The sequence below is a fragment of the Lithobates pipiens genome, unplaced genomic scaffold (genome assembly GCF_037356315.1).
Source record: "Lithobates pipiens isolate NorthernLeopardFrog02 unplaced genomic scaffold, aLitPip1_a1.2 Scaffold_30, whole genome shotgun sequence".
Taxonomy (NCBI): domain Eukaryota; kingdom Metazoa; phylum Chordata; class Amphibia; order Anura; family Ranidae; genus Lithobates; species Lithobates pipiens.
In genome coordinates, this window is record NW_027507791.1 from 39956463 (window position 1) to 40095439 (window position 138977).

The following is a 138977-nucleotide window of genomic DNA, read 5'->3' on the forward strand; positions in this document are numbered from 1 at the left end:
GTCAGTCTTCCTCACCATTGTGTTCTTGTGTAAGTAAAATGGTTTTTATTATTATTTTTTATTCTTAGTATACTATTATTTTATTCTGGGTATCAGTCTTTCCTTTGAGATCTGAAACACAAAACAACTCATTACTATACCTGTTGGAGGCTCTACATAAAACACATTATATTTTCATCCGTTGTGGACATCTTCTCCTTTTCCATTTCCTTTTCCTTTTCCTTTTTCCTTCTTCCATCTTATGGGCACTGTGCAAGCTATCTTTTATTTCTTGAATTTGGAATTGGAGACCCCTGCAGACCACCAGTAATGTGGTGCAAAGTGCAACAACACAGGGCATCAGATATCATCTCTTAACTGACCCAAGTGAAGCAATGTCTAATCTGGTTAAGTGTCACAGAAAACACGTTTAGAACTCTGGCTCCTAAAGGGAAGATTATGGATGATATATCCATGAGATTGCTAATCACTTCAAAAAAAAGATTGATGCAATAGGTAAAGACACCTCCACTATACAGATATCTTCCCCACTTAAAGCGGAGGTCCACCCTAAAGTGGACCTTCCGCTCATCGGAACCCTCCCCCCCTCCGGTGCCACAATCGGCACCTTTCAGGGGGGAGGGGGGTGCAGTTACCTGGATAATCCAGGTAACTGCACCCACTTCCAGGATAGCTCTCTGCGGAAAGGGGGCGTAACTTACGCCCCTTTCCGCAAGTGCCCGCCCCTTCCCGCAAGTGCCCCGCTGCCTGCTGGGAAACACACAGCTCCCAGAGGCAGCAGGGAGCGTCCTTATTGCGCAGCGCGATTCGCGCATGCGCAGTAGGGAACCGGGAAATGAAACCGAAAGGCTCCATTTCCTGATTCCCATACCCAAGATGGCGGCGGCAGGACCCGACAGACGACCTAGCGATCGGCTTCGGGTGCCGACATCGCGGGCGCGCTGGACAGGTAAGTGTCACTATTTTAAAAGTCAGCAGCTGCAGTATTTGTAGCTGCTGGCTTTTAAAAAAAAAAAAAATGCGGAGTCCCGGTGGACTCCCGCTTTAACATACCTTGTCAACAGCAGTCAACACTTTCCTCTTTTGAACCGACTACTAATTTTGAACCAGCTACTACTGAAGAGGTTACCAAAATAGAAGCCCACCTAACCAATTGTCCCCTGGATCCTGTTCCCTCGCAACTACTAAGGTCACACCCTTTTTGTATACTATGCTCTCACACTCACATCTTCAATCTCTCCCTATCTACTGGCACCTTCCCCTGCTCTCTAAAGTTTGCACAGATCACCCCATACTTAAAAAGCCTTCATTGGAACCCACCAACTTTAGCAACTTAAGACTTATCTCATTGTTCCCATTCACCACCAAGCTAATCATTCACTCCCCTGTTATCTCTTGCCTTGACTATTGCAACTCCCTTCTCATAGGCCTACCTCTTTGCAGGCTATCCCCGTTTCAGTCCATCATGAATGCTGCTGCCAGACTCATCCACCTTACCAACCGCACAGTGTCAGCCACACCTCTCTGCCAATACCTCCACTGGCTTTCGATTGCCCAGCAAAATAAATTCAAAATACTAACAACAACTTACAAAGCCATCCACAGCTCCGCCCTGAGCTCTATCACCAGTCTTGTCTCCAAATATAACCAAAACCGTCCTTCTTCACTCCTCTCAAGACCTCCTGCTCTCAAGCTTCATTATTTTATCTTCTCATGCTCATCTCCAGGACTGCTCCAGAGCTTCTCCCATCCTCTGGAACTCTCTACCTCAGTCTGACCAGCTTTCTCCTACTCTGGCTGCCTTTAGGCGATCCCTGAAAACTCATCTCTTCAGGGAAGCCTATCACAACTCCAACTAATCTTTTATCACTTCCATCAGCTCATCTCCCACAGCTATAACCTTTTGTACCACTTGCCTCACCCTATTAGATTGTAAGCTCTTCTGAGCAGGGTCCTCTTAACCCACTTGTATTTTATTGTATTGTTTCTGTATTGTCTCCCTTTGTAAAGCGCTGCACAGACTGATGCTGCTATATAGATCCTGTATAATTATAGTAATAATGATATTCAGGTAGTGAAAGGTGGCTCTCTACTCTCTATTGCACGGGGTATCCTTGAAGGTCCCTGGAGTAATCCCTTACTAGGAGCCATAATTGGTCATGGCTTACCACAGCCTTCGAGAACAGATGGAGCACTCACCCATCAACTCAAGGCCTAGTATCCCTGTTATATTACTCTTAGCCCTTGTACACACGGTCGGACATTCCGACAACAAAATCCGTCGGATTTTGTCCGACGGAATTTGACCGAAACTTGTATTGCATACACACTGTAACATGATGACGTTATTTCGCTAGGACGAGACTACGTTCAGGCTAGTAGACAATAGCTTTGGTCTAGGAATTTGATCTGAGCATGCGTGGCACTTTGTCCGATCGGAATTCTCTACACACAATCGGACAAAGTCCGATCGGATCATGTTGTCGGAAAGTTTTATAGCCCAGCTCTAAAACTTGTCCGCCGGATATTCCGATGGAAACAGTCCGATGGAGCCCACACACAGTCGGATTATCCGACAACGCGGTCCGATCGGACATTTTCCATCGGAATGTCCGACCGTGTGTACAAGGGCTTACTCTATATTACTTAAGTGTATTACTCTATATTACTACACTTTTGTGTTCTTCACATACCCAGGCCCCCTCCTATTGTGAGCGCTGGTAATCAGACTTTGGCGTGGTGTAATCCCCTGAAAACTGGAACAAAATGTGGGAGTCTCTATTTCATTTTTCCTGTAATGTGGTGGCTTTGGAGAACGCCTTTAAAATTATGTCAAGATGGTACTATACCCCAGCAAGAATCTCAAAGTCTCCTACTTATCCTCCTTCTTGTTTTCAGGGCTGTTCAGTCCAGGACGATATGAAGCCTATATGGTGGACATGTCCCAAAGTTAAACGCCTATGGATATGAGTTTATAACATGGGCAAAACACTCTTAGCCCTTGTACACACGGTCGGACATTCCGACAACCAAATCCATCGGATTTTTCAGACGGATTTTGTCCGAAACTGTTGCATACACACGGTCGGACAAAGTTGTCGGAAAATCTGATCGTTCAGAACGTGATGACGCTTTGGTGTAGGAATTTGATCTGAGCATGCGTGGCACTTTGTCCGATCGGAATTCTCTACACATGATCGGAAAATTTTACAGACAAGTTGGAAAACTTGGTCCGTCGGAGTATCCAGTCCAATGGAGACCACACACAGTCGGATAGACTTGTGCACAATGGAAAATTTTGTTTAATTTCGGCTCGTTGTCATTCATAAAATACATCATTTCGTTCTGTTATATTCGTTATGTTACTTTAATAAGTTTTCGGATAATTCGTTATTATTCGTAGAGTGTCGAATTCATTCGTTCGTATTTGTTGAAATTCGCTATTTATGTATGTATGTATAGACATTCGTGATAATGATTTGTAGTTTGGAAAGTCGTTTGTTTATTGAATCTTTTAACACACAAAATGACAACGTCTCTTCTCCTCGGCTCCAATACAATACAACACCCTTCTAACTCAGTTCTCAGGAATGCACTTTGCCAGTAATCCAACCTCCGGCACAAAATTTATTATCTGATTGGACTATAAGATTTACTTTGAGCTGACCTTTTGTTTCATTAGATCTTTAAAGAATTAACGAAATCATGTCGAATTCATTCGAATTCATTAGTTATATTTCTTTCGTATTCGTTGTAATTCGATATTTTTTTATTCGGATGCATCCGAATGTCCGAAAGATGCAAAATTCGGCCGAATTTCGATTAGTTACAAAACAAATTGCACAAGCCTACAGTCAGATTATCCGACAAAACAGTCCAATCGGACACATTCTGTCGGAATCTCCGACCGTGTGTACAAGGGCTTAGATTCAGATTCTGTTATATAAACCAATGGAGGGCTTAACAAAGAAAGTACAAATCTTAGCGACCCATATATATATACATGGCTACAAAACAGACCATTGCAAAAGATTGGAAGATGCCAGTGCTCTTGTACGGTATCAAAAGGGCAGGAAGTGGGGGAAAACCTACCCAATGGAGTCACAGACAGAAACAAAACAGGGAATACATTTTAACTCTTCTCTACTTAATCTAAAACTAAAACACACATTTTGGATAGAGTTGAAGTGAATCAGTTTCCTATCTTGCTAAATATTCCAGCCCGTGTTCTTACCTGTCTAACCTGTTGTGAAATATTCTATAGAAATGGCTCAGGAAGTGCAATACCTGTCATAAGTTCTGTTGTATCCCAAATATACCTGTCACTAACAGTACTGGATGGGACCAGCATGTCGGTCTTCATTTTTTATAATTTCGCTGTGTAAGCACAAATATCTTATTTTATATATGGTATGTGACTTTTGGCCAAGAGACGTCTTGTGAGTTTGTTATACAAATATAGCCACGCATTAAAAATAAACTATAACCAGATGCTAACAGATGGTCTTGTGTGATGATTAGAGGAAGTTGGAGTTCTCTTTTGTACTTAAAATATCCACTGATGTAATTGTCTGTCTGAGACTTTTTACATTGGAACTTGTAAAATGTAATAAATACTGTGACTATAGGGTCATGTAATTCTCAATCGTGCAGTATGATGAGCTGGGGGCATTTTAAACTCAGAAGGCAGCTCAGCATTATAGATAGAAAACGTGTCCATTCATTACATGAGGCAGGGCTGCAGAGCTTTCACTCATCAAATAGAGTCATTACTATTACCATAACTGCTTATGGTCTTTGGTGGACCTCAACTTGGAACCTTGCCTCAACCATCCATTTTCATTAAGTATGGTTCCGTGTTTGAAAAAAGTCTGAATTAGCCACTTGAGGCAGTGCACAGCTTACACTCAACACATAGGGTCATTACCATTACCATGACCACTTATGGTCTTTGGTGAACTTCAGTCTGGAACCTGGAATCTTGCTTCTACTGTCCCTTTCACTTATGTATATATACATGGTGATCATATACTCCCTTATGTATTTATACATGGTGATCATATACTCCCTTATGTATTTATACATGGTGATCATATACTCCCTTATGTATTTATGCATGGTGATCATATACTCCCTTATGTATTTATACATGGTGATCATATCCTCCACCTATGTATTTATACATGGTGATCATACCCCCCTTATATATTCATACATGGTGATCATATCTCCTTTTTATATTGATACATGTTGATCATTGACCCTTCCCCCCTAATGTATTTATATACGGAGATAGGGATGAGCTTCAAGTTCGAGTCGAACTCATGTTCTACTCGAACATTGCCTGTTCAGCGAACAGTGAACAATTTGGGCTGTTCGCAGCAAATTCGAAAAGCCGGAACATCCTATACAAGTCTATGGGAGAAATCTAAAGTGCTAATTTTAAAGGGTAATATGCAGATTACTGTCCTAAAAAGTGTTTGGGGACCTGGGTCCTGCCCCAGGGGACATGGATCAATGCAAAAAAAAGTTTTAAAAACGGCCGTTTTTTCAGGAGCAGTGATTTTAATAATTATTAAAGTGAAACAATAAAAGTGTAATATTCCTTAAATTTCGTAGCTGTAGTATGCCTGTGAAGGGGCGCATGTTTTTGCTGCTTAGAACTGTCCCTGCACAAAGTGTCATTTGTGCAGGAAAAAAAGTCTTTTAAAATCACTTGCGGCTATTGTCGGGTCCCGTAATACAGAGAACACTCAATGAGTGTTCTCTGCATTAGCCGACAATTCATTCATTCATTGATAAAAAAAAAAAAAGCGTGGGAGTTCCCCTAAATGCAATTACCAGGCCCTTCAGGTCTGACATGGATATTAAGGGGAACCCCGTGTCAAATTAAAAAAAAAAATTGACGTGGGGGTCCCCCCAAATATCCATACCAGACCCTTCAGGTCTGATATGGATATTAAGGGGAACCCCGCATCAAATTAAAAAAAAATTGACGTGGGGTCCCCCTAAAAATCCATATCAGACCCTTTATCCGAGCACACAACATGGCAGGCCGCAGGAAAAGAGGGGGGGACGAGAGAGCGGCCCCCCCTCCCTCCTGAACCGTACCAGGCCACATACCCTCAACATTGGGAGGATGCTTTGGGGGTCTGTGACCCCTCAAAGCACCTTGTCCCCATGTTGATGAAGACAAGGGCCTCATCCTCACAACCCTGGCCGTTGGTTGTGAGGGTCTGCGGGCGGGGGGGCTTATCAGAATCTGGAAGCCCCCTTTAACAAGGGGACCCCCAGATCCCGCCCCCCCCCCTGTTTGAAATGGTAAGGGGGTACAAAAGTACCCCTACCATTTCACAAAGAAAGTGTCAAAATGGTTAAATAAGACAAACACACTTTTGAAAAATTCCTTTATTAAAAAAAAAAAAAGATTCCAGCGGTGCTAATCCACTCTTGCTATCCAGCGACGGGTCTCCGGGGTCCAGCGATGGATGATCATATCCAGCGACGGGGGATCTCTCAGTCCAGCGCTGTCCATACATCCTTCTTCTGTCTCCACTGCGGAGACACTGCAGAAAGCCCAGCGCTGACGTTTCTTATATTAGGAGGGCGGGGCCACCCGTCACCTGACCCCGCCCCCTCTGACGCTGGTGAAGGGAGCCAGGGGTTCCCCAGTGACGTGTGGGTGACCCCGCCCCCTCTGATGTAACGGAAACCTGCGTTTGGATGTATGGACAGCGCTGGACTGAGAGATCCCCCGTCGCTGGATATGATCATCCATCGCTGGACCCCGGAGACCCGTCGCTGGATAGCAAGAGTGGATTAGCACCGCTGGAATCTTTTTTTTATTTTTTTTATTTTTAATAAAGGAATTTTTCAAAAGTGTGTTTGTCTTATTTAACCATTTTGACACTTTCTTTGTGAAATGGTAGGGGTACTTTTGTACCCCCTTACCATTTCAAACAGGGGGGGCGGGATCTGGGGGTCCCCTTGTTAAAGGGGGCTTCCAGATTCTGATAAGCCCCCCGCCCGCAGACCCTCACAACCAACGGCCAGGGTTGTGAGGATGAGGCCCTTGTCTTCATCAACATGGGGACAAGGTGCTTTGAGGGGTCACAGACCCCCAAAGCATCCTCCCAATGTTGAGGGTATGTGGCCTGGTATGGTTCAGGAGGGAGGGGGGCCGCTCTCTCGTCCCCCCTCTTTTCCTGCGGCCTGCCAGGTTGCGTGCTCGGATAAAGGGTCTGATATGGATTTTTAGGGGGACCCCCACGTCAATTTTTTTTTAATTTGATGCGGGGTTCCCCTTAATATCCATATCAGACCTGAAGGGTCTGGTTATGGATATTTAGGGGGACCCCCACGTCAATTTTTTTTTTAAATTTGACACGGGGTTCCCCTTAATATCCATGTCAGACCTGAAGGGCCTGGTAATTGAATTTAGGGGAACCCCCACACTTTTTTTATCAATGAATGAATGGTCGGCTAATGCAGAGAACACTCATTGAGTGTTCTCTGTATTACGGGACCCGACAATAGCCGCAAGTGATTTTAAAAGACTTTTTTTCCTGCACAAATGACACTTTGTGCAGGGACAGTTCTAAGCAGCAGAAACATGCGCCCCTTCACAGGCATACTATAGATACCCCCCAGCTACGAAATTTAAAGGAATATTACACTTTTATTGTTTCACTTTAATCATTATTAAAATCACTGCTCCTGAAAAAACTGCAGTTTTTAAAACTTTTTTTTGCATTGATTCATGTCCCCTGGGGCAGGACCTGGGTCCCCAAACACTTTTTAGGACAGTAACCTGCATATTACCTTTTAAAATTAACACTTTAGATTGTGAACGTTCGAGTCCCATAGACTTTAATAGGGTTCTAAAGTTCACACGAAGTTTAGGTCTGTTCGCAGGTTCTGGTGCGAACCGAACAGGGGGGTGTTCGGCTCATCCCTATACGGAGATCATATCTTCCTTAATCTCCTCTTCTAAAGGTGAGGTGGCGCCCATGCATCCCTAATGGGCGAACCACTGCTGATCTAAAGGAAATTGAACAAAACATTTGTATAATGTGTAGCCAGATTTACTAATGATTTGTACAGGGGTAAAATTATATCTCTCTCTCTGGAGTCCATACCTCTCTTAATACAAGAAAGGACTTTGCTCCCTTTGGAAACTGCAGCTTGGCATTGCATGCTATTATTGAGCTTATGCCTACCAAGACCCCCAGATTCTTCTCTATCATTGATTCCCCCAGTTGTACTCCCCCTAGTATGTATGATGCCTATTCTTAGCCTCCAAGTGCAGAACTTTACATTTATCAACATTAAACTTATTTGCCACATAGTTGCCCAATTAAACAGTGCATTCAGGTTGGGTTGTGAGTTGTTATTCCACTGCATAGCTTGGTGTCATCTGCAAATACTGAAATAGTACATTTAATTCCAGTCCCTATATCATTTATAAAGATATTAAAAAGTAAGGGTCCCAACAATGAACCTTGCTGTACACCACTAATAACAATGAACCTTGGGGTACACCACTGATAACCTTAGACTATTCAGAGTAAGAATCATTAAAGTGGTTGTAAACCCTTACAAACCACTTTGACCTACACTTTGACCTACAGGTAAGTCTAGATTAAGGCTTACCTGTAGGTCGAAGAAATATCTCCCAAACCTATACGGTTTAGGAGATATTTGCCCGAAGACGGGCACCGCTGTCTACGGCACATGCACCGTAGACAGCGTTGCGCAGGCGCACTGAGCGTGGCATTCTCGATAACGAAGATGCCGCGCGTCTCGGCTCCCGTGCGCATGCGCGGGAGTGACGTAATCGCGGCTTCGCCGAATGACAGCGGCGGAGCTGCGAGACCCCACCGAAAAGATGGATGCGCCGGACTACAGGGGACAGCGGTGACTTCGCTGGCTCCTGTGTCAGGTAAGTGACACATAATGGGCTACTATGTGATGCATAGTAGTCCATTATGCTTTGCCTTTGCAGGGAATGAAAGAGGAAGTAAACTCATCAGAGTTTACTTCCTCTTTAACAACTACTCTCTGAATTATTTTAGCCAGTTTTCTATCCATTTACAATCTGATTTTTCAAAGCCTGTAGACTTTAATTTACAAGTTACAGTAATAGTATTCCTTGATGACAACATTCCTTCCTAATCTAAGTCTTGGAGAGCAGCCCTCAGCCTTGGAAAATTTGCTCTCTTAACCACTAGAGAGCCGCGCTATAGCCAAATGATGGCTACAGCGCGGACCTCCTTTGCCGGGACGTCTATTGACGTCGTCCCGTGCACGAGAGGCCTGCGCGCCCTCTGAGGGGAGCGCGCGACGCGCTCTGTGACGCCTGATCACGGATCCGAGCAAGGGGTCGATCCTGACCCCTTACCATGTGATCAGCTGTCAGCCAATGACAGCTGATCATATGATACAACGGAGCCGGTAATCGGCTATTATTCCTCCTCGCGCTGACTGCGCGAGGAGAAAAAAAATGAGCCGATCACCGGCGGCCGTGATCGGGATATCAGTCCCGATCACGGCCAGCTTACCAGTGCCCACCTGCCCCCCTCAGGAATAAATAAGTGCCCCCCCGTAAGTGCCACCCAGCAGTGCCCACAGTGCCACCCAGCAGTGCCCACAGTGCCACCCAGCAGTGCCCACAGTGCCACCCATCAGTGCCCACAGTGCCACCCACAATCTGCCTCAACAACGGTGCTGCACCCCAGTGTCACATATCCGTGCCCATCAGTGTCATTTACCAGTGCCCATCAGTGCCCATCAGTGCCGCCCATCAGTGCCCAGCAGTGCTACCTATCAGAGCCACCTATCAGTGCCACCTATCAGTGCCCATCAGTCCCATCTATCAGTGGTACCTATCAGTGCCCCTTAGTGCCACCCATCCGTGCCATCTTATCTGTGCCCATCTTTGCCCATCAGTGCCGCCTTATCTGTGCCCATCAGTACTGCCTTATCTGTGCCTATTAGTGCCGCCTTAACTATGCCTATCAGTGCCTACCAGTGCAACCTATCAGTGCCCACCAGTGCAGCCTATCAGTGCCCACCATTGCAACCTATCAGTGCCCACCAGTGCAGCCTATCAGTGCCCACCAATGCAGCCTATCAGTGCGCCTCATCAGCACACTTCAATGAAGGAGAAAAATGACCTGTTTGCAGAATTTTATAACAAACTATTAAACATGATTTTTTATTTATTTATTTTTTTTGCATCTTTTTTTGTTTGTTTAGCAAAAAATAAAACTCCCAACTGTTTTTTTTTTTACTTTAATCTTTATTAAATTTTCAGACTATACAAAACACCTTTTTCAAATAAAATTGCCAACAGTTCATTACATATTCCTTCCAACCAGGAGTCTGGGTTTTAAAGTGCCAGGAAGAAGGGGGCAATAAGTATACATCCATACAACGAGTATAATTTAATAAGAAGAACGGAAAAAAAGGAAAATGAAAACATTATCTAGAGAGTACTATAACCCCCTTTACCCCTCCTTGACTCTTTTTACTCTTCCAACATTTTTCCTATTAATATACCCCCCTCCCTCCTTCCCTCCCTTTATATCTTTACAACCCCCCCTCCCCCTCTCAAGTGTATATATTTGTGCTTTTAACCTTCAATGTAACATACTTGTGTTGTAATGTGTTGTAGTAATTCTAATACCTTTATTACCCTCTACCCTACCCGCACCCAGTTCCCATCCCCCCCCCCCCCTTCTCTACTCCCTTTTCCTAATGTGTTTTAGACTGGGGTATGCATCTCTACTAACCAATCTCGCCAGTTTCTGTTAAACTCTTTTAGGTTATTTCGTTTTGCATATACCGCTCTCTCCTTACATAGATATTCGTTTACAGCGCTCACCCAATCCTCTATTGTAGGAGCTAGATTTGATTGCCATCTTCTAGCAATCATTCTTCTAGCTTGAAATAGGCATCTTAGAATTACGATAGTTACTCCCTTTCTCTCTGCTTTCTCGTCTCTATATCCCAGGATACACACTATGGGGTTTGATTCTATTACCGTCCTAAAGACTCTGCTTAGTGTTTCTACCACTCCTTCCCAATATCTAAATAATTTAGGACATTTCCAGAGCATATGTATTAAATTTCCTGTCCCCCCACACCTAGGACAGCAATCGTCTGCTCTCTTACCAAATCGAAATAATCTCTGGGGGGTATAATAAGCTCTATTAATTACCATCAAGTGAGATATCTTATGGGGGGGAGAGACTGAGACTTTTGGACATGCCTCTAGGATATTTTTCCACTGCGCTCGTGTTATATTACCTATGTCTTGCTCCCATTTCCCTTTCTCAACCCTCCCTTTCTTCTCACAATTAATCTGTGCACCCAACTGGGCATAAAATTTAGATATTAATCCTTTAGTGGGTCCAACTTGTGCTACTAGATGTAACAGGGACAGTTCTTCCCATGTTGATACTACGTTTCCAAGCTGGGTCTTTAAAGCGTGCCTTACTTGTATATAAGCATAAAACGACTTTTGTGGTAACTTAAATTCTTTTTGTAATTGCTCAAAAGATTTAAAACCCCTACCTCCATATAGCTGACTCAACCTTACAATACCACATTTTTCCCATTCTACAATTTTTCCAACCTGCCATATTTCTTGTAGCTTCTTATTATTCCAAAGGGGTGTAAACTTTGTTATTTTACTGTATCCCATATTTTTTTTAACTATATCCCATAGTTTTATCATCATTTTTACTGTGGGGCATCTATACTGGAATGAATCCGCTTCCAGGGTCTCAATCAACGTTCTATGCGGGGAGCCTATTAATACTAATATCCCGTTTGGGGTTCCACCATTCACCTCTTCTATTCCCCCTAACTGTTGTAATTGGGATGACCAAAAATAGCACTCCGGGTGGGGGACTGCGAAACCACCTTCCTCTCCCGGTAGCTGGAGCATCCGCAACCTCAATCTAGCCTGTCCTCCCTTCCATATTAATTCCCTAAACAACATCTCGATCTTATTAAACCAACATCTATTAATCCATATAGGGGAATTATGCAATATGTATAAAAGTTGGGGCATCCATATCATTTTTATCAGGTTGCATCTACCGGCCACCGAGAGAGGCATTCGCTTCCATATAGCAATTTTGTGTTTAAACTTAACCACTAATGGGACTAGATTATAATTTATATACTGGTTAGGATCCCTTGTCAGGGTTACTCCCAGATATTTCAGCTTATCTACTGTTGCCATTTGGGGGATTCCCAGGGCTGTTTGTTGACCAGTTGGGTCTAACGGAAGACATTCCGACTTTTCCCAATTAATCTCCAGTCCTGTGAAGCCTCCAAACCCTTGCACCAATCCTATTGCCTTTGGCAGTGAGTGCCTCATATCCCCCAGAAATAACAGGATATCATCTGCATAGAGAGAGATTTTTTCCTCCCCCGTTTTTCTCAAAAATCCAACTATTTCCCGGTTTGCTCTGATTGCACATGCCAAAGGCTCTATAGCCAACGCAAAGAGCAGGGGCGACAATGGGCACCCCTGCCTCGTCCCTCTCCCCAGCTCTATTTTATCAGAGAACTCGTTATTAATTTTTAATCTAGCGCTAGGTTTATCGTATAGCATCCTAATCCATCCTATAAAAAAAGGACCCAGGCCAAATTTCTCCAAGACTTTCCATATATATCCCCATTCTACACTATCGAATGCTTTCATTACGTCCAATGCCACAACTGCCCCCGGGGTATCATTATCCGTTGGGATCTGAAGATTCAAGAACGCTCTTCTAATATTTATACTAGTTGAACTATTGGCAATGAACCCTGTTTGGTCCGTATGGACTAATCTTGCTATAACTCGATTAAGCCTAATCGCTAGAACCTTGGCCAGTATCTTTGTATCAGTGCACAAGAGAGAGATTGGTCTATATGCTGCTACATCTAGTGAGTCCTTTCCTTCTTTGTACAGCAAGATTATAACTGCCTCCATCATTGATGGTGGCAGTTTACCCTCCCCATATGCTCCTCTTAACATCTCCAGAAGCTCAGGAAGCAGTATCTCGCCATAGTTTTTATAAACTTCAATCGGTAGCCCATCTGGCCCAGGCGATTTCTGATTTGGCATACTCGCAACTGCTTCCTGAAGTTCCTTCAGAGTTATAGGGGCTTCCAGTTCTTCTCTTTCTTCTTGTGTCAGACATGGTACCTCTAGGTGGCCTAAAAATGTTTCCATCTGCTCATCCATCCCCACTTTTTGTGCAGTATAAAGTTTTTTATAATATCCTCCAAATACTTGACATATATTCCCAGTTTCCGTTATAACTTCTCCCTCAGTTGTGCTAATCGCCGGGATTGAAGAGGGGCCCATGTTGTTCTTCACCAGTTGTGCTAACATTTTTCCCATACTTTCCCCTTCAGCAAAGGAGACTTGCCGATGTAACTGATGTTGTATCTCCACTTTCTTCAGGGTTATTAACCTAAATTCTTCTTGTTTGTCTAACCAGATTTTTTTCTTACCCTGGATGGGGTCACTAATAAAATCTCTTTCAGCCTCCAGCACTTCTCTACCTATTCTTACCTCCTGCTCCTTGGATTTTCTATTTATTTTTGCTATTGATTGGATCAGCAGACCCCTCAGGTAAGCTTTCAGAGTATCCCATAGGATCCCTGACCTTACTGTACCCCGATTATTTTTTAGAAATTCTTTTAGCTCCCACTGGATTCTCTCAGGGCGTTCTTCCGTCTCTTTTTTTATTAGTTCCAACCAAAGCGGGTTCAATTTCCACGCCCTCTGTACCCTTCGTTCTCTCATTTTCAATGCTACTATCACTGGAGAATGATCTGAAATCCCCCTGGGCTGGTATTCAATCTTTTCCACCATTTGTAGGGCAAGGTCATTCCCCAGTATCATATCAATCCTGGATAGTGTAGAATGCGCTACCGAGTGACAACTATACTGCCGGACTCCTGGATTCCCGGTTCTCCATAAGTCCAGCAGTCCTACCTCTTCCAGGTACTGACCCATTCTCCCCTGCCCAACCGATTCCACCAGTTTTTTTTCTGGGAATCTATCAACTTTAATATCTAAAACCGTATTGAAATCCCCTACTATTATTATAGGAACACCATCTATCCCAACTAGGAAGTCCTGTAATTTAAAAAGCACTTCCATTTTGAATGGTGGGGGAATATAAATATTTGCCAGCATGCATTCTTTATTTTCAATTAAACAGTGTAAGAAAATGTATCTACCCTTTTCATCCAGGCTAACCCGCTTACATACAAAATTCACCCCTGTTCTTACCAGGACACTCACCCCTCTACTATATGTCGAGTAAACAGAATGGTATTGAGATTGGTATTTTCTACTCTGCAACCGGTATATTGTATCTCTATTTAAATGAGTCTCCTGCAGACATAACAACCCTGCTCCATATCCCTCCAACCTTGAAAGCACCGCTTTTTGTTTCACCTGCGTCCCCAGGCCCCTCACATTCCAGGAGCCTACCTTAATTTTTCCATCCTGCATTAACACCAATAGATGAAAAAGGGAAGTGAAACAGGATGGAGAGAGGATACGATGAACAGTCTTATGAAAACACTGCTAGGATCCACTCCCACCCTTTTAATTAAATTATACCAACCTCCCCTATTATTAAACCACAGTATAACAATAAATTTCCCAAACATCATCATTATTTCATATATTATGTGTCTCTTAACGTGAATTATACTATATAATTGTTTGTTACCATTTTTCCCCGTGAAACCAACAGATTTTCCTTGTTTTTTACCACCCCATATTTTACCACCCCTAACTTTGTATCCTTTCTTTATTTGGATTATCTCCTGAACTTCTTCTAGTGCAAACATATATTTTTTTCCCACCCTCAACCTCCCCCCTTTTCTTCCCTCCCCTCCCATTCTACCCCCTCCCCCACCTTCCCAGGTGTTACCCAAGGGGCTATTAGTGACCATATACCACTCTCTTCACAACCTATTCACCACCCACACCTGTTACCCTCGCTGTGTGTTGCCTCCCTCCCACCCCCCCCCCCCTTTCACACAAAAAAAAAAAAAAAAAAAAAAGAACCATGCATACTATACCCCCCCAACTCTTCCTATCTTCCCAGCACCCTCCTAGCCACGGTCCCCAGGGGCTAAAATTTTTCTTTATTTTCCTCTATCCATTTTTCCACTTCCATTGGGGAGCAGAAAACCTGAGTATGTCCTAGAGCATTAATCCGTAACTTTGCCGGATAAAGAAGAGCATATGACACACTAAGCTTCTGTAGCTTGCGTTTCACCTGAAAGAACTCTGCCCTTTTTCTCTGGAGTTCTGGGGAAAAATCAGAGTATAATGAAATTCTAACACCCCTATACAATACATTCCCCATTTCCCTTGCTTTCCGTAATAACACCACTTTATCTTTATAATTGAGTAATTTCATCAGTAATGGCCTAGGGCGCCCCCCCTCAAGTGGGGCTCTAAAGGGTACCCTATGTGCCCTCTCTATAGAAAATGTTGTCGAAAAAGCCTCCCTTCCGAACAGATCAACCAAAAGATGCTCCATAAATTCAGCAGGGTTTACACCCTCGCTTTTTTCAGGAAGTCCCACTATTCGCACATTGTCCCTCCGGAGCCTGTTTTCCATTTCATCCATTCTTGTACTATAACTACTAAACTGCTCCTTCAAGCCTTCTACTTCTTTAATTAAGAAGGTTGTATCATCTTCTAGTCTACTAGTCCTCGTCTCGAGTTCTGTCGTTCTTTCCACCACTTTCTGTAGGTCTTGCCTTACCACTAGTAGATCCTCCTTCACTCCCTTCATTTGTTTACAAAGTTCTTTCAGAGAGATGTTACATGCATTTACGGCCAATAGCACGTCCTTTATAGTTGGCTCTTTTTCTATCAAGGGGGAGTCGCCTGTTATAGTTTCTGTATGCTGTTCCCCTGCATCCGCATTTTTATTTACTGAGGATTTTGCCCCTGCTCCAGCCTGCGTATTAATATTAATGTTTGACTGTCCCATACTTTTCCTTTCGGTCATTACACCTTGCTGCACCTTTGACTGTCCTTTTTTTGCAGGAGTCTGAGAAGACTGTGCAGGGTTATGAGCATATTGTTCTAATTTGGCTGCTGTGGCGGACTGTTGCAAACTTTTTTCCCCCCTTTCTTTTGCTGAGCGCAGGTGCTGCATATTACTTTCCCTTTCTCGCCGCTTCCTTCAGAACAATCCTGGGTATAGCACAGTTTAAAAGGATTTTAACCCTGCCGCCCACCAAACAATAAACTTTAAATGCGGTGAAAGCCGTATCCCAGTGTACATTTCAGGTATCACAGACTCTTCCTGTTTTCTTGATTTTTCTAGGCTTCAAAACACCACACACATTTATTTTGCTCACATCAGCTCGTGTACCGTTCAGCCCGTTAATACCCAGACACCGTCCTTCAATTAATACATATAGTTCAGTTGTTACATTAGCGCAGTACTGAGCTGGACTCACAGTCAGTCCACAGAACACAGGTTCCCAAAGTTTGATTTTCCTGAACACTGCATACAAAATGTTCGGGGGTTTGTTTCCCCTTTTTTTTTTTTCTCCTATAACAGCCTCACACACAGGGCGGTAGAGTCCGGGCATCCAAACATCCAGAGGGAGAGGAGGAAAAAAAAAAGAAAACTAACAGGGGGATACAGGACTTTCTTACCCCCTTCGGTGCCTATTTAACTGTTACCGGCCCACGGGCTTCACTGTATCCCTACTTGCTCCACCAAGCCTCTGCTTGCAATGCCCCTCAGTCAGCCGGTTTCTTCCTCCCCCACAATCCCGCCGCTTACCTCCTTCCTCCTGTCGCGGCTTACCGGGGAGCGGGGGAGCGTTCGGAACTACTCGATACTGTGAGCGGCGTCTCTCGGTCCGAGGGGTTCGGCGTTGGTCGGGAGTATTCGTGGGCTCGTCCTTCTCTGCGGCCGTCAGGATACGGAACCCGGAAATCAGCGGAATTCAGCGGGGGTCAGCGAGCATCTCCGAGATCTCCACACACCAAGGTGATGCAAAGCCGTCGCTCCTCCTCCCGTCCAGCGTCCTGCTATGCTGCCAAGCTGCTCAGCTCCGACCCTTCTCTTGCTGTACCCGGCCGTAATTTTTAAGCACACCGCGCTTTCGCCATGGGGGCCAGGGAGGGAGACACACACAGCGTCTTCACGCACTCACTCACTCCACTCTGCACATCCTGTCACGCCCCTCCCTAAAAGCTAAAAAAAAAAAACTCCCAACTGTAATTAAATACCACCAAAAGAAAGCTCTATTTGTGGGAAAAAAATGATAAAAAGTTAATTTGGGTACAGTGTTGTATGACCGCGCAATTGTCATTCAAAGTGCATCAGCGCTGAAAGCTGAAAATTGGTCTGGGCAGGAGGGGGGTTTAAGTGCCCAGTAAGCAAGTGGTTAAAGTTAAGTGTTTTTATCTTTCCAATATGTGTTTGTTGTTTTTCAGCTAACATTAAATAGAATCATGTTGTTTATTTATGCTTTCTGAACTATAATGTTTTTTTTTTTCTTACATCATTACATATTAGCCCTGATGAAGGGAGATACACCTCCCATAACGTGCCGGCTAACCCAACTTCTTTTTTGTTGCAGTAAATTTGTATTTGGACCTCACGTCAGCACACAATGGGTTAGCATCTTCTCTGGAGCCCACAAGACCACCTCTTCCTAGCTAAATAAAAGCCCCCAACTGAAGTGTTTCATAACTTAGCCTGTGACAGGCCACTAGGGTGGGAGTCCTGTGCTGACGTGAGGATGGGCCAGGAAAGGAAAATTACGGTAAGTATCTGATAACAATTTTCAATTTTCCTGGCCCACCTCACGTCAGAACACAGCGGGATATACCATAGCTGAATAAATGGGTGTAAGAGAACAAATGAAAAAAGACACTGATAATCAAAGAAAAGCTGCTTAAGCAAAATATAATCGATCTCTCCTGTCCCAAACTTGCTGACCGCACATTTAGTTTGTAAGGTTGAATGAAGGCCACACAAGAACTTCAAGCTAGCCATCTTAGATATATCTTACAAGCAGTGGTGACGGCTGGTGTTCTTTTTTTTGGGGGGAGGGTGGCAAGCAACCACCCACCCCCCAGAGCAGCACCCACCCCCCCACTGTTTGCCAGTCGATCTGACACTTACCCCATCGGAGGAGGCGGGTGGCAGGCAGCATAGTGCAGCAGTCCAGTGTCTTCTCCTCCATGGCAGCTTCCAGCTCCTCCCCTCATCCTCCTAGGCACCCAATAGGATTGCCTGTCCTTCCAGCCAATCGGGTGACCAGTGTAAAAACTGGCTTCCTGATTAGCTCATCTACTGTTGTAACACACCTGGGTGGGATTCAGAGTGCACTCTCTGCGACCCAAGCCCACCATATATTGAAGCACCGATTAGAGCCTCAGGCTCTAATCGGTGCTTCAAAACCCCCCCCCCCCATTGGAATCCATGCGTCGGTGTCTTGAAAGAGGCCGGACGCATGGATGGGGGGGTCGGCGCCCATGCACCCTTAATGGATGAGCCGCCCCTAGGTACAACTGTCCAAGTGATGTTTACTACAGCTTCAAAGAGCATCAAGAAGAAAACCCCCTAGGAGTGGATTTTACTGACACATACAAACTAACAATCAATTCACTTTATTAAATATAAAAATAGTATACAAACATATATAAAACAAATGGATACAAATCTTGAAGAAATTTCCTTATAACAATAAAGAAGGCACAAGGCTATACATAGTCAGTGTAGATGCAATCACCCTACGCATTTCGGAGCTGTAGAAAGTCTCCTTCTTCAGGGATGTAAGCATAGCATATATACAATGAATAGAGATTTCACATGCAGGACGCCAGTCTGACGATCTGCCATTTATGTACCAGCAGCTGATGCCATAGGGGCAGTGGCGGCCCGTCCATAGGGGGCGCCCGGGCGCCGCCCCCCCTCCAGGCAGTCACAAAAAAAAAAAAAAATTGAAAAAAAAAATATTTTTTTTTTTTAAATGGCCCTTTAAAAAAAAAAAAATGAAAAAAAGTCCTTAAGTGCACTGTGTACGAGCGCCGGACACAGTGCAGCGCTGGATACAGTGCACTATGCGAAGCGCCACGTCAACGCAATCACAAGATTGCGGACGCGGCGCTTCATTTGCGGGGTTTTAACCCGCCTTGCGGCGCAACTAAAAATGCCGATCTGCATCCGCCCGGCGCCTGCTATGGGCTTGAGTGACAGACTAGTCAGTCACTTCCGGTCTTCGTCAGATCAGTGCGCCGAGCGGAGGAGCAGAGGAGAGAACTGCAGTGCCAGTGCACTATGAAACAAGGTAGACCGTAGCGTAGATGCATTGCTGGAAATCCACAGGAGGGGGGCAGAGCTACAGGATGGATGGAGGGGAAGGCTTCACACGGGCTGTGTGTTTTGTCAAGTGCTGATCGTCAGTGCTTCTGTTTATCTCCACTGGTGTTGCTGTGTCTCGGTTTGGCAGTGTCAGTGGAGGCTCTTGTGAAACACACAGCCCATATGAAGCCTCCCCCCACCCACCCACCCCTCTGTCCCTGATTCATCCCAACCACCATCTCTCTGTCCCTGATCCCTGATTCATCCCAACCACCATCTCTCTGTCCCTGATCCCTGATCCATCCCACCCACCAGCTCTCTGTCCCTGATCCCTGATCAACCCCACCCACCCACCATCCTTCTGTCCCTGATCCATCCCACCTACCATCTCTCTGTCCCTGGTCCATCCCACCCACCATCTCTCTGTCCCTGATCCATCCCACCAACCATATCTCTGTCCCTGATCCCTCCCACCCACAATCTCTCTGTCCCTGATCCATCCCACCGTCCTTCTCTCCCTGATCCATCCCACCCACCATCTCTCTGTCCCTGATCCATCCCACCGTCCTTCTCTCCCTGATCCATCCCACCCACCATCTCTCTGTCCCTGATCCATCCCACCGTCCTTCTGTCCCTGATCCATCCCACCTATCATCTCTCTGTCCCTGGTCCATCCCACCCACCATCTCTCTGTCCCTGATCCATCCCACCATCCTTCTGTCCCTGATCCATCCCACCTATCATCTCTCTGTCCCTGGTCCATCCCACCCACCATCTCTCTGTCCCTGATCCATACCACCGTCCTTCTGTCGCTGATCCATCCCACCTACCATCTTTCTGTCCCTGGTCCATCCCACCCACCATCTCTCTGTCCCTGATCCATCCCACCGTCCTTCTGTCCCTGATCCATCCCACCTACCATCTCTCTGTCCCTGGTCCATCCCACCCACCATCTCTCTGTCCCTGATCCATCCCACCGTCCTTCTGTCACTGATCCATCCCACCTATCATCTCTCTGTCCCTGGTCCATCCCACCCACCATCTCTCTGTCCCTGATCCATCCCACCGTCCTTCTGTCCCTGGTCCATCCCACCCACCATCTCTCTGTCCCTGGTCCATCCCACCCACCATCTCTCTGTCCCTGATCCATCCCACTGTCCTTCTGTCCCTGATCCATCCCACCTACCATCTCTCTGTCCCTGGTCCATCTCACCAACCATATCTCTGTCCCTGATCTATCCCACCCACCATCTCTCTGTCCCTGATCCATCCCTCTGTCCCTGATCCCATCCCACCCACCACTGATCCAACTCCCCACCCCACCTCCATCCTTCTGTCTCTGATCATCACCATCCCTCTGATCCCACCACCAAAGGCAAACATGTAAGATATTGCATTATTGCAGTCACTAAATGTGATGACTGTATTTGTTTTATTTTATTAGGCTTTCTTGTACTTCATTGTCTGCGGTGACCTCTGCCTATTGCTATTTCCCGAGCACCTTTTTTGTGTTTCCTGTTTTTTTTTCTCTGGTGAACGAGGAGTGTGGCTGGGCTGTCAGACATATTGATGTGTCATTAGAACCTGGTGTATAATGTAGAGCCTGGTATATGATGTACAGAGCCCTGTGTATAATGTAGAGCCTGGTATATGATGTACAGAGCCCTGTGTATAATGTAGAGCCTGGTATATGATGTACAGAGCCCTGTCTATAATGTAGAGCCTGGTATATGAAGTATAGAGCCCTGTGTATAATGTAGAGCCTGGTATATGATGTACAGAGCCCTGTGTATAATGTAGAGCCTGGTATATGATGTACAGAGCCCTGTCTATAATGTAGAGCCTGGTATATGAAGTATAGAGCCCTGTGTATAATGTAGAGCCTTGTATATGATGTACTACAGGGGACGGAGTTGGTGGATTCTATAATGGGTGGGGCTTATGAGAAGTGGGATGGGTCAAAAGGGTGGGCGTGGTCTAGCGCCCCCCCATCTTAAAACTTCACCAGCCGCCACTGCATAGGGGTCTTCTAGGGAAGTGTGTCTGGGATCCCTTTGTTTAAACAACCATAGAAGATTAATGATACACCTTTGCTTCACTACGTTCCCTACTCTTCTTATCCCCTTGAGAAGCCCTGAACACTGGCAAAATCAGCTATTTATTTGAGATCACTTATTGCCCTTGTTTTTAAAGAAAGAACCATGGGATACATCTAATTGCTGTCACAAGCTCTATTCCTTGTATATATGCTATACTTACACCCCAGAAGAAGGAGACTTTCTATAGCTCCGAAGCAGACTGGGCTTCTCAGGTCACCCTGTGCCCCTAATAGACACAGGGTGACTTACACATAAGAGGCGCCTGGGGAGCTGAACCAGGAGTTACCTGACCCCTCTAAGGTAAGCTGGGTTCCATGCCCCCCCCCCCTGCCCAAAGTGACTCCCATCATAAAAAGCATGACCATTCTGCTCATGGAGTGCTACTTTGAGGCTACTTGAGTTCCAGAGATTGCAAAGTGGCATCAAAGTTGCATCAAGGTCACACTACATGAACAGAACTTCTATCCTATTAGCAAAAAATAAATAAAAAACATAATGCATAAAAAAAGCATATTCAAAATGCATTACAAAACCCCCCCGGAAAAACACATCAACCCCAACTTGAATAGATGTGAACCTAGCAAATACAAGACAGCATTTTAGTGTGCAGTCAAAGTTGCAATGCATATGGATTTATTTTTAAATGTGATTAAAGGGGAGCCTTTTTGTTTCCATAATGCCGGCATCCCTCTATGTGTTGAACGGATGTCACAGGGACAGGAAGTGAGGGAAAAGCTCCACCAATGGGGTTACAGACAGAAAAATTTATTACATAAATTTTAAACTCTTTTCTACTTAATCCCAACTTAAAACACACCCGTTTAGATGGAGTTTGGCTTTAACTGATCTGACTACTTTAAAGTGAAATCTGTTTGCTGTCTTACTAAATATACCAGCCCGTGTTCTCACTGGTTTCAACTGTTATGAAATATTCTACAGAAATGGCTCAGGAAGTGCAATACCCGTCATAAGTTCTGCTGTAAAGAAAATACCCATCACTCGTTCACGGTACAGGATGGGACCAACATGCCTGTCTTCATTTTTACCATATTACTGTGTAAGTACAAATATCTTTTTATTTATATTATATACAGTATGTGATTTTTAGCTGAGAGATGTCATGTGATTTTGTATTATGCAGACAAAGCCAGACATAAACCATAACCACACGCTATAGATTTCATTTTGACATAGATAATCTTTATTACATGTGATGATTAGAGGAAATTGGGCTCCTCTTTTGTACTTCTAATACTTGCTAATGTTAGTGTCTGTTGGGAACCCTTCATGTTGGTTCATGTAAAACTGAACACATGCTGTGACTATTGGGTGGTGTAATTCACCATCCTGCAGTCTGGTGAGCTGGTGGCATTTTAAACTCAGAAGGTAGCCCAGTGACGAAGATTAGAAAAAGCGTCCATTCATCTACAATGAGGTGGGGCTGCAGAGCTTACATCCATCACATATAGTCATTACCATTACCTTGACCGCTTACAGTTTTTGGTAAACTTTAACTTAGAACCTTGCTTCCACCATCCCTTTCCATTTGGAATTTTGTGGCTCCATGTTTGAAATGAGTCTGAATTAGTCACGGGAAGGAGTGCAGAGATTATAATCAATAAATAGGGTCATTACCATGACGACTTACGGTCTTTGGTGAATTTTAGCATTGGACCTTGCTTCTACCATCCCTTTCCATTTGGAATTTTGTGGCTGCTGTCTGAATTAGCCACTTAAAAGAGTGCAAAGGACATATGTCATTACCATTACCATGACCAGTCTTTGGTGAAATTTAGCTTAGAACCTTGCTTCTACCATCACTTTCCATTTGAACTTTTGTGGCTCAATGTTTGAAAAGAGTCTGAACTAGCTACTTAAAGGAGTGCATAGCTTACACTCAACACATAGAGTGGTTGCCATTACTTTGACCACTTATGGTTTTTGGTGAACTTGAACTTTGAACCTCGCTTCCTCCATGCCTTACCATTTGAAATGTTGTGGTTCCATATTTGAAATGAGTCTGAATAAGCCACTGGAAGGAGTGTAGAGCTTAAACTCAACAAATAGGGTCATTACCATGACCACTTACGGTCTTTGGTGAACTTTAGCTTTGAACTTTGCTTCTACCATCCCTTTCCATTTGGAATTTTGTGGATCCATGTTTGAAATGAGTATGAACTAGCTACTCAAAGAAGTGCAGAGCTTAACTCAACACACAGGGGGAGAATTACTGTAGCCACTCGAAGGAGTGCAAGACTTACACACTTCAAATAGGGTTATTACCCTTACCATGACCACTTATGGTTTTTGGTGACCTTTAGCTTAGAACCTTGCTTCTACCATCCCTTTCCATTTGGAATTTTGTGGCTCCATGTTTGAAATGAGTCTGAATTAGTCACTGGAAGGAGTGCAGAGCTTATACTCAACAAATAGGGTCATTACCATTACCATGACCACTTACATTCTTTGGTGAACTTTAGCTTTGAACCTTGCTTCTACCATCCCTTTGCATTTGGAATTTTGTGGCTGCTGTCTGAATTAGCCACTTAAAAGAGTGCAGAGCTTATCTCAAAACACAGGGTCTACCATCCCTTTCCATTTGGAATTTTGTGGCTCCATTTTTTAAATTAGTCTGAATTAGCTGCTTAAAAGAGTGCAAATCTTATCTCAACACACAGGGTCATTGCCATAACCTTGACCGTTTACAGTCTTTGGTGAACTTTAACTTGGAACCTTACTTACACCATTTTCCATTTGAAATGTTGTGGTTCCATATTTGAAATAAGTCTGAATTAGCCACTCGAGGGAGTGCAAAGCTTACAAACAACAAATAGGGTTATTGCCCTTACCATGACCACTTATGGTTTTTGGTGACTTTTAGCTAAGAACCTTGCTTCTACCATCCCTTTCCATTTGGAATTTTGTGGCTCCATGTTTGAAATGAGTCTGAATTAGTCACAGGAAGGAGTGCAGAGATTATAATCAACAAATAGGGTCATTACCATGACCATGACCACTTACGGTCTTTGGTGAACTTTAGCATTGAACCTTGCTTCTACCATCCCTTTCCATTTGGAATTTTGTGACTGCTGTCTGAATTAGCCACTTAAAAGAGTGCAGAGCTTATCTCAACACACAGGGAAATTGCTATTACCTTGACCGCTTACGGTCTTTGGTGAACTGCAACTTTGAACCTTACTTGTGGTTCCATATTTGAAATGAGTCTGAATTAGCCACGTGAAGGAGTGCAAAGCTTACAACAAATAGGGTTATTACCATTACCATGACCACTTCTGGTTTTTGGTGAACTTTAGCTTAGAACTTTGGTTCTACCATCCCTTTCCATTTGTATTTTTTTTGTCTCCATGCTTGAAATTAGTCTGAATTAGCCACTTGAAAAAGTGTAGAGCCATGGTCAGTACCATCACCGTGACCACTTACGGTCTTTGGTGAATGTTAGCTTTGAACCCTACTTCTGTCATCGCTTTTCATTTGGAATTTTGTGGCTCCATGTTTGAAATGAGTCTGAACTAGCGACTCAAAGGAGTGCAGAGCTTAACGTAACACATAGGGTCATTGCTATTACTTTGACCGCTTAAGACCTTTGGTGAATTTCAACTTTGAACCTTGCTTCCACCAGACCTTTCCATTTGAAATTTTGTGGTTCCATATTTGAAATGAGTCTGAATTAGCCACTCAAAGGAGTGTGAAGCTTACACAACAAATAGGGTTATTACCATGACCACTTATAGTTTTTGGTGAACTTTAGCTTAGAACCTTGCTTCTACTATCCCTTTCCTTTTGGAATTTTGTGGCTCCATGTTTGAAATGAGTCTGAACTAGCCACTCAAAGGAGTGCAGAGCTTAACTCAACACGCAGGGGGAGATTTACCGTAACTGGTGCACACAGTTGTGCTTATTAACCAGGTTTTTTTTTTTGTCAAAGCCTAAAGAGGAGTTCCACCTGGGGAAAAATAAATGAAAAGTCAGCAGGTTCAAATACTGTAGCTGCTGAGTTTTTTTATATAGACACTATCTAGGGAGCCCGCGATGTCGGCACCCCAGCCGATTTTCGGATCCGCTGTCGGTGGCTTATAATTTTTTGTTCGCTGACATGTTTCTGACATTGCCCAAAGAGAGAAAGATCATTATTGGTTATTAAAAGATACAACAAGGTAGAGTTATGCCTTTATGCCCTCAACCCCAATCACACTTCTCAAATGCATACTCACCTCCATCCTCTACTGCCCATTTTATGTCTACCCACCACAAGTATACTTACCCTAAAAAAAAATGGTAGAGATTTTTTTTTTTATTTTAAATTATATAAATATTTATATCTTTAATTCCGAAAAAAAATCTCTTATTTTTTTTTTTTTTTTCAGGGACAAACATGGGAAAATCAGGTGAGTACACGAGGCATAGCAAGGTGCTATAAATCACAAATATTGCACAACTATAAAAATCTACCACCTAAAATACAAAAAAGGACATGTGTGTCAGCTATTGAGTGTGTGTCAGAGCAGAGACTCCTCCCTCTCCCTTTATCCCCTTCCCTACAGCCTTATTTGAGCTTTCAGAGACAGTGGGGGGTTATTTACTAAAATTGGGGATTGCAAAATCGGGTGCAGCTCTGCACAGAAACCAATCGGCATCCAGGATTTTTTGTCAAAGCTTAAAGTGGAGGTCCTGCCAAATTATAATTTTTTTAAATATGGACACTTACCTGTTCTCGGCACCCGCGATGTCGGCGCTCAAAGCCAATCAGTCCCTCGGCTCTCGGGTGGAGGTGCCGCCATCTTTGGTAAGGGAATCAGGAAGTGAAGCCTTGCTGCTTCACAGCCTGGTTCCCTACTGCACATGCACAAATTGTGCTGGACGATCTCATAGGTCCCTGCTGTCTTCTGGGACCTGTGTGTCTCCCAGAAGACAGCAGGCGGAGATGGAGGAGCCGGATATAGCATATCCGCGGGTACTGTGGCTATCTATGCCCAAAAGTGGGAGCAAATACCTGGATTATACAGGTATCTGCTCTCCCCTCCCCCTGAAAGGTGCCAAACGTGACCCCAGAGAGGTGGGAGATTGCGAAAAGCGGAAGTTCCATTGTTGGGTGGAACTCCATTTTAATTGAACAAGCTTAGTTTAAAAGCTGATTGGCTACCATGCACAGCTGCACCAGACTTTGCTCTTTCCAGTTTTAGTAAATCAACCCCACAGAGTGTCTGAAACAGACATATACGTCTATTCTCTCTCTGACAACTGAAATGTGTTGGCCTCATGTATGGTGCAGCTTGGAAGGTTTTAGTGTAGGAATCCAGGGAATCTGTACTTTCTCCACAAGTATATGTGCCCTATAAACATGTAAATTTGGATATGGGTATGGACTCCTATCCTATACTACATTCTTGTATTATCTGATTCTTATCTGCAGTGCTCTTGTAGAACCTTCAGTAAATACGTGCTGCTTGCCCTGTGCCGAATGTACTTTTTTTATACCAAATTCTAGGCAATCCCAAACATTCTCCGCAGGACAGGAGGTAGAGAGAAATCTCTCCAAAAGATAGCAATGAAAACCTAGCATGGGATCTAACCCCTACCAACTCCATTTAAAACTAAGAAAACAGTTAGTTGAACATACACTAATGTTGTACTGTGCAAGCTCCTTTTTTTGTCTTCTGTCTTCTGCAGGAGGTGCCACCAGACCGGTGGGGACCCTCACATCCAGCTGGGGGAATATACTGGCAGGTGACCCTATGCTTCTAAAATGTAATGTGTCATCTACTACACCAGGGACCCACTGGACTTATAGCTGGTACAAAGACAAGACACTTATGGAAGGAGGTCAGCAGACCCTTCAAATAACATCTTCATCAGTGAAGGACAGTGGAGATTACCAGTGCCAGATCATTTCCAGTGATATCATCGATCCCATCACTATATATGTTTTAGAAGGTGAGCTAGTAATCATATTTCTAGTATAATGAGTTCCTGTTTGTAAAGATAATAACAAATGTATATTTGTTCATGTTATTTTTTGATTTTAGGCTTTGAAATTCTGCAGACACCTCCCTCCATTTTTGAAGGAGACCTCCTGACTCTCAGATGTCACCATTCTTCCGAGTTTATTCTGCTCAACACAACATTTTATAAGGATGACACAGAGATACCGTCAGTCTTCTCTGACCCCAACACTGAGAAAACTGAGTACTCTGAGCTCCATATTCCTGAAGTAGATATAAAATCAGTAGGGGGTTACAACTGTAACGAAGTGCTAATGCATGGGAAAGACCATTACACGTTTAATTTACCAGATGCATTAAAAGTCATTGTGAAAGGTACGTAAGCTGCTTAAAGTCTATGCATATCCATTTTTATTTTTATAGAGTAGAGAGGACAAATCCCACTGTCCCATTGGAAAGATCTCACTTCGCTTTCAATCCTGAAGAAGAGAAGAGGAAATCTCCACAAAGTCCCCTTTACTTCACCTGTTGTTCTGATGACAACTCAGCATTTTGGAATTTCTTACTTTGAGTTGAGTTGAGAGGAATGTTAATACAGCACGGTCTTACCCCGAAAACGTCTTACTTGGTGAGAATGGACTCTGGAACCAATAGGTTGGGTCTACCCAACTTCTTCATAGACGGCAAAAAACAACCTAACAGGGGTTCCAAATCTCCATCCAAAACTGAAAACGTTTTCTTATATTTCATAGTACGAAGGCCTTGGGTTTAGTTCTACTTGGGCAATGAGCTGTATGCCATTTGTATGTTCCTTTTTGGTTTGGTTTGGAGTTACTTCCAGGTGTCACAATTCAATAACATTAGGATATGTTAAGTGACTTCATAGGTGGAGGATGTGTCCATCCATATGTTGGACCATAAAGGTTCTAGTGGGGCACAGAGTGATGTGGTCCTATGTACGGTGTAAGGTGCTTTGTAATGTTTTGGTCTACAAACATGAAAAATTGAACAAAAAAAGAAGAACTTCAACTAGCATGCAGCTGCCTATATCCAATAATTCATCAGGGTCTTTGTTCTTACCCCCTGCAGAGCTCTTCTCTCCTCCAGAAATAAAAGCCTCATACTGGGTAATAGAAGGAGGTGAGATGACGGTGAGATGTGACACCAAACTGGATCCGCTCAGAGGCGGCACAGAGCTGCACTTTGCCTTCTACAGAGATGAACGGACTGTGCAGGATTTTAGTGCATCTGATACATACAGAGTACGGTCATCTCAGCTGGAGGATTCTGGGAATTATACCTGTGAAGTGAGGACGGCATCTGACACTGTGAGGAAGAGGAGCGATGGGTTCCATATCCAGATAGTTAAAGGTAAGCACCTAAAATTGATCTTACCCTTCTGTTTTTTTAAACCTTATCAAAAATGTAGTAGTGTAATATTTAGTCAATGTTTGTAAATGCTTAAATTAATATATTTATTTTTACACACTGTAATGAAAAGTGACAGTTGCAGCCATTGAAAAAGAGAGAGGAGAAGGCATAGTGACAGCTGCAGCCACTGATGAAACAAGGGAGAGGCATAGTGACAGCTGCAGCCACTGATGAAACAAGAGAGAGGCATAGTGACAGCTGCTGTCACTGGGAAAGCGAGAGAGAGGCATAGTGACAGCTGCTGTCACTGGTAAAGCGAGAGAGAGGCATAGTTACAGCTGCTGTCACTGGGAAAGCGAGAGAGAGGCATAGTGACAGCTGCTGTCACTGGGAAAGGGAGAGGGAGGCATAGTGACAGCTGATGTCACTGGGAAAGGGAGAGAGAGACATAGTGACAGCTGCTATCACTGGGAAAGCAAGAGAGAGGCATAGTGACAGCTACTGTCACTGGGAAAGCGAGAGAGAGGCATAGTGACAGTTGCTGTCACTGGGGAAGTGAGAAAGAGGCATAGTGACAGCTGCATCCACTTAGAAAACAAGAGAGAGAGGCACTGTGAAAGCTGCAGCCACTAAGAAAGAGAAAGGGGCACAGTGACAGCTGCAGCCACTGAGAAAGTGTGAGATAGAGAGTGGCACAATGGTAGCTGCAGCCACTGGGACAGCAAGATTGAGAGGGACACAGTGGCAGCTGCAGGTACCCAGAAATAGAGATTGAGAGAGGCACAGTGGCAGCTACAGCCAATGAGAAAGAGAGAGAAATGGAGAGAGGTATAGTGACAGCTGCAGTCACTGAGAAAATGAGAGAGAGAAGGGGGCACAGTGACAGCTTCAGCCATTGCAGCAGCTATATGGAAAGAGGCACAGTGACAGCTGCGACCATACAGAAAGAGGCACAGTGACAGCTGGAACCATATGGAAAGAGACCCAGTGACAGCTGTAACCATACGGAAAGAGGCATGGTGACAGCTGTAACCATACGGAAAGAGGCACGGTGACCGCTGTAACCATGCAGAAAGAGCCACCGTGACCGCTGCGACCATACAGAAAGAGGCACACTGACAACTGCAACCATATTGAAAGAGCCACGGTGACTGCTGTAACCATGCGGAAAGAGCCACCGTGATTGCTGCGACTATACAGAAAGAGGCACACTGACAGCTGCAGCAACAGAAAGTGAGAGATGGGCACAGTGGCAGTTGTAGCCATTGAGAAAGAGAAATAGAGAAGGGGGCACAAGTTGCAGCTGTCAGGTTTTCTTGTAAACAGACCTCTATGATCATCATAACTGGTTATCACGGTGATCACGATTTAGAACCATGCTGATTGGTTCTTGATTGCTAGCCCTACGCTGTCAGTGACAATGGACCCTCAGGGATTTCAAGCAAGTGGCAGTTTCAGCAGCACTTGTATAAGTACGCTCCAACCTCTCCCCCTTTATTTGTCCATTGTAACTAATGGAAGTATGGACTGTTCCATGGAGACATTCGTCCATCATCAGATGAACTACATATAGTACTCTAGATATGAACAGCTGAATGGAATCCCCAACAGTCATTCTCAGCTCCACAGAAGCTAAGATTTTTGAAAACTAGGATATGTGAGTCTGTGTGTCTGTACATGAGCGGGGAGAGGTCCAATCAAAAGTCCAAAGATGAGAGGATCCATACTCATCACCATCAAAGGTCCATTTTATTGATGCCATAAAATTGTCCTAAAATGTGCAGAGTAGACAAATAATTTTTATCTACTCCTTATGTTTATATTATGTTTTTTTTTTTTTTTTTTAAGTTTCAAAAAAGATTTTATTGAGACATAAGTAAAAGAGTAACATCAAATCTCCCATGCAGGGGAGTAACATACATAATGTAACAAGACACCAAGCTAGCGGTTCAGACATAAGGGTTTCCGTACATCAATCTGGTCTTGAAGGATGGATCTAAACCAGCGATGGCGAACCTTGGCACCCCAGATGTTTTGGAACTACATTTCCCATGATGCTCAACTACACTGCAGAGTGCATGAGCATCCTAGGAAATGTAGTTCCAAAACATCTGGGGTGCCAAGGTTCGCCATCACTGATCTAAACATATTGCAGACCCCAGACCATCTCCAAAAGCCTATGGAGGCAAAAGAGCCATGTCCACGGGCTCCCGAGACCCCAACACCCCAGCTGGGTTCAGACTGTGTTGGGGAGACGGAGCCGACCCATGTGAGAGGGCGGGGAACTTCTAAGGGCACTCACCAAGAGCTAAACAACAACCATCTGTCTTTTAACTGGGGAATAACTTTTTGTGGAATGCCAACCCCATGTGGGGTGAAAGCCCACTAACCTCTCTGGGGACTATCAGAGTGTATCAGCCTCAGGTTGGCAGGAGAGAAAGCATAGAGTGTATTGTTATCAATAGTGGATTCAAGACACCTGCCCCCAGGGTCAGAGAAGGAGAGTAGGGGGCAGACATGGATACAGGTAGCAGAGTAGGGGGGACAAGTGGGGAAAGTTGGGGGGAGAGAAGAGGGGGAGAGAAGATGAGGGGGGGCGACCTCAAGGAGAGCTTGGACAGAACCGGGGGGTACCCCCCGAGAGAGATTAGCCGAGAGGGGGATGACCTGAGATCAAAGAAGAACCCCAATATGTCTGGCCCAAGGTTCCCATATTCATTTAAATCTCTCCAGTTTATCCAGAATAGTACTTGAGGTTTTTTTCCTGAAACATGATCCAGGAAATCTTTTGTTTGGTGGAATGGATGGAAACATTTGGGGACTTCCAGGCCCAGGCTATAGACAATTTAGCTCCTATCAATATGTAATGGGTCAACATCTGAGTGTATTTTGGCATATTGGGTATTTTAAGGTTAAGAAGGGCTATCTTGGGATCCTGGGGGATCGCTTCCCCCGGTGACTTTGCGGGTGAAGGCGAAGATTTTATTCCAATATCCCCTGATTTTGGGGCATTCCCAATTTTGTTTGTTTTTTTATGTATGTTTGGCCTTTCTATTGTATATATTCCTTGAAAATCATGGAGAGCATATGGTACCTAGCATTGATTATATGTCCCCCCCATCCCGGACTCAATGTTGTCAGTCTGCCCAAAACTTGTTGATGCTTGAGAGTCAAACCCTTGATAAACACTTTGGTGATTCAGTTTAAACAAATTGAGGAACTTCCATACCACAAACGACGAGTTACATCAGATCTCCTGGAGCAAGTTCCGGCATATAGTCTAGATATCTCTTTTTTTGTTACTCGCATGCTTTACTTTAGGCTTACAAACTCACGAATGTTTTTCTTGTTTTGCTACAAACAGAATTTCTTCTGAGAATACTTCCTGCGGCCATAATCGGGATTCTGTTGACTTTGATCATCTCCGTTGTCCTCATCTGGAAATACAGAAACAAATGGCGGTCTTGCCCTTGCCGATGTCCAAAGCATAGCCAGTCAATAATTATAAAAGGTAACAATGTTATTACTAGTCCTGCTAGTCATAAAAGGTCCTTGCGGGATTCAGCATATCAAACGTCGCTCTTCCGTGGCCTTTAGCGCATTGCAACGACGCTCAAAATGCTCCACACACTTGTAACGTTCTACAAATGTGAGAATATTTAAAGTGGAAGTAAACCCATCGATTTAAACAGTTAAAAAAAAAGGCATGCCGGGAATGCTAACTGCACATTGGCTGTACTCTCAGCCAAACTAACAAACCATCCAATGGCTGGTGTCATAACGAATCACATGTGCAGCACCATAGCAGTTGAAGATTAAACAGAGGCAAAGATGGCGGCTTCCTTGGCTAAAAACGATAGGGGAGTTTACTTCCACTTTAAGACTTTCCACATTGAGTTGCAAATACGATTACTGTCATTGATAAAACTGGTAGCATATGGGAATAGATATATTTTTATTTCCTTGGTTGTTGATCAATATGTTGTTTAATGCCAAATCAGAAGTGCTGTTTCCAAAGAGTTACTTTAATGCCCTGTACACGCGGTCGGACTTTCCGACGGAAAATGTGCGATCGGATCTTGTTGTCCAAAAATCCGATCGTTTGTGAGCTCCATTGGACTTTTTCCGTCGGAATTTTCGACACACAAAGTTTGAGAGCTGGATCTAAAATTCTACGACAAGAAATTCCGATCGTGTTGAGACAACTCCGACGGACAAAGTGCCCCGCATGCTCAGAATAAATTACGAGACAAAAGCTATTGGCTACTAGCCCTCTTTATAGTCCCGTCGTATGTGTTCCACGTCACCGCGTTCTGAACGATCGGAATTTTCCGACAACTTTGTGCGACCGTGTGTATGCAACACAAGTTTGGGCCGAAATTTGTAAGTTGTAAAAATTCAGACGGATGTCCGACCGTGTGTACAGGGCATAACACATATTTTGAGAAAGGCGGGCTGAGCCCCACTCAAATGTTGGCATTAATGATGTTGGTAATTCCTCATTTGCAAATACCCATGAGTCTACCTGCTGCTTGCTTCGTTGAAAAAAAAAAAAAAAATGATACTGTCCTTATTTCTTCCAGATAAGATGGGTTTTACTCTCCTATTTTCTTTCTGAACCGTTCTTTTCCCTGTTTATATATATACAGACTAAATTTATAAAATATAAAGCCCCATACACACTATCAGTTTTTCTGCTGAGTTTTTCCTTCAGATTTACCAAAACCATGTAGTAGAAGGGCCTGCCTGATTGCATACACATTGAAGCTCCTAAGGTTTTACCTCATATTATATGGTTTTGGTAAATCTGAAGGAAAAAATCAGCAGAAAAACTGATAGTGTGTATGGGGCTTTAGTCCCCATGCACACAGCGCATTAGAAAAAATGAGCTGCAAAGCCACTACCAACACCAGCAAAAAGCGGCTGTAAAAACATGCTTTTAGTAGCTTTTCGCATTGGCGTTAATGCGCGTTTAGCCGCATTAGCTTTTATCCACATTTTCTGCTTCCCCATCAAAGCCATCTTAACTGATCTGACTTTCAGACCATTGATTTGAATAGAAGTCGCATCCAAGTCAGATCATCATGATCCGACTTGTGGTGCAAATTGTGCTCTAAGGATCTTGAAGGGGAACCCCACTCCAAAGGGTAAAAAAAAAAGAAAGCGTGAGGTCCCTTACCAGATTTCATACCAGGCCCTTTGAGTCTGGTATGGATCTTGAAAGGGAACCCCATGCCAAACTTAAAAAAAATATGGCGTGGGCCCCCCCCTAAATCCATACCAGACCCTTATCCGAGCATGCAGCCTAGCCTGTCAGGAAAAGGGGGGATGAGGGAACACCCCCCTCCTGGACCATACCAGGCCACATGCCCTAAACATGGGGGGTGGGTGCTTTGGGGCAGGGGGAGCTTTCCGCCCCCCATCTTAAAGCACCTTGTCCTCATGTTAATGGAGACAAGGGTCTCTTCCCGAAAACCTTGGGGGAGGGGGTTTGTGGAGGCCTTATTGGAATCTGGAAACCCCCTTTAACAAGGGGGCCCCCAGATCCCACCGCCTCCCCGGTGTGAATGAGTATAGTGTACATTGTACCCCTACCCATTCACCCTAAAAAAGACAGCGTAGTGTAAATAAAAACAAGAGACAGTTTTGACAAGTCCTTTATTAAAAATATCCCTGCAGTCTTCTTCCTCCAGTCTTCTTCCTCCGGTCTTCTTCCTCCGGACTTCTTCCTCCAGTCTTCTTGCTCTGGTCTTCTTGCTCTGGTCTTCTTCCTCCAGTCTTCTTCCTCTGGTCTTCCTCCTCTGGTCTTCTTCCTCCAGTCTTATTCCTCCAGTCTTATTCCTCTTGTCTTGTTCTCTGGTCTTCTTCCTCCAGTCTTCTTCCTCTGGTCTTCTTCCTCTGGTCTTCTTCCACTGGTCTTCTTCCTCCAGTCTTCTTCCTCCAGTCTTCTTCATCTGGTCTTCTTCCTCCAGTCTTCTTCCTCCGGTCTTCTTCCTCTGGTCTTCTTCTCTGGTCTTCTTCCTCCAGTCTTCTTCCTCCAGTCTTCTTCCTCTGGTCTTCTTCTCTGGTCTTCTTCCTCCAGTTTTCTTCCTCTGGTCTTCTTTTCTGGCCTTCTTCCTCTAGTCTTCTTCCTCTGGTCTTATTCCTCCTGTCTTCTTCCTCCAGTCTTCTTCCTCTGGTCTTCTCTGCCATTGCTGTCTTCTACGCCTCCGACCCAGTCCTCTTTTCACGCTGTCTCCCGTTGTTGTACCAGCTCGGCTCTCTGCTGGTTCCTATATAGCCATGGGGCGTGGCCCTCCAGTGACATCACCACGAGACCCCCGCCCCCTGGGATGTCACGTGAGGCCACAGAATAACAAGGAGAGGCGTTTTTAAGCTGAAAAAAAAAAATGTCTGATGCTGGTAAAAGCAGCTGTAAAAACGCCCTTTGTGTACGGGGACTAGAAAAAAATGAATCCCTCTATGGTTTTAGGTTGTCCAAGTAGTTAAAGACAATATGGAGGATAACAGCATTTTGTGCACTAATACTTTCATTTATTGAGCCTATTATCTTCCTTAGGTGTAAGCACTTTGATGAAATTACAAGACTTTGATTCTTTTTTTTTTCTCTCTAGTGACTGATACAGATCCAGGGCCACAGGACACCTGTTACACCTACCTGGGTATAAGTCACCTGCCCCAAGGTTAGTTTAGTTTGAATATTCTGTGATGGGAATACACTCACTAGTAAACATCAATGTGTAATAAAAAGATATGTTTTGAAGGTAAAAAGGGCACCCCCTCCCCCCGGCGCATTTGCAGAACAAAATAATGGCACCGCCGCATATGCGCTAAAGGTGTGAACCTAGCCTTATAAACTGATTCAAATATTATTGCAGTATATATACTTTCAGTCAGAGCTATATACTGTATATGCTAATGTGGTCCTGAGGAAGCAGGGGCTCCCACGAAACGTGTTGACCATCTCACTTAGGAACATATACACTAACCTCAATTTCTCTACCAAAATGTATTGTAATGCTCTGCACTGTATGGTATGCATATCTATATCTTTTAATGCCGTTGGGCTTTTTTTTTTATAAATATGTATATTAAAAAAATTTTTTACTATAGCTGTAGATTATAAGGGTCGAAACACGTAGGTGTATCATGTGGAAGACCACGTTGCAGTAAAACGGGTTTCATACAATGTGTAGTTTCATTATGATTGATGGGTATGCTATTTTCATTTAAATGCCAGAGCTAATTTTTTACAGCTTTCATGAAATTGTCAATTGCTTTTTGATAAAATAAAATAATTTTAATCACAAATTTTGAATATTTTTTGGCTGCTAATAAAACCCCATGAAGGAATTCTTCCATTTTGTGAAACTAAACTCTATCTGAACTCCACAAACTGAAAACGCTAGTTTATTCATTTTTAATATTCACAGCAAACTCCCCCTCCATGCTCACTTTGAACCCCCCACTCCACTTTCCCAGGCATTTCTAGCCATGGCCATCTTGAGTAAGGGCAGATGATTCATGTTGCAATTACTTCCTACAATCCATTTGCCCTTACCTCCGAAATGCAGGCAGGAGGGTGTGCTTAGCTAAGAAAACCCCTTCTCCTCTCCTCCAAATAAAGACCCCTGGGATGTATGACATTTTGGCCTAGGCCAGAAACCAGGAAGTAACTGAAGAAATGTTAAAAAAAAAGTTTAAAATCAGTAAATATGATATACCTTCCTGCCTATTTACTAATGTTAGCGGCACAAGGGTTACAAATAGGCAATGCTGATTTAGAGAGTCTAGTTCTGCTTTAACCACTTCCCGCCCAATGATGTCATATGACATTGTGGACTTTGAGTGGAGATATCTCTATGATGCTTGCAGCAGTGTTGGGATGGGGACACCCCCCTCCCTTTGCCCGAGGGGACACACCCCTTCCTCCCTCCCTCTACCCTCCGGTGCGCCAACCGGCTCTCCCGTTGCATTGGCGAGCCAGAGAATGAATCGGCCCATGGCGGCCCTTTACTATACAGCTCATGAGGACCAGATGGTCCCCAGTCATCTCTATGACCTTCAGAGGCCGGGCACGACATTATGACATCACATCCGATCTCAGCAGTTGTAAACACTGCCGTTGCCTCAGCTGCAAAGCAAGATCTTTTTTTTATTTTAGGCTTTCCAGCCTAGAGGAGAGTTGTGGGTTCTGTAAAGAGGACCTGTCATGCCCTATTCCTATTACAAGGGATGTTTTACATTCCTTGCAATAGGAATAAAAGGAATTGGAATAAAAGTGATAAAAAAATGTAAAGGGAAATGTAAATGTAATTTTTTTTATATGTACGTCGCACCCGCATACAGGCATACCCCACTTTTAAGTACACAATGGGGTTTATTTACTAAAGCTGGAAAATGCAAAATCAGGCTGACTACTGCATAGAAACCAATGAGCTTTCAGGTTTTATTACTAAAGCTTAATTGAACAAGCTGAAGTTAGAAGCTGATTGGTTTCTATGCAGAAGTGAGATTGATTTTGCACTTTACAGCTTTAGTAAATAAACCTCATTGTGTACTTAAAAGTGGGGTATGCCTGTATGTAACCGGCATTCAAACCACACATGTGAAGTAGCGCCATGAAGGTTAGAGCAAGAGCAATACTTCTAGCCCCAGTTAAAAAGTGGAAAATACTGCACTAAATACCATACAGAGACAACGTCAGATTGTGACGAAACGCACGTAGAGAGGTTTGACGTGCTGATGTCATCGCACTGTAACTCAGTGGATGGGTGTTCGCAAGCCAGCTGGCTGTTTTCTTGATCGTTTTTAATCATCATTTCTGTAAGTTCCATTTTTAAACTTAATAAACCCTTTTGGTACGTTTTACACCATGGAGAGTCTCTTTACATTTCTGGGTAACGCCTGACCTATTCCCCTGGTGGTTTAATGTTCGAGCCTCCCTGGCCGTTCGGTGCTTAGTCCAAGTTCCTTCTCATTTAATATCTGTGGATATTCAACACCCCTTCGGACAGAGGCCCTGGCTGGGTATTTAGCCGTGGGGCTTCTAAGAGCTTGCCTTCTGGTAAGCACGCATTTTATGAGGTGGAGGTGCACTGTCTTCAAGAGGTGTTTTATCATAAGAATCTACACTGATGTGCAATTTATGGACTGTTTATTTATTGGTATCACTTGTGCTGTTGTGTGTTGTACTTCACACACATTCACTGTTTTGGACTATTCAATTTTCCTTTTTATTTATTATTTTTTATAGCGCTGCTACATTGAATTATACTCCTAGCCCAAGACCTGCTCTGTAACTTTAAACATGTAACCTGTAAAAAAATTTAAAGTGTCCCCTATGGAGATTTTTTAAGTACCATCGTTTGGCGCCATTCCACGAGTGTGCGTAATTTTAAAGCGTGACATATTAGGTACCGTATTTATCTGCGTATAACGCACACTTTTTCCCCCTAAAATCAGGGGGAAATCGGGGGTGCGTGTTATACGCCGATCCCCCGCTGTTTCTAAACCCTTATGCCGCTCTCTGCGGCTTCTGGGTATTTTCGGCTATCTTCGGCCGTTCTCGGCTATTTTCGGCCATTTTCAGCCAAGTGTGGCCAAAAATAGCCGAGAACGGCCGAAAATGGGCAAGACCGGCCGAAAATAGCCGAGAACGGGCGATTGCGGCCGAAAATACCCGAAGGCCGCCAAGATCGGCCGAGAACTACCGAGCGCTGCCGAGATACACAGGACATCCGCTCTGTATCTCAACGGCGCCATTTTTAAAGGGCAAACACACTGACAAGGCTGTAAATGACTGGCAAGGCTGCAATAGAAGGCTGCAAATGACTGACAAGGCTGCAAATGACTGGCAAGGCTGCTATAGAAGGCTGCAAATGATTGACAAGGCTGCAATGGAAGGCTGCAATGGAAGGCTGCAAATGACTGACAAGGCTGCAATGGAAGGCTGCAAATGACTGACAAGGCTGCAAATGACTGGCAAGCAGGGCTGGATTGGGACAGAAATTTGGCCCTGGACTTCATCCAGATAGGCCCACTTACATTTTGAGTGTCCCATCAGCACCCCCTTACATCAGAGTGTCCCATCAGCAGCCCCCTTACATCAGAGTGGCCCACTGAGCCATTGGCTCACCAGGAAACTCCCAGCAGTCCCAATGGCCAGTACATGCCTGCTGGCAAGGCTGCAATAGAAGGCTGCAAATGACTGACAAGGCTGCAAATGACTGACAAGGCTGCAATGCAAGGCTGCAATTGACACTGACAAGGCTGCATTGATGGGCATTTAAATGTAAGTTTTTTTCCTTAAGCTTCCCTCCAAAAAGTTTTTTTCTTTTAAAATCCCTCCTAAACTTGGGGTGCGTGTTATACGCCGGTGCGTGTTATACACCAATAAATACGGTATCTATTTACTCGGCGTGAAACCATCTTTCACATTATACAACAAAATCGGGCTAACTTTAGTGTTGTTTTTTTTTAACCACTTCAATACCGGGCACTTAAACACCTTCCTGCCCAGACCAATTTTAAGCTTTCAGCGCTGTCGCAATTTGAATGACAATTGCGCGGTCATGCTATACTGTACCCAAATGAAATTGTTATCATTTTTTTCCCACAAATAGAGCTTTCTTTTGGTGGTATTTGATCACCTCTGCGGTTTTTATTTTTTGCTAAACAAATAAAAAAATACCGAAAATTTTGAAAAAAAATGTTTTTTTTTGTTTCAGTTTCAAAACTTTGTAAATAAGTAAATTTTCTCCTTCACTGATGGGCACTGATGGGGATACACTGATGGGCAATGATAAGGCGGCACTGATGGGCACCGATGAGGTGGCACCAATGAAGTGGCACTGATGAGGTGGCATTGATGGACACTGATATGTGGCACTGATAGGCGGCACTGATGGGCACTGAATGGTGGCACTGATGGGTGGCACTGATGGGCGACACGGATGGGCACTGATAGGTGGCACAAATTGGCACTGATAGCTGGCATGGATGGGCATGGATGGGTGGCATGGATGGGCATGGATAGGCGGCACAGGTGGGCATGGGTAGTCGGCACAGGTGGGCATGGGTAGGCGGCACAGGTGGGCATGGGTAGGCGGCACAGGTTGGCATGGATGGGCACTGATAGGTGGCATGGATGGGCACTGATAGGCGGCACGGATGGGCACTGATAGGCGGCATTGTATTATAATATACTGTACTAATGGATGCCAATCAGTGCCAAACAATAATGCATGCCAATCAGTGATGCCCATTGTGGGCACTGATTGGCATCCATTATGGACACTGATTGGCATCCATTGTGGCACTGACTGGAATCCCTGGTGGTCTAGGGTGGCATACCTTATCCTGGGCATCCCTGGTGGTCTGGTGGCGTCCCTGGTGGTCCAGTGTGGGCATCCTCGGGGGGGCTGTGCTGATAATCGATCAGCACAGGCCCCCCCTGTCAGAGGAACAGCCGATCGGCTCTCCTCTACTCGCGTCTGACAGACGCGAGGGAGAAAAGACGATCACCGGCTCTTCCTATTTACACTGTGATCAGCCGTGATTGGACACGGCTGATCACGTGGTAAAGAGTCTCCGTCGGAGACTCTTTACCGAGATCGTAGTTGCAGGGTGTCAGACTGACACCCCGCAACAACGATCGCCGCGATGCGCGCCCCCGGGGGCGCGCAGCGGCTCATAATCCTGAGGACGTCATATGACGGCCGATCAGGATTATGAAACCACTTTGCCGCCATCAATTTGTAATAGGGCGGGCGGCAAGTGGTTAATATATTAATGAAACTGTTTTTTTTTTTTTTTCCAAAATTGCTGCGCAAATAACATTCGACATAAAAATTTGCAATGGCCACCATTTTATTCCCTAGGGTCTCTGCTATATATATAATATTTGGGTGTTCTGAGTAGTTTTCTAGCCAAAAAAATTATGATTTTTACATGTAGGAGAGAAGTCTCGGAATTGGCCTGGGAGGAAAGTGGTTGGAAAAAAAAACATGTACACACATATATTGTTCCAGCAGGTATCTTTAGATTGGATGACATGGTAGGTCACTTGTGTTATGGTGGAATCAATCTAATATTTTTTCTTATTTTATCTCCTATAGGTAATAAAGTAAAAAAGGTAAGTGCTATACATTTTGTCATCTTTTTGAAAGCAGTAGAAAAATCCCAAACCAATTTGTACAGCTGCACAGAGGATTTTTGGAAGTGTATTGTGATGATATGAGGAAGATTTTTGGTTCTGCAAAAATGAGAAGGGTCAGCTTTCTAATTTTATACCCTCTAGGCCAGTGGTTCCCAACTTCGGTGCTCAGGTACCCCTAAAGCCGCGTACACACGTAGCGGTATGTCCGACGTACTTAGTCTGGTGGATTTCCGCCAGACTGTCCGTCGGAATTTCCGAACGGGCTACTTGCCCACACACGGCACTTTTTCAGCGGACTAATACGGCGTACTAAGTCCGCCGTACTATCCGCCCTACTTTCGAAATGAACGGACTCGCCCACACACGCGGAGGAAAGTCCGCTCATTTCGAGCGCGTCTCTAGGTAGGCGGGGCCTGCAAAGGAGACGTCGCCGGCCCCGCCGCCTGGTATGGACTTAAAGGGGAACCCCAACGCCGAAAAAAATCGGCGTGGGGGTCCCCCCCAAGTCCACAACAGACCCTTGTCCGAGCACGCTACCCGGCCGGCCAGGAAAGGGGGGCGAGCAAGCGCCCCCCCCCCCTCCTGAGCCCTACCAGGCCACGTGCCCTCAACATGTGGGGTGCCTTGGGGAAGGGGGGGCCGCGCGCCCCCCCCACCCCAAAGCACCTTGTCCCCATGTTGATGAGGACAAGGGCCTCTTCCCGACAACCCTGGCCATTGGTTGTCGGGGTCTGCGGGCGGGGGCTATGTGAATGAGTATGGGGTACAATGTACCCCTACCCATTCACCTGTAATATAAAAGTACAAAAAAAACACAACACACGAGATAAAATACTTTATTGCACAGCTCCGGGGGTCTTCCGTCTCCGGGGGTCTTCTCGCCGGAATCCTCCGCTATCTTCTTGTAGCTCTTTTGCTAGCGGAGGAGCCCGGCATTCTTCCTCGCCGCCGGCCTCTTCTTCCGACTTCGGGGGTCTTGTCCCCCTCTTCGGTTCTTCTGCCGGGCCACCGCGCCTTCTTATAGCTCTTCTACAGGCGGTGGCCCGGTCTTCTGTCACCACCGCCGCCGCCTTCCGTTCTTCTTCTTCTTCTTCTTCTCCAGGAGATGTTGACTCGACGATCTCTCCGGCCGCAATGCCAGGGACGCGCTGCGCGGCCAGTTATATAGGGACAAGGGGCGGTGTCACATGGCTTTATGTCACATGGGTTGGTGTCACATGGTGACCCCGCCCCTTACGATGTCACAGTCCCCATATGACATCAACCCATGTGACCAACCCATGTGACATAAAGCCACGTGACACCGCCCCTTGTCCCTATATAAGTGGCAGCGCAGCGCGTCCCTGGCATTGCGGCCGGAGAGATCGTTGAGTCAACATCTCCTGGAGAAGAAGAAGAACGGAAGGCGGCGGCGGCGGCGGCGGCGACGGCGGCGACAGAAGACCGGGCCACCGCCTGTAAAAGAGCTATAAGAAGGCACGGTGGCCCGGCAGAAGAACCGAAGAGGGGGACAAGACTCCCGAAGTCGGAAGAAGAGGCCGGCGGCGGGGAAGAAAGCCGGACTCCTCCGCTAGCAAAAAAGCTACAAGAAGATAGCGGAGGAGTCCGGCGAGAAGACCCCCGAAGACGGAAGACCTGTGCAATAAAGTATTTTATCTCGTGTGTTGTGTTTTTTTTGTACTTTTATTTTACAGGTGAATGGGTAGGGGTACATTGTACCCCATACTCATTCACATAGGGTGGGGGGCCGGTATTCTGATAAGCCCCCCGCCCGCAGACCCCGACAACCAACAGCCAGGGTTGTCGGGAAGAGGCCCTTGTCCTCATCAACATGGGGACAAGGTGCTTTGGGGTGGGGGGGGGGCCGCGCGACCCCCCCTTCCCCAAGGCACCCCCCATGTTGAGGGCACAAGGCCTGGTACGGCTCAGGAGGGGGGGCGCTCGCTCGCCCCCCTTTCCTGGCCGGCCTGGTAGCGTGCTCGGACAAGGGTCTGTTGTGGACTTGGGGGGGACCCCCACGCCGATTTTTTTCGGCGTTGGGGTTCCCCTTTAAGTCCATACCAGGCGGCGGGGCCGGCGACGTCTCCTTCGCGGGCCCCGCCTACCTGGAGACCCGCTCGAAATGAGCGGACTTTTCTCCGGGTGGGAAAAGTCCGCTCATTTCAAAAGTACGGCGGACTGGGACACACACGGCCGGATTGTTCGCCGAAATGCGAGTCCGACGGAGAGATTGGTGTGCAACACGGCATTCTAAGTCCGCCGTACTTTCGGGTCAAAAAAGTATGCCGGAGGCTACACACGGGGGGATTGTTTGGCGGACTTGAGTTTGCCGGACTGTTCCACCGGATTGTTTGATCGTGTGTACGCGGCATAACAGGTCATGGTTTTAGGATTTCTTTCACCTTTGCAGTGCTTTAAATCCATGTTGATGGCTTGGTATTTATGCCAGCTATTTTATCTAAGGGGAATTCACAAACCATGACCCGTTGAGTGGATCTTCCTGGCGTCCGAGCACCACAAACCAAAAACACTATTTAATTTGTTTTTAATATTCAAAGCAAACTCCACCATACATCCATGTCTCCATGATTTATTTTGTTGAGATATCATTTTGAAAAACCCCCTCTAGTAGACATGTGCACTGCCGAAAAATTTATTTGTATTCGTTTCATTTGTTTATTTGTTTTTCTTTGAGGTTTTTTTTGGGTCATTCGTTACAATCATCATTTGTAAATTGGTAAATTGGTAAATTGGTAAATTGGTAAATTCATAAATTTGTAAATTCGTAAATTCATAAATTCAAAAATTCATAAATTCGTAAATTAGAAAATATAAAAATTCCGAAAATAAGAAAGAAAATCAGAAAATTTGAAAGAATGAAAATCCGAAAAATACTAAATAATAACTAACTAACAATAACTAACTACTAAATATTAAATAAAATAAAAGTATTAAATTATAGGTATTGGATTTTCCTTAAAAATGTGGCTGTTACTGAATGTAACGAATACGAATTTCTCCACAGTTAGGGCCGGTTCACACTGCAGGCGAGGCGAGGCGACTCCGACTTGCCTCGCCGCGACCTGCCGCGACCTCAGCGGCAATTTGCAGATGACTTCTGTATAGAAGTCAATGCAAGTCGCCCCGAGGTCGCCCAAAAGTAGTACAGGAACCTTTTTTCTGAGTCGGAGCGACTCGAGTCGCTCCTCTCAGAACGGTTCCATTGTACAGAACGGGGGCGACTTGCGAGAGCGAGGCGAGGCGAGTCGTGTCGCCTCGCATCGCCCGCTGTGTGAACCGGCTCTTACGTATTATCCGAAATATATCCAGATGTCGCATCTAAACAAATGCAACCAAGCAAATTAATAATAAATAATAATAATAAAAAGTTTTATTATTATTATTGTTATTTACTATTATTATTATTATTATTACTATTAACTTGTTATGTTTCATTCGTTTAGATGCAGCATTCTTTATTTTGGATCATTTGTAACTTTGGATACATTCGTATTCGTTACGTTCACTAACAGCCAAATTTGAAAGAACATTCCAATACCTATAATTTAATAGTTAGTTATTATTTCAGATTTTTCAAATTTTCGGATTTTCAATCTTCGAAATTACTAATTTACTCATTTTCAAATTTACGAATGTTCGACTATTCTAATTTACGGGTTTTCATTCATTCAGATGTTTCCGAATTAACAAATTTGACGAAAGTCGTAAAAAAAATTATTTTGGAACTAAAAGAATTGCACATGTTAATCCCTAGAATTTTTAGCTAGGCCTGCCATGAGTACATACCACTGCCTTTGCAGCCTAAGCCCTTGTACACACGATCGGAGATTCCGACGGAATGTGTCCGATCGGAGCGTTTGGTCGGATATTCCGACTGTGTGTGGTCTGCATCGGATTGTTTCCGTCGGAATATCCGTCGGACCAAATTTTCCAACTTGCCGGAAATATTTTCTGACAAAATGCTCCGATTGGACATACTCCGATCATGTGTAGAGAATTCCGATCGGACAAAGTGCCACACATGCTCAGATCGAATTCCTACATCAAAGCTATTGGCTACTAGCCTGAACGTAGTCCCATCGTAATGAAATTACGTCATCACGTTCTGACAGATCGGATTTTCCGACAACTTTGTCCGACCGTGTGTATACAACAGTTTCGGACAAGATCCGTCGGACAAAATCCGACGAATTTGGTTGTCGGATTTTCCAACCGTGTGTACAAGGGCTAAGAGGGAGTGGTTGGAGGGTGGTAAAAACTGACTTTGGGTCCATCTATGTTTGAGATCTGAATAGAGGAGTATCTACACTCAGGGACACCAACCGTATATAGCCTATTAGTACTGGCCTAGGGGGCATTGCCCCAAGGCCATTTATCCGTTCTCCCCATGCCACAAATTTAAATTGTGTTTCTATTCCATTACAGGACGAGTTGACTGTTACAAATGCTACACTGAAGTATTTAGATATCTATGAACAAAGTTTAAGACCTAGAACAGATGAAGTTGACTCTGGCACTTTCTCTTCATGACATTGGAAGTTCTTTTGAGGTCTTCACTTCTTGAGGAGCAACAAACACCCAATAGATAAGAAGATCTCTGTGAAAGCTTTTCTCGGTCAATGGCTGCCTTGTCCCTTTAAATACATGGCTTTTACTTTTTGTGGGTTATCTTTTTGGAAGTAATAAAAAAAAAATTATGAATTGGAATATAGTGAGAGTAGTCCTCCAAGCAGGAAGGCTAAGAAAATGCTTAAGGATATATGTACGCTCCTACTGTGGACCTCCTTTTCTAAATGCTGCTTGCCTGGCTGCCATACTGATGTTTTGGTTGAAATGCTTGCTGGGACATTTATCTGGAGTATAGAGATAGGAACTCTGACTTTTTTTTGTGACTTTCATTTGTGTTGCATGGTTGACCCCAGTCTCCAGTCCAAAATTACTGAAGCAAGATGCAGCTAAGCTATTACTGAAGAGAAGTGTGGAAGCCGTACCCAAAAAAAAAAACGCTAGTTACCACAGCGCAAGCATTTGAAGCCAACTTTAAAATTTTACTTCTACATAGCAAAGGACCTGTCTTGTGGAAGATAGGCAAATAAGGCAACCGACCTTCCTTGACACATTCCACCACTCCTGGCTTGCTTGCAAGGATACGGAAAGTCCCTTCCTCATTTGTTGGTTCTTGGGTGGAAACATTGCTGTATGCAGTCAACTTGACATGACAATTAAATAATATGGTAAGAGGAGCTAAGTGAAGTGCGGCAGATATTCTTTTACATGATGTCCATCCACTGTACACCATACTCATATACTGTACAAATCGACAAACAAAAGTGCAATGAGTTGATAATCTGTGACAATATTATAAAATAAAGAACATTTTAGAGACCACATTATGAGCAAAAGTGAGTGAATTGTTTTGTTAATTAGGTGCATTCAATAATATATTTTATTTTGGATCATTTTTAATGAACATAAAATTACAACTGGGATAAATTAAGACTGGGGTGACATTAAGTTCTTGTGCGTGTGTGAAGGCAGGCGTACCAATACTTTTGGCAATATAATGTGTATATGAGTCACCGTACGCCTAAGTCCTTGTACACGTTGTCGGATATTCCGATGGACAATGTCCGATAGGACCGTGTTGTCGGATAATCCGACCGTGTGTGGGCTCCATCGGACTGTTTCCGTCGGAGTATCCGACGGACCAAGTTTTCCAGCTGGGCTATAAAATTTTCCGACAACATGATCCAATCGGACTTTGTCCGATTGTGTGTAGGGAATTCCAATCGGACAAAGTGCCACGCATGCTCAGATCAAATTCCTAGACCAAAGCTATTGGCTACTAGCCTGAACGTAGTCCCATCGTAACGAAATTACGTCATCACGTTCTGCACGATCGGATTTTCCGACAACTTTGTCCGACCGTGTATGCAACAGTTTCGGACAAAATCCGTCGGACAAAATCTGTCGGGCAAAATCCAACGGATTTGGTTGTCAGAATGTCCGACCGTGTGTACAAGGGCTAAAAGTTTCTTGCAGACTTTATTGTAGAAAGTCCAATACCCCACCCTAGTAAGGGGGAGCTTGGCTGAGAACCACACATATTATGCCAAGCTCCCCCTTACTAGGGTGGGGTATTGGACTTTCTATAATAAAGTCTACAAATAAAGGCAAGAAACTTTTGGGAGCGCGGTGACTCATATACAAACTATATTGCCAAAAGTATTGGGATGCCTGCCTTTACACGCACCAGAACCTTAATGTCACCCCAGTCTTAGTCCATAGTGTTCAACATTGAGCTGGCCCACCCTTTGCAGCTATAACAGCTTCAACTTTTCTGGGAAGGCCGTCCACAAGGTTTAGGAGTGTGTCTATGGGAATGTTTGACCATTCTGCCAGAAGAGCATTTGTGGGGTCAGGCACTGATGTTGGACGAGAAGTTGAGAACATGAAATTGGCCAAAAAGTCTTTGTATGCTGACACCTTAAGAGTTCCCTTCACTGGAACTAAGGGGCCAAACCCAACCCCTGAAAAACAACCTCACACCATAATAACCCCTCCACCAAATGATATGGACCCGTGTGCAAAGCAAGGTCCATAAAGACACAGGTGAGTGAGTTTGGGGTGGATGAACTTGACTGGCCTGCACAGATTCCTGACCTCAATCTGATAGAAAACCTTTGGTTTGAATTAGAGATGAGACTGCGATCCTGCGCGGCGCATGAGCCTGGTTACAGCACCAATGTTCCATTTAGGGCTATTATCTGGGCAGGGAGGGAAGAGGACATAATTCAGTGTATTAACCACTTGCCAACCGCCTCAAACGAACCTGTTAGTTCGCTTCTCAGAAGAATGGTCAAAGATTCCTATAGACACACCTTGTGGACAGCCTTCCCAGAAGAGGTGAAGCCGTTATAGCGGCAAAGGGTGGACCAACTCAATATTGAACCCTAAGGATTAAGACTGGGTATGTATGTGTGTGTGTGTATATATATATATATATATATATATATATATATATACACTGTATTTTATTACTTCATAGTAATCTAGTACAAATAATAGTGGTATCAATTTTAAGAAAATAATGAAAAATGTAAAAGAGTATATTTATTTTTCCCTTACATTGTTTTTTTTATTTATTACAATAATTGTATCAAACACTTACAGTATTAAACTCAATCATACAGCCATCTACATGCTATATTGGCCTCTACAAGCTAAAACCATTTTTTTTTTTTTGTAAATGAAGTGTTCAGCTTGTGATCACATGATTGGGAATCACTGTGTTTGGGAGGAGGAACAAAGTATCGACTTGTGATTGTTTAAGGTGGCATTGTGCAGGGGTACATTGTTCTACCACCTAGAGACAGGAACGTGGTTCATTTATACATTGGAGGAGAACATTAAATATATATTGTTGGAAAACTGATATAATTTTTTGCCCAATACACTAAAAGCCCATTAGGCGTTCAACTACTGTGGATTGGTAAATGGTCTCTGGGTGTTTTGGGTCTTCTTGAATTTTTTTTTTTTTATGTCAAATATACAGGGATTCTCTAATCATGGATTCATCTTCAACAATGTGGAACTTGGCACACTAGACAACAGACACAATTTCCAAAAGGTCTAACAAAGCAGCAGACTATACATTCTCCGGTTCCGTACAAGCATAAAGGAGATTTAGTGATCCCAACCGGTAAAAAATAGTAAAAAAAAATAGTAAAAAATATCAAAGGTTTCAATTCCAGCTGTAAACTAGTTTTTAATTGGATCCTTTTTTTTTTTTATAGATCCCTGGGTCAGTTTTAATAAAATATTAGACTTCATTAAATTGTTAAATAATAATTTTGAGTTACATTGACCAATGTGCAATCTTGTAGCATTTTCAAGACAAGTAATTTAAGTAACATTCACATCTTTAGAGCTGGCCATGTGTATCTTCAGACTTCACGGAGTGTCCTGTGTTTTGTGACTTATTATATCTTAGTGGGTGGAATTGGAAATTCTGCTAAAGAAAAGATAAGTATTGAGAATTACTTTTTAGGAAATTATCTTTTTGGAATTAAAAAAAACATCAGATTTAGCTGTTTCATTACAAACCAGGAAATAAATTGTGCCTGGGTCAGTGTGATAGTAAAAGCAAGTAAAACTTTATTCAGATACACCTACATAAAAGTATCTTATATAATCTTTAGACATGGGCGCCATCAATAAATTTGTTTCGTTCTGTTCCGTTACGGTTCGTATTAAAATTAATTCGTACTTCGTATTTCGTGTCCGAAATTCAATTTCAATTAGTACAAAATACGAATTGTCATTAGGTTCGTTAACTTGTACGAACGTTCGTTACGATGAATTTAAAGGCAAAAAATATACCTCAATATGACAGTCGATGCCGATGGAAGTTTGGTTTTTATCTGAAATACGAAATTCCGTTGAATAATTTCCTATCCGAAATACAAGTTTTTCGTTAGATGAGGGGCTCCCACCATCCCTGTGCTGTGCTGACTTCCTCCTGGGGATTCGTAAACAATAGTTGGTATTTCGTACAAAATTCGGACGCATGGCAATTCGTATTTTGGATCCTCCCGCACGTACGAATTTAGGGAAATTCGTACAAATTTGAGATTCGTACGAAACGAAATCTTCCCTCAGCATAGTTCCACCTCAGCCTGTAATTAATAACACTATCTTAACCTATGCATTGCAAGCCAACCTGGCTGATCAACCATTGTGTGTTTAGCTTTCATGTGCTTCTTGCTGTGTCTCCTACGTCTGATTCCAGTTACCGATCTTGGCCTGTTCTCGACTATCCCTGTCTGCTTGTGACCCTGACCTTTGGCGTGTTCTATGTTTATTCTTGTCTGCTAGTTGCCCCGACCTTGGCTTAGCCCTTTAGTATCCTTGTTGTTCCAGCCTGCTGCTTCCTTCCTCTTTCTCCTGTAGTCTACCGTGAGTGTGAGCTGTGAGACTCTGGGGGCCATGACCTAGAGACAGACTGCAGCGAAGTCCATCCACACCACTAGAGGCTCTGGTGAACACCTGCTGGCTCTTAGACTCAGCGCCCTGGGGAATCTATGCTCTAGCTCCCAGTGGGTTCTGTGGTGATGCTCCAGTAGACCTGTTTCCTAAACCTACCAGAGTTCAATCCACAGCAGTCAGTCCCAGGGTCCACTACCTTAGCTGTGCACTCCTGACTCCTACAGAGTGCATCTGTCACCTGGACTTAGGTGACCTGACAACCAATTAAGCAGTCAGCTGTCACAAGGGTTTAGAAGACCACTGTGGGGATAAGCCCTAAACCTGCCATATGGAGGTCTATAACCAGCAGCGTCTCCAGCTCTCACACCTGCTCTCACAGAGCTAGCAAGAGAATAAATCAGGCTGGGCCGCAACGCATTTCCGAGGCGCCGCCTCGTTCTTCAAGCAAACCCGCCCCCCTCTAGAGGGGAAAATATATGCTGTCAGGACAGAATTTAGAGAGGGGGCAGGATAGCCTGAAGAAGGAGGAGGCACCTCGGAAACATGTTGAGGCCCGCGCCCCCATTCTGATTTGGTCTCTTGATAGCTCTGTGAGAGCAGGTGTGAGAGCTGGAGACACTGCTGGTTATATACCTCCATATGACAGGTCTGAGCTTATCTCCACAGTGGTCCTCTCATCCCTTGTGATGGCTGACTGCTTGACTGGTGATCCACATCCACCCTGTGTGCAGCTTGCAAGATACTTTTATGCAGGCCTTTTTTTCAGGGGGAACTTGGTGGAACTCAGTTCCACCCACTCTGGCTCAGACCCTTTTGTGCCTTCTATTCACAATCACTTGTAAACACAGAAGTCTGGTTTCTGTGTTTACAAGTGACAGTTCTGCACTCTGTATGTAATGCAATCCTGGTATTTAATGTTACTTTAAGACCCACCTACTGTTTTCGTGAAATTTGACTGAACACACCCACTATTTGATGTGATTTGGAAGGTGTGTGTAGGGGGAGGGGTTTTGTGGGGCCATGGTTAAGTTCCAGCACCTACTGTTTGAGAAAAAAGCCCTGCTTTTATGTAAGTGTATCTGACCCAGGCGCCCTCTATCTGCTGTTTTTGTTTTCTGAGGGCACTACCATTTCGTGCTGAGGAGTGGCAGGTGACTGTGCAATCCCCATCCACCTGTGGATCCATCCGTCCTGTGAACTTCTCCTTGATAACCCTTACTACTATGGACTGTATGGACCAATTTTTATTAATTCATTTTGGGTATATTTGTTGTCCCCCCGTTATTGATCCCTTATAATCCACCTTATAGTAGACATGTGCGATTAGTTTCGTACGAAGCAAAAATTCATTAGAATTTCCGTAAATTCGTACATTTGGAAGGATTCAAAATACAAATTGCTATGCTTCCGAATTCTGTACGAAATTTCGTTTACGAATTTCGGATCCAAATTCTGTTACAACGGAAACGTGACTGGTGTTTTGTTGACTAATCAGAGGCTTCTTCTGCTGCTGGGTGAGGGTTGGGAAAAATGACCTTTTTTAATATGGGAGTGGGAGACTGGTACTTCTAGTTGATGGGAGATTCAGAATCGGACAAAATAACAATTTTCGTTAATTACGATTATTCGTTATGATGAAGTTAAAAACCCAGGAAGTCAGCACAGCACAGGGATGGTGGGAGCCCCTCATAATGAGCACAGCACAGGGATGGTGGGAGCCCCTCATAATGATAAATTCATCATAACAAACGTTCGTAATTGTTACGCAAATTTGCCGAACCTAACGAAAATTCGTATTTCGTACGAATCCAAATTGAATTTCCGACATGAAATACGAATTAACGGCTAATACGAAATGGAACGAAATGAAATTAATTTATTGACTGCGCACATGTCTACCTTATAGTTGCCAGAGAGCACTGACTCACACACTACCTGACAGTTCTGTATGATATTTTGCTAGGAAATAAAGTGTAATCAATTCCAATTCCAACCAACCTTTCAAAGTTGTCAACATTTTCCAAACTCAAAAGAGTATCTTCATCCAGCCTTCCCGATACTGAAAATACACCAGAACAGTTATAGCACACTAAAAATATTGTAGCTGGATATGGGACAGTTGAAAAAATACATTGGGGGGGTATTTATAAAAAAAACATAGCAATGTTCCCATTGAAGTGTAAATAAGGCAACAAAAACTAATGTTATTAGGCTAGTTTCTGTGCTGGTCGAATGTTTTTCATTGACTCAAAACAGAAAATCTTGCATTTGGCCACTAGATGGTGATAAGTATCAAAGGAATTTCCTAAGATACTTATCTCCATCTAGTGGCCAAATTAATTATTCTATATTTTAAATCGATTCATTTTCCAAAATGCAAATGAAAATTTTGAAGTCATTTTAAACAACATTTGCCAAGTCGTCAAAATAGTTAATCAAATACTGAATCCTCAAAACTTCCTGATCCCATTTTCCATTGGTCTCCACAACTTTTGCACTATTGTGTATAAATTTGGGACTTCAAGAAGTGGCCATAGGAGTTGCAATCATCAAACCAAAATTACAAATTATTATTTGCTTACCACTGAGCGGCTCTTGATGATACTTGAACTTTAGTATAGGTAGCCTACGTCGATATCGGTACATTATGGCTAAAGCAAGGATAACTACCAATGCCACCACGATCAGCATTGGAACCAGATATGGATTAGAGGAGCCTAAAAATAAAAAAAGGAATATGTCAGGGTTCATGAGGTCTCAAAAGCATGTTATACAGAAAACTTCCAATTTCTTTTTTTTGTGTAATTTTTTTCCCATCCTCCCAGTTGAATGATGGCACACTACTGGTGATAAAATTAAAAGGATGGCATTCTGGTTTAGAGATTAAAGCCAGCACATTGTTAACACAATATATGGCAATGAGCTCCAGAACATTTGACCTTTCGGTAAAGTCAATGCACCCTGGTCACGCTTATCAGGATAATATGATGTAAGAAAATGCTTTGGGTCCTTTCTGATTTTGAAATTTTCAGACAGCAAGTCTTTAGGGTTGCCCATAATCTGCTTACTTATATTGGGTGAGGACCAGAGCATTTAGAGCTATCCTACACTGATATATGTTAAATACCGTTTTTATGGTATTAATATCAATATTCTGTAAATTATATTGATGAGGAAAGTTCCAGAAAAGTCTGTTCAGTTCTTTTGTAAAAACTCAAAAATGCATTTAATAATAAAATAACAAAATATTACAAGAACAATACGTAATGGTGGTAGTTGCTCAATCTCTATACATTGGCATTCCTGAGGAGTGGGCAAGAACAATGTGTGAAACCATTTAACTTATACAATATAAGTTTCCTTTAACAGCTAAATCAAATATTACATATACTTATCTCTCTCTCTCTCTATCTATATTTTTATCTATATCTATATCTATATTATATTCATTGAAAACCCAATGCTCTTATTCATATCATAATCAAGAAATATTGTAGTATACAAAACTTATAATCTTAACTAAAACATAAACTTTTACATCTGAAGAAATGTGAATCCTTCCTTCTCATGTGATGGGGAAAGTGAGGGAAACGAACTCAAGATCCCTAATTACTAACACATGTTTGGTTTAGACATGAGCACCGTCAAAAAATTTGTTTAGTTTCGTTTCATACGAAAAAAAATTTAATTTTCGTTAGATTTGTAAACTTTTTATTAAAATAACAAAAGTTCGTTATGATGAATTTGTCATTATGAGGGGATCCCACCATCCCTGTGCTGTGCTGACTTCCTGGGTTTTTAACCTTTAGTTTTGTTAACTTTTTGTAACAATTATGAATGTTCGTTATGATGAATTTATCATTATGAGGTGTTCTCATCATCCCTGTGCTGTGCTGACTTCCTCTGATTGATGAACAAAACACCAGTCAAGTTTCTGTTAATTTGGATCCAAAATTCGTTAACGAAATTTCGTATTTTGTATGAAATTCGTAAGCATAGAAATTCCCATAGGGTTCCCACCATCCCTGTGCTGTGTTCCCGGGTCTGTACATCTGCTGTGTGTCCATTATCAGGAGTTCTCACCATTCCTGTGCTGAGTTCCCGGGTATGAGTGTACGCCCACTGTGCCCATTGTGAGGGGTTCCCACCATCCCTGTGCTGAGTTCCCGGGTCTGAGTGTACACCCACTGTGTCCATTATGAGGAGTTCCCACCATCCCTGTGCTGTACTGACTTCCTCTGATTGGTGAACAAAACACCAGTCATGTTTCTGTTAATTTGGATCTGAAATTCCAAAATTGGTTAAGGAAATTTCGTATTTCATATGAAATTCGTAAGTGTAGAAATTCCCATAGGGTTCCCACCATCCCTGTGCTGACTTCCTGGGGTTTTAACTTTTAGTTTCATTAACTTTTCATAACAATTATGAATTTTCGTTATGATGAACTTGTCATTAGGAGGGGTTCCCACCACCCCTGTGCTGTGCTGACTTCTTGGGTTTTTAGGTTAGTTAATTCCGAATTTTCATTATGAATTTGGATCCGAAATTCGTAAATGAAATTTTGTATTTCGTACGGAATTCGTATGCATAAAAATTTGTATTTCGGATTCATACGAATGTACGAATTTCCGGAAATTCGTACAAATTTTCGTTACGTACGAAACTAATCGCACATGTCTAATTTGGTTCTCCATAGAAATGTTTATGAAGCTATTAACAATATGTATAACTTTACAAGTGTAAGAGTCTATATAAGTTCACTTTTTCCATAGCAGCTAAAAGATTTGTTAATTGACGTATATTAGATATTAGATTAAATAAACTTTCTAACAATATAATTAGTACTTATATTGCCTGAAGAGCTTATTATTTGTCCCACATCTGGTTTTTATATCTTCTTACCAATGCTTGTATCACTTCAGGCCGTTGAGCAAGTTTCACCAGAAATAGTAGCATGTTACTTATAGAACATGTACTAATGGCTCCCCATCTTTTGTCCTTGGAGAGATATTCTCTTGCCTATTAGACATGTGCAATTTGTTTTCTTCCCAATAAGTTTAACAAATTTCGACAAATTAGTTCATTTAGAACTATCCGAATTAACAAAAAACCTGTTTAACAAATTTTTCCGAATGCTAGTAAATTAGAATATGTGAAAGTTCGTAAATTCATAAATTAGAATATTCTAAAATTCCTAAAGTCGATAAATTTGGAAATTTGAAAATCCCAAAATTTAGAAAATCCTGAAATTTCCAATTTTGAAAATCCGAAAAAATAAGAACGATAATTCAAAAGAACATAAATCCGAAAATAAGAACGAAAATCTGAAAATTCTAAAACCCCAAAATTCAAAAACCCGAAAATCTGAAATAATAACTTACTAATAATAACTTAACTATTACTAACTATGAAATCATAGGTAATGGAATTTCCTTTGGAATTTGGCTGTTAGTGAACGTAGCAAATGCAAATGTATCCAAAGTTAGAAATTATCCGAAATAACGAATGTCGTATCTAAATGAATGGAACGTAACAAATTTAATAATAATAAATAAAAATAATAATAAAAACGTTTTATTATCTTTATTATTATTATTATTATTATTATTATTATTATTATTATCAACTGTGGGTATAGGATTGGGTATATGGGATTGTATGATATTTATTTTTTATTGCTTATATACCGTATATACTCGAGTATAAGCCGAGATTTTCAGCCTCTTTTTTGAGGCTGAAAGTGCCCCCCTCGGCTTATACTCGAGTCATCGCTGTCTGCCCGCTCGATCAGCGTGTCGAGCAGACAGACAGCGGCCATTCTGATTCAAAAGCCGCGCCTCCGGCTCCCCCTTCGCCTGTGATAGGCGGAACACTGAATTTCCCAGCAGCCTGTGTTCCGCCTATCACGGACTTCGTATCATCCTCGTACTACGGACGAGGATGATACGACGTCTGTGATAGGCGGAACACAGGCTGCTGGGAAATTCAGTGTTCCGCCTATCACAGGCGAAGGCGGCGGCGCAGCTTTTGAATTTGACAATGGCCGCCGAGGCGCCGACGAACGAAGAGGGCACGGGACGGAGGCAAGGCACAGGACGGCACGGCACGGGACGGGACGGGACGGGACCGGAGGCAAGGCATGGCATGGCGGCGAGGCACGGCGGCGAGGCACGGAGGCAAGGAGGCTCGGCACGGGACGGAGGCTCGGGACAAAGGCTCAGGACACAGGTAGGCTGGACACACACACACACACACACACACACACACACACAGATGGATACACACACACACAGGGATGGATGGATGGATGGAGACACACACACACAGGGATGGATGGATGGATGGAGACACACACACACAGGGATGGAGACACACACACACAGGGATGGATGGATGGATGGACACACACACACACACAGGGATGGATGGACGGACACACAGGGATGGACGGACACACAGGGATGGACGGACACACAGGGATGGACGGACACACACACAGGGATGGACAGGCATGTCTTACCCTCGGCTTATACACGAGTCAATAAGTTTGCCAGTTTTTTTGGGGGTAAATTGGGGGCCTCGGCTTATATTCGGGTCGGCCTATACTCGAGTATATACGGTAGTTGAACTAGATAGACTTGTGTCTTTTTTCAACCAGACTAACTATGTAATAATTCCGTTCCATTTGTTTAGTTTGGATAATTCGTAACTTCGGATACATTTGTATTCGTTACGTTGAGTAACTGACAAATTTGAAAGGAAATTCCAATACCTATACTTTAATAGTTAGTTAATCCTAGTTAGTTAGTTATTATTTTGAATTTTTGGACTTTCGAATTTCTGCATTTTCAAATTTCACAATCTTAGAATTTACGGATTTTCAGATTTTCAAATTTTACAAATTTTTTAATTTACTAATTTTTAAGAATTTACGAATTTATGAATTTTCTAATTTGCGAACTTACGAATTTTATGAATTTCGATCATAACGAATGACCTGAAAAGCGAAAAAAAAACGAAAACGAATGAAACTAAAACTAACAAATTTTTCGACAGTGCACATGTCTATTGCCTATAACATAACTGTAAGGAAGGATGGATTCACATCATAGAAAGAAACCAGTGCAAGCATCTGTGAAAAATGAACTTGCACGCTCAGTCCTGGCATTGGTGCCCAGGTACCTATATAAACTGAAGCACTGCAGAAGGAGCTGAGTGGAGATCATCTTGTCCTTGTTTACCTGAAACCTGATCTGTCTTAAAGTGATATTAAAGGCAGATTTAACCCCCTGTCCCCGGCGCTCGTAGCCCTTTAAGAGGTTTAAGATGCCTGGAGGCGAGGCAGAGTTTATGATCATGTGATCACCTTGATTGGCTTTCTATTAGCTGCCGGGAGCGTGTAGGCACTGCACTCTTGGCACAGCTATTTTTTCAATATTGCATGCAAATATGCGCCAGCTCCGCACCAAGTGCCCACCTGCCAAGAGGCCACATGTTTGTGTGCTGTTGGCGCCAACAGGTTAAAAAAATAAAAATAACAAACATGTCATACATACCTGCTCTGTGCAGTTGGCTTTGCACACAGCAGCCCCGATCCTCCTCTTCTCAGATCCCATGTCGGCACTCCTGGCCCCTCCCTCCTGCCGAGTGCCCCCCCTACAGCGAACAGCTTGCTATGGAGGCACCCGGGCAGGCTCGCTCCCAAGCCACTGCTCTGTTTTGTCCATTCACGCACAGGGTCCCTGTCCCCACTCTCTCCTCGTTGGCTCACTGACTGTGCAGGACAAAAGTGGGAATCAATTGCTGCCTCAACCAATGAGGCAGTAGATACTTAGTTCTCCTGCACATTGCTGGATCAAGATGGGGCTCAGGTAAGTATTAGGGGTGGGGCTGGGGGGTCTGCTGCACAGAGAAATGTTGTTACCTTCATGCGTAGAAAGCATGAAGCTAAAAAAAAGCTTGAGTCCTTGCAACCACTTTATACCCAAGCTTGCCTCCCGATCTGCCTTTGGATTTTTGGCTCTTCTTTATGACCTCAGCGTTCTAAAGGTGCATTGTTTTTGGCGGGCCACTTGGAGTCCTTTCATTAAGCATGTCAAAAATTTAAAAAAATGAGTTTGTGGGAAAAAAATAATCCAGAAGAACACAAATATAAGCAACAAGTTTTCAAAGTTCTGTGTTCAGAACTGAATATTACTTGTTACTTAACCCATCCCCACAGCTAGGAGAACTACAAACATTTAACATAGAACTATGGGGAAAAAAGCTTCAGAAGACAGTTATAACCCCGTCATTTTTTATTTTTTTTTGCCATCTGTGTCGCATTGAAGAGGTTTTCCCATCACTTCCTGTCCCAAAGATAAAACAGGAAGTGAGAGGAAATCCCTGCAAATGAAGGGAATTTCTTGGGGCTTCCTAGGTCACCAGAGCTCATGGGATGACACTCATGGGGTGTCCTCATGGGAAGATTTCTCCTCTATTACATTTCTGAGGGACGACCCATAATTTGGGATTTTCTTTTATTTTCACTTTCGATGATAATGGTAAACAGGACAAATAGAGAGGGGGGATCTCCAAACCTAAAAATATGTTCTGACTTTAGTTTAGGTTTTAAATCAGTCAACCTCACCAAATCGGAGACAGCAAAAATGAGTTGTAGTCTGTGTCCAACCGTTACCCGCAACCAAAGAAAAACGAAAACTGCTGCTGAACACCAGATCCTACCTGTTTTGGGGCATTTCACACTCTCAGAGGGGGCTGCAGTGATCACAGGTTCTACAAGAGAAAAGTATTAGACATACATTATTCTATGCCCTATGCATTCAAAAACCCGTGGCACCCAAAACATAATGAAATTAAAACATTATCTACTGCTACTGATGGGGAGTCTTCCCTGCTGGCAGAACCCAGTGGTCACTGCCAGTGGCAATAGACACTGGCAGTGATCTCATGAAAACTAATTTTTATATATATATATATATATATGTATGTATATATATATATATATATATATATATATATATATATATATATATATATATATATATATATATATATATATATATATATATATATATATATATATACACACACTATATTACCAAAAGTATTTGGACGCCTGCCTTTACACGCACATGAACTTTAATGGCATCCCAGTCTTAGTCCGTAGGGTTCAATATAGAGTTGGCCCCACCATTTGCAGCTATAACAGCTTCAACTCTTCTGGGAAGGCTGTCCACAAAGTTTAGGAGATGTGTCTATGGGAATGTTTGACCATTCTTCTAGAAGCTCATTTGTGAGGTCAGGCACTGATGTTGGACGGAAAGGCCTGGCTCGCAGTCTCCGCTCGAATTCATTACAAAGGTGTTCTATCGGGTGCAGGTCAGTCAAGTTCCTCCACCCTGAACTCATTCATCCATGTCTTTATGGACCTTGCTTTGTGTACTGGTCCAAATCATTTGGTGGAGGGGGGGATTATGATGTGGGGGGTTGTTTTTCAGGGGTTGGGCTTGGCCCCTTATTTCCAGTGAAGGGAACTCTTAGGAAATCAGCATACCAAAGCATTTTGGACAATGTCATGCACCCAAAATTTTGGCAACAGTTTGGGGATGGCCCTTTCCTGTTCCAACATGACTGCTCACCAGTGCGCAAAGCAAGGTCCATAAAGACATGGATCAGCAAGTTTGGGGTGGAGGAACTTGACTGGCCTGCACAGAGTCCTGACCTCAACCCGATAGAACACCTTTGGGATGATTAGAGCGGAGACTGAGAGCCAGGCCTTCTTGTCCAATATTAGTGCCTGACCTTACGAATGTGCTTCTGGGAGAATGGTCAAACATTCCCATAGACACACTCCTAAATCTTGTGGACGGCCTTCCCAGAAGAGTTGAAGCTGTTATAGCTGCAAAGGGTGGGCCAACTCAATATTGAACCCTATGGACTAAGACTGGGATGCCTTTAAAGATCATGTGGGTGTAAAGGCAGGCATCCCCATAGATTTGGCAATATAGTGTATATGTACTGTAGGTTAAACATGGAATAAACAATGATGGATGTCAATTTGTTTCCTCTGGGTTCAAACGATTTAAGAGAAAATTGTGGGTTCTACTTATTTCATGAAAGGGTATCAACAGACTTGTCTATATCTTTAGCGCCTCCCTGCCTTTTATAGTGAGAGCAGCCTTTCACACTAGATATATAATCTAGCATGTTCTTTTCACGTTAGTCTGGAGTTCACTGGCCCTTTACTTTGCTGACACTGGCTCACATGTCTATCAACACTGCATATTTACTTGACCATGACAAGGGTAGTAAATGTAATGGAGTCTGGATGCAACCCCTGCATTATTGACCAACATCCAAGAGATAGTGGTGGAGGGGTGCTGGACATGGACTTTCACAAGCTTTCAAAATCATGAAATGAGCCCAATTGGCCTGTAGTCTGCAGCTCACCACAAAGACGGGGATCCCCCAGGAGAGATATTCACCCAAGTTGAGAAATCCAAGTCTAATAGGTCAAAGAGTGCCCAAATGAAAAATCCTATATATATATATTCAATATTCTTTTTTATATACTAATATTATTATTTTTATATGATAATTATTTCCAAACTTATTAATTATTATTTAATTAACAAATTATTATTATTATATTTAATTAAACATGTAAACTGTTATCTAGAAAAACAACCTTTATTTATTTTGTTTTTACATGTTTGTACCTGTATTATTCTTTATTAATAAAACATGAATATCAATTGTGTATTTATAAAAAGAAATTATACCGCAAAAAAATATTTTTGACCTTTTGAATCTCTTGACCCTCCTTTAGATTGTAAGCCTTAATGACCAGGGCCCTCTGATTCCTACGGTATTAAACTGTATTGTAATTGGACTGTCTGACCTCATGTTGTAAAGCGCTGCATAAACTGTTGGCGTCATATACATCCTGTATAATAATAATAATAATAATAATAATAATAATAATATAAAATAATAATAAATAATTTATATGTTAAAAAAATATGTAAAAAGGATTTTGGTGGGAAATTAATTATAGTATCATTAAAGAGAAAGTAAACCCTATATGTTTTTTATATATATATATATATATATATATATATATATATATATATACATATATATATACATATATATATATATATATATGCTTTAAAGTATTGCAAAGCGATACACATCAAATTCGGCAAAAAAACAAGCTTTGAAAATACCTTATTTCTCTTTTATATTATTTCGTGACTTCCGAGTATTGGCCGCGCCATTTTAACACTGAATAGTTTGTGGACGTCATTTCCACCCCTTACTATTTTTCCTTGTCCAAATCTCGTGCATGCGCCATAGCACCGAAAACCGAGCCTTTAGCTCGATTGCTGTTACTACGGCAACAGAGCTAATCCACTGATGCATCGGGAGACTGACCTCTGTGCCGTTCTCAGAGGAAGAACTAATGACACGGCGGGCAGGAGAGAGACATAGTGTGCCGTAAATCAATATACCGAATGCGCAAACGCGGCTGGCGTCACTAAACACTGCAGGGCAAGTTTTATGGCAACTAAAACAGTGAGTGCACTTTCACAGGCAGCGATCAGCTGCCTGTGCTACCTGTATTTTAAAGAGCTTAAGTTTTTATCGGAAGGCTTACAACCACTTTAAGTATATTAGGCTTCGATGACCACTGGCCATGAAAAGCTTAACATTTCCAAGTATTAGATTTAGAAGCAACACACAACGTTTTGTCAAAATAAAAAAAAATAAAAGGCTTTTCCACAAGTTTTCCGACATCTTACCTGTAACATTAATCCTCAGGATATTACTCATGGAGTCGGAGAAGCTGTTTTTGACCTGGCAGTGATAGGTTCCAGAATGGTGGAGATGTGTCGAATTGATGATCAGCACTTTTCCGCCATGAGTTATGTCATATAGACCACAGTCCTGACCCACCTCCTTGCCATTGTGAAGCCACGCGTATGAGGGAGTAGTGCCACTCTGAATGGAACATTTGAAAGTCACTTTAAGCCCGGATGCCACGTCTGGCACTTGGGGGTCCACTGTAATTTTTGCATTAAGTACTGGCACTGTTAGAAAGAAAGGACACCTAATGTCAGAGAACCTCCTATGAATCTTACCAGCCAAGGAAGACTATTGTATGATTAGTAAATGTGTAGGCAGGGATTGTGTTTATTGGTTAGTGGCGGGTTTTTCTTTACAAATGAGGAAATGCCTTTGAGGTCTACGTATATGAGGCCTATATTTTATCTGGGCAACACCATTCCCTTGACCACTCGTTAAACTTTCATTAGGCAACTCATTTTCTTTTTATGATGCTTGGGTATGGCTTTATTGCATAGTTACATTGGGCCAGCTTGGACCAATGTAAGTATGCATGTGCCATACCAGTGGAATCCCCTTGAAGGCTGGGATATCAATGCAGTAGACACCTCTACTACAGAGGTCACCACTGGCTTCTGGGATCCTGTGCCGAGCAGCTGCTCTGCTGTATTATGAACACAAGAGTTTGTTCGCTTGACATAGGTGCCATCTACAGAACGTCTTTTACATTTTCTCAATGAATGAAGGGTGTTCTCTGATTGAATGAGTTGAAGAGGTGGAGAGGGGGACATTACAAGTCCCACCTCATCAAATCAAAGAATGCCTTGCAATTCATTGAGAAAAAAATGGAAGGCATTCTGAGATTTTTTTTCGGATTTCACAGGGATCGGCCAGGTATGGCACATACAGTACATATTTACGTTGGTTCAAGTGACACCAGTGTTACTATGCAGAAAAAAAGCCATATGCAAACTTCAATGTAAGGCCAGCTTATCTTTAAACCTTCCACCCTGACTAAAATAAGCATAGTTAAATTAAATAGAGAAAAAAAAGAACTTTGGGATAAAAAAAATTTTTTTTCTCTATTGAAAAAGCCTATGACGTGCAAAACACACCCAAAAACTTCCACCCGGTACCAAAAAAAGTGCACACACATAAAGAGTGACACACAAAAACGTGCAACGGGTGTCTGTTGTCCTCCACAAGGAAGGACCTTACCCTGATCCCCCGGGGCGTTAGGCTCCAGACGGGGACTGAGGTACCAATACATGGCCCATCCAGCCAAAGCCGGACGACCGCCTTTCTCCGGAAGGTCTGCCGAAACAGACCCACCCAGGTACTAGGGTAGGGGCTCCCCCGAAGGGAGACTCCCCCAAAGAGAGGGCGAACCAAGCCAGAAGGCCTATGTCTACCCTCCCACAAGACGTTCAGGGTTGGCCCGAGGACAAACACAAAACATGACACACAACACAAATAAAATAAATAAATAAAGTGGGGAAGGGATATTGAAAAGGTGGCCATTGTGAATACAATGACCAGACCCTCCGGCCAGGAATCAAAAATTCCTCTGGTCCTAACCAAAAGGCCCGGCCCTAGAGGCAGATGTGAAAAGATGTGTTATAGTGACGTAACCAAGGTGCCTTACATCAAAGTGAATAAATCACAGTGAAAGTAAGGCACCCCCTGAACTGCCACTTCAGGGGCACATCACCATAGGCTTTTCAACAAAACCACCCCCGACCCCCAGCCCAGACCACAGCAGCCCACACCCCAGCCAGAAAGGCATGGAGATCCAGGAGCTTAGTGAGAGCCCTTTGCCATCAGGAAGAAAATCACCTGGCTTTTAGGAAAAAACTCAAGACCTTCCTCTTTTAGCAGATGATCAAAGCTCGCACAGCGCCTAGAGGCGATTCAGTTTGCATTGTGCGCTATATAAGTATTTCATTCATTCATTCATTCATTCAGGCCTCACCCTCGCTCCCATCACTCCTACCTAATTACATTCGGAAAGTACAGGCCTTTCCCCCGGTGGGAGAAAGGGGAACCAACGTTCCCTCCCGAAAAACTGACCGGAGCTAAAGCTGCCCCAATCCAGGCCAGAAGGCCAGGGTCCCCTCCCCTGGCGCCGACCAGTGATTCCCCATCCTCATCAGAAGGCTTCACTTTGGGATAAAATTACTGCACCAAATTCTACCCACTCTGCTGCTAGTGACCTCAACTGGCCTAACCATGGTTCTCCTGAGAAAGCTAAGGACCTTTAATCTTATGGGGACACATATCAACAGCTCCTTACATAGATGTTTTTCTTAAGTAATTTGGAAGTCCCTAGGTGATGGTGGTCGTGGTGGTGGGGTCTTAGTATCTGGAATTTTCAAACAAGGTCTATTTTGGAGTATATCTAAACCTAATACCTAAATTCCCATGTAAGCTTTAAAGTGGTATTAAAGGCTTGTTTTTTTTAAATAATAATAATGTTATACTTACCTGCTCTGTGCAGTGGTTTCTCTGCCCCCCTCCCGTGCTTCTGGCCCCTCCCTCCTTTCAAGTGCCCCCAAAGAAAACAGCTTGCTATGGGGGCACCCCGAGCAGGCTTGCTCCCAAGCCGATGCTCTGAGAGTCCATTCACACAAAGAGCCACAGCTTGGCCACGCCCCCCTCTTCCTCCTCATTGGCTCCCTGGCTGTGATTGACAGCTCCCACTGATGAGGAAGGAGAGTCCCTGGAGAGCTGAGGCTTTCGTGCACATTGCTGGATCGCAATGGGGCTCAGGTAAGTTATGGGGGGGGGGGGCTGCTCCATACAGTTTTTTTTACCTTCATGCATAGGTAGAGTTTAGGTATGAAAATTGTTGCAAAGTTACATTGGTCCAGCTTAGACCAAGGTAAGTATGTATGTGCCTTATCTGTGGGATCCCTGTGGAAGCTGGAAATCACTGTAATGGGCACTGTTACTCCAGTGATTTCCAATAGCTTCTGAGTCCCAAGCCGAGTCGTATAATGAACACATCAGACTGAATACAAAGCATCCACTGATTGGCCATGGTGGAGAGGTGGGGAAGTAATGTCAAGGTTTCCACCTCATCCATTCAGAGAACTTTTTGCATTTATTGAGAAAACGCAAAGTATTCTTTGAATGGCTCCTGTGCCAAGAGCGCAACCCCTTGTGTTTAGTAAGCAGCAAGGCAGCTACTTGGTCCTGGGCCTGGAAGCTTATTGGATTTACACTAGTAGCTGTGCCTATTACAGTGATTTCAGACCCCATGGCGATTGGCAAAGTAGGGCATATACATACTTACATTGCTCCTAGCTGGACCAATGTATCTACGTAAAAATTGCCATAGCTAAACTTCAGCTTTAACATGTTAATATAATTTCAAAAGTTGTTTTAAATCTTTTTAAACCTGGAGCTTCTAAGAGCATATTATGTTGTAACTTACGTGGTCTGTTAAAAACCTCACCCCCCCTCCCCGCTCACCAGTCCTGCCTCCAGCCGCTCCTCCCTGCCCATCCATCCTGCCTCCAGCCTCTCCTCCCCACCCATCGTTCTTGTATAAAACCATTCCTACTTGCCTATCCATCCTGCCTCTAGCCGTTCCTCCCCACCCATCCGTCCCACCTGCAGCCGCTCCTCCCCACCCTTTGCTCCTCCCTCCAGCCACTCCTCCCCGCCCATCCCTCCTGCCACCAGCCACTCCTCCCTACCTATCCGTTTTGCCTTCAGCCTTTCCTCCCCACCTATCCTTCTTGTATCAAACCATTCCTCCCTGCGTATCCATCCTGCCTCCAGCCGTTCTTCCACACCCATCCGTCTAACCTCCAGTGGCTCCTCCACACCCATCACTCCTGACTCCAGCCACTCCTCCCTGCCCATCCTTTCTGCCTCTCCTTCCCATCATTCTTGTATCAAGCCATTCCTCCCTGCCCATCCTTTCTACCTCTCCTTCCCATCCTTCTTGTATCAAGCCATTCCTCCCTGCCTATCCATCCTGCCTCCAGCCATTCCTCTCCGCACATCCGTCCAACCTCCAGCCACTCCTCCCTACCCTTCACTCCAGCCTCCAGCTGCTCCTCCCTGCCCATCACTCCTGCCTCTAGCCTCTCCTCCCCACCCATCCATCTTGTATAAAACCATTCCTACCTGCCTATCCATCTTGCCTCCAGCCATTCCTCCCCACCCATCCGTCCCACCTCCAGCCTCTCCTCCTCTCCCTTCGCTCCTGCCTCCAGCATCTCCTCTCCGCCCATCCCTCCTGCCTCCAGCTGCTCCTCCACACCCATTGCTCCTGCCTCCAGCCACTCCTCTGTGCCTATCCATTTTGCCTCCAGCCTCTCCTCCCCACCCATCCTTCTTGTATCAAGCCATTCCTCCCTGCCAATCCATCCTGCCTCCAGCCGCTCCTCCACACTGATCGCTCCTGCCTCCAGCCTCTACTCCCCACCCACCCCTCCTGCCTCCAGCCTCTCCTTCACACCCATCCTGCTTGTATCAAGCCATTCCTCCCTGCCAATCCATCCTGCCTCCAGCTGTTCCTCCCTGTCCATCCGTCCCACCTCCAGCCACTCCTCCCCACCCTTTGCTCCTGCCTCCAGCCATGCCTCCTTGCCCATCCATCCTGCCGCCAGCTGCTCCTCGACATCCATCGCTCCTGCCTCCAGCCCCTCCTCCCTGCCTATCCATTTTGCCTCCAGTCTCTCCTTCCCACCCATCCTTCTTGTATCAAGCCATTCCTCCCTGCCTATGCATCCGGCCTAAAGCCGTTCCTCCTTGCCCATCCGTCCCACCTCCAGACGCTCCTCCACACCCATCGTTCTTGCCTCCAGTCTTTCCTCCCTGCCTATCCATTCTGCCTCCAGCCTTCCCTATCCACCTATCCCTTTTGTATAAAACCATTCTTCTTGTTTAAAACCATTCTTCCCTGTCTATCCATCCTGCCTCCAGCCGTTCCTCACCGCCCATCTGTTCCTCCTCCAGCCAATCCTCCCCACACATCCCTCCTGCCTCCAGTCTCTCCTTCTCACCCATCCTTCTTTTATCAAGCCATTCCATCTTGCCTATCCATCCTGCCTCCAGTCGTTCCTCCCCATCCATCTGTCCCACCTCCAGCTGCTCCTCCCTGCCCATCCCTCCTGCCACCAGCCTCTCCTCCCCACCCATCCTTCCTTTATCAAGCCATTCCTCCCTGCCTATCCATCCTGCTTCTAGCCATTCCTCCCAGCCCATCCATCCCCCCTCCATCCGCTCCTCCCCGCCCATCGCTCCTGACTCCAGCCGCTCCTCCCCTCCCATTGAAACCTAACAGCGACAACGTCACACCTGCTAACAGGTCAATGAATCGCTTGGAAAGCTGTAGCGAGCACACGACCTGTACTTTAGAAGTGAGCAGTTCAATGAAGGCAGGTTAGAAAGAAAAACAATGGATTTGTGATAGTCCTAAATGCGTATATATGAAAATGTATTTTACATTTGGTAACTTTACAACCACTTTAACCACCATATAGTAATAACTATTATAAGAAAAGGTTATCGTAAGATTTCCCTACACACCTTGAACCACCATATATGCTATATTGCTCCTCTTGACCACTTTGCCGGGGGAAAAGGAAACTTCACAAGAATACTCCCCGGAATTATCTTCGTTGACTTGGTCAGCACGGTATTTAGTGGAGGATCTAACTGCTTGCAATGCTTTTCCATCTTTATAGAATGTATACTCCAAGTTTGAAATTTGCCTGTTCGGGTTTACTGTTGTGTCACATGTTAGGACCAAAGAACTCCCTTTTGTAATAGGGTTTGAATTCACAATAAGGTTTGGAGAAGGAAACAATTCTAGAATACAAAAAAAAAAAGTTCATTATTAAAAAGTTTTACATCACAAATTGCATTTCTGCCTAACCAGGGGCATAAACATAGCTATGGCAGCCCTGTTGCTCAGTAGATGTAATAAATCAAAGAGTGCACCAAATAAGAAATCCTTAAGCCCCGTACACACGAGAGGACTTTTCAACATCCAAAGTCCGACGGACTGAGTCCGTCAGACTATTCGATCGTGTGTGGGCTGCAAAGGACTTTTGATTCACCAAAGTCTGACGGACTTTAGAATATGGAACATGCTTCAAATTTTTCCGACGGAACTCCGCCGGACCCGGTCCCTTCGAAAAATTTGCTCGTGTGTATGCTATTCCGACGGGCTAAAACCGACGCTAGGGCAGCTATTGGCTACTGGCTATGAACTTCCTTATTCGAATCCAGTCGTACGTCATCACGTTCGAATCCGTCGGAGTTTAGTGTGATTGTGTGTGGCCAAGTCCGCTCAGCCGAAAAGTCCGTCAGAACTCTGTTGGAACTCCGGCAGAACTCCTTCGGAAGTCTGTCGGACATAAGTCCTCTCGTGTGTACGGGGCTTTAGAAGTCCAAAGGCTTTATTGTTCAGCTGGTTACAACAAACAGGGCAAAAGACGCCAACCCGTTTTGGAGGCCATGCATTTCATGGCTCGGCTTGTTGTAACTAGTTGAACAATAGAGACTTTGAACTCCTAAGGATTTTTCATTTGGGCACTCTTTGACCTATTAGACTTGGATTTCTCAACTTGGGTGAATATCTCTCCTGGGGGATCCCCGTCTTTGTGGTGAGCTGCAGACTACAGGCCAATTGGGCTCATTTCATGATTTTGAAAGCTTGTGAAAGTCCATGTCCAGCACCCCTCCACCACTATCTCTTGGATGTTGGTCAATAATGCAGGGGTTGCATCCAGACTCCATTACATTTACTACCCTTGTCATGGTCAAGTAAATATGCAGTGTTGATAGACATGTGAGCCAGTGTCAGCAAAGTAAAGGGCCAGTGAACTCCAGACTAACGTGAAAAGAACATGCTAGATTATATATCTAGTGTGAAAGGCTGCTCTCACTATAAAAGGCAGGGAGGCGCTAAAGATATAGACAAGTCTGTTGATACCCTTTCATGAAATAAGTAGAACCCACAATTTTCTCTTAAATCGTTTGAACCCAGAGGAAACAAATTGACATCCATCATTGTTTATTCCATGTTTAACCTACAGTACATATACACTATATTGCCAAATCTATGGGGATGCCTGCCTGTACACACACATGAACTTTAATGGCATTCCAGTCTTAGTCCGTAGGGTTCAATATTCAGTTGGCCCACCCTTTGCAGCTATAACAGCTTCAACTCTTCTGGGAAGGCTGTCCACAAGGTTTAGGAGTGTGTCTATGGGACTGTTTCACCATTCTTCCAGATGTGCATTTGCGAGGTGAGGTACTGATGTTGAACAAGAAGGTCACAGTCTCTGCACTAATTCATCCCAAAGGTGTTCTATCCGGTTGAGGTCGGGACTCTTTGAAGGCTAGTCGAGTTCCTCCACCCCAAACTCGCTCATCCACAATATATTGCCAAAAGTATTGGGCCACCCCTCCAAATCATTTGGTATAAGGGGGATTATGATGTGAGGTTGTTTTTCAGGGTTTGGGCTTGGCCCCTTAGTTCCAGTGAAGGGAGCTCTTAAGGCCTCAGCATACCAAGACATTTTGGACAATTTCATGCTTCAAACTTTGTGGGAAAAGTTTGGGGATGGCCCCTTTCTGTTCCAACATGACTGCACAACAGTGCACAAAGCAAGGTCCATAAAGACACGAATGAGCGAGTTTAGGGTGGAGGAACTTAACTGGCCTGAACAGAGTCCTGACCTCAACCCAACAGAAGGCATTTGGTATGAATTAGAGTGAAGACTGCGAGCCAGGCATTCTCCTCCAACATCAGTGCCTGACCTCTCAAATGCACTTCTGGAAGAATGGTCCAACATTCCCATAGACACTCTTCTAAACCTTGTGGACGGCCTTCCCAGAAGAGTCGAAACTGTTATAGTTGCAAAGGGTGGGCCAACTCAGTATTGAACCCTACGGACTAAGACTGGGATGCCATTAAAATTCATGTGTCCTGACTAGTTGTATGTTTACTCCAGTGTCTAAAATGCTAATTGGTTTCCCTTTTTTTTTTTTGCAAATTGTGCAGAAATTCTACACAATGATGGCCTCAACACTTCTAGCTGTAATCTCGAAATATGTCCGCAGTGATTAAGAAAAAATATGAATCTAATGCTAGGCCAGTCTAATTATCAGTTTGTTAAGAAATCTCCTCAACATCTAATGGAAAAGGAAAAAGTCTTGTAAGTCACACATCTCTGAAAAACCCCATAAGAAGGTATATGACAGCCTTAGCCCAGGCTCCAACCAGGCCATGCTCCTAGCAGGTTTCACTCCACCACAAGAGCTTAGTCATTAAGTCCCCGTGACTAAGCTCCGTGGGTGGAGTGAAATGTGTTTGGGGTGTGGCCTGGTTGGAGCCCAGGCTGAGGCTGTCATACACTTTCTTATGGGGTTTTGCAGAGATGTGTGACTTAGAGGACTTTTCCTTTTTCCATTAGATGTCTAGAGCTGGGACGAGCTCTAGTCCTTGTCTTCACTCTAAGCGATTGCTACACAAGAAGACATGGTGGAGCCTTGAGCGGCACCTGTAAATTTAGTTTGGCTTCTTCTCAACATAATACAGGCATGTTTTCTTTCAAATTTGCCATCCTAATTTTTACTTTTATAAAAATCAAAATGAAAAAACTATTTTCCTCTCCAAGGTTTTTGGTCTCATCACCTTGTACATCAATGGAAAGTGCTTGGCTCATCTTCGTCACGCTGTTCATTGAACTCTTAACTTCACAAGTGTAGTTTCCTGAGTCCTTCTGCTGAGCTGATTCAATTTTGTACGTTTCGGACGTGCTGAATGGCTGCACATTCACTCCATCTCTATAGAAAGCAAATTGTAGCTCTTTCTTGCCTCGGAGGGGGCTCAGCTCTGAGTTTAAAGCCGTGTGGCATGAGAGTTCTACACTGTCCGCCTCTATTATCAGATCTTGACTTGCCTTTAGTTGTATGTAAGGGAACAGCTCTGAAAGAGATATTAAAACCAATACATAAATCACCTTTGAATAGCCGATTTAGAATTTTTACAATAACGGTTTGCAAAAAAAAAAATGTTTTCCAGTCCAAGCAGGGCAAAGTAGAAGGTTACCTACTGTTTGTAACCCCCAGCTAGTTATTATTTTAATCTTTTTGGCTTCCACACTGCTAGATAGGGACTCTCTTCCTAAGACCACAGGTTGGGAGCAGAGGATTGGCTACTCATTCAGAGCTAAGGACTATTTCTCTGCTCTCCATGTAACATTATTGATGTCTGGTGGCTGGTCAGTTTCTCAAGGCTAAGAACTCTCCCCAATCCCCCATGACAGTGCTAGGGCCTGGATTTTGACCACTTACTCAAGGTGAAGGACTAACACTTCAAGCTCATATGATATTGATTTGGTCTAGTGGCTGGCCACTTACTCGAGAATAAGAGTCCCCCCCCCCCCGGGGGCTGGCCACTTACTCAAGAATAAGAGTCCCCCCCCCGGGGGCTGGCCACTTACTCAAGAATAAGAGTCCCCACCCCGGGGGCTGGCCACTTACTCAAGAATAAGAGTCCCCCCGGGGGCTGGCCACTTACTCAAGAATAAGAGCCCCCCCCCCCCCCCCCCCCCCAGGGGGCTGGCCACTTACTCAGGACTAAGGACTATCTCTCTGCCCTATGTGACATTAATGGCCCATTTTCTTAGAGCTAAGGACTATTTATTTGCCTCCATGTAAACCCTTATGAAGGCTAGTGACTGACAACTTACTCAAGGCTAAGAACTCTCCACATGACAATTCTGGGGCCTGGGGAATTGTCATTTACTCAGGGCTAAGGACTATCTATCCACCCTTATTTGAGATTAATGGGGCCTGGTAGCTGGCCAATTCTTCAAGGCTAAGAACTCTCCCCACCCCCACATAACAGTGCTGGGACCTGAAGACTGGTCACTTACTCAGGGCTAAGTCCCTGTACACACGGTCAGAGATTTCGACAACCAAATCCGTCGGATTTTCTCCGTCGGATCTTGTCCGAAACTGTTGCATACACACGGTCGGACTAAGTTGTCGAAAAATCCGATCTTTCAGAAAGTGATGACGTAATTTCGTTACAATGGGACTACATTCAGGCTAGTAGCCAATAGCTTTGATGTAGGAATTTGATCTGAGCATGCGTGGCACTTTGTCCGATCAAAATCCTCTACACATGATCGGAGTATGTCCGAGCGAACCAGTTGGTCGGAAAATATTTCCAACAAGTTGGAAAATTGGTCCCAAGGGTTTTTCCGACAGAAACATTCCAATGCATACCACACACAGTCGGATTATCCGGCGAACCGGTCCGATAGGACACATTCCATTGGAATCTCCGACCGAGTGTACAAGGGCTAAGAGTTGTCTTTCCACCTCCATGTGACCATGATGAGGTCTGGTGGTTGGCCACTTTCTCAAGGTTAAGAATTCCCCTCACTCCCATGTGACAGCGATGGAGTCTGGGAACTGGCCACGCACTCATGACTATCTCTCTGCTAGCGTGTGCAGATAGCTTGTGTGTCACTATGTGGCTTTGTTTCTAATATAGTCTTGTATTGGGAAATTAGTAATGCGGTGTTAGGCTTCTTTAAGACAAAACCTTAATTTAATTGTTCAATTTTGTGGAGTTAGTGCTCATATATATGCAAGGGTGGGGAACATAGTAAGTTGGGGTATAAGAGCTAAGCACCCCAGAGCTATGCGGATGTAGTCAGCAACTGCCTAGTGGCTCCTAATAGGGCTGAAGCCCTGAGATAGTTTAGCAGCCAGAAGGACCAACAGTTGTAGACTTGATTCTTTTACAGTTGTCCGTGGACCATGAGCAAGTTGCAAAAAGCTTTTTAGGCAAGGCTAGAGTCCTTTGACGTGAGTACTAGTACACCTGGGAACAAGTGTAACATCTGGGAGCATGTCTACCTGGGCAAAGCTATAGAAAGGTACATTGGAAGAGACTGGTGTACTAACGGAGAAGTGGTCCCAACACTGTGGTGCTCCCAAGGAGAGAAGGTGAAGATGACTTACAAAATTGCATTCTGGCAATCCATAGCCAAATGACAGTTAAGGAATGTCTGTTCCTGTGTATGGTGTTCCGTGTTGAAGAATTCTATTAGGTTGTCAATGCGATGTTAGATGTCATGGCATTCTTTTAGAAGTTACAGTAAAGTGCAGGAAATACATTCATTGTATGGATATTTCTTTATTCTTAAATAATAAGGCTTATGGCCATATTGACACATGAGCATGCCTACAGCCAGGAATTTGTAACAATATGGTCAAGAGATTCACCAACCAGCAGGTGGAGAGCTGTCCTAGCCAAGAAGAAGTGGGGCACTCTAGCAATTTGCTACCAACAACTTGCCAATCACAAACCCCTTTACATCTTCATCCCATGTGATTTTAATAGGGTCTGGGGGCAGTCCACTTCCTCGTGGCTTAAAACTCACCAAAGACTAAGAATTTATTTTCCATCCCAATGTGAGAATACTGAAGCTCAGGTAGTGACCACCTACTCACCATTAAGGATTCTCCTGATATCCCCCTCTCCTGTAAGTGTGCTGAAGCCTGAAATGGACATCTTAGGTCCCTAGCATTGCAATGGGACAGTTCAGGTTTACCAATGAAAATGTATCTAAAAACATATATTTTTTTGTTTTGCATAGAGTGTGGCCAGCAGTGGCGGTGCATCCATAAAGGCGCACAGACTCCGCCCCCTCTCTCCTGCCACCCCCTCTATCAACAATAGATAGATTCAGGCATTCGTGCAGCGGCCACCCCCTATTCAGGCGCCTGACCCCTTTTCGGGTGCCGGGAATCTGAATCACAGCACCTGATTAGAGCCATAGGCTCTAATAGGCATCAAAAAAAGGTGACCTGCGAGCGCCATGCTGGGTGGTCACAGGTCACTCAGCTGTGTTAGGAAAGCAAATGAATATTTTCTTTCCTAACACTGAACCACCTCACCACCAATCAGGTGCTCAAGTCTGTTACCTGTCACCCGATTGGCTAAAGCGTCAGGCACTGCTATTGGATGCCTATCAGGAGGAGAGGATGGGAGATGAGGATGGGAGGAGATGCATGGAGGACACTGCTCATCGCCGTCACCCTGCCCCACCTAGACAGGGTAAGTGTCGGGCAGACGGTGAGCAGGCAGGGGTCACACTGGGGGCATTTGAGGGCACAGTGGTAGCGTTTGATGGGCACAGTGGCAGCGTTTGATGGGCACAGTGGCAGCATTTGATGGGCACACTGGCAGCATTTGATGACAAAGTGGCAGCGTTTGATGGCACAGTGGCTGCGTTTGATGGGCCCAGTGGCAGCGTTTGATGGCAGAGTGGCAGCATTTGAGGGCACAATGGCAGCATTTGATGGGCACAGTGGCAGCGTTTGGCACAGTGGCTGTAATTGATGGCACAGTGGCAGCGTTTGAGGGCACAGTGGTAGCGCTTGATGGCACAGTGACTGCAATTGATGATGTTTAAAAAAAAAAATGCACCCCCCAAAAAATGTTTTTAGCACCAGACACCATTGGTGGCAAGTTTAGGGTTAAACCCCTGTCAGTTTATTTTTTGCCCTCTGTGTGTAGGTGGGGATGTAGTGTGGGCAGTGCCAATAATTCACACAGTCAGGTGCACTATAAAACTTGTATTGAAATAATTCAGTAACAGTTCACAACAAACCCAGTGGGAGGGCTACCCAGCCGGGTGCACTCACAGTTTCCAACAATGTAAAGGGGCAGATTCCAGCTGGACTGACAGCGTTTGTTGAGAGGGGGCGGAATGCTGCCACCCAGAGGAAATGTGACCCTACGCTTTTCCTCCTTGTCAGGAAGCTTTCCCTAATGCCCCTACTGTCCCTCACAGGCATCACACCTGTCCCTACTCTACCAAATTTACCAAATGCACACCAAACCTGGGATCCAGGGCCTTAAAAGGGCTCTGCCTGCTCTAGGATGGTTGCCAGAGTCACATGGGGTGGCAGCATCCACTCGGATAGCTTCCCCAGTAATCCAGGAAACCATAGAGGAACCCTGTTCCCTCTGCCATCCTCTCCAACTGCGGTGCCACTGCAGATTGAAATTTGTGTCCTTTTTTCCCCAGAAATATAGCTTTCTTTTGGTGGTATTTTATCACCTCTGCGGGTTTTATTTTTTTGCTATAAACAAAAAAAGAGCGACAATTTTTTTTCACTATAATAAATATCCCTCAAATAAAAAAAAAATCTTAATCAGTTTAGGCCAATATACAGTATCTCACAAAAGTGAGTACACCCCTCACATTTTTGTAAATATTTTATTTTATCTTTTCCTGTGACAACACTGAAGAAATGATACTTGTCTACAATGTAAAGTAGTGAGTGTACAGCTTGTATAACAGTGTAAATTTCCTGCCCCCTCAAAATAACTCAACACACAGCCATTAATGTCTAAACTGCTGGCAACAAAAGTGAGTACACCCCTAAGTGAAAATGTCCAAACTGGGCCCAATCAGCCATTTTCCCTCCCCGGTGCCATGTGACTCGTTAGTGTTACAAGGTCTCAGGTGTGAATGGGGAGCAGGTGTGTTAAGTTTGGTGTTCTCGCTCTCACTCTCTCATACTGGTCACTAGAAGTTCAACATGGCGCCTCGTGGCAAAGAACTCTCTGAGGATCTGAAAAAAAAAATTGTTGCTCTACATAAAGATGGCCTAGGCTATAAGAAGATTGCCAAGATCCTCAAACTGAGCTGCAGCATGGTGGCCAAGACCATACAGCGGTATAACAGGAAAGGTTCCACCCAGAACAGGCCTCGCCATGGTCCACCAAAAAAGTTGAGGTCACGTACTCAGCGTCATATCCAGAGGTTGTCTTTGGGAAATAGATGTATGAGTGCTGCCAGCATTGCTGCAGAGGTTGTAGGGGTGGGGGGTCAGCCCGTCAGTGCTCAGACCATACGCCGCACACTGCATCAAATTGGTCTGCATGGCTGTCATCCCAGAAGGAAGCCTCTTCTAAAGATGATGCACAAGAAAGCCTGCAGTTTGCTGAAGACAAGCAGACTAAGGACATGGATTACTGGAACCATGTCCTGTGCTCTGATGAGACTAAGATAAACGTATTTGGTGTCAGATGGTGACAAGCGTGTGTGGGGGCAACCAGGTGAGGAGGAAAAAGACAAGCGTGTCTTGTCTACAGTCAAGCATGGTGGTGGGAGTGTCATGGTCTGGGGCTGCATGAGTGCTGCCGGCACTGGGGGGCTGCAGATCATTGAGGGGACCATGAATGCCAACATGTACTGTGACATACTGAAGCAGAGCATGATCCCCTCCCTTCAGAGACTGGGCCGTAGGGTAGTATTCCAACATGATAACCACCCCAAACTCACTGCCAAGATGACCACTGCCTTGCTAAAGAAGCTGAGGGTAAATGTAATGGACTGGCCAAGCATGTCTCCAGACCTAAACCCTATTGATCATCTGTGGGACATCCTCAAACGGAAGATGGAGGAGCGCAAGGTCTCCAACACCCACCAGCTCCGTGATGTCATCATGGGGGAGGGGAAGAGGACTCCAGTGGCAACCTGTGAAGCTCTGGTGACCTCCATGCCCAAGAGGGTTATGGCAGTGCTGGAAAATAATGGTGGCCACACAAAATATTGACACTTTGGGCCCAATTTGGACATTTTCTCTTAGAGGTGTACTCACTTTTGTTGCCAGCAGTTTAGACATTAATGGCTGTGTGTCAAGTTATTTTGAGGGGACGGCAAATGTACACTGTTATACAAGCTGTACACTCACTACTTTACATTGTAGACAAGTGTCATTTCTTCAGTGTTGTCACATGAAAAGATAGAAGAAAATATTTACAGAAATGTGAGGAGTGTACTCACTTTTGTGAGATACTGTATATTCTTCTACATATTTTTGGTAAAACAAAAATCTAAATAAGAGTATATTTATTGGTTTGCGCAAAATGTATCTCGTCTACAAACTATGAGAAAGATTTATGGAATTTTTTTTAAATAGTAATGGCCATGATCTGTGATTTTTAGTGGTATTGCAACATTGCGGCGGACACATCGGACACTTTTGACACATTTTTGGGACCATTGACATTTATGCAGCGATCAGTGCTATAAAAATGCACTGATTACTGTGTAAATGATATGGTAGGGAAGAGGTTAACAATAGGGGGCGATCAAAGGGTTAATTGTGTGTTCCCTCACTGTGTTCTAACTGTATGGGGATAGGATTGAGTAGGAGAGGGGACATTTCGCTGTTCCTACCCCTGGCCATGCGCATCAACGTCGTGCGTGCCCTCTAGCGGCTCTTAAAGGAACCAGTATCTGTATGGGGTTTCGTGCAGGGGAGCCATTCTGCCCCCATATATGGAAGGGAGTCGGTCAGGAACCGGTTATTGGAGGGAAAAGGAAGGCATTAAATATCTCAGAGTTTCCAAACCTTCCCTGCTCCATTTAAAAACTAAAAATAAACTTTTGGCCACGCACACTTCAAGTGACAGGAGTGTTCCAATCATATAGCCATTTCTAATATGCCAAGGTTAAGGCTTACCCACCTGCCACCCAATTCATCTTTCAAAAAAGAAAAATCAACGAGGATAAACTGCCATTAGGATGTTACCTGTGATTGAAACAAACACTTCCGCAATGTAGAGCCTGGTAATATAAGACAATTTCCTTTTTTTTATGCAGCGATAGGCCCCCGTTATATTCTTGTAGGCTTTTCCAACCCGCAAATTGGACTCACTGTCCAAAATTTTCATAAAGACTCCATCCTTGTAAAATTCCACCTGTGAAAAGTCCAAGCCAGACCGATGGTGGCAGTCCAGGGTCAGATCATCACCTTCATTGATAATAGGAGGAGCTTGTATAATGAGGTCACCTGAAATGTAAAACATTATCCTAAGTTATTTTTGAGTAACGTACTTGCTGCCAATGTTAACTAGTCGGCATATACAAAAAATATATTTTGATTTAGAGTAAAAACTGTGGGATAAATCATCAACGTCTCCCATATTTAATAGAAAATATTGCCTATGTACAAAGTTGTTCAGAGAGGATGGTGGACATGGAACTGGAAAAGGTTCTTGATGACCAAGTTCATGAGTGTCTAAAACAGCCTTTCTCAACCTTTTCAACACAGAGGAACCCTTGAAATAGTTCTCCAGTCTTGGGGAACCCCCTGCTAAAAATTAGAAATCTACAACTCATGATACATTAGTGTGATGGTCAGTGGGAAGAATGGTCCTTACACTTGTGGTCATTGGGAAGATTTACCTCCTTACAGATAGCTAAAAATATCAATGGTGCCAGTGGGAACTTATTTGAGAGGCAGAAATGGCCCAATGCTGAAGGAACCCTTAGCAACCTCTGGAGGAACCCTATGGTTCCACGGAACCCTGGTTGAGAATCACTGGTCTAAAACCTGAGAGCCCTATTCAGACAACGACCAACAATAATAAATTTAAATATTTAACATGAACCTGTAATTTTCCTAAAAGTTAGTCTCATAGAAGGCAGCAGTGAGCTACTCTAGTGCCAGTAGTTGTGAGCCTGTTCATTCTGAACGTATCTCTCTTTACGTACACTTAGTGGTCTATTGATAGAACATTTGTTGGACGAATGTCAAAATCGTTGGCCCAGCCTGGAGGAATTTTCCTTAAAGGGTTTTTCTTATTGTATTCTTCATACCAAGGGTTAGAGTTATAACGTGACTGAATTGGATGGCACAGTTTTGTAGTGGTTAGCACTCTTGCCTAGCAGTAAGAAGGGTCGCTAGTTCATAATCCCAACCACAACACTACCTGCCTGGAGTTTGCATGTTCTCCCTGTGCCTGCATGGGTTTCCTCCCACCATCCAAAGACATGCAGCCTGGAGGAATTTTCCTTAAAGGGATTTTCTTATCGTATTCTTCATACCAAGGGTTAGAGTTATAACATTACTGAATTGGGTGGCACAGTGGTGTAGTGGTTAGCACTCTTGCCTAGCAGTAAGAAGGGTCCCTAGTTCAAATCCCAACCACACCACAACACTACCTGCCTGGAGTTTGCATGTTCTCCCTGTGCCTGCATGAGCTTCCTCCCAGTATCCAAAGACATGCAGGTAGGTTAATTGGCCCTCATAAATGAATGGGGACCTTGGATTGTGGGCTCCTTGAGGGTAGGGACATGTGATGTGAGAGTGCAATGTACAAGGATAGGGACAATTGTAGACACTCACTCAGGTTGAACTGGATGGACCAGTGTCTTTATTCAACCTTACTAACTATGAAACATATTTAGTTGATGAACGTCACAAGAATTGGCCCACCCTGCATACATCTTCCCATATTTTCTCAAATTGTTTAATTTTCTAGGAACGTCAGCTCCATCTAGTGGCTGAAATGTTGCATATTTTCCGACCAAGGTATTTAAAAAAAGAAATTCAGCATTTTGACCACTAGATGGAGCTGAGGATCCTAGGAAGTATTCTTAATAGAGAAAATACGGGAAAATTCATGCAGGCTGGGCCATTGCATGCAATGTTCATCCAACAAATGTGTTAAAACTAGACCCCTTTGGTGTGGATAATACAATAAGAAAAACATTTAGCTTTTTTTTTCACCCCCTGGGCTATAATGACAGTGTCTCAACTTTTAGATGTTACATTCTATTTTTTCTTCAATTAAATTGGACAGTTTTGCATAGGGTTGGGAAGAGGAAGTTCATGACCCTTTATGTCTACGTCAGGGAGGTTTCCCACCACCATTTTGTTATTCATTTGAAGGTCATTACAAAAGACATGGGGGCCCACATAACGTCTGGAGGAAACCTCCACACACAGAAAGACTTCTTCATAGTAAGAGCTGTGAATGTGTGCAATAGACTCCCTCAAGAACTAGTTATATTTTTAAAAAGAGCCAGATGCTTTCTTGAATGCACAAAACATAAGTGCATAAATCAAATATTAACATTTAAAGGCAATAACACCAGGGATTGCTGATCCAGGGAATAACCAGTTGCCTTCAGGGGATCTGGAGGCGTTTTCATCCCCTCTGGAGCAAATTGGACCATGCTTTATATAGATTTTTTTGCCTTCCTCTGGATCAACTGCAAGTATAGGGTTCTTTATATGGAGGTTATAATTTTTTTTTTTTCTATCGGTTAACTTAGATGGTCATTTTCAATTGGACTGTCCAAATGGATTAACTGTCCAGGCAATAGCATAGAAAGTAAAGGGAATCATCGGAACGGACACAGAAGCAAGAAAATCCATCTGACTCTTCACAATTCTACTAATAAAAGGGCTTTATTGCTGTCTAGGTCTTCTTTGAGAGTTCCTCCTCACTTCTTGTCAGAGGACACAACAGGAAGTGAGGGGAAGTCTCCCAGAATGGAGAAACACAGCACCCAGATGAATGAATGAATTAAATATTTGTAAAGCGCACAACGCGAACTGAATCGCCTCAAGGCGCTGTGAAGAGCTTAGTTGTCATCAACTAGAAGAGGAAGGTCTTGAGTTTTTTCCTAAAGGCCTGGTGGTTTTCTTCCAGGCAGATGTTGGTTGGTAGAGCGTTCCATAGCCGAGGTCCTTGGACAGCGAATCTCCGATCTCCCTTCGATTTGTACAATGCTTTGGGAACGAGGAGGAGGTTTTTGTTAGATGATCGTAGACTGCGGCTTGGTGTGTAATGATTTATTTTCTCAATTAGGTATTGAGGAGCGTCTTTATGCACGCATTTGTGGGTGAGGCAGAGGGTCTTGACTGTGATCCGATTCTTTACGGTTAGCCAATGTAGGTTCCTCAGGGTAGGGGAGATGGATTCCCAGAGTTTTTTTTCCTGTTATCAGCCTTGCCGCCGTGTTTTGGATAAGTTGTAATCGCGCAAGTTGATATTGGGGTAATCCTATATAAAGTGAGTTTGCGTAGTCCAGTCGTGAATTAATGACTGTTCCGACTACCACTGCTTTGTCATTCTTTGGGATAAAGGGGATGAGTCTACATAGCAGGCGTAACAGATGGTGAGCACCACTGACTACTGCTCCTATTTGTGCATCCATTGACATTTGTGAGTCAAAAATTACCCCGAGACTCTTGGCCTTGGTCTTTGGGCAGCACAGTGGTGTAGTGGTTAGCACTTTCACCGAGCAGCAATATGGTTGCTGGTTCAAATCCCGACCATGACACTATCTGCCTGGAGTTTGCATGTTCTCCCTGTGCCTGCGTGGGTTTCCTCCGGGTACTCTGGTTTCCTCCCACACTCCAAAGACATGCAGGTAGGTTAATTAGACCCCATCCAAAAGAATTAGCCATAATATGTGTATGTGTATGTCAATGTTGTAAGTGCGTCGGGACTCTACAGGTTAAAGGACCGCATAAATAGCTGCAGATGTACACCGGTGGCAAGAAAAGCACCCTGAGGCGATTCAGTTCGTATAGGTAGCGCTATATAAGTCATTCATTCATTCATTCAAAGATGGTGGGTGGTGTCCAGGAGGTCTTGGTTTTGGAATTATGGTTTGAGTGTAGGATAAGAAGCTCTGTTTTTGATTAGTTGGATGGAAGTGGTAACCCTTTCCCATTCCATTCCATCCCAAACTAAGAAAAGTTTGGTAACCAAAAACAGATATTTCATCTAGTACAGAAGTAATTGATTATTTTGTACTTTTTACTTACTGTTGGAAACATCCAACCTGACAGGATCACTTAAATGAGTTACGCTGGACCGACATTGGTAATATCCACTGTCATTCACGCTTGCAGATTGAATTGTAAATCTCTGTTGGGTCTCCTTTATCTTCTCGTTGTCTTTGTACCAGTAAAACGTCTGATCTCCTTTCATGTTAGAATCCACGTTACACATGAAAGTCATGGATTCACCAGTAATAATTTTCCCAACATTTGGCGTGAAAGCCACCACGGCCATACCTAAAAAGACACAAAAAAATACATTCAACAAGTATCATTTTTTTGTTTGTCTGATTGTTTTCATCTATTTTGCTGAAAAGATGCTAGGACATTTCTACTAGCGTTTTATTGTTTTAAGTGAGGAATTGAACTTACCTGGGTTTGGTTCAAGCAGGGTTTGCCGAACTTCAATGAAATTTGGATGACACACCTGAACCCTACTGAAATCAATGGAAACCAAATGTGTAAAAAATGCCCATTTTGTGGGCTAATAGGCAAAGAGTTGTCAAAACGTAGAATTGGGGGTGGGCACTGCCCTGGGGAACATTTACCGGTGCAAGCAATGTTTATAATATTACTAAGCAAAGTAAACTAAATAAAAACACAAACAGAAGGCATGTCCATGTTGGCACTGGGTGAAGGCTGCTTTTAGCAGAGCTCTCAGAACCACATCTTTTATCCTCCATCCTAAGCGTGCAGTAAGTCTTACCTACCCTAGAACACCTTTCACTCAGTGGCAGCCCGTGCATAAGGGGCGCAGGGGTGCTTCTCCCCCTATCCATGTGTCCGGCCCCCTAATCTACATGCGGACACTGGACGCATGGATTTCAATGGTTTTTTTTTTTAGACGCACATGATTAGAGCCTGAGGCATTAATTAGCTTAAAAAAAGGACATGATGCACCCTGATCCCGACAAGTTGTGTGTCAATAGCAAATTTATATTCGCTATTGTCTTCCTGGTTCTCCTCCCGGCCTATCAGAAAGTGGCTCCTGAGGCCGATTGGCCAGGAAGTCTCAGGACCCACTTCCTATTCAGACAGGAGATGAAGCAACGGCCACGGTAGTGAGGTCTCCAGGGATGGCTCACCTACAGCGGCTCAGCTACATCCAGCACTTCTCCTGGCTCGGACAGGAGAGGGAGGAGGAGATTAGATCGGAGTGTCATCTTGGGCATCTGCCTCCGAAGGTAAGGAGGCCTTCCACCTTCCCGTCCGTCCCACCCGTCTCCCGCGAGGGGGAGAGAGTGGTGCTGGTGATCGCCACCTTCACGTCCATCTCCCATGGGGGGGTAGTCTCCCACGAGGGGGGGTGGTGCTGGTGTTACCCGCCCTCATGTCTGTCTCCCATGAGGGGAAAACCCCCTGTGTCTCCCGCCAGGGGGGTGGCATTGGTTTGCCGCCGTCCCCAAAATATTGAGCACCAGCCACCACTGCTTTCACTACCTCATTGCTGCCACTGGGTCATGTCCAGAAGGAAGAATCAAGCCACTATCCACTACACTGGTGACTGACTCCCAGGACCCGGTGGGTGAAGCCAACACAGTTGACATTACTATTCACATGGCATTCACACAGATTGAGCCTCGGGATTCACAGCAGCAGGAAACCGAGTACCTCACAGTAGTTATGAATGTCATACCTACTTGCCAGTCACCCCTGACTACTAAAATTTAAACACCTGCTGTCCAAAATTGGGCTCATTAGGAGGGAAATAGACTCCTTCAGAGAGTATATTGCAGAGGTGGAACAGCAGGTCTTCTCCACTGAAGGCAGAGAGACCAATCATGTTGCTGACTCAAACACACTAAAAAAGAAACCTTTGAAAACCTAGCAGAGGATGCGAAAAACCTTAACCATCAGAATAACTTGTGTATCCTGGACCTCCTTGAAGGGGTAAAGGGGATGGATCCCATTACTTTTAATGAACACCTGCTCACAAAACTGCTCCCTAATGCTAGGGTTTTCCTCCTTCACTGTGGACCGTGCTCAACATATTCCAGCAACCGTGGGTAAATTCTAGACATGTGCAGAGTAAACTATTTCGTTTCGGAATTTCGTTTTCGTCCGAAAACTTAATTTATTTAGTTACTCCCGAAATTCGTTTTTATTTATTTCGTTTTTCGTTCAAAAATTGCATTCGTCCGAAAATCCACATGAATTACGGTCGAATCTGTCTTGGAAGGCTTATGGTGTCTGTCAATGTATAAAGAAGATTTGACGGAGCTAACTATATAGCATACTTTAGAACCCTATTAAAGTCTATGGGACTCCAACGTTCAAAATCTAAAGTGCTAATTTTAAAGGCTAATATGCAAGTTACTGTCCTAAAAAGTGTTTGGGGACCCGGGTCCTGCCCCAGGGGACATGTATCAATGCAAAAAAAAGTTTTAAAAACGGCCGTTTTTTCGGGAGCAGTGATTTTAATAATGATTAAAGTGAAACAATAAAAGTGTAATATTCCTTTAAATTTCGTAGGGGGGGGGTTGTCTATAGTATGCCTGTGAAGGGGCGCATGTTTCCCGTGCTTAGAATTGTCCCTGCACAAAGTGTCATTTATGCAGGAAAAAAAGTCCTTTAAAATCACTCGCAGCTATAATGAATTGTCAGCTCCGTAATACAGAGAACACTCATTGAAAGTCATTGATAAAAAAATAAATAAGAAGGGGACCCCAAACGTCCCCAGTCTCTTCTGTACCTTTACATCCCACGGCTGCCTCCCTTCCCCACCACCCCCCCTCCCCCCTCCTCTCTTTTTCTCCTTTTCCCCTCTTTTCCACACCCACACCCTTCTGCCCCTTCTCCTCCAACCTAGGCACACAGACATACCACTGCACTCCATGTCACAGACCCCCAACATGACGTCACTCCAGCCTTTATCCAAAGCGTCTTTCAGGAACCTACATGAAGCGACTTGGAAATCTATTACCTACCTTGCCCTACCATTTACCCCTGGATCTCTCTGAAACGGATCCATCCCCCCTTGCTTTGAGCTCCAACCCTATCCCCCAGATGGACCCTCCTACCTCACTGGGACAGATATCTCCTTAGCCCCCTGTTGCAGATCATACCAAGCCCCCCTTATGCTCCTCTCCATCTCAACTCCCCCTTTCTCCCACTCTTGGTAGTTGCCCTGTACCTAGCAGTCTGCACCTATACATCTCACACCTTTATGGTCCTTTCAGTCCAAGAATGTTCATGTACACAGTCTTACCGAACTCGATGTATGTTTAATTTGCAATTTTGTTGACATCTTACCCCCCCGATTGTTGGGGATCTCGCTGTATATCTGAACCTTTGTGCCTATTACCTCTTTTCAATAGAATTGTTTAAAAAAAAAAATAAATAAATAAATTTTAAAAAAAGCGTAGGGGTCCCCCAAATTCAATTACCAGGCCCTTCAGGTCTGGTATGGATATTAAGGGGAACCCTGCCTCAAATTTAAGAAAAAATTTGACGTGGGGTTCCCCCTAAATATCCATAACCAGACCCTTCAGGTCTGGTATGGATATTAAGGGGAACCCCGCGTCAAATTTAAAAAAAAAATTGACGTGGGGTTCCCCCTAAAAATCCATACCAGACCCTTTATCCGAGCACGCAACCTGGCAGGCCGCAGGAAAAGAGGGGGGGGATGAGAGAGCGGCCCCCCCTCCCTCCTGAACCGTACCAGGCCACATGCCCTCAACATTGGGAGGATGCTTTGGGGGTCTGTGACCCCTCAAAGCACCTTGTCCCCATGTTGATGAGGACAAGGGCCTCATCCCCACAACCCTGGCCGGTGGTTGTGGAGGTCTGCGGGCGGGGGGCTTATCAGAATCTGGAAGCCCCCTTTAACAAGGGGACCCCCAGATCCCGCCCCCCCTGTTTGAAATGGTAAGGGGGTACAAAAGTACCCCTACCATTTCACAAAGAAAATGTAAAAAATGGTTAAATAAAACAAACACACTTTTGAAAAATTCCTTTATTAAAAATAAAAAAATAAAAAAAAGATTCCAGCGGCGGTAATCCACTTTTGCTATCCAGCGACGGACGGTCATCTCTCCAGCGATGTCTCATCTCATCCAGCGCAGCGATCCATCCTTCTTCTGTCTCCTCCACGGAGACACTACAGGCATTCCGGCGGCTGACGTTTCTTATATACGGAGGGCGGGGCCACCCGTCACCTGACCCCGCCCCCCTCTGACGCAAGGGGAAACCCAGGGTTCCCCGTGACGTATGGGTGACCCCGCCCCCCCTCTGATGTAACGGAAATCTGCCTGTGTTACATCAGAGGGGTGCGGGTCACCCCTACGTTACAGGGAACCCCGGGTTTCCCCTTGCGTCAGAGGGGGGCGGGGTCAGGTGACGGGTGGCCCCGCCCTCCGTATATAAGAAACGTCAGCCGCCGGAATCCTTGCAGTGTCTCCTCCACGGAGACAGAAGAAGGACGGAGGATTCGCTGCGCTGGATGACATGAGACATCGCTGGAGAGATGACCGTCCGTCGCTGGATAGCAAGAGTGGAATACCGCCGCTGGAATCTTTTTTTTATTTTTTTATTTTTAATAAAGGAATTTTTCAAAAGTGTGTTTCTTTTATTTAACCATTTTTTACACTTTCTTTGTGAAATGGTAGGGGTACTTTTGTACCCCCTTACCATTTCAAACGGGGGGGGCGGGATCTGGGGGTCCCCTTGTTAAAGGGGGCTTCCAGATTCTGATAAGCCCCCCGCCCGCAGACCTCCACAACCACCGGCCAGGGTTGTGGGGATGAGGCCCTTATCCTCATCAACATGGGGACAAGGTGCTTTGAGGGGTCACAGACCCCCAAAGCATCCTCCCAATGTTGAGGGCATGTGGCCTGGTACGGTTCAGGAGGGAGGGGGGCTCGTCCCCCCCTCTTTTCCTGCGGCCTGCCAGGTTGCGTGCTCGGATAAAGGGTCTGGTATGGATTTTTAGGGGGAACCCCACGTCAATTTTTTTTTTTATTTGATGCGGGGTTCCCCTTAATATCCATACCAGACCTGAAGGGTCTGGTTATGGATATTTAGGGGGAACCCCACATCAAATTTTTTCTTAAATTTGAGGCAGGGTTCCCCTTAATATCCATACCAGACCTGAAGGGCCTGGTAATTGAATTTGGGGGACCCCCACGCTTTTTTTTTAATTTTTTTATTTTTTTTTTTATCAATGACTTTCAATGAGTGTTCTCTGTATTACGGAGCCGACAATTCATTATAGCTGCGAGTGATTTTAAAGGGCTTTTTTTCCTGCATAAATGACACTTTGTGCGGGGACAATTCTAAGCACGGGAAACATGCACCCCTTCACAGGCATACTATAGACAACCCCCCCCCCCCTACGAAATTTAAAGGAATATTACACTTTTATTGTTTCACTTTAATCATTATTAAAATCACTGCTCCCGAAAAAACGGCCGTTTTTAAAACTTTTTTTTGCATTGATACATGTCCCCTGGGGCAGGACCCGGGTCCCCAAACACTTTTTAGGACAGTAACTTGCAGAATCTTTTCTCTCTGTCAAATCTTTTTTCTCTGTCGGATATTTTCTCTATATAATCTTGGACTAATAGAGGTAAGGTCACAGGTTCTATAGACACATTGTTGTCAGAGTCATGTCGAATCTCCTATTCTATATCGAACTGTTGTAACAATGAAAACTAAAATAAAGCATTTATTTATGTCGGATCTTTCGTTTTTCGGATTTTGTGCTTTCGTTATCGTTTGTCAAAACGAAAACGAAAATAGCTGAAATTCGGACGAAAATGTGTTCGGACGAAAACTAATGCACATGTCTAGTAAATTCCACTCCACATTTATTTTCAAGCTTCTACACTTTAAGGATCGTGATCTAGTCCTATGTGGGGCAAGTGCTCTGGGAGACCTTCTCTATGGTAACAAAATCATAAAGTTTTTGACCAGCTCCCCAAGCTGTCATTGGCAATATAAGGGAATAGGCAGCAGTGGGGGGGCATGATTACTAATGTTATTGGCCAAATATGGCCATGTGGCCATATTTAGCAAAGTATGTCACCCCCTGTCCCCACCTCTTTGCTTACATGGCTGGAGATTACCAGTCATGTAAGTGAATAGGCCAGATAACATCAGTGGTTGGTAAGGATACACAGGCGCCTTGAATGCGAACACTTCGTTCATCCTTAGTTTTGAGTAAACAAATGGACCAAAAGCCAAAAAAGGCGTTTCGATCAATTTCTATATCAAGTTTGACCATTTGGTCTGAATGAAACCAAAAACCTACGAAGTATATGTCAACATTAAAGTGGCCCTGTACTAATGATAGCTCTAACCATATCACTAAACCTAACCCTTTGTTTATAAACAAAGTTGTTTGATCACCATGCCAGTGTTTACTGGATAATAACCTGGATTTGTTGGAAAACATAATGCACTTTTTTTTTGTATTCAAATTTTGCATCATAAAATGTAAGGCAAATTTCTCAAAACAAGACAAAATCTGTAATTCAGCTAATTTCTAGAGGATATTTAGGAGTTGATTTACTAAAGGTAACAGAATTTTCACTTTGCAAAGGAATTTTCCCTTAGTTTAGTACACCAAGTACACAAAGCACTTGCGTAGAGCTGACCTTCTAATAACATCTGTCGTTTCATAAACAGCCTCCTAAATAGAAGCCTATGTTCTACACACACCTTGTATTTGGATGGAGATCGCTTTGCTTGTCTTGGTCACAGTTCCTTTTTTATTAGACACTTTACAGGTATAATCCCCAGAATCTTTTGGCTGCACTGACTGAATCTCGTACTTCTCTGATACACCAGGTTCCCGCACCTGCTGCCCATCTTTGTAGAAAGTAAAAACCAATTCTGTAGACTGTTTCCGGGGACTGAGGACGGTGTGACAGGTGAGAGTCATGTCCGCACCTTCATTCATTGAGTATGGGCTGACTAATACTTCCGGGGGAGAAAAAAGATCTAGAAAATGAAATGCAGGAGATACAGGGGAGAGTTATAATTAAATAAATCAGCCATAAGACAAAAAATAAATATCTTTTTATCTCACTTTTACCTTGCCTAGATGGTCCATGTTGTACAGTAAATCGTTTGACCTTGGTGTGGACTTATCTCTACTCAGCAGAGAGCAAAAGGCAAAACATGACATCTGTTTTACTTTCTAGTTAACATCATATCAGTTGAAGCTCATCTACTACAATCAATTTTTAATGTCTACACCAGCCTTTCTCAACCTTTTCAACACAGAGGAACCCTTGAAATAGTTCGCCAGTCTCAGGGAACCCCTGCTAAAAAGTAGAAATCTACAACTCATGATGCATTAGTGTGATGATCAGTGAGAAGAATGGTCCTTACACTTGTGGTCATTTCCAAAGAATTACCCCCCTTACAGATAGCTGAAAAGATCAATGGTGTCGGTGGGAACTTATCCGAGAGGCAGAAATGGCCCAATGCTGAAGGAACCCCTAGCAACCTCTGGAGGAACCCTAGTTGAGAATCACTGGTCTATACCATGGGTCTTCAAACTACGGCCCTCCAGTTGTTCAGGAACTACAATTCCCATCATGCCTAGTCATGTCTGTGAATGTAAGCCCTTGTACACACGGTCGGACATTCCGACAACCAAATCCGTCGGATTTTGTCCGTCGGATTTTGTCCGAAACTGTTGTATACACACGGTCGGACGAAGTTGTCGGAAAATCCAATCATTCAGAACGTGATGACGTTATTTCGTTACAACGGGACTACATTCAGGCTAGTAGCCAATAGCTTTGATGTAGGAATTTGATCTGAGCATGTGTGGCACTTTGTCCGATCGGAATTCTCTACACATGATCGGAGTATGTCCGATCGGAGCATTTTGTCGGAAAATTTTACAAACAAGTTGGAAAACTAGGTCCGTCGGATACTCCGACGGAAACAGTCCGATGGAGAACACACACAGTCGAAATATCCGTCAAAACGGTCCGATCGGACACATTCCGTCGGAATCTCCGACCGTGTGTACAAGGGCTTAGAGTTTTACAATGCCCCATGAGATGTGTAGTTTTACAACAGCTGGAGGGCCGTAGTTTGAGGATCTCTAGACTGTCAACTATTTAAACATTTTACCTAAATAGTTTAAAGCATATATGAGCAAAAGTATTTAAACCCTCTCCAAATGACTGAATATTGGAATATTCAGTAAAGGGTACAGGTAACACTACGATATAAACATTTTAGACAACTGTGCGCCTCCAGCCTTGTGGCAGCACTTTGGAGGAGACCCAATTCTGATCCAGCCTTGACTGTGGCCCAAGCACAAATCCATGAACACCTTTGGGGTAAATTTGAATTCCAAATGCAAGCCAGGTCTTCTTGTCCAATATCAGTACTTGCTCTTTTGGCTGAATGGGAGCACACCCCCAAAAAACACACCCAGGGGTCAAAGCCCATAGGTTAGGCCACACTTTGATCAGTCTGGTGTGGAGGAACTTGAGTGGTCAGCACAGAGGCCTGAACTCAACCCAAGTTAACACTTGTGGAATGAATTTGAATGTCAAATGCAAGCCATATCTTCTTGTCTAATATACTGTAAGTACTTGCTCTTTTGACTGAATGGTACACTTAGCCCTTGTACACACGGTCGGAGAATCCGTTGGAATGTGTCCTATCAGACCGTGTTGTCGGATAATCCGACTGTGTGTGGTATGCATCGGACTGATTCCGTCGCAATATCCGTCGGACCCAATTTTCCAACTTGTTGGAAATATTTTCCGACCAACTGGTTTGATAGGACATACTCCGATCATGTGTAGAGAATTTTGATCGGACCAAGTGCCACGCATGCTCAGATCAAATTCCTACATCAAAGCTTTTGGCTACTAGCCTGAACGTAGTCCCATCGTAACGAAACTACGTCATCATGTTCTGAATGATCGGATTTTTCGACAACTTAGGCCGCGTACACACGGGCGGATTGTCTGTCCAACTTAGTCCGCTGAACCGTGTTTCAGCGGACAATCCGCTCGTGTGTGGGCTTCAGCGGACTTTTTCAGCGGACAATCTGACGAACAAAGTCTTACGGAATTTCCGTAAGACAGTCCGTTCAAACTTGGTTTTGTCCGTCCAAACTTGGTTTCAGCGGACAGTCCGCTCGTGTGTAGGCAAGTTGGACAGACTAAGTATGGCACATGCTCAGAAAGGATTTACACGGCCGAAGGTTGCATTGCAGTGTATAGGACGTCGTTTTTCTAGTCCCGTCGTACGTGCTGTACACGTCATCACGCACGCTTTCAGCGGACTGTCTGCTCATCGTGTGTGGTCAAGTCCGTTCATGCTAATTTTGAACGGACTGTCTGTCGGATTGTCTGACGAACTTAGTTGGGCAGACAATCCGCCCGTGTGTACGCGGCCTTAGTCCAACCGTGTGTATGCAACAGTTTCGGACAAGATCCGACGGGCAAAATCCGACGGATTTGGTTGACGAAATCTCCGACCGTGTGTACAGGGGCTTACACTTACAAAATCTTGTGGAAAGCCTTTCAAGATGAGAAGAGAAGTCTTTTATATCCATTAGGGCGGACCAAATCCATAGTCATAGTTTTGGAATGGAATGTCCAATAAGAAGGAACAGATGATATAGTAAAAGGTCTGCAAGCGTTTGCCCATATTGTGTATTACAGATCACAATCAGCTATTGGTACTTTATTGGTTTAAACCTTTTAAAATGTAAACTTAATGTTGTACTCCAATCAGTCAACTAAATAAACAGTTACTTGCATACATATAAATCGTTTTACCTATCAATTTGCAATTCTGGTGTACCTTTCCTGTGACCATTCAGAAAGACAGCATAACCAGGTCCTTTACTGCTATTACATTGAAGCTGAACTTCTTGGTCAAGAACACCTCTCTATCTATACAAATGGGACGATGAAGTAACAGAAATTAATTAATGAGGTTGTACCTTTTCTCTTGTCTCCTGTAACATTTATACAGTGTTGGATAGAGATGTGAACAATGAAAACATTTGTTGTGTTTTTGCTTTTTTTTTTTGCTAAGTTAATAATTTTGTTTTTCGTCACATTCATTGTGTTAGAATGATTGCTTTTTGGAATTTGTTTCCGTATATTCGGATTTGTTTCATATATTCGTTACTTTCTGATCAATTTGAATTTCGGATTTTGAATTCTTTCCATTTTATTCTATTCTATTCAAAATTTGACAGTCAAAATTAGGAAGATGGCTATATTCTTTCTGTTTTATTCCATTCCATTCAAAATTCAAATTTTGACATTCAAATTTAGAAAATAACATTTCGGAAGACATCTATATTCTTTCTATTCTATTCTATTTTATTCTAAAATGCTATTCTTTTTTTTCTATTATACTCCTTTGTTTTCTATTCTATACTGTTGCATTCTTTTATTTTCTATTCTGTTGTGTTCTGTTTTCTATTCCTTTCTAATCTATTCTATTTTATTATATTCTATAAAGCAGCATGAGTAGGATTCATCATCTTATTTGACTTTTATTCCTCACTGTATTCATTGAAATATATTTATATTTCAAATTGAAATTTAAATTAATTTTCAAATTCAAATTCATTTTCAAATTCAAATTCATTTTCAAATTCTATTTCATTTTTAAATTACAATTCATTTTAGAATTCAAATTCATAGAAATTGTTTTGTTATAATTTTGTTATAATTTATTTTGGATTCATTGAAATTGTGATTCGGACATTATAGATACATCCGAATCCCTGAATAACGGAAATTTCATCTGAATTTTGATTCGTAACTAAATAAATTGCACATGTCTGTTGGGTAGACAGCCCCATGCTTACCAACAGAGCCCTGATTGAAACAAAAACATTGGGAGAAGGTTTTCAAATGTTACCTGCTACTGAAATAAATTCCTCCGCAGTATAAACCTTTGAAGCTGAACCGGTGTTTATAAATCGTGTGCACTTGTATTTTCCACTTGCATCTTTGGACACATACCCAAGGCTTAAATCTGGAAGATTGTCCCCAAATTTTATCATCTTGTCATCTTTGTAAAATGTTGTGTTTTTGGCTACACCGGTACGCCACATGTAACATTTCAGTGAGACAAAGTCCCCCTCATGGATAAAGTTTGGCACTTGCAAGATGAGCCAGACTAAACAAAAAAAAAAAAGTGCAATATAAGGACTATTTTAAATATATTATTATTAATAATAATAACAATAATAATCAATTTATCTGAATAAGTAGGTTTTTATTTTTCTTCACAGTAAAATACTAGAACATTTTCCCAATTTTTAATTTACTGTATATTAAAATCTGCGCAATCATGACAAGTAAAAAACAATTACATTCCATAACTACAAGTACTAGAATTTAACCCGTCTACAAAAGTAACAATATACTTGCTTTCTCATACTGGTGTAGACTAGAGATCTAACGTTTTAGAATGGGGGTGTTTAGAATATAAAGTATATCTAAAGGCAATGTTTTTATTTTTTATTGTGTAGAAAAGGTAAACCCTTGTATTTTTTATTTTTTTTTATCTATGTTCCATTGGGGGAAATGTTCCCTTCACTTCCTATCCTATAGACACAATAGGAAGTAAGGAAGATCTCACCAAAGTGAGGGGAAATCCATTCTGAGACAGTTGCCACGTAAACAAGGGTCTTCATTGGAAGATTTCCTGTCTAAATCTTTTCTGGGGGCAATTCGATATCGTACATAATTTTTTTCTCACTACTCACTTTCAGACCTTGTGAAAAAAGTCACCAGGACACAGAGAGAAGGTGTCATGGTTATGCAGTGATCTTCCTGTGTTTGCTTACCTCCCCTCATGTCTTCAGACTAGAGGCCAGCCACTTCCACCTGGTGGTTTTTATAACCTCTCCTCTAAGCATGGCTCCACCCCAGGCCCTATCAGGGAGCCCTATATTAACCTGCGCACTGCAGGCCTTCAGTGCTGATCAACCATTGTGTATTCCTTTGTGTGTTAGCTTCCTGTTTCCTGCCGTGTGCTCTGCTACTGTTTTCCGTTACCGACTTTGGCGTGTCTTGACTATGCCTGTTTGCCTGTGATCCTGACCTTTTGGCGTGTCCCCGACTATTCTTGTCTGCTTGTGGCCCGACCTTGGCTTTGTCCCTCACCATCCCTATCCTCCTGTTGCCTACTGTGGGTGTGAGCTGCGGGACCCTGGGGGTCGCGACCTGGAGCCAGTTGCAGCCAAGTCCATCCTCACCACCAGAGGCGCTGGTGAACACCTGCTGGCTCTTAGACTCTGCGCCCCAGGGAATCTTACGCTCTAACCCCAGTGGGATCTGTCCCCCATCTGCAGCAGTCAGCCGTAGGGTCCACAACCTTGCGGTGCACTCCTTATCCTACGGTGTGCACCTGTCACCTCGCCTCCAAGGTGGCCTGACAGAAGGTTACTATTCCAGCAGAAACACAGAGAGCAATACAATTTGAACACAGTTTCTAAGCCTCTTGCCAGGACCTGGATCACCTGCTGGTGGCACCATGGTTCCCTGGGCGAGGGTTGTAATTCCAGTGTTCACCAGCAGTTGTCTTCCAGCAGGCAGCAAGCAAAGCAAAACACTGGAGCAAGAGGCACTAATCGGAGGACCTAAATATCCTCCCAGCAGCCAGCATAAGGTAGAATCAGTTTCCATCTTATGCTGGCTGCTGGGAAGATATTTAGGTCCTCCCCTATTAGTGTCTCTTGCTCCAGGGTTTTGCTTTTCTTGCTGTCAGATACTGCTAGCCAGTATGCTGTTCCTGCCTTGTATGCTGTATCCTTCTGCCTCTTTCCTGCTCCCCTTGTGTCTGATCCTCTTTCCATCTTTATCCATGTTCCACATTTTGTATATATTGAATATAGTTATTTGTTCGTCAGGCTTTCTGTTTCTTAACCCGCGTACACACGGGGCGGACTGTCTGGCCAACTTAGTCCGTCAGACAATCCGACGGACAGTCCGTCATACTTTCGAATGAACGGACTTGCCCACACACGGCACTTTTTGAGCGGACTAATACGGCGTACTAAGTCCGCCATACTATCCGCCCTACTTTTGAAATGAACGGACTCGCCCACACACGCGGAGGAAAGTCCGCTCATTTCGAGCGCGTCTCCAGGTAGGCGGGGCCCGCAAAGGAGACGTCGCTGACCCCGCCGCCTGGAATGGACTTAAAGGGGAACCCCAACGCCGAAAAAAATCGGCGTGGGGGTCCCCCCCAAGTCCACAACAGACCCTTGTTCGAGCACGCTACCCGGCCGGCCAGGAAAGGGGGGCGAGCGAGCGCCCCCCCTCCTGAGCCGTACCAGGCCGCGTGCCCTCAACATGGGGTGTGCCTTGGGGAAGGGGGGGCCGCGCGGCCCCCCCACCCCAAAGCACCTTGTCCCCATGTTGATGAGGACAAGGGCCTCTTCCCCACAACCCTGGCCGTTGGTTGTCGGGGTCTGCGGGCGGGGGGCTTATCGGAATCCGGGAGCCCCCTTTAATAAGGGGGCCCCCGGATACCGGCCCCCCACCCTATGTGAATGAGTATGGGGTACAATGTACCCCTACCCATTCACCTGTAAAATAAAAGTACCAAAAAAAAACACAACACACGAGATAAAATACTTTATTGCACAGCTCCGGGGGTCTTCCGTCTTCGGGGGTCTTCTCGCCGGACTCCTCCGCTATCTTCTTGTAGCTCTTTTGCTAGCGGAGGAGTCCGGCTTTCTTCCTCGCCGCCGGCCTCTTCTCCCGACTTCGGGGTCTTGTCCCCCTCTTCGGTTCTTCTGCCGGGCCACCGCGCCTTCTTATAGCTCTTTTACAGGCGGTGACCCGGTCTTCTGTCGCCGCCGTCGCCGCCGCCCTCCGTTCTTCTTCTTCTTCTTCTTCTTCTTCTCCAGGAGATGTTGCCTTGACGATCTCTCCGGCCGAAATGGCAGGGACGCACTGCGCGGCCACTTATATAGGGACAAGGGGCGGTGTCACATGGCTTTATGTCACATGGGTTGGTGTCACATGGTGACCCCGCCCCCTTACGATGTCATAGTCCCCATGTGACATCAACCCATGTGACCAACCCATGTGACATAAAGGTAGGGGCCTGTCAGGGATGACCTGGGCTCAAAAGAAGTGAGTTGAGTGCATCAGACTGAGGACATCTAGTAGCAGAAAAGGGTAGTGTGTTGAGTGCATCAGACTGAGGACATCTAGTTTCAGAAAAAGGTAGTGAGTTGAGTGCATCAGAGCTGGACTACAAGAGGAAGAAGAAGACAAAGCCAGTCAGATCATGATAAGGAACATGCTGATGGCAGAAGAGAGCAGAGGGACAGGGAGATGAACTCATTACTGTGCTGCTTTCCCTTTCATTACTGAGCTGCTTCCCCTTTCACTGTTCAGTCACAGGTGACTGAAGGACATCTAGTGGCAGAAAAAGGTAGTGAGTTGAGTGCATCAGAGCTGGACTACAAGAGGAAGAAGCAGTTGAAGAAGCCAATAAGATCATGTGCTGATAAGAAACATGTTGGCAGAAGAGAGCAGAGGGACAGGAAGATGAGCTGATCACTGTGCTGCTTCCCCTTTCACTGTTCAGTCACAGGTGGGGGGCCAGTTCGGGATGACCAGGGCTCAAAGGAAGTGAGCTGAGTGCATCAGACTGAGGACATCTACTGGCAGATAAAGGTAATGAGTTGAGTGCATCAGACTGAGGACATCTGGTGGCAGAAAAGAGTAGTGAGTTGAGTGCATCAGGGCTGGACTACAAGAGGAAGAAGCAGTAGAAAAAGTCAATAAGGTCCCGTGCTGATAAGGAACATGTTGGCAGAAGAGAGCAGAGGGACAGGAAGATCAGTCACAGGTGGGGGGCCAGTTCGGGATGACCTGGGCTCAAAGGAAGTGAGCTGAGTGCATAAGACTGAGGACTAATGGCAGAAAAGGGTACTGTGGTGGAAATATGTGGACATAATACGAATATTGCAAAAATGGGTTTTGTTATTTTAGCTTTTTATGGGCTATTTATTTTTTATCTTTTTATTTTTGGCTTGCACTTGCCTGGTGTAGAATAATAGTTAGCTTGGTAGCGTAATGGGTGTATCTAAATGTAAATGAAGCTGGAGACCCAAACATTAGTCCAGCATGAGGGCCATTGCCAATGAGGATCGAGTGACATGGCCAAGAGTGTAGTTAGAGCTTTTAGAGTTGAGAGCTTACACTGAAAATGTGCAGGTATCCTAAATAACATAAGTATCCTAGAATACTTCTATGGTCAACATTTTTGTATTTTACAACCGGATAGATTTGACTTGACACTTTAAAGTCCACATTTTTCAATGAGTTAGCGTGACTCAAAATGTGCACTACCAAACGGTGGAGCAGAACGTTAAACTAGGGTTAAACTATTTTTTTCCATCACTTACCGTAGGTAATTTTCAGATTTTGACTTACCAAAGAAGACATCGAGGTGTACCGGATCACTCTTTTCTCCAGAACCGGTTTGGCACTGGTAATTTCCGATGTCGCTATCAGCTGCACTAAAAATCGCGAACGACTGGCGCTTGTTGGTCATAATATTATTATTTTTGTACCAGGCATAGGTTTGGCCGAATCGAACTGTCCCCAAAGAGACACACTGTATTGTAACCGAATCTGTTCTCAAAAACTTGTCCCAGTTGAGGGAGAAAACCACCATTGGCTTTTCAACCACTGACAAAACAAAAGCAAAAGAAAAGCAGTTAGAAATTTCCGGATAGACACGGCCTTTTTTGGAACTTTTTGCTTACAAGTTTAAATTAGCATTTTTTCCTACAAAAATTACTTAGAACCTCCAAACATTATATACTGTATATATAAATTCGGAAATTCCGAAAAAAAAAAAAATTCAGAAATTCGAAATCCTAAAAATTTGAAAATCTGAAATAATAACTAACTAATAATAACTTAACTATTAGACTCCATTCACGCAGGGGGCAACACGACTTTCAGCGCGACTTTTGTAGGCAACTTGGACACGACTTGAGTATGAATCACAGTAGCGACTTCAACGCGACTTGGGGCGACTTACAACTTGAGGTGACGAGGGGCGACTTACAACTTGAGGTGACGTGGGGCGACTTGGGGCGACTTACAACTTGAGGTGACTTGGGGCGACTTGGGGCGACTTACAACTTGAGGTGACTTGGGGCGACTTGGGGCGACTTACAACTTGAGGCGACGAGGGATGACTTACAACTTGAGGCGACGAGGGGCGACTTGGGGCGACTTACAACTTGAGGTGACTTGGGGCGACTTGGGGCGACTTACAACTTGAGGTGACTTGGGGCGACTTGGGGCAACTTTACAACTTGAGGCGACTTGGGGCGACTTGGGGCGACTTACAACTTGAGGTGACTTGGGGCGACTTGGGGCGACTTACATCTTGAGGCGACTTGGGGTGACTTACAACTTGAGGCGACGAGGGGAGACTTGGGGAGACTTACAACTTGAGGCGACGAGGGGCGACGAGGGGGTCGACTTACAACTTGAGGCAACGAGGGGCGACTTGGGGCGACTTACAACTTGAGGCGACGAGGGGCGACTTGGGGCGACTTACAACTTGAGGCGACAAGGGGCGTCTTACAACTTGAGGCGACGAGGGGCGACTTACAACTTGAGGCGACGAGGGGCGACTTACAACTTGAGGCGACGAGGGGCGACTTGGGGCGACTTACAACTTGAGGCGACTTACAACTTGAGGCGACGAGGGGTGACTTGGGGCCACTTGAAGTCGGATCCAAAGGTGCCCCTGTGTGAATGGAGTCTTACTAACTATTAAATTATTGGTATTGGAATTTCCTTTCACATTTCCCTTTAAATGATCAATGCAAAATGCTGCCGTGGCACAAAAAAAATCTGAAATTCGAAATAAAATCCGAAATTCTGAAATTCGAAAAAAACCAGAAATTCTGAAATTCGAAAAAAATCTGAAATTCTGAAATTCGAGGAAAAAAATTGAATATTCAGAAATTCGAATACCCGAAAATTCGAAAATATGAAATAATAACTGACTAATAATCACTTAACTATTACTAACTATTAAATTATAGGTATTGAAATTTCCTTTCACATTTCCCTTTTAACGATTAATTCAAAATGCTGCCGTGGCACTAAAAAAAGCACCTGAATATGGTGTTCAGAACTTCTTGCAGAAGTCATGACAGCTCCCATTATTGGAACTAAGGCCGCGTACACACGGGCGGATTGTCCGCCCAACTAAGTTCGTCAGACAATCCGACAGACAGTCTGTTCAACTTTTGAATGAACGGACTTGACCACACACGATGAACAGACAGTCCGCTGAAAACGTGCGCGATGACGTGTACAGCACGTACGACGGGACTAGAAAAACGACGTCCAATACACTGCAATGCAACCTTCGGCCGTGTAAACCCTTTCTGAGCATGCGCCATACTTAGTCCGTCCAACTTGCCTACACACGAGCGGACTGTCCGCTGAAACCAAGTTTGGACGGACAAAACCAAGTTTCAGCGGACAAAATTACGGAAATTCCGAAAGACAAAGTCCGTCGGACTGTCCGCTGAAAAAGTCCGCTGAAGCCCACACACGAGCGGATTGTCCGCTGAAACACAGTTCAGCGGACTAAGTTGGGCAGACAATCCGCCCGTGTGTACGCGGCCTTAGACATGTGCACTGCCGCAAAATTCATTTGTTTTTCGATTTCATTTTATGCGCTCTTTTTTGGGGAGTTTTTTTGGGTCATTCGTTATGATCACAGTTCATAAATTCAAAAAAAAATCTGAAATTCTGAAAAAATTGTAAATTCAAAAAAATCTAAAAAAATCGGAAATTCGAAAATTAAAAAAAAATAATTAAATATTCGGAAATTCGAAAATTCGAAAATCTGAAATAATAACTAACTAATAATAACTTAACTATTACTAACTATTCAATTATAGATATTGGCATTTCCTTTCACATTTCCTTTTTAATGATTAATTCAAAATGTTTCGGTGGCACTAAAAAAACAATGAATATGGTGTTCAGAACTTCTTGCAGGAGTCATGACAGCTCCCATTATTGGAACTTAGACACATGCACTGCCGAAAAATAAAACATTTTCATTTTAATTTAATTTGTTTTGTTTTTTTGTTTTGTTTTTTAGTAGAGACCCTAGAGAATAAAATGGCAATCATTGCAATCTTTTATGTTACAATGTATTTGCGCAGCGGTCTTACAAACGCATTTGCTTTTGGAAAAAATTTAATTTTTTTGAATAATATATGTCAAATATTTTTGCATAATGTGAAAAATGATATTATGCCAAGTAAATAGATACCTAACATGTCATGCTCGCAAATTGCACACACTTGTGGAATGGCGACAGACTATGGTACTTAAAAATCTCCATAAGTGATGCTTTAAAAATATTTACAGGTTACATGTTTAGAGTTACAAAAGAGGTCTAATGCTAGAATTATTGCGCTCGTTCTAACGATCGCAGCGTTACCTCACATGTGTGGTTTGAACACCGTTTACTTACATATGCGTTCGCTTCTGCCTGCGAGCTCAGCAAGACGGGACCGCTTTAAACATTTTTTTCCTATTTATTTTATTTTATTTTTATTTTTTTTACGCTGTCCCTTAAAAATAAAAATTACTCACTTTTGTTCCTATTACAAGGAATGCAAACATCCATTGTAATAGAAAAAAAGCATGACAGGTCCTCTTTATTGTGAGATCTGGGGTCACAAAGAACCCTGCATCTGCCGCAAATGAATGACGCAAAATAACGAATGCTGCATCTAAACAAATGGAATGTAACAATAAATAATAATAAGAACGAAAAAATGTGAAAATGAGAAAAACCTGAAAATAAGAAAATCTAAAATAATAACTTATTAACTAATAAGAACTATTTATTAAATTATAGTTATTTCCTTTCACGTTTGGCTGTTAGTGAGCGTAATAAATACGAATTTATCAGAAGTTACGAATTATCGGAAATAACGAATTACGCATATAAACAAATGAAACGGAACAAATTAATAATAACAATAATAAAAAGATAATTATAAATAAATGTTATTATTATTGTTTATTATTATTAATTCATTACGTTCCATTCGTTTAGATACACCATTCATTATTTCAGGTAATTCGTAACTTCTGATAAATTTGTGTTTGTTAAATTCACTAACAGCCAAATTTGAAAGGAAATTCCAATACCTATAATTTAAAGGGGTCGTAAAGCTTTGTTTTTTTATTTTCTAAATAGGTTCCTTTAAGCTAGTGCATTGTTGGTTCACTTAACTTTTACTTCGATTTCCCTTCTAAATGTTTTTTTTTTCTTTGTCTGAATTTCTCACTTCCTGTTTATCCTCAGTAAACTTCACACCATCATCCGAGCGGTGTTTAGTCAGCCAGAACAGCTTACTGCACTAAGGAGGAACAGGAAGTGAGAAATTCAGACAAAGAAAACAAAGAAAAAAAACATTTAGAAGGGAAATCGAAGGAAAAGGTAAGTGAACCAACAATGCACTAGCTTAAAGGAACCTATTTAGAAAATAAAAAACAAACCTTTACAACCCCTTTAATAGTTAGTAATAGTTAAGTTATCATTAGTTAGTTATTATTTTTCAGATTTTCGAATTTTCGGTTTGAGAATTTCCGTTTTTTTTTTTTAGAATTTCCAATTTTTTTTTTCCGAATTTGCAAATTTCCAATTTTTTTCCGAATTTACGAATTTCCAATTATTTTCACATTTACGATTTTTTTTCCCGAATTTACTAATTTTCTAATATTGAAATTTTACGAATATTTGGAAAAGTTTGTTTAACGGGTTTTCATCCATTCGGATATTTCAGAATTTCCGAATTTGTCGAAATTTGTTCAAAAAATTGATTTTGGAACGAAACGAATTGCACATGTCTATTGGAACTTTTTGATAGTGGTAGATGATGTTTTTGGAAGATTTTCTGGATTACTATAACACTCCAAATTTCAATTCTGATTTTTTTTTTTCTTTACTGAATGTTAACATTTTTCTTATTTGCATTGATTGTGCTGTATGTTTTACTCTCACCTTGTACCTGAATGGATTCCAATTTGCTCGTCTTCCTAACACTGCCGGTCAATGTTTGCACCTCACAGAAATAATCACCGGAATCCTTAAAGCTTACAGAGCGGATTGTGAAAGTATTTGATGAGCTGAACCCTCTAACATGCCATCCATACCTATAGAACGCAAACTGCAATTCTGTAGCTGCTCTTAGAGGGTGAAGAACTGTGACACAAGTCAGGGTCAGGTTGGAACCCACCTGGATGGGGTTTGGGTATATCTTAAGTTCTGGTGGGGAAAACAACTCTGGAAAAGAAAATAAAGAAAACTGGGTTATTCCGGCACGATAGGAAAGGTAGGAAACCTCAGGGGCAAATTTCAGGTCTCCCATATGCTTATGTCAGAGGTGGTAGGGCTTCCTACACCTTTATCTTCTCGAAAGAAGGTTCCAGGTCCATAGAACAGTGACCTCACGTTGCCTTTATCTTCAGAGAGGTTATGTATCACCCAAAGTTCTGTTGCTCTACTATGCAAATTTTGGCTAAAAAGTTTGGTCCTTCAACAAGTGTTCTTCCTTATTGGCCTTTTAAGGAAGTAGGAATGTCCATTTGCAGAGCAAAGAGGTGCCTTAAAAGTAAGTTCAGCCTGCACCTGGTTTTACATGTGCCTTAGACATGGGGACAAGCTAAGAAAGATGGATGCCACACTCCTGGAACTAGAGTGGAGCACAAGTGAACAGGATGACGTCACGCAGCAGGGTGCCATAACGCATTGGTCAGGACTCATAGTTTCATAGTTAGTAAGGTTGAATAAAGACACCAGTCCATCCAGTTCAACCTGAGTGTCTACAATTGTCCCTATCCCTGTACATTGCACACTCACATTGGTCCCTACCCTCAATGAGCCCACAATCCAAGGTCCCCATTCATATACTAGGGCCAATTTTGGACAGAAGACAATTAACCTACCTGCATGTCTTTGGATTGTGGGAGGAAACTGGAGTACCCAGAGGAAGCCCACGCAGGCACAGGGAGAACATGCAAACTCCAGGCAGGTAGTGTCATGGTTGGGATTTGAACCAGCGACCCTTCTTACTGCTAGGTGAGAGTGCTACCCACTACACCACTGTGCCGCCCGTTTATGCTGACTCTATCTGCAACAGACGGTCATGAACACCTGGCATTCCTGCCAGTATCTTACATGGCCACACAAATGCACGCTGGTGCGCACAAATGCGTGCTGGTGTGTGCACGCATGCGCACTGACAGACCGGTGCATGTACAAATGCGCGCTGATGCGCGGTCAGCCTGGACTGGCGCCAAATGGCCTTTATAAGGGAGCCAGTTCCTCTCTGTGATTGCTGGTTGATCTTCAGCTCTCCAGTGTGTTTGTTCCTCTGATACCCTTGCATCTAATGCCCAGTACACATGGTCGGACATTTAGACCTCAAAATCCGTCAGCTTTTTTCCGACGGATTTTGGCCAAAACTTATGTTGCATACACACGGTCGTACAAAGTTGTCGGAAAATCTGATCGTTCGGAACGAGGTGGCGTTTGTTACGTATGACGGGACTATGTAGAGGACAATAGGCAATAGGTTTCATCTAGTAATTTATTCTGAGCATGCGTGGCACTTTGTCCGTCAGAATTCTCTACACACAATTGGAAAAAGTCAGATCGGATTTTGTTGTTGGAAAATTTTAGATCCAGCTCTCAAACTTTTTCGGGCGCAATTTCCGAAGGAATAAGGGCGGCACAGTGGTGTAGTGGTTAGCACTCTCACCTAGCAGTAAGAAGGGTTGCTGGTTCAAATCCCAACCATGACACTACCTGCCTGGAGTTTGCATGTTCTCCCTGTGCCTGCGTGGGTTTCCTCCAGGTACTCTAGTTTCCTCCCACAATCCAAAGACATGCAGGTAGGCAAATTGGCCAAAGTATATGAATGGGGACCTTGGATTGTGAGCTCCTTGAGGGTAGGGACTGATGTGAGTGTACAATGTAAAGGGATAAGGACAATTGTAGACACTCACTCAGGTTGAACTGGTGTCTTTATTCAACCTTAATAACTGTGAAACTATAAGTCCAATAGAGCCCACACACAACATAGTCCAATGGGACCTTTTCCAATCGGAATTTCCAACCATGTGTACAGGGCATTAGAATACTTATTACCAACTCGGCCTGCCCCTGGACCTGTCTGCCACCTGATCTGACCTCACCGCTTGTTAAATGGACTGTCTTATCCTTCTGTGAGGGACTTTGGCTACCCTCCCGACCACGTTTGTTCTTGTCCACACCCAGTACCTGACCCTGGCTTTGAACTGGCTTCTACTCCTGGCTCCTGCTCTGCCTAATTCCGGTTACTTCCCATGGGTGCCACCTGTCTGCAGACACTATCCTGGTGTCTTATCTGAGCACATGGACATCTCGTCTGACAACACTCCAGTCAGAACACCCCCGCAAGCTATTCCAGCAGGCAACTCGTGCTTCTTTGAGCCTGACTCCTCCTGTTCCACCTTCAGAGAACTGGAACTTAGCCACAAAGAAAGCCCTCTCTCCATTGGCCTCCAGCACCAGGTATGTGATAGCGTTTTAGAGCATGCATTCCTTCGTCAAACCGATGCCCAGGGGCTCCCTGCTACGAGACAACATTCCGTTTGGCTTGCGCTCCACGCTGTTCCTTAAAGCGTGGAAGCCATCTTATTGGTGGGTGATTCATTCTGCTGGGGGTCAGCACAGAACATTCTAGTCTCCTGTCAAATTATTTTACCAGTTTCTTCCCATTGACCCAAGTAGGTCAATTGTGGTCGATTTGAAAATTAGAAGTTTTTTTGGTTGTCCTGCATATCTCTGTTGCATGTCTGCATGTGAAATACATTTATTTTGTAAAGGAAAGGTAAGTTTGTAATTGAAGGATACTACTTATGAGGTTTTCGGACTCGGCTGCAATTTTCCATACTATTATAAACCCAATAGTTACATTGTAGGGAGGACTGGGCACCAGTTGAGCATTCAAAATCAGATAGCAACAGAAAATAAAGCTATCTCTATGAGAGTCATTGTATGTGTAACAAGGGATATATTTTTCTAAAAACATAAGCAGGCCCATCAAAAAAAACAAAAGTAGACCAACATTGATTAGGGTAAGGAAATATTACCTGTAATCGCAATGTCTTCCGCATCTTCACTAGTCTTCAGAACATTATTTAAGTAGGCTTCTTTTGAGCATTTATACTTTCCAGACATGCTTTTATCAATTTTTCCAATAAATAAAGAAGTCTCTGTGCTTTTGTCTTTCATGTTTCTAGAGTCCTTGTAGAATGTCACCATGGCTTTGGTGGTATTCACATCAAGACGGCTGTCGCATTTGAGGTCTAAGATATCGCCTTCAAACACGTAACGAGGCACTCGCAAAATGGCAAGATCTGAGAAGGAGATATAGGAGAAGCCGTGAACAGTGAACATCAAAGACCACACCTGAAGAACTACATTAAAAAAGAGAGTTGTATTCAATATCATCCGGAGTCACAACCTACATCCTGCACTGAGATGCCGGGTCAAAGGTGATGCAGCCATGTAAATCCTGGTGCCGGCGAAGTTCTGGACTGCATTCATAAATGCATATCACAAACGTGCCACAAAGTGACAATTAACTACGTGATCACTGGCTTCCACATGCGTGTAGCATACATTTAAGGAAAATAGAAGAATAGCACTGGACAGTGGCTATATGTGTGATGTCACCACACTCATCTCAAAACATTGCCCAAATTGTTCTTTCTGCTCCTCCCAAGACATCTTGCTCTCTAGCTCGCTTGCTACCTCCTACCATGTTCACCTTCAGGACTTCCCCAGAACCACTCCCATCTTCTGGAATTCCCTACCCCAGTATGTCTTTAGGCAATCCTTGAAGACTCATTTATTTAGGGATGCCTACCCCACCTCCACCTACAAACTGTACTTGGGTCACCTCTATCAGATAATACCAGAAGCTATTACCCTTTGTACCACCTCCCTCTCCCTAGAGGTTGTAAGCTCCATGAGCAGGGCCCACCTATTCCTTCTGTATTGAAATGTATTGCAATTGCCCTGTCCCCTTTTATACTGTAAAGTGCTGAACAAACTGTTGGCACTATAATAATAATTATGTAACGTGATGGAGACATCAGCACCAGTGGCGGTGTGTCCATTAAGTGGGCACAGGGGCCGCCCCCACTTTCCAGCCACCCCCTCTGTGTATAATGGGTAGATTCATGCATTGCATGAATCTATCTATGGCCATCGCCGCCACCCCCTATTCAGGCTTCTGTGCCCTTTTTGGATGCCGGGCTACTGAATTCCAGCAGCGGGGGGTGTATTATTGAAGCACCTGATTAAAAAAAGCGAGTGCAAAGCATTGCGCTCGCAGTCCACCCAGGTGTGTTAGAAAAGCGAATGAATATTCGCTTTCCTAACACTGAACCGCCTCTCTGCCAATCAGGTGTGCGGGTCTTTTACCCGTCACCTGATTGGCTGAAAAGACAGGCGCTACCATTGGACGGCTATCATTAGGAGGGGAAGAGACGCACGGAGGACACAGGAGCTGTTGTCTGACCTTCTGAAAGGTCCCACCACTCGCCCCCGTCACCCGAATGCCTGACCCGCCATTGAGACAAGGTAAGTTCCAGGCAGACGGCAAGCGGGTGGCGGGGTCACATGTGCATCTGCACTGCACCCCAGGCACCCCCATCTCCCTTTTCCCCACCCTGCACTCAGTGGGGGCCACTCAGGAGACCAGATTTGTGAGAGCTGCTGAAGACAACTTGTCACTTGTAAACACAGAAGTTGGACTTCTGTGTTTACAAGTGATAGTGCTGAGCAGGGAGCAGAGGACCTGAGCCAGAGGTGGTGGAACTTCAACCAAGTTCCAGCTGAAAAAAAAAGCCCAGCCGGCAGGTATCACATACATAGGTGTGAGCACATTAATTTAGGCAAAATTGATATCAACACAAAATGTATACAATGCAGAAATGATCAATTTCGCTCAATAAGCTGCCTAGGCTAAATTGCTTTTAAAAAAATTATTTTCGCTAGCCTGTGAGTAGGTGCAGCGTGGTGTGGCGGCAGTAAAGACACAGAGTCCGATTTCAGAAAACCTTAGAGTTTGTATTGCAGAAAATTCCAACAACAGGCAACCCCAGTGGGAAAGAGCCGCTTAGGGTAACACAGTTCAGTTCAATGCAGAGAGCAGTGGGTGAAGATGCACTGACAGCATCTGGCTTCAGAGGGCGGACTGTTGCCTGGCCGGTCTGGTCTCAAAGGGGAGGCTTCTGTGCGGGATTGCAAGTCCGTAGCCTGTCCCTAGTCATCTTGAACCTTTATCTGCTGCTATCGCTTTCCCTGACAGATGGGTGCTCTCCCTATTCTAGCTGCTTCTCAAAATGCATTCCAAAACCTGGTGGAAGAGACTTTGCTAAACCGAGATAGCTACCAGAGGTCACCTGAATGCAGTGTAGCAAAGCAGAACACTGCCCCCAGGGACCAGGAAATCAAAGACAAACCAAGTTTCTCCTGACTTCTTCTCCAAACTGTGGTACCGCTCTGGTCATGCGCCACCTACAGTGGAGACAACAGAATGCACCTGCCTACAAAGCCTCAAGAGCGTATTTGATTCATGCCTGATGAAGGAGTTCTGCGAAGCTCTGAAAACTTTGCACTTGCTCTGGTGATGTGATCTTTCTGCAATAAAAACCTTTTGGATGACATTTGAGGATCCTTGGTGTGCTGGCCAGCTGGTAGTTACTACAGCACCCACTATCAATGAACCTTGTTCCCAGGAACGTATGCGAGAGGAATATAGACAAGATTGTACCCTTATAAGCCAACAAAATCCACATTGTTTTTACCTTCTCCACTGATTCCAATGAATTTGGGGCAGAGCTCAGGTAACCCATAAAAGTGCAAATTATTTGTACAGGTTGAGGATGTAGGACATTTTAGGTAAGGTAAGTGACTGCAGCAGTAGGTTAAAAAACATCTCTAAACTTCATCTTTAAAATGAATTATAGTAAATGTATGTATTGCTTGTATACAAATATGATGTAAAAAGATTACCGTATTTATCGGCGTATAATACGCACTTTCCCTCCCTTAAAATCAGCGGGTAATCCCAGGTGCGTGTTATACGCCGATCCTCCACTATTTTGGAGCTGCTGGGCGGCTTTCAGCCACCTTCGGCCCTTCTCGGCGGCTTTCGGCCGCCTTCGGCCTTTCTTTGAGGCATCTGGCAGCTTTCGTCCGCCTTCGGCCCTTCTCAGCGGCTTTTGGCCCTTCTCGGCGGCTTTCGGCCCTGCTCGCCTGCTTGCTGAACGGCCGAAAGCTGACAAGAAGGGCCGAAGGTGGCCGAAAGCCCACGAGAAGGGCCGAAGGTTGCCGAAAGCCCATGAGAATGGCTGAAGGCGGCCGAGAAATACCAGGCGCTGCCGAGGTACACAGGACATCTCGGCGGCGCCATTTTTAGAAATAAAAGCTGAATATAAAACTGAGAAGGCTGAAAATGACACTGACAAGGGGACAATGATGGACAAGGCTGCATGACAAGGCTGCAATGATAGACAGGCTGCATGACAAGGCTGCAATGATAGACAGGCTGCATGACAAGGCTGCAATGATGGACAAGGCTGCAATGATAGACAGGCTGCATGACAAAGCTGCAATGATGGACAAGGCTGCATGACAAGGCTGCAATGATAGACAGGCTGCATGACAAAGCTGCAATGATGGACAAGGCTGCATGACAAGGCTGCATATGACACTGACAAGGCTTCAGATGGACACTGACAAGGCTGCATTGATGGGCATTTAAATGTAAGTTTTTTTCCTTAAACTTCCCTCCTAAAAGTTTTTTTCCTTAAAATTCCCTCCTAAACTTGGGGTGCGTGTTATACGCCGGCGTGTGTTATACACCGACAAATACGGTATCTGATAACATATTTTCTGTGAATAGTACAGATAAACTCACCAGTAATGACATGCTGTCGGTCTGGTTCACTTATAGGACCGTTGCCGATTTGGCACTGGTAGTTTGCACGATCATATAACTGAATGGAATCTATGGAAAAGTTTTGCCGGTTTGAATCCAGTTTATTGTTTTTCCGGTACCAGGTATATGTTTGCTCTCCTTTTCCCCCAAGACATGCTATAGTTAGGGTCTCATTGTAGAACATTTTTCTGTAATCCGGTATGAAGGTGACGAATGGCTTATCTCCATCTCCTACAACAGAGCAGTTCAGTTTTATATATAAAAAAAAAAAAGATAATGAAATAAATACTTTAATTACAGTACAAGTTTGTTTCATTTTTAGATTCACCAGAGCCACATTCCACATTCTAATAAGAGTTAAAGTATATCTTTTAGCCAAATTCATTTTAATTTTTGGATAGAGTAATGCCCGTACGCATGATTAGGTTTTCTGACAACAAATGTTGGATGTGAGCTTGTTGGCGGAAAGTTCCGACCATGTGTATGCTCCATCGAACATTTGTTGTCTTACTTTCCGCCAACAAATGTTGACTAGCAGGTTCTCAAATTTTCCGCCAACACATTTTTGCTGTCAGAAAGTCCGATGCTGCGTACCATTGTACAAAAGTCCACGCATGCTCGGAATCAAGTACAAGCCAGAAGTGCTCGGTCTTGTAAAACTAGCATTCGAAATAGAGATATCACGTACGTCTTGTACGTGACCATGTTCGTAATTGTTGGCCAACATTTGTGTGACTGTGTGCATGCAAGACAAGTTGGAGCCAACAACCTTCCAATAAAATTTCACTGCTTTGTTGTTGGAAAGTCCGATCATGTGTACGGGGCATTAGGAGGGATTAAAACCTCTATCAGTTGGTTATTGCTCAAGAGGTAGTGATAGAGGGGCACTGAACATGGATTTACAGAGGTTATCAAAATGAGGACATAGTCATTACTTGAGTCCAATTGGCCTGTATTTGGCAACTCACCACAAAGGCAGCCCCCCCCCCACCAGCAGAGAACATTGACCCAAATCGAGAAATCCAAGCTTAACGGGTCAAAGAGACTACCAAATGAAAAACCCTTAGGAGACCAAAGTATTTATTGCTCAACTGGTTATAACAAACAAGGCAAAAGACAGCCAATGGGTTTCAGAGGCCACGTTTACCCCTTCATTGGGGTTGTGTGGCCAATTCTACTGTAATGCCAACACTGACTGTTGTTTTTAAAATTTTCTGCTTCCAGATCAGTCTGCTGCCTGTTTTCTTGAGTCCATTCGACCATTTCACACAGCCCTGATGAAGGGGGATTGCATGACCTCTGAAATGTATTGACTGTCTTTTTCCCTGCTTGCTGGAGCCCTAAGGATTTTTTTAATTTCATGCTCTCTTTGACTTATTACACTTTGGTGTTTGTTGCCATCTGTATGCTCAGTATGTAGATTCTCCCTCTCCACTTCTGGTGACCACCACCATCAACATGGTTGTCAACAGAACAGAAACAACAGAACAGGGGATGAAGGTAATTCTTCCAACGTGGACACAGGTTCCTGCAACAACTATCTTAGCCCTTGTACACACGGTCGGATATTCCGATGGAAAATGTCCGATCGGACCGTGTTGTCGGATAATCCGACAGTGTATGGGCTCCATCGGACCAAGTGCCACGCATGCTCAGATCAAATTCCTAGACCAAAGCTACTGGCTACTAGCCTGAACGTAGTCCCGTTGTAACTAAATTACGTCATCACGTTCCGAACGATTGGATTTTCCGACAACTTTGTCCGACCGTGTGTATGCAACACCAGTTTCGGACAAAATACAATGGATTTTGTTGTCGGAATGTCCGACCGTGACCATACAAGGGCTAAGAGGGGAAGATCCAAGTTTGACTTTGACAATTAAAGTCGAAATTTGCATATGACTTACACCGGTCATACATGGATCGAAATTCAAGCGGTTCAGCAGGAGCAGCCTATATTTGGGTAACATATGAGTTGTTTTTGGATAAATTATTGTGGTCACTTCTATACACTAAAATATGCACACATTTTTTATGGTGATTTTTATTATAATGTTTTTATAAAACATGTTTAAAGATCTTTATGTAGTTTTTAGCGCTGCACATTTATACACAACATATTTAGAAGGACTGTGGCAAAGCTGGCTTTCAAGGATCTTTCACGAAAGGTTTCCTTTATAGCTCATCTCTGGGCAAATGCAGCACCCCTCCCTGCCTTAATCCTTTTCACCCATTAACAAAAACTCTTTGGCGACCCAATTTATTTGCCTAAAATTGCCATTACTTGACCCTCCAGACCTTCCAAATGATCCCTTACTGCAGTCCGAGCTGTTGCCAACTAGTCTTATTGATACTCCTCAATGTGTCTTCTTCATGCCCCTGTTGGAGTCTTCAAGACATGGTGAGGACCCCACTGATAGACAGCTAATAAGGGGTGTTCATTTCACCCTGAAGGGACTTGGTCACTCATAAAAAGACCACTCCGCGGTTCAGTGAAGAAAAAGGAAGACTCAGGACCCCTGTTTGTTGTAACCGCAAATTTAGGAAAGTATTTGGTCAATTAATCTATTTATTTAATTGCAAGATTAGCTAGAGGTGGGTGGGTAAAGTTCAAGAGGGGAGGCGGAAAATACCCCTTAGATCAGCTTTAAAACTGCAACAGCTTTAATATTGTTGGCAGTTTGAAGAACAAAGTTTAAATATTTGGTTTGGTCTATTAGAAGTCTTTTTTTATTTTGTTTAAAGTGTTCATTTCAAGTCATATACTGTATAATGGAAATTCGACTGGTTCTTTGAAAATCTTGCACATGAAAGGCTGCTCTTTGTGACTTAACTGAATGAAAAATTAAAAAGTCAAACCAAAAAAAGCTCATTACCACATTTTCAGGAGGAAGGCCTTACCTGGATTGTCCTGTTCTGCTGCTGGAAGATAGAAAGTGATGGACATAGTGAATATATAAATGTATTATTCCATCACAGCAAGCCCTGCCTGCATATTTGGAATAAGTTTTCCAAAAATGAATCAATTCAAAAATTTTAGCATACAACCTTCAACTTAAATGCAGTGTTAGCCCTTGTACACACGGTCGGAGATTCCGACGGAATGTGTCCTATCGGACTGTTTTGTCGGATAATCCGACTGTGTGTGGTCTCCATCAGACTGTTTCCGTCGGACCAAGTTTTCCAACTTGTCCGTAAAATTTTCTGACAAAATGCTCCGAACGGACATACTCCGATCATGTGTAGCCTACTCCAACGGACAAAGTGCCACACATGCTCAGATCAAATTCCTAGACCAAAGCTATTGGCTACTAGACTGAACTTAGTTCCATCCTAACGAAATAACGTCATCACGTTATGTACAATCGGATCTTCCGACAACTTTGTCCGACCGTGTGTATGCAACAGTTTCGGACAAAATCCGTCGGACAAAATCCAACGGATTTGGTTGTCAGAATGTCCGGCCGTGTGTACAAGGGCTTAGAGTTGCAATTTAGAACATTATGAAGATTTGCTCTGTTGAATTCAGAGGGGTTTAAATGCACAGATGCATTCCATTGGCACGTTCAAAATAAATTTCCCACATTTTACAAATATTATATATTTTGAACTACCCCTTTTCCCAATTAAATGGCTATAAGGGTCCTTTGGAACCCTATAACAATTCAGATATTAACTAATTAATTATCTAAGGCAGCCCTAGTTCTGTCAAGTACACAAAAAGAAGCTACAGTAATTAATTGATTCACCTACGAGAATTTGAACATGTTACTACTTGCAGTTCTATCTGATGGAGGTCAAATGACGGGTGTGACAAACAAGTTGGCTTATTTATGGTTAAGTAATAGCATTTTAATTCATGTATTCATTGTAAAATATCTATTCCACCTCCAGTGGTCCAAGAATGGTGTTCAAACACTACCACAAGATGAAACCAATCTGGGAGACGGAACCTCCACTAACTGTCAGGAACATCATATAAGCTGTCAGGGAGATTGTGCCAGCTGTCAGGAACATGCACACAAAGGTGTGCACGTGGCTGTATTGGCATGTCTACCACAGATATTGACACCTAGTGGCCTATTTAAACTTGGGCTCTGGATGGGATCATTGTTGATGGTCTTTCAGCTTGTGTCTCTGTTATCCTTGATCCTAAATATTCTTGACTCTGTTACTGAATGGGCTTCCCTTGGACGCACCTCGAGATTACACTGCCTGTTTATGTCGGCTGCCTACCTGTGCTACTGACCTCCACCTGGACTCTTGACCAAGATTCTGGGGGTCAGTTCTCTAATTCATTGCCTGCACATGGCTGTATTGGCATGTCTACCACAGATATTGACACCTAGTGGCCTATTTAAACTTGGGCTCTGGATGGGATCATTGTTGATGGTCTTTCAGCTTGTGTCTCTGTTATCCTTGATCCTAAATATTCTTGACTCTGTTACTAAATGGGCTTCCCTCGGACGCACCTCGGGATTACACTGCCTGTTTATATCGGCTGCCTACCTGTGTTACTGACCTCCACCTGGACTCTTGACCAAGATTCTGGGTGTCAGTTCTCTAATTCATTGCCTGCACATTGCCAAGTTCTTCTCATCTCTGACCTTGAACCTGCTTGTGATTTGAGGCCTTCCTGCTCAACTGTTGCCAAGCTCGACTTTTGACCTGGCTCTGCTCTCTAATGGTCTGGGTGAAGTCGGGGGGTGTCCTGATTACTGTGCTTCTGTTTACCTAATACCAGAGCAACCAAATTTAGGTCTGTAGTTATGGCTTCCTTGCACCTGCGCCCTACCATCGCTCTATCAGTCCCTATCTCAGCCTTCATGGGTGCTCAGACAGGAATTGTGCAAGAGGCCACCTTCATCATCTGGTGCTCCTCATACAGGTATGTGACACTAAAATTTAAGCCTCCATCTAACACTTCTAGGGTTGGTCCCCTAAAAATTGATATTTTAAATATAGATGAACTATGAATTATGTGATTAGGTAAGCAAGAAAGTAAAAAGAAAACAGCACAATACTTACTTAAAACATGCAAAACTAGAGCTGTAAAAAAATGTAAGGAAAACAGTTAAAATGAGTTAAACCTTATTATCTGATAGGCTATTCATACATAAGTCATTAGACATTTTGAAACTTGCAGTACCAGTGAATTTTTTTTTTAGCAATAACCCCCATTTGATTTTTCTTTTCGCCATCTGTTTCTCATTGCAGAGATTTCCCTTCACTTCTTTTACCATAGCCAAACTGGAAGTGGGAGGAAATCCCTGCAAATTGAGGAAATTCTTTACACCCCCCTCTCGGGAAATAGGTACAGAAACTCATTCATGCCCCCCCCCCCCCTTCACACACACACCCTCCAAACTGCATCAAATAGTGGATGTGGTCAAATTTCACTAATGGTGGGGGGGGGGGGGTGTCTTGGCAGGGCCATTAAATACCAGAAGTGTATTATATACAGAGTGCAGAGTTTGGAGGGGTTACACACAGACCGCAGAGTTTGGGGTGTGCTACGTAAATAGTGCAGAGTTCAGGGGTGCGGTGCATACAGAGTGCAGGTTTCAGCCTTCTTCTAAAGCTGCTTACCTCTACATCCCCCGTCCACATCTCACTTTCACCCCTCTTCAGCTCTTACCTCTGCATGCAACCCCCCTCGACTGCCCCCATCTTCTCCCCATCTTCTACATGTCTTATTTTTGTTGCTGTATTAAGCTGAAGCACCCAGTCGGCTCTAGTACCTCCCCACATACTGTAGTTGGCTTTGCCTCTCTCGCTTGCGGGGAGATCATCCAGTGGTGATATTAGCACTTAGTGGGAGGCAGTCAGGAGATCTGATCTGTGGGAGCTGTTGGTGAACAAGCTGACATTTATATGCATATAAGATGGACTTTTGTGTTTTCAAGCAGAGGGCCTGAGCCTGAGGTGGTGGAACTGAGTTCCGCCAAGTTCCAGCTGAAAAAAAAGCCCTGAAAAAAAAACTATTCTAATAGTTTTACATAATACATCAACATCCACACACGTAGGACAGCCAACGTGAGAGGTGATTTATTCTTCCAAATCCAATACACGTTTGCACATTGGTAGTGACTAGTATTCCAATGTTTCTCTTCTCCCTCAGTGTTTCCCCATCACTTGGTTAATGTGACCACAGAACTGACAGAGAGGGGCAGGGGAGGGCTTGTCTACAATGTTGGGGCACTTTTTAGGCATTTTGCCAAGGCAACCCCTCAAGAAACCTCAAGGCACCCCAGGGTGTATGGGCACTCTGGTGGAAAAAGGCTGCTTTAAGGTGTTTTTGTTTTTTTAGGTTTGCTTTAGGGTTTTTTGCTTGTGTATTAGTTTGGGGACTCTGCATCTTTTATATAATGATACTTTCCTATGTGTACAAAAAACAATGAGAACTTTTATGACTGCATTTCTGAATGATGATATTCATTTTGACATCTACAAATTCCAGTGTATATGTATTTGCCACTGTGATATTAAAAAGTTCAAGCAGAGGGGCATGCAGGTATAATCACTATGGCATTACAGAGTATATATAGTTTGATATATGTAAAAGATAGAACAATAATAGACAATAACAAATACATTCCATGGCCAAATGTACACCTATTGTCATATTATTGAGTTAAGGTGTCTCCAGAAGGGTCCTGTACAATCTTCAGCATACAAACACATTTGAGACAATTATGCTCCTCCAACAATGTGGTAACAGTTTGGTGAAGACCCTTTTCTGTTCCAGAATGACAGTGCCCCTGTATACAAAGCCAGCTCCATAAACACATGGATAGACCAGTTTGGTGTGGAGGAACTCGAATGTCCTACAGAGATCCCTGAGCTCAACCCCACTGAGCACCTCTGGGGTGAATTGGAATGCTTATGGTGAACCAGATAATCTCATTCAACATCAGTACCTGACTTTGTAAATGGTGGCCAGCTTCATAAAGACATAATTTGACCAGGTTGGTGTGGAAGAACTCAACTGTCCTGCACAGAACCCTGATCTCAACCCTATTGAACATCTTTGACCAGCTTGATGTGGGGGAACACAACTGGTCTGTATAGAGCCATGGACCTCAACCCTACTGAACACGATTGGGATAAGCTGTAATGTAAATTGTGACCAAGGTCCTCACATCCACCATCACCACTTGACCTCATATGGGAAGTATCAGTGTGGATTTAGAGAATATAAAGTACAATATATACCGGGTCTATAATCTCATTTAACCTCAGTACCTGACTTTGTAAATGGTGGCCAGCTTCATAAAGACATTGTTTGACCAGTTTGGGGTGGAGGAACTTGAATGTCCTACACAGATCCTGAGCTCAACCCTACTGAGCACCTCTGAGGTGAATTGGAATGTTTATAGTGAACCAGATAGTCTCATTCAACATCAGTACCTGACTTTGTAAATGGTGGCCAGCTTCATAAAGACATAGTTTGACCAGTTTGGTGTGGAGGAACTCAACTGTCCTGCACAGAAACGTGATCTCAACCCTACTAAACATCTTTTACCATTTTGATGTGGGGGAACTCAACTGGTCTGTATAGAGCCATGGACCTTAACCCTAATGGACACTATTGGGATGAGTTGTAATGTAAATTGTTACCAAGGTCCTTGCATCCACCATCACCACTTGACCTCACATGGGAAGTATCAGTGTGGATTTAGTGAATATAAAGTCCATATATATACGTGGACTATAATCTCATTCAACATCCGTACCTGACTTTGTAAATGGTGGCCAGCTTCATAAAGACATAGGTTGACCAGTTTGGTGTGGAGGAACTCAACTGTCCTGCACAGAACCCTGATCTCAACTCTACTGAACATCTTGAACCAGTTTGATGTGGAGGAACGCAACTGGTCTGTATAGAGACATGGACCTCAACCCTACTGAACATGACTGGCAGGGGCGTAACTATAGGGGGTGCAGCAGTTGCAACCGCAACTGGGCCCAGTGCTGCAGGGGGCCCATGCAGCCCCCTCTACATATGGCTGGCAGCAGCATAGACAGCTAGGGTAACCAGTGCACCATGCACACGGGTGGCTGGAGGTGGAGGGTGACTAGCAGAGCTCCATGCTTGACTATCGCACTGGCTGCTCTTTAGTTGTGCATTCCCCGCATGACCTGTGTCCTCGGCTGGCTCCTCAGAGTACCCCTCTCCTGCTCCATGCATTGCCGCTCAATCCGATGTCTGTTCTCCCCAGCCAGGGTCCTGCCCCCCCCCCGAGTCTGGCCCACACTGCACTGCATACTTCTCCCGGGTAAACAAACTTAAGCACACAAATGCAGTGCAGCCCTATGAGAGCCGGCTCCCCGGAGGACACTGCCAGCCCCCGTCATACACAGATGATGAAAGGTCTTTCTGGGAGATATGCTGATCACCCGTCCAGCACACTGGATGGAGCCCAGGCCAACATGGATGAGTGCGCGGCCTTCAGCTTGGTCACGGTGAGTGAGAGGACCCCATCCCCCACACACCATTACTTACCCCCTCCATCTCCCCCTGGGGACAGTGGCCCCTTCTCACGTGGGGACAGGGACCCCCATCTCCCCTAAGGACAGGGACCCCTTCTGGGGGCAGTAACTTCATCTGCCCTGGAGAAAAGGACTTCGACTCTTCTGGGGACGGGGACCCCATCCTGCCTAAGGACAGTCCCCCAATGGGGCACCTAAAAATAAAAAAAACAAATAAAAAAAAAATACTGATGCCAGTGGTGGAACTACAGGGCTCACAAAGGTCATACCTGTGACCACGCCATGGAGTTCCACCGCCGGACTCAGAGGGAAGGGCCCTGGCTGGGGTTCAGGGGGGCCCTTCATGGTTTCTTGCATTTGGGCCCTGAAGGTTCTAGTTACGCCACTGATGACTAGGATGAGTTTAATGTAAATTGTGACCAAGGTCTTCAGATCCACCATCACCACTTGACCTCACATGGGAAGTATCAGTGTGCATTTAGAGAATTTAAAATACAATATATACGGGGACTCAACTGAAAAAACAATGTGGCAATAAAAACTGCATGTAGGGTGTAAAATAAGGATTATCACTGTGGTTACAATGATTATCTGTAGGTTAATGTGACATTTGAGTTCATGATAATTTTAGTAAATACTGTAGACATCATCACCGAGACATTGACAGTACATGTGGCTGCCCTTTAAATACAACATCAAACAGATAACCCTAAAATGCATCTCCAGCACAAATAAACCAACAAATAAAACAATAAAAAAAAAACACAATTCAAAATTCAATAAATAAATAAAATAAAAATTATGTAAAATAAATAATAAAAAGGTTGTTTTTTTTTTTTTTTGTTTTTTTTTTAACTCAAATATCTCACAGAACACTTAAAAAATGCATAATATCCCAAAATGCCAGATGACAAATATCAAAAGGAAATAAACACATAAACAGACACAAACAAAATTGTACTTACAAGCTAAAATCACCAGAAATAAGGGAGGCATGTCTCACACAACAAGCCCAATACAGAGTGAATTTGTTTCTGCTTCAGAAAGCAAAGATAAAATAGAGTTTTGGTTTCCTGTTTTGCAGGAAAATAATGTTCCTGAATTTTTGAACTGTTAAAATTTTGTCAATCAGTTGCAGAAAACTCACATGATTTTATGTAAGTTGCAAAATGCTAATTATTATTATTCTGAATGTTGTAATAATAACTGCTTAGTCAAACGGTCTGATAGGAGACTGAATGTATGAAGTGTTTACATAAAAATAAAAAATAAAAAAAAAATAGAAAACTGCTTTAGGTGTGAAAAATTAAAATCATTATTAGTGTTTACATAAAAAAAATAAAAAAAATAGAAAACTGCTTTAGGTGTGAAAAATTAAAATCATTAAAAAATAATATTATAAATATATATATATATATATATATATATATATATATATATATATATATATATATATATATATATATATATATATATATATATATATATATATATATATACACACACACATTTGAAATCTGTGCAAAATGTAAGTCAGTGCAATTCGATACACAGCAGCACTCACAAATATCTCAATACTTTGATAACCAACTAATATATACCAGCAATGTGTTGCATTGTTTAATCTATATAAACCATATTCCACAGTATATATGTTAAAAAATACAAATTCTACCAAAAAAAAGGTGGTTTAAAAAAATACACTATATAACCAAAAAGTATTGGGACGCCTGCCTTTACACACACATGAACTTGGATGGCATCCCAGCCTTAGTCCGTAGGGTTCAATATTGAGTTGGCCCACCCTTTGCAGCTATAACAGCTTCAACTCTTCTGGGAAGGCCATCCACAAGGTTTAGGAGGGTGTCTATGGGAATGTTTGACCATTCTTCCAGAGGCGTATTTGTGAGGTCAGGCACTGATGTTGGATGAGAAGGCCTGGCTCGCAATCTCCGCTCTAATTCATCCCGAAGGTGTTCTATAGGGTTGAGGTCAGGGTTGCAGGCCAGTTATGTTCCTCCACCCCAAACTCGCTCATCCACGTCTTTATGGACCTTGCACCGGCTTCAGTGCAAGGGACATCGGTTCCGAAGAGGAAGAGGTGAAGCCGCCTCATCGGTGCCCACCAATACCGCCTTCCAGTGTCACTTGCCAGTGCCCATGGTGCCACTTGACAGTGCCCACACAGTGCCACGAATGCGTGCATAAGTGCCAGCAATCAGTGCCACCTATCAATGCCCATGAGTGCCACCTATCAATGCCCACCAGTGGTGCCAATCAGTGCCTCATCAGTGCCACCTAACAGTGCTGCCTATCAGTGTCACCTACCAGTGCTCATCAGTGCCCATCACTGCGACTCATCAGTGCCCATCACTGCCACCTATCAGTGCCCCTCAGTGCCAGCTATCAGTGCCACCTATTAGTGCCCTTCACTGCTACCTATCAATGCTCTTCAGTGCTGCCAATCAGTGCCCACCAATGCCACCTATCAGTGCCCCCCAGTGCCACCTCATCAGTGCCCACCAGTGCCGCCTATTAGTGGCCATCAGCGCCATCTATTAGTGCCCATCAGTGCCACCTTATCAGTGCCCATCAATGCAGCCTGTCGGTGCCCATCAGCGCAGCCTATCAGTGCCCATCAGTGTAGCCTCATCAGCGTGCATCGATGAAGAAGAAAAATTACCTGTTTGCAAAATGTATTAACAAAATATAAAACGATTTTGTATTTTTTTTAACAAATGTCAGTCTTTTTAAAAAAATTTAACAAAAAAAAACCCAGAGGTGAAAAATTACCTGTTTGCAAAATGTATCAACAAAATATAAAACGATTTTGTATTTTTTTTTTAATATCGGTCTTTTTTAATTTTTTTAACAAAAAATAAAAAACCCAGAGGTGTAAAATTACCTGTTTGCAAAATTTATTAACAAAATATAAAAGGATTTTGTATTTTTTTTTAAATTTTGGTCTTTTTTAATTTTTTTAACAAAAAACAAAAACCCAGAGGTAAAAAAATTACCTGTTTGCTAAATGTATCAACAAAATATAAAAAGATTTTGTATTTTTTTTTTTAAATATCTGTCTTTTTTAATTTTTTTTAACAAAAAATAAAAAAACCCAGAGGTGAAAAATTACCTGTTTGCAAAATTTATTAACAAAATATAAAAGGATTTTGTATTTTTTTTTTTAATTTTGGTGTTTTTTTAATTTTTTTAACAAAAAACAAAAACCCAGAGGTAAAAAATTACCTGTTTGCAAAATTTATCAACAAAATATAAAATGATTTTGTGTTTTTTTTTTTTTTTTTAAATTTTGGTCCTTTTCATTTTTTTTTAACAAAAAAAACAAAAACCCAGAGGTGAAAAATTACCTGTTTGCAAAATTTATCAACAAAATATAAAATGATTTTGTGTTTTTTTTTTTAATTTTGGTCTTTTAAATTTTTTTTAACAAAAAATAAAAAACCCAGAAGTGATCAAATACCACCAAAAAAAAGCTCTATTTAAAGGGAAAAAAATGATAAACATTTCATTTGGGTACAATGTTGCATGACCGCGCAATTGTCATTCAAAGAGTGACAGCGCTAAAAGGTGAAAACTGGTCTGGGCAGGAGGGGGGTTTAGGTGCCCGGTAAGCAAGTACTTAACTGCCAATTGCACCGTATTGCAATGCTAAACCTCAATAAGATTTATATTTTTTTTTTCACACAAATAGAGCCTTCTTTTGGTGGTATTTTTTTTTATTATTATAAAAATACAGAAAATGTTGAAAAAGGAAAATATGTGAACTTTGTGAATAAACAGAAATGTTGAATTTTTATCTTGGTTACTGGTCTATGTTCCCGGCTGGCTGAACATCCTGAACTGGTCTGCAATAGAGAGCCTGAGAGCCGTTATCTGAGTTTGTTTATATCTCACCTGAGTTATGTGAGCTGCCGTTCTGTGGGATTCCAAACTATACCTGTTGAGCTATCATCTGTCGGGGGGAAATCAACACATTCCCAGGCTTGATGGTGCGGGGATTTGCAAACCTGCGCATAAAGAGGCACGCGCGCGGTTAGACCGACGCACGGCGCCGTAAACAGGTAAATTGCGCATGCGCAAAGGCACATGCGCAGCGCACCAGTGGTGCCACTGGCCTATTTAAACCCGCTGATCTTGGCTTGGCTCACGGACTCTGCTATTACCTGTCTACTGTGCATGATTCGAATTGCTCCTGTTTACGCTTATCTCGGACTGTCTTACTGTGTATGACCCTTGTCCTGGCTCCCGACTCTGCAATCTGGTCTGCTCCATTGACCCGCACTTCCAGGGCCATCCAAGCACACCTACCTTACAGTGTATACTGCCTGTTTCAGCAAACTCCTGGCAACTAGCCTTCAGCATTCAGGCAACTCGTGCTTCTGTGGGCACCACACTCCCTGTACCACTTCCAGGGGTGTACTGCACTCAGCCACAAGGGGAGCACTCCCAGCATCTCGGCCTCATACCAGCACCTGACATCACCTTTGCGCCCAGTTTTTTTACTTTTTTTACTGTAATGTTTAGACTTTATTTGGTCAAAGGTGTCACTACTATCCCGTCTCTTCCCTTATATACCAGATGACAGTGGAAGGGAGAGAGGAAAGATCCCTGGTGCAACACATCCACGGAGTCCTATTGTGGTATGAGAGACAACCTCAACTGGGGCTCCCACCAGGACACCACCAACGCATTTCACTCCGCCACTTGGAGCTTAGTCATGGAGAATGTATGGGGTGCCCCACGAATAAGCTCCGAGGGGCGGAGTGAAACACTTTGGGGGTGTGGCCTTGTGGGAGCCCAGGCTGAGGTTGTCTCTCTGATACCACCATAGGACTCCATGGATGTGCGGCACCAGTGATCTTTCCTCTCTTCCTTCCAGTGACTACGGGAGCGGGGGCGAGCTCCATCACTTGCTGCCACTCCTGCAGTGGTTGCAGCATTACCCACGCTACTCCCCATAGTGATCGAGCCTGAGGGGCACGCTAAACAAACCGTGGGTCATACTAAATGACAGCTCAGGGATCTGTCATTCGGCGAACAGTAACGGCATGTCCGGTCATGTGCATTGGGTCTGTCTGGCTTTTAACCATATGCCAACCAGCGCACAATGGCACGGCTGGGCAAATGGGCGTCCAGGTACGTCCCCTTTAAATCATGGCATTGGGGGCGTGCACGCACCCGCCGCGTACTCTGTGACTGTGCCCGTGGGTCCCGCGGACTCGATGTCCGCCAGGGGCCCGCGATCGTGTCACGGAGCGGCAGAATGAGGCATATAAACAAGGCATTTCCCCGTTCTGCCTAGCAACATGACAGAGATCTACTGCTCCCTGTCATCAGTGATCGCTATCATGTGAGTAGTAGCCCACCCCCTCCACAGTTAGAATCACTCCCTAGGACACACTTAACCACTTCGCAACCCCCTAGTGTTTAACCTCTTCCCTGCCAGTGTCATTTACACAGTAATCAGTGCATTTTTATAGCACTGATCGCTGTATAAATGACAATGGTCCCAAAATAGAGTCAAAAGTGTCCGATAATAATGTCGCAGTCACGATAAAAATCGCAGATCGCCGCCATTACTAATAAAAAATGAAAAAAATAATAATAAAAATTCCATAAATCTATTCCCTATTTTATAGACGCTATAAGTTTTGCGCTAACCAATCAATATACGCTTTTTTTTTGCGTTTTTTTTTTTTATACCAAAAATATGTAGAAGAATACGTATCGGCCTAAACTGAGAAATTTGTCTTTTTATATAATTTTTGGGGGATATTTATTATAGCAAAAAGTAAAAAAATATAGCTTTTTTTTTTCAAAATCGCCGCTCTTTTTTTTTTTTGTTTATAGCGCAAAAAGTAAAAACCGCAGAGGTGATCGAATACCACCAAAAAGAAAGCTCTATTTGTGGGGTGGGGGGGGGGGGGGGGGAGGATGTCGATTTTGTTTGGGTGCAACGTCTCACGACCGCGCAATTGTCAGTTAAAGCGACAAAGTGCCGAATCGCAAAAAGTGCTCTGGTCAGGAAGGGGGGAGGGGGGTGTAAATCCTTTCCGGGGCTGAAGCCAACAAACCCAGGCCACCAGAGAGGGGAGTGTGGTACCTCTACTTTTGCAGGGCACCTTCCTCTAGGGTGGTCTTTAAAAAAACAAAGAGGACGATCCAATGACTGATTTTTGAAAAAAAAAAAAATTTGCATTATAATTGATTCTCTTGCTATTTCAAAGTGAAGAAAAAAATAAATAAATAAATAACACAGCCGGTTGGATTGTCTTTTAATATATAATATTTAGAAGTGTGCTAACACTGGTTGATAATAACTGCTGATTGGGCACTTGTTTAGGCTCAGTCCCGAGAAGTGATAACTGCTTTCCTGTTTGTCTTTGTAACTACTCAGCAGGAAACTGTTTCCCAACAATACAAAAAGAGAAGGAGGGGCTGGAGGTCACAAATCTAGGGACTTTAAAGGTGTCTTATATTATAAATATAACACAGAATCAAATAAATGGTGCTGCGCTCCCTTAACCAATAAAATACGTGAATAAATTATTCTGTATCAAGTGCTAACAATAAATTATACATAAAGTACCAGTGAGTAAAATCTAATTATCGTGACCAATCGTGATCAGTGATTAAGGTGTCTTGTGCTAACATATAATAAACATATAATATATATGTGCAAAATTAGAATATCTAAAAAAATATGCAAAATCGCATAAAACCACATACAAAGTCGCATAAAGAACACACAGTGGAGGTGATAAATACAAGCAAAACAATACCTCACAAAGTGTAATTAAAATGCAAAGCTAAATTAACTTAGATGTGAATCACACGGTGCAATTCAAACAGAATAAATAAGTCTCTTAGAATGCGACATAATATAAAGTGACATGTGATCCGTGAAGTGCTTCTCAAAGTAGCAGGTGCCAGCAGAACCACACAAGGTGTACACACTCTAGCATTCCCTGATGAAGTCATGTGACACATGGCGATACGCGTCGGAATAGGAAGAGTTTTTCGGATACCGGAAGTCACGTCCGAGACACGAACGGAACGCTCGGCTGTGTATTTTACGAATTATTGACTAAAGCCCCGTACACACGAGAGGACTTATGTCCGACAGACTTCCAAAGGAGTTCCGCCGGAGTTCCGCCGGAGTTCCGACGGAGTTCTGACAGACTTTTCGGCCGAACGGACTTGGCCACACACGATCACACTAAACTCCGACGGATTCGAACGTGATGACGTACGACCCGACTCGAATAAGAAAGTTCATAGCCAGTAGCCAATAGCTGCCCTAGCATCGGTTTTAGTCCGTCGGAGTAGCATACACACGAGCGGATTTTTCGAAGGGGACCGGGTCCGGCGGAGTTCCTTCGGGAAAATTTGAAGCATGTTCCATATTCTAAAGTCCGTCAGACTTTGGTGAATCAAAAGTCCGTTGCAGCCCACACACGATCGGATAGTCTGACGGACTCGGTCCTTCGGACTTTGGATGTTGAAAAGTCCGCTCGTGTGTACGCGGCATTACTGTTTGCGAGTACCTCTCCACTTTGCTGATTTTAATTATTAAAGAGTATATATGTACTTCACTATTGGAGCCCTCCTTTTCCCTTCTCTGTGAGATCCTGCCATTGTGACATACTGATGTGGGGATAAGACCTTTCACTTGGAGTTAGGGGTACACCGCTTAAACCATCTGAGACCTTGTCCTCTATATGCTGTTTGCCTTACAGCAGTAAGGTAAGGGGCCACCTTATTCGATACGTGTGGGACACTGAAGAGACACCAGAGTGTGTACACCTTGTGTGGTTCTGCTGGCACCTGCTACTTTGAGAAGCACTTCACGGATCACATGTCACTTTATATTATGTAGCATTCTAAGAGACGTATTTATTCTGTTTGAATTGCATCGTGTGATTCACATCTATGTTAATTTAGCTTTGCATTTTAATTACACTTTGTGAGGTATTGTTTTGCTTGTATTTATCACCTCCACTGTGTGTTCTTTATGCGATTTTGTATGTGGTTTTATGCGATTTTGCATATTTTTTTAGATATTCTAATTTTGCACATATATATTATATGTTTATTATATGTTAGCACAAGACACCTTAATCACTGATCACGATTGGTCACGATAATTAGATTTTACTCACTGGTACTTTATGTATAATTTATTGTTAGCACTTGATACAGATTAATTTATTCACGTATTTTATTGGTGAAGGGAGCGTAGCACCATTTATTTGATTTTGTGTTATACTTTTCAGTGGTAGGGTCTATACCTCTGTCGGTGTTCTGCGGCAACCCACTCTTAAATTTTAGGTAGATTGTATTTATGATAGCGCAGGGATACTTTTATTTTCATTATATTATAAATAGTAGTACAATAATAGCATATTTGGTAAGATACAAAAAAAAAAGTTTTTTTATTTAATTAATGTTAACCCTTTAACGTTCCGCTCCACCGTTTGGTAGCGCACATTTTGAGTCACGCTAACTGATTGAAAAATGTCGACTTTAAAGGGTTAATACAAAAATTGTTTTTAAAAAATATATACAAAAAACATGAATACATAAAAACAACACTGTATTTCAAAAGACTGTTGTTACATTAGAAAACATTTGCGCACAGATACTAACACTTTCACAACATGTTTCGCTCAGCAGAGCTTCTTCAGGAGATATTATATGTGGAGACTAGGGATGAGCTTCATGTTCGACTCGAACATCGGCTGTTCGCCCGTTCGGCGAATTCCGAACATTATGGGCCGTTCGCGCCAAATTCGTGTGGCGCTCACGGCCCACAATGCACTGCGACGGCGCAGTGCATTGCTGGCTCATGATTGGCCAAGCATGCACTGTGACCCCACATGCTTGGCCAATCACAGCGCCGGCAGCGAGGAGAGCCATGATTGGCCACAGGCAGGATGCCTGTGGCCAATCATAGCTCAGGCTGTGTATTACACGCCCCACACTATATAAGGCCGCCAGCGCGGCAGCCTTGTGTAGTGTGTTGGCGTCTGTAGCAGTTAGTGGGTGTTCTGTGTACCTTCAACACAGTATACACCGATCGTTATCGGACGATTTTTCGTTCTTGCTCTTCTGTAGTGGTTGTTGTCTGCGTGCCCTGTATACACCGCTATATCTACCTATATAGCTAACTATCTTGCTCGTTTTAAATAGAGCTTGCAGTCAGCGGTAGGAGCTTGTGCGTGCTGTCTGCGTGCTCTGAACCCAGTATACACCATTATATCCACCTATATAGCTAACTATCTTGCTCGTTTTAAATAGAGCTTGCAGTCAGCGGTAGGAGCTTGTGCGTGCTGTCTGCGTGCTCTGAACCCAGTGTACACCACTATATCCACCTATATAGCTAACTATCTTGCTCGTTTTAAATAGAGCTTGCAGTCAGCAGTAGGAGCTTGTGCGTGCTGTCTGCGTGCTCTGAACCCAGTATACACCGCTATATCCACCTACATAGCTCTTCTCTATTTGAGCCATCTGCCATCTGCAGGAGTTAGTGGAAGTTGTGTGTGCCTCCAGCACAATATAGACTACCTAATTGCTGGTTTTCCCAACTCCCTTCAGGCCATTACCATGTCTGGAAGGCCAGCAAGGAGAGGCAGACAGGCGCGAGTCGATAAAAGAGGGCAAGCAGGCTCTGTGTCTAGAGACAACAGTGCTGGTCGTGGACGCGGTGCATCGTCAACATCAGCACGTGGCCATGGGACACGCTTGTCCTTCTTTTCGGCAGCTGGACATGTTGAGCCACAACATGCCAATGACTTGATAGAGTGGATGACCAAGCCCTCTTCATCCTCCTCATCCTCTCTCACCTAGTCTCAGGGTACTAGCAAAGCAGCTGCCAACGCATCGTCTTCCCTCCTCTCAATGTCATCATCAGTGACTCCTTCCCTAGTGACTCCTTCCCTTCCCACCACGTCTTCCTGAGGAGTCTCCTGAACTCTTTGAGCACAGTGTTGGGTACATGCTCCAGGAGGATGCCCAGTGTTTTGTAGGCTCTGATGATGATACTCAGCTAGAGGAAGGCTGAATCACACCGCAGAGCTCCGCCTGTGCAGGGCGCTGTCTCTGCGCGTTATTCTTTGGTGTGGGCCTTTTTTGAGACGAGTGCATCAGATCGCACCGCTGCTATTTGCAACATATGTCTCAAGCGTATCTCGCGTGGCCAAAACATCAGCCGCTTGGGCACCACATGCTTGACCAGACATATGTTGACCTGCCATGCAGCTCGTTGGCAGGCGTACCTCAAAGACCCACACCAAAGAACAAAGCGGACCTCTCCTTGCTCCTCATCAGCTGGAATCTCCAACCCCACTAGACCTTCAGTCCTCTCTGAAACCTGCTCTGAGAGGAATGAAGGTGTAGAATTAGGTGTGTCACAGCCAAGTGCTTGCGGGCACTCTGCTAGCAGTACACCCACGTCCGATTATAGCAGGCAAATGTCCCTGCCCCAGCTGCTGGACCGGCGAAAGAAGTTCACTCCCAGCCATCCACATGCCCAGCGGTTGAATGCTAGCTTGGCTAAATTGCTAGCACTGCAACTGCTGCCTTTTCAGTTGGTAGACTCGGCCCCCTTCCGTGAGTTTGTACAATGTGCGGTTCCTCAGTGGCAGGTCCCCAAACGCCACTTTTTCTCATGGAAGGCGATTCCGGCTCTCTACCGGCATGTGGAAGGCAATGTCCTTGCCCCGCTGGACAGGGCAGTCAGAGGTAAGGTGCATATTACCACTGACTCATGGTCCAGCAGGCATGGACAGGGACGTTACCTGTCTTTCATGGCCCATTGGGTCACTCTTCTGGCAGCTGGTGATTGTGTCAGCATGGAGGTGGAGGCTGGCACTCAGCATCAGCAGCAACAGCAGTCTTGTAGGGATGATTTACAGTCCCAAGAAACCCATGGACTTGTACGTGGCTGGGAGGAGGTAGCTGCGGATCATGTTGTCCTTAGTGACCCAGAGGACCCCGGACCGAATGCCTCAGCTAACCTACGCTGCATGGCCTCCCTGATCCTGCAAAGCCTGCGGAAGGATCCTCGTATTCTTCGGATCAAGGAGAGGGACCATTACTGGCTGGCCACTCTCCTTGATCCACGGTACAAGGGTAAGGTTGCCGACCTTATCTTGCCGTCGCAGAGGGAGCAGAGGATGAGACATCTCCGGGAGGCCTTGCAGAAAGGTCTGTGCAATGCGTTCCCAGAGACTGGGAGGTTACAAACTCCTGGTCCTGGACAACGTGTTGCTGAGGCATCGGTCAGAAGGAGCGGTGGAGAAGGTGGCCGTCTGACCGATGCTTTCAGACAATTTTTTAGTCCGCAGCCCCAAGGTATGATCGGTTCCAGCAACCATCGCCAGCGTCTGATTTACATGGTGCAGGAATACCTAGGGGCAAGGTCAGACTTGGACACCTTTCCCACCGAAAATCCTCTGGCTTGCTGGGTCTTGAGGATGGATCACTGGCCAGAGCTTGCACAGTATGCAATTGAGCTACTGGCCTGTCCTGCATCCAGCGTTCTTTCGGAACGCACCTTCAGTGCTGCTGGTGGCTTTGTTACCGATCACAGGGTGCGCCTGTCCACCGAATCAGTTGATCGACTGACCTTCATCAAGATGAATCAGTCTTGGATCACCCACAGCTACCAAGCACCTGAAGCTGATGTAACCGAATAATTTTTTTTTGAAATATCACATCCCTTCAAGACTGCCTATGCTGATGCTGAGTGACTGTCCTGTTATGTTGATTGTCTATCCTCTTCCTCCTCCGCTGATATGTTGGAAGAACATTTCTGGTTCTGGGTGATGCCATCAGCCCAATTTTTCTGCCCCTGTTTAACAGGGGCGTTTAATTACAATTTTTGATGCAATGCTTTGCAGCAGGGCTAATCCCTGCACTACAACTAGAGTATATGGGAGAGGTTGCAGTGTGGTGGCACCAGCACCAGTGCCTAAGGCCCAATTTTTCTGCCCCTGTTTAACAGGGGCATTTAATTACAATTTTTGATGCAATGCTTTGCAGCAGGGCTAATTCCTGCACTAAAACTAGAGTATATGGGAGAGGTTGCAGTGTGGTGGCACCAGCACCAGTGCCTAAGGCCCAATTTTTCAGCCCCTGTTTAACAGGGACATGTAATTACAATTCTTGATATAATATGCCCACCCAGAGTAACTGTGAGGACTTATAGTGTTGTGGCACCAGCACCACAACCACCAAAGGTCAATTTTTCTACCACTGTTCAACAATGGCATGTAATTACAATTCTTGATATAATCGTTCACAGCAGGGCGCACCAGCGCCCACCAAGAGTCACTTTGAGGGCTTACAATGTTGTGGCAACACCAACACCTTGTTCTGCCATTTCTGCAGAGCATATAGGGCAGGCCGCTACTTTCAAACATCCAACTTACAAACATCTCCTACTTGCAAACGGAAGGAGACAACAGCAAGTGAGATGAAAAAAGACGGACGGCAAAACAAATTATACAGGGGTGATAACCCTTCCCTATGTTTTCCAAAAAGCTTAAAAATAGTTTTTTTGACGGGAGCTACACTTTAAAAATGTACCAGTTGAAAATTACAAACAGATTCAACTTAACCACTTTCAGACCGGACCAATTTGCTGGTCAAAGACCAGACCACTTTTTGCGATCCGGCACTGCGTCGCTTTAATTGACAATTGCGCGGTCGTGCGACGTGGCTCCCAAACAAAATTGACGTCCTTTTTTTCCCACAAATAGAGCTTTCTTTTGGTGGTATTTGATCACCCCTGCGGTTTTTATTTTTTGCGCTATAAACAAAAATAGAGCGACAATTTTGAAAAAAACGCATTATTTTTTACTTTTTGTTATAATAAATATCCCCCAAAAATATATAAAAAAACATTTTTTCCCTCAGTTTAGGCCGATACGTATTCTTCTACATATTTTTGGTAAAAAAAATCGCAATAAGCGATTATTGATTGGTTTGCGCAAAAGTTATAGCGTTTACAAAATAGGGATAGTTTTATAGCATTTTTATTAATCATTTTTTATTATTTTTTTTTACTAGTAATGGCGGCGATCTGCGATTTTTATTGTGACTGCGACATTGTCGGGGACCCATCGGACATTTTTGGCACATTTTTGGGACCATTGTCAATTATACAGTAATCACTGCTATATAAATGCAGTGATTCCTGTGTAAATGACACTGGCAGTGAAGGGGTCAACCAGTGGGTGGCAGTGTAGGGGTTAAGTGTCCCTAGGGGTGTGTTACTAACTGTGGGGGGGTTGGGCTTTCATTTAGTGTACATGATGGCAGGGCGGTATCAAATATTGGACGTACCTGTACGCCAATATGCCTGCCATTCTGTCGCTGTTGTGCGCTGGTCGGGAAGTGGTTAACACAACAAACCTACACAGTCCCTGTCTTGTTTGCACCGCCTGTATACTGCTGTTCTGAGTATATAGGGCCTGGGGGCCACACGTATTTCCTTTTTTTTAATATGGGTACGGGGTTCCCCTTAATATGCGTACAAGACCCAAAGGGGCTGGTAATGGGCAGGGAGGGCTACCCATGCCATTTTTCTCAATGATTTTCAACCATATTGCAGGAACCAGATATAACATCAACACCGCAAGCAGTTTTAAATGACGTTATTTACGTCAAATGTCATTTTGTGCAGGGACTGTTCTAAACACGGGAAACACGTGGCACTTCACAGGCATACTACAGACACCCCCCAGGCATGATATTTAAAGGAATATTTCACTTTTTTTTCACTTTAATCATCATTAAAATCAGTGCTCCCGCCAAAACGGCCATTTTTAAAAACATTTTAGGCATTGACCCATGTCCCCTGGGGCAGGAGCCAGGTCCCCAAACCATTTTTAGGACAATATCTTGCATATTGGCTGTTAAAATTAGCACTTTTAATTTCGAACGTTCGAGTCCCATAGACTTCAATGGGGTTCTAACGTTCGTACGAATTTGGGGTCCGTTCGAAAGTTCTGGTGCGAACCGAACCGGGGGGTGTTCGGCTCATCCCTAGTGGAGACTGTTGAGCAACAGAGAAATAATTCAATGAATATTTAATATTTGGGTTCATGTGAATAATTACATAACATCAAAAGGATATATGTATCAAAATATCACCTGCCAACAATGTTCACTGTTTGCTAAACATAAATGTTGTCCCAATTTATAGAGATGGCTTTCAAATGAATAATGTTTTTCAAAATTCAACAGATGGAAATTCCCCACAATAATAGTGTAGAGCATCCCAATAGGAGCTGCAGTCAAATATAGTCCTATCCCCCCCTCTTAAAGAGGAAGTAAAGAGGAAAATGTTGTAGACCTTGCGCTCCTCCACCTTCCATTTGAGAATGCTCCATAGATGCTCAATAGGGTTTAGGTCTGGAGACGTGCTTGGCCAGTCCATCACCTTTACCCTCAGCTTCTTTAGCAAGACAGTGGTGGTCTTGGAGGTGTGTTTGGCGTCGTTATCATGTTGGAACACTGCCCTGCGGCCCAGTCTCTGAAGGGAGGGGATCATGCTCTGCTTCAGTATGTCACAGTACATGTTGGCATTCATGGTCCCCTCATTGATCTGTAGCTCCCCAGTGCCGGCAGCTCTCATGCAGCCCCAGACCATGACACTCCCACCACCATGCCTGACTGTAGACAAGACACACTTGTCTTTGTCCTCCTCACCTGGTTGCCCCCACACACGCTTGTCACCATCTGAACCAAATACGTTTATCTTGGTCTCATCAGACCACAGGACATGGTTCCAGCAATCCATGTCCTTAGTCTGCTTGTCTTCAGCACACTGTTTGCGGGATTTCTTGTGCATCATCTTTAGAAGAGGCTTCCTTCTGGGATGACAGCCATGCAGACCAATTTGATGCAGCGTGTGGCGTATGGTCTGAGCACTGGGAGGCTGACCCCCCACCCCTACAACCTCTGCAGCAATGCTGGCAGCAAACATACACACAGTGTTGTCACATGAAAAGATAGAAGAAAATATTTACAACAATTTGATTACAACTTGGTTACTCACTTTTGCGAGATACTATATTTCTTATTTTATTTTTGATACAAATAAGTAAGTACCATAGCTCAGGGACAGTACAGAGGAGAGGAAGAGATTAAAATGGGAAATTGACTCTCACAGTGACAGCACAGATGATGATGACTTCTCACCGACAGGACACGTCCCCTCCTGAGTCACAGTGACAGTCTCTCTCCACGCTAAGTGGTCCCTTCAGTCCACTCCAGTCCAAACAGCAGTGACCGTCCCGTTCCCAGCTTGCCTTGCTCCCATCCTGCAGACCCCCCCTATGCTCCCTTGCACCATGACATCACACGTCACTCTCAGGCACCGCCTCTGCCAGACCTGCCCCCCCTCCCCCCACTCGAACACACTGTAGCAGGCCAACAGATGTGTCGGACGACTCGGGAACAGAAATGTGCATACGCAGTTCTGAGCTGATCCCCGCAGCCATTTTTTTTTACTGGAAACCTTTTCCTATCATTGCCATTTACTGGCAGAAGAAAAGTGCCCACTATAAATACTGACGGTTGGCAACACTGCCAATGGCAGACTTTAAAAATGTAACTAAAGCCAAATGTAGCAAAAATCCCCATTTCAACATAGAATGATATAGCAGAAATTTGGAGAACTGAAAGTAAAAATAGAAGTGAAAATATCCCAGTGAGAAAGAAAGAGAGATACTGAATCCAAAGCCAAATAAGACTTACGAAGGAAGCTTTGATGGCAAATACAAAACATCAATTCCTATTCAATGTACCACAGTTACAACTCAAGTAGAGGACCAGTTGGAAAACACGCGGCGTCAATATTCACAGGTTAATATACGGTACCTAAAGTAATACTTCGCTGGCACAAGATTTGAGAAGAATGAAAATTTGAATTTTTTTAGTGTATCAAAACCCCAAAAACTGAAATGAAATATACGAGGGGTCTTCAAAAAAAAGGTTCCACACTTTTATATTTTCATTTGAAACCATGAGGGCAAGAGGAGTAGTGATTGTTCGTGTCTCCGAGTGTCACCTGACTTGTCTGTCTGGCAAGCCGACTGAGCTTGCAGTTTATTTTAAGAATTGGCACGCTGTGGTGTAGATCAGTGGTTCTCAACCTCAGTCCTCATGTAACCCCAACAGGACATGTTTTTTAAATTTTCCTTTACTTTTCACAGCTGCTCTAAATCAATATCAATGACATGGTATTGATAAGAGCTATTTTATCCAAGGGAAGTTCCCAAAACAAGGCCAGTTGGGGGTACTTGAGGTACACTGACAAAAAATGTGTTCTTTTTTCATTTTCACCTCATTCATTTGTTTGTTTGTTTTTTTAGGTTTTCGGGTGATTCATTATGATCGCAATTAGAAAATTAGAAAATTTGTAAATTCATAAATTCAAAAACCTGAAGATAAGAAGGAAAATCCCAAAAATTTGAAAGAATAATTAACTAACTAATAATAACTATTAAATTATAGGTATTGGAATTTCCTTTCAAATTTGGCTGTTAGTGAACGTAACAAAATTTATCCGAAGTTATGAATTATCAAAAATAACAAATGCCGCATCTAAACAAATTGAACCAAACAAATTATTAATAAATAATATTAATAATAAAATGTGTAAAACATGTATAACTACAACGTATAAAACATTTTATTTTTTACATTACTATTATTGTTGTTTATTAATATGAATTCATTACGTTCCATTTGTTTAGATACGACATTCGTTATTTTGATAAATTTGTATTCATTACTGTCACGAATGTCACGTCTACATCAATGCAGGTGGTCAGATACTATAGCTAGCTACTGTGTGCTTCACCGATAGCATTCCCATTTCCCTTAAGGCAAACAGGCCTAACGGTACTTGGTTGCCCCCAGGACTTATACACAATGCTATAGTGCCTGGCCACCACACCAGGACAGATGCGAACAGAGCAAACAACAGACTACTTGCAGTTTAGCAGACAGATAGCTTGGTTCTAAGACAGTCCAGGTAGTAAGGCAGGCTGAGTTCAGGGAATAGTCCAATATCCGATCCAATGACAGTCTAGGTTAGCCTTTCTCAACCTTTTCAACACAGAGGAACCCCTGAAATAGTTCTCCAGTCTTGGGGAACCTCTGCTAAAAATTAGAAATCTACAACTCATGATACATTAGTGTGATGGTCAGTGGGAAGAATGGTCCTTACACTTGTGGTCATTGGGAAGAATTACCTCCTTACAGATAGTTAAAAAGATCAATGGTGTTAGTCGGATATTATCTGAGAGACAGAAATGGCCCAATACTGAAGGAACCCCTAGCAACCTCTGGAGGAACCCTAGGGTTCCACGGAACCCTGGTTGAGAATCACTGGTCTAGGTGAAAGGCAGGCTGAGTTCAGGGAATAGTCCAATATTCGATCTGGGTCATACACAGGGAAATCCAACAGCAAAGCAAGTCAAACAAAAGGGAGGCTTTATCAGGAATAATATAGGTAACTGTCTCTATCACAAGCAAGGGATAGAGTGTTTGGTTAGCTTATACCAGGTGACTGATCAGATCAATCAACTTTCAGGTGAACACAGACAGGAGAAAAGTAACAGCCAACACCCGGGTGCTGGAATGAGGAACAGGGGCACTAAGTGTTTATGACAATTACGTTCCCTAACAGCCAAATTTGAAAGGAAATTCCAATACCTATAATTTTATAGTTAATAATAGTTAAGTTATTATTAGTTAGTTATTATTAGAATTTTCGGTTAAACTAATTTTCGAATTTCCAAATATTCTAATTTACGAGTATACGGAAAAAGTTGTTATACAGGTTTTCGTTAATTCAGATATTTCCAAATTAACAAATTTTTTTCGAAATTCATTAAAAAACTAATTTGGAAAGAAAAAAATTGCATATGTCTAGGAGAGACACAATCTTGTGTATTCTGTCCACTAGACACGTCATCAGAAGACATAGAATGTCCCAGCAGTCTGATACAGTGAAATTAATTTATCTTCATAGATCTCCTGAGGATTATAGTTGATAAATATTTCTCTCCCAAATAAAGGAGCCCCCCCAACCAAGACCCAGGAGGGCCACCATATTCCCTCTGACCACTTGCCTATACAAGATTAATATTATACCTCTCCATCCACTCCAGAAGGGAAGCTTTATTGTTCTTATTCAGAGAAGTAATCCAAGCCTCACTCTAAGCATCCATCACATGGCTGTCCATCATTAGGAAATGATCTGCTCTCGCCGTGTACCATAATCAATCGGTAGGAGGCTTGCCCCTTGTTCTCTCCAAAAGCCCCTGTCCTGATTGGGTCTGTCACAGTGACTATGTAGAAAATGTATGTAATTTGTTTTGTAAAATTCTTAATAAATAAGTAAAAAAGTGTGGAAACTTTTTGAAGAACCCTTGTATATTACAGCTTACCAGTCCTTAGATGTTGTGGCTGAGTTTCTTTCTTTTTTTATGCTTTTTTTCTTTAATTTTACCTGATGATCCTATCAGTAACACACTTCCTGTCCTGGGATGACAACCCTCATTCGCCCTTTTTAATCAAAAGGTCTGCAGAACCACAGTCCTCTCCTATTGTCCATAGAGGGCTGTGGTTCTGTAGTCCTTGGAGAACAACATAATTGATAACAGTCAGCACAATAGTCAATAGTCAACACAGGCAGAGAGCACACAATATTTCAGCAAGATCAACGAGATATAACAAACCCATATCACCGGTACATTTAACAGACCAAAATAAGAGATTAATTGTTGGGGCTTACACACACTTAAAACTTCCCCAAATTTCAGCAACAATCTACCAAATCAGTTTTTTATTGGTGTCATTGCCATTAGAGATATGTACCCTCTTTTGTTGTCTTGGTGATCTGTGTCATTGTAACAAAAAGCAATGGGAAATCCAAAATCTTACAGCTGCTTCCAGAAAAGGATGTAAGAGAAAATCAATGAGCAAATCGTCCAATGGGGACGATTGTTCTTGCGGCAATTGTGTAGACCAGGGATATGCAATGAGCGGACCTCCAGCTGTTGCAGAACTACAAGTCCTTTGAGGCATAGCAAGACTCTGACAGCCACAAGCATGACACCCAGAGGCAGAGGCATGATGGGACTTGTAGTTGTGCAACAGCTGGAGGTCCGCTAATTGCAGATCCCTGGTGTAGACGTTAGACTTGGATATTAGAGAATTAATAGAACATCAGGGCACTAAAGTCATAAAACAAGTCAGCAAAGGCAACTCCAAATTTCCTAATTTTTTCTAAATTTTTTCCAAAATAAGGATTCATTTGTTCACATATAACAATAAAAATACGACATATCAAAAACCTAAATCATACTGTTACTAAATCGTAAAATGACTAAGCCCTCGTACACACGGTCGGAGATTTTACCAACCAAATCCGTCAGATTTTGCCCGTCGGATTTAGTCCGACGGATTGTGTCCGAAACTGTTCCATACACACGGTCGGGCCAAGTTGGCGAAAAATCCGATCTTTCAGAACGGGATGACGTAATTTCATTATGATGGGACTACATTTAGGCTAGTAGCCAATAGCTTTGATGTAGGAATTTGATCTGAGCATGCGTGGCACTTGGTCCGATCAAAATGCTCTACACATAATCGGATTAGGTCCATCCGGCCCAGTTGATCGGGAAATATTTCCAACATGTTGGAAAATTGGGTCGGACGGAGATTCAGACGGAATCAGTCTGATGCATACCACACACAGTCGGACTATCTGACGACACGGTCCGATAAGACTCATTCCGACAGATTCTCTGACTGTGTGTACAAGGGCTCAGCCAGCACAACCACTATTATGACTTATGGTGTCTCACTGTGCTTTAAAAGTTAATACATTTTCAAAATAAAAGAAAATATGCGATCATAAAAAAATACATAAATATACAAAATAACACCCTTTGGAAAAGAATCGATAGAAGAAATAAATATATAAGAAAATCCACATTTAAGCCACATAGATGAATAATTCTTTGGAGAATAAATTGTTGCATTTTAGTATTGAATCCTGTGCTCTTCATCCGAATAATAGAGTGTGTATCTGCAGCCCAATAAAATTTATGGGCATGGGTTAATGCCCACTTCCTTAATTGTTGAAAATATTGTACAGTATGATTTGAGCAGTAAAGATGAGTGCGCTTCGGAAAATCCCTGAATCAGCTGTAGTTTGACCAAACTTTAGAAAAAAAATTGTGAACTTCCCAAATTGGGGATTTCCAAATGGAAGTCAATGGAAATTCGAACCAGGCTTCAAATAAATGTGTATTACATTGCCGCAAATAATTCAAACATTTTTCATGGTTTAGGAAGCTTCTGGCAGTCCGGCTTGAAGAAATGATGGGGCAAAAAATAACCAGACTGAACCGTTTCCATTCTAAATGATGCCAGAGATGCTAAGATAGAAGGGTGGAACCAGTGGCGAAGCTTGCGGTCCAACTAAGGTTGATCAGGCAACAGCACAAGCAGATATAAGTTGGAGGCCTCCTTTGGCCCATTTACACCTTTTGGAATTTCAAACTGCCACAAAAATTACTGAAAATTCTGAATTGCCTTGGGTCATTGCAATGAAAAAAAAAAAATTGGCCTCAATCTACAATTGTCTGAATTTCAGGATCAACTCTATTCAGCAGCTTTCAGAAGTATTTCAATTATGAGTGAGCTTCTGAAAAGGTTCTGAACCAATTGAAGCTCAGTCCAGCTATTTAAAAAAAATGTGCACCTCCGAAATTGGAAAGCCCAACTGAAGTCAATGGAAATCCAAACTTGCCTCCAAAATTTGCATATTACATTACAGCAAATAATGCAAAAAATGTTCAGGATGCTTCAGGAAGCTCCCAACAGCCCTGCCCGAGTCCCAAGATGGGTCTGATGTCATCTAAACCTAAGGCTAATGCCTGAGTCTAATGCTGTCTGAACCTAAGTCGAATGCCTAAGTCTAATGCCATCTAAACCTAAGTCTAATGCCTGAGTCTAATGCCATCTAAACCTAAGTCTAATGCCGGAGTCTAATGCCATCTGAACCTAAGTCTAATGCCTGAGTCTAATATCAAGTGAAACCTAAGTCTAATGCCTGAGTCTAATGTCATCTACACCTATGACCTAAGTCTAATGACTGAGTTTAATGTCATCTGAACCTAAGTCTAATGTCATTTAAACCTAATGTCGTGTACACACGACTGGACTTTTTGACGGACTGAATTCCGTCTGACTTTTCAACTGAGATTCGACGAACTTCCATCAAATGGGACTTGTCTACACACATTCACACCAAAGTCTGACGGATTAGCACGCAATGACGTACGACCGGACTAGAATAAGGAAGTTCATAGCCAGTAGCCAATAGCTGCCCTACCGTCAGTTTTCGTCCGTTGGACTAGCATACAGACGAACTGACTTTTTGACCAGACTCGAGTCCATCAGAAAGATTTGAAAGACGTTCTAAATCTAAAGTCCGTCTAATTTTTCAACAGCAAAGGTCTGATGAAGCCCACACGCGGTCGAATTGTCCGGCAGATTCATTGATTCGGACCTTTGCTGTTGAAAAGTCTGGCCGTGTGTACGCGGCATTAGTCTAGTGCCTGAGTCTAATGGCATCAGATTTCAGAACAATTTTAATATTTATTCCAAAATGCTAATTTATGTTTAATAAGATTGTACAGTATGTCAAACACCACCTACATTGAAGGGATAATGAAGCGATGTACTTTAGGTTGTTGGCAAACACAAACATGCTAGGGTGCCAATTAGGAAAAAGTTCTCTTTAACAGTGGGTGTGAAGACTGGGCATTTAAATAAACAGGATGTTCATGGTGTAGGTTAAAGTCTTGCATACATTGCTTGTTATTGCATATGTGTGTCTACCATCATTTGGGG

General features: G+C 43.6%; 3 protein-coding genes across 7 annotated transcripts in view; 2 read left to right on the forward strand and 1 right to left on the reverse strand.

Annotated features, from left to right (window-relative positions):
- The first annotated feature begins 22464 nt into the window (after positions 1-22464).
- Positions 22465-46377, forward strand: LOC143942671 (high affinity immunoglobulin gamma Fc receptor I-like). 2 transcript variants are annotated; one of them, XM_077464050.1, is made up of 9 exons: positions 22465-22532; positions 25861-25881; positions 27164-27427; positions 27520-27810; positions 28525-28806; positions 32171-32317; positions 35421-35489; positions 40926-40942; positions 45413-46377. In XM_077464050.1, exons 1-9 carry the CDS (start codon positions 22502-22504, stop codon positions 45515-45517), a joined length of 1227 nt encoding a protein of 408 aa, XP_077320176.1. In that variant the 5' UTR covers positions 22465-22501; the 3' UTR covers positions 45518-46377. The 2 variants fall into 2 exon arrangements, with proteins under 2 accessions (XP_077320176.1, XP_077320177.1); XM_077464051.1 differs by having other exon boundaries at positions 22475-22532; positions 27266-27427.
- Positions 46378-48087: 1710 nt separating this feature from the next.
- LOC143942668 (Fc receptor-like protein 5) lies at positions 48088-118077 on the reverse strand. Of its 3 annotated transcripts, none has more exons than XM_077464047.1 (18): positions 117974-118077; positions 113544-113564; positions 111417-111437; positions 108495-108746; positions 104653-104919; positions 101519-101800; positions 96886-97143; positions 92342-92602; positions 88139-88420; positions 81464-81715; positions 77429-77689; positions 70491-70784; positions 67370-67651; positions 61783-62070; positions 58700-58750; positions 52558-52692; positions 51974-52034; positions 48088-48998 (listed from the first exon to the last, which is right to left on the reverse strand). In XM_077464047.1, exons 1-18 carry the CDS (start codon positions 118002-118004, stop codon positions 48977-48979), a joined length of 3321 nt encoding a protein of 1106 aa, XP_077320173.1. In that variant the 5' UTR covers positions 118005-118077; the 3' UTR covers positions 48088-48976. The 3 variants fall into 3 exon arrangements, with proteins under 3 accessions (XP_077320173.1, XP_077320171.1, XP_077320172.1); XM_077464045.1 differs by having other exon boundaries at positions 48088-49001; XM_077464046.1 differs by having other exon boundaries at positions 48088-49001; positions 111417-111434; positions 117974-118047.
- A 20856-nt stretch (positions 118078-138933) lies between these two features.
- The window catches only part of LOC143942676 (uncharacterized), a 153693-nt gene continuing 153649 nt past the window's right edge, over positions 138934-138977 (forward strand). For both annotated transcript variants that reach the window (XM_077464056.1, XM_077464055.1), the window contains exon 1: positions 138934-138977. This exon is cut by the window's right edge and continues 105 nt beyond it. The gene's annotated coding sequence lies outside the window, so the exon portion shown is untranslated.

What these genes read in the sequence shown, in the direction of transcription:
- LOC143942668 (XM_077464045.1), bottom strand. Translation starts at nt 118,004, where the DNA reads ATGCCTCCCTTATTTCTGGTGATTTTAGCTT. An exon ending in TCTAGTTTTGCATGTTTTAA is followed by an intron (nt 111,438 to 113,543) that starts GTAAGTATTGTG and finishes TCTATCTTCCAG; the next exon opens with CAGCAGAACAGGACAATCCA. An exon ending in ACACCTCGATGTCTTCTTTG is followed by an intron (nt 92,603 to 96,885) that starts GTAAGTCAAAAT and finishes TTTTTTGTTTAG; the next exon opens with TCTGGCTCATCTTGCAAGTG.
- LOC143942671 (XM_077464050.1), top strand. Translation starts at nt 22,502, where the DNA reads ATGCCTGTCTTCATTTTTACCATATTACTGT. An exon ending in ATTAAAAGTCATTGTGAAAG is followed by an intron (nt 27,811 to 28,524) that starts GTACGTAAGCTG and finishes TACCCCCTGCAG; the next exon opens with AGCTCTTCTCTCCTCCAGAA. An exon ending in CCAGTCAATAATTATAAAAG is followed by an intron (nt 32,318 to 35,420) that starts GTAACAATGTTA and finishes TTTTCTCTCTAG; the next exon opens with TGACTGATACAGATCCAGGG.